This window comes from Eleginops maclovinus, chromosome 7, assembly GCF_036324505.1.
Source record: "Eleginops maclovinus isolate JMC-PN-2008 ecotype Puerto Natales chromosome 7, JC_Emac_rtc_rv5, whole genome shotgun sequence".
In the NCBI taxonomy this organism is placed as follows: Eukaryota; Metazoa; Chordata; class Actinopteri; order Perciformes; family Eleginopidae; genus Eleginops; species Eleginops maclovinus.
In genome coordinates, this window is record NC_086355.1 from 25,660,887 (window position 1) to 25,805,065 (window position 144,179).

Here is a 144,179-nt window from a genome sequence, read left to right on the forward strand (position 1 = left end):
TCCCCAACCCCCACCCTGAACACATGTTCAACATCCTCGGGCAAAGGCCGAGCAAGCACTGAGACACAGCTGAGAATTAGAGAGAGAGAGAGAGAGAGAGAGAGTGGAAGAGGGAGAGAGAGCAGTGAAGTGGAAATATGGGTGAGCATCAGAGGAAGACAGAAATAGAGCGATAAAGCAGTGAATTAGGCAGAGGCGGTGAGTGGAGGAGGAGGAGAGTCTTTCGCTGAGGCGCTGATGCTTCATGCAGGCGAGCTTATTCACTGGTAGCAGAAAGCTCTCATGACGGTGGATGTGAGAGCCTTGTGGATTTGCTCCAGTCTCAGTGGAATTCATTGCACCAGGATCCAAAACAACAGACAGAGGATGCGACCATGGATGGATGCTAGCATCCATGTGGGCCAGTGACGTCTGCACCCCCCTCTGCGGCTACCTTCTTCATCATAAGGATGCTTCTAGCAGCACTGACCCAGATTGTGAAGACCCGGCTCTTCCCTGTGCTCTGATCCTCCGGTGGTCTGTGAATGTGATGTGCGAGAGGAATGCTCTACACCTCGGCGGAGAGAGCTCAGCCTGCTGCCTCTGCTGACATCTGTCTCTGTGGATACACACAGCCACCGGCAGGGTAAGGACGCACTGCCCTGACATGCACGCTTAAATGTCAGGCTGATGGTTTATGTGTGTGCATGTGCCTGTGTGTTAGCCATTGAATGAATCCATTACAAATCACTACGACCACGTAGACGGGGTTTCTAATGCTCACACGCTCCCTCCTCAACACATTCATTGAGAGTGTTTTCTTTCAGAGGCTTCAAAAGGTTCCAAATTGTCTCTGTGCTGATGAAGCGATGCCACATTGTATTCATGCAGAATAGCTCCATGTGTAATGTATGACCTAGGAGATATCATGGTTAGCAACAAATAACTGCGCTTCCCCCAAAGTACTGAAGAAAGTAGGCTAAGATGGCACAGGCTGAGAAGACCAGAATAAAACATTTATAAAGTCCTTTTGGTGTCTGAAAGCTTCTGGCTTTGTTGTGCTTGGAGGGAAAAATGGACATGAGAGAAGATCGGATCCTTTACACTGGGGGAAATAAAGTCATTTTATTCAGCTGAATTCCATCGGCTAATCAAGACCAATTCCACCCAGTCTCTCAGTCTGGTCAGTTCAGGTCAGCTCATTGTAATTTGATCAAGTGTCAGAAGTCAATAAGACACAACACAGAACAGCATGACTTCTACCACAGGACAAAGCAGTGGGTGTCATTTGACCAGGGGTCAGACACTGGGACCAGAGGTCAGACTGAGGTCAATGTTTCGCCATAGAGACAAACTGTCTTGTTTAATTAGGTAATTACACACGTGTCTTATGACGTTGAGCGTGGGATGCTAACTTTTAGTCTTGGGCCGTTGATGTTCTTCCTTGTACCAAGTAAAGTAAGAGGTCAATCAGATGAAAGGTTGTGGAGAAACTCCAACGAGATACATACAGCTCTGGAATAAATTAAGAGACCACTCCAAATGTTTCTTAAATCTTTATCTCTACATGTATGGCAGTCATTCTAGTGTCTGTTGAACTTCAACAAAGAGGAAAAATGGTCAGTATTTTAAAAAATACAATAATAGAAAATAAAAAATCATTTAATTCAAAGACATACCTATACCTGTAAATAGTAAAACCATAGAAACTGATAATGTTGCAGTGGTCTCTTAATTGTTCCCCTCGGCTGTATATACAGACAGACATTCCTTCCCTTTTAATTGTATTGTTCAATTTATTATCAGTATCATGTTCAAACTGTTGGCCGGGTTACACAAATAACTAGTTTGTTCAAAGTTTGTTCAACGTCAGAAGCCTTTCTATTCCTTCCAAACTGCAACAATTTCCAAGGTGAAACGCTGTTGAAGAGAGTGGGAGATGCAACACTGTTTAAATAAAGGGGACATGCCACACATTTTCAGAGGGATATTATTAGCGTTTCACTCTGTTGGTCTTGTGAGAAACACATATAGTTGTGTGAAAGCTGGAAAAAGAGAGCCAGTCAATGTAGCGTTCCTTCCTCACATTGGCACTGCTGGCCAACCTCATATGAAGTGTATGTGGTTTTCAGAAAGTTACAGAAATGCTCGGACACATCCCCATCAGAAAGGTTACTGTAGCTGTTGATGATTCAACAAACATTTATGATATGAGTATTGGCATGAACATTGATAGAGAGCAAACTGTAGCTAGCAGGCTTTTCCGCCAGTGTAACAGTGGATTTTGTAGTGAGTAACAAAGCAACCGTTACCCAGCATGCACTTTTAAGGTAGGATTCAATTATGAGTCCCCTTTCAGTACACTACACAGTGTGAACATAACACACTCTTGATAAATATGTCCTGTAGATCTCAAGACCTCACACTTGATACTAATTGATAACAACCATCAAGTGTGACGAAGATTGGATAACTGGATGTTAAAAAAAACACAGAGACTAATGTTAGATACTTGATATATATAATTTTTGGCAAACCAGTGCCTTTATCAGAGTTAAAGTGTTCAAAGAGGGAAACAATGGGTATGACATTGCCTGAAATGTTCCTCTGGCCCTGGAGTCAAACAGAGGTAGGTGGCAGCGGACACCAGCTCTAGCCACTGAGCTATGTTTGATGTTCTTTGACAAGCATTTAGAATAAGATGTACTTCTCTAAGAAATGAAAGCATGTTTTAACACTTTGCTCCCAAAATCCATTGATGGAATAACCTGGCCATTCAGCATATTCAGGTAGTCAGCTGACCTCATTCTTTGGGCACGTTGCTGAACCTACACCAGACCAACTGCAGCAACCCCAGATCATAGCTCTGCCCCCACAGACTGGTGACCTTTTTTTGGCCGGGCAGTGTATCTGCATGTTCATTTACTGAAAACTGTTGCCAAACGCCACCATCAATACTCTGATCATATCATACCTAATGATAATACTGCTAATCCTCAGTGTGTCTCATCACAGCCCTTTTAATGCCAGCAGCAACTCAAATCCCTGTGTGGTGTTGATGGGTAATGTTGGGGTTTTAAATATCCCCCTTCCTGTCATTTTGTTTCAAACATTGTTCCACCTGAGCATAATGCCACACAGCATCTTAAGAAGTAGTTTCCTAATCATTTCCATGGAGGTGGAAACATTTTAAGACAGCTTATCAGAAGCTTCTGCTACCTTAGCTCCAACAGAAAGTGTTATAGGAGAATTGGCTAAATGTAGAGGTAAGATAACGAGACTGCTGTGAATAACAATGAACAAAGAAAATGCCTCATGGCTAAACATTTGAAAACAGAATCTGACCTGTCACATTATTGTAATTGCTGCACTGCCATTACAATTACTTTGAACAATTAGGGTTTGTTAACTCTCATGATCTTGCCTCGGTTACCACTATAAAAGCTATACCCTCACTCATCTCCTCAACATATGATGATACGGGTCGATTGCCTCATTCAAGAGGACATCTGACAAGTATCTGACCTCGATGTAGAAAAGGCCTTTAAACAGGAGGGGATGTATAGTAGCTTAGGGCAAGGGGATAACCATTGTCTGTTGGTGCAGCTATTCAGTTTGTGGTGCATTGAAGCAGACTATATAATGCTTTCGATTGGGAGGCTGGATGATGGCATTGTGCAGCCGCATAAAAGGGGTCAGCTGTAGCCTAAGGTTAAAGAAAGGCTTGGACAGGGAGGGCTGTGTGTCCATACTGTTCAGGAAAAGATGGGTAACTACAGATAATGTGCTTTTTCAGAATTCATTGTACAGAAGTCAATAGATTTGCAGAAATCAATAGTAATGAAATGAACATCAATGGTATTTGATATAAAACGGGTCACCAGTGGTCTGTAGGAATTGCCAGTGATGCTATAGAGATTGTTCTTGTCTTTTTTTAGCCCATTGCTTTGGTTTTAAAACAACCAACTGATGTGGGCGTTCCACCTGAAAAGCTTACATAGCTGCACGCTGCCTGCCCAACACAGCGTGGCAGACACACTGTGGAAGCAGCCGGTGAATAAAGTTGAGCATCTTTGAAGATAAACACCCAGTTATTTTCAAGTAAAAGTAAAATTGAGGGGGGGGAAAAAGCTACACAACAGGGTTATAGACACAAGCCCTAATGTGCATTTTTATTGATAACATGTTCGCAAGACGCTGCCTGTTTGGAATCCAACAAATGTCCACAATATTTTAATTTATTTGGAGTTAAATATTCTTGAAATTTCTGGGGAAGTAGTGTTCACTGGGAGCTTTGTTGACGGCTGCCTGTTTGCTGTGGACATTCAACCCTGAAGGGTTCAGTATATCTTTGGGCTGTGAAAGAAAACTTTAGTAGCACTGTCCTTTGACTGATAGTATAAATGTTTTCGTTCACGGCACCCTTCAATTTTTTTTTACATACTTGATTCATTCATTTGTAGACATTCATCATTCAGAATGATTGGTCAGTTGATGGTCATAACTCTGGTTTATTTCAGAAAATAATGATAAAACATATTTGGATGATGTTGATATTCTGTGGCATTAAAAAAGACCCTTAAGAGCACAAAACCTTATGTATTGATAAATCTACCCTTAAACTATCAACATTAATATCTTATATTCCTGATGGGAATGTTCAGCAGGTGGAGAAAGAGCTGAATCATTCCCTGAAGGAATGAGAGCTCAAACAAACAAAGTCTGTCAAAGATTGAACCCTACTGTTTTAGCTGCAGAAGCAGATGAGAGGAGCGACAGAATGGTAACAGCATCACTGTGAGTTAAAACCTTTCCAATATCAAGGACGCCTAAAAAAATAGCCTTCTGCTAAAAATACCTCATCCACAGACTATTTATGGAATGAAAGAAAAGAAAGGTGCATAAAATGTGAGGCATATAAACCTCTGAGATGGTATTGTTATTTACACACTAAATTAGTTTATATATTGTTATTTTTTGTTTTAGACATTGGATATTTTAGTCGTCAGCTACCTGGCTGCTACAGGGTTGTAAGGTTTTGGTTTAATTACGTTTTTGCTTAGAGTTATTTCAGCTACAGTATCATTTATTATTTAGCTTCTGTGCACACTCCAAGTTATTAAATTATTTTATGAATACTTAGTCGTTTTGGCTTTTAGATAGTGACCGATGTTATTGCATATATGTTTTTTATGTTATGCTGCACGTACTGCTATTGAACCTGTCCTTTCAGCCATGCAAACAGCACGACTCTAGGGATTGCAATGTTACTATTCCTGTCGGTGCACCACTTTAGTTGGACTGAAATATCCACTACTGGAGGGATCGCCAAGAAATGTCATAGAGACGTTTGTCGTTCCCAGAAGATGGAGCCTACTGTAACACCATTACTTTGAGTTGAACATCTGTGAGATGAAAACCCAAACCATGTGTGCATGCTCAGAAGGGAGCAATGGTTGTGCATATCCTCAGAAATAACTCAACACATCGTTGGGACAGTATGGTGTACAAATTGTCTTCTCAGTGCAGTCTAGAAAGCTTTGCTGAATTCTCTGACTACCTGTCTAAGTTTGTGATTTGCTGACAAAGCTCGGTAGCCCAAGCCTGTTTGTAAAAAATGGAGGATAAAGGCAAGCTGCTCTGCTGAACTGGCACATTGTGTGACTTGTGGCTAATTCGAAGCACCAAACCGTGCTTCATCAATTTCTCACATTAACAGAATCAGAAAAACACTCGCCATTGTCTCGACCTGCGTATTATATCAGCCATACATACCTTCTATGCTGGCACCGCTATCCCTTTTTCTGTCATGATATTACCATAGAAAATATAATAAGCTCCTAGCGTGTCCCCATCTTCATGTTTATCCTGCAAATCTGGAAGTTCTCTGTGGTGTGAGTTCTCTGGGCCTTGTACTGGAATCCTCCACTAACACAGTGAAAAGGCGACGCAGCCCGCGGTTGCACTATTTTATTTATCTTATTTGCACCATGTATGTTGAGTTGTTGGAGGAGCATGGGATATAAGATTTTCATTGCCAACATATACGTTGTATATGCTGTGCATATGACCAATAAAACCTTGAAACCTTGAAAAAAAAAGAAGCATGAACAGCAACTATAAACCTTTGATATAGATTGTCAGAGGTTGTACAGATATTAATTTTTTCATGTCGATGAATCGCATTGACTTTGAAAATCCCTGTTGGATGAATTTTGCCATATTTATCATCAGCATGTCAACACTGTGATGCAAGCATTTCCTAAAGGATCAGCTGTATTTGAACCTCACAGAGCTGCAAGCATCGCTGAAGACCCTGGAATTCATGCTTTTTAAATGAGATACACAAATACAGCCGAAAGTACAAAGTAATTGATCAGACATTATAAATGTAGAAGCCAGCATTGATACAAACCTAGATATTATTGTTTGACCTGAAAATTCTCTAACTGCACTAATGGGAAGTTATGAAGGTGACGGTTACAAACTACTCAACAGTAAAGTAGTGTGTTGGTCCAAGTTGTTTGTTCTGCTGTTCTCGGTGTGTTGTCTGTGTTACCAGCCTGATGTTCAAAGTGTGTACCAGCAGCCCCTGCTAAACTCATTCCCCAGTGTGGGCGATACAGACTGGCTCGCCTGTATATCAGCAGGAAGTGATTTGGGGTAGAAGTATGTATTCATTAAATACCCAGGGGGCAAAATCTCAGCGAGGTCCTGTTCTAATTCATTCCAATGCCAATGTCAGAGATTGAACTGCTGCCTTGATTATACCAATTTACCCCACCCACCCACCCAAAAGGAAGACATGTAATTACACTATTTACACTGGAGAGCTTTCCTCTCTGAAACGGACACACACTCCAGCTTTGTTTTCCTCTGTGCTGGAGTCACTGTGATTGAGAAAAACAAGTCAAACTGTGTGACTGTTACACTAATGTAGAAAATATGAACAGCGCTCGAGTACATTAGGGTTAGTAAGTGCTCTAATATGTGGACTCAATAATGTGCTCTTATGTTAGTCTAGTTGCCAACGCATAGAGTTCTGTTGTGAACCTGTAATTGTTGAGTACCCCCAAGTTTTATGTTAGAAATGTATAGTACATGCCCCAGCACATGGAACCTGCATGATGGCTCAGTCAGTAGGCGCTTGGACTGGGAATCGTAAGGTCACCGGTTCAAGTCCCCAAACAGACTTGAAATATGGAAAGTGGACTGCTACTTGGAGAGGTCCCAGTTCACCTCCTAGGCCCTGCTGTGGTGCCCTTGAGCAAGGCACCGGACACCTCCTATCCCCCCTCCCCATTGCTCCCCGGGCGCTGCACGATAGCTGCCCACTGCTCCTAGCACTAGGATGGGTTAAACGCAGAGGACTAATTTCACTGTGTCTGCTCTGCTGTGTGCATGTATGTGAGTAATAAACAGGGTTTCATCCTCCGATTCTATGTTGGGCAATTAGTATAAGTTGCATTATTTAGCATTATAGCCTTTGAGGACAATAGTCTAAAGAATTACTTGGCCGATTTGAAAAATACTTGTCCACAGTAAAGGTTATATTGTTCGTCTTGTGCTCTCTATATTCCATGATGGCAACAATGCTCATTCGAGTCAAAATCAGCCAACCGAGAGTACAAATATGGCCATTTTCTGCTTTTTAAAATTCTTATTTATTCCCATAAATGGACTCAGCACCCTCAATAACCGCCAAAACCACTCCATTAGTGCTAGTGAACACAACTTATGCTAATTGTGCAAATTGCCCAACATATGCAAGTTAGCATCTGGCAGTTTCTATGTGCTGGAGACCCCTACTATACATTTCTATCATAAAACTTTGGGATACTCAATATTTCTGGGTTCACAACAGGACTCTACTGTATGAGCTGGCAACTAGTTATGTAGCTAAGTGGTCACTTTAATTGTTACAGACCAATCAGATTTCAGTTACAACACATCATATGTTGTAAATATATTTTTTTGTATCCATAGAAAAACATTGGAAATAGCCATTCAGCTGTAAGCTAAATGGCTTTCCATTGACTGTTTGTCTGTCCGTCAGCAGCATTACAGAAAACTACTAGATTGTCATAAGACTCAGTGTCAGTGTGTTGAATGGGACAAAGAAGAACCTAAGACTTGTTTGGAGTGTATCCAAATTCCTGGGTGAACACACACATGCTTTTTCTCTTCACTTATGGCGTTTGGCCTTGGTGAGGTCTGCGTTCTCTCTCTCAGGGCCCTTCTGGTTCAATCTGTATTTGTTTGCAAGTTCTCCCTCTCTTCGTGACTTAATAATTCTGAATGTCTAAATATAGAACAACCTGTCTTCTAAGGTTTTTCTCGGTGCCTGAGAGAGCTCAATGCATAGCTATGATGCAAATACATAAAACAGTAACCTTTTAGCATAAAGACTGGCTTTTTTCTCTGCTGTGTTCATGGCCGCTGGAGTGTTGGAACACACAGTCAGTGAGCAAAGCTTTTACTCTACTCTCTGTACATTACAACTGCAGGCTCAGACTCTGAAGCTGTGCACCAAACAAAGAATTAAAACGCATGGTATTTCTTTAAAAGGCAAACACTGCATGAACATGGATGCATGACACTTTCTTCTCCCCTATCTTGTACAGAACCAGTCTGCTAGCTGTTTGAGTATTTGTCTTAACGATGGAAAATGAGCAGTTATTTCATTGTAAAAGTAGTTTGACACTATACAGATAAAGAATGAATGAGATGTGTGAACCCTGGATCTTGTGGGAATGAGGCATGATGATTTCATACATTTTTGATAAGTATCTATTGAATGTGGTACAATTTGAAAGGCTCGCTGGTAGTAAAGAACCTGCAGAGAATTATTACCTCCATCTGACGCTCCCCTCAGAGCTTCAAGTGCTAGCTCACTGTTTCTCTGTTGGACCCACACTCAGCTGTTTTTTGAGGAAAAGCTTTCTTACATTCTGAATATATGGTGACAATATTTGAGATAGCATTGGCAAGAAATACTGTAATGTTATTTGTTTACAAATGTTCACACATCACAGAGGGACGATGCTGAGATGATAAAATAAAAGATGTCCCAGTTGCCGTCTGGTATTATGCATGCTGGCTTACTCTCACACTGTTATCAAAAACTGGGACGCCTGAATAGAACAAAGCCATTGGTCATGGCATTAGTACCGCCTAAGATTTTCTTACTGTGAAGAAGACATTTTTGAAGTAAATGTGTGTATTTATTTGCAGTGTGTCTCCACTCTGTTTTCAGTCTTCTTCATATCATCATTTGATTTAGTTGTGTCTATTTCCTCACGCTGTCTCAGCTGCAGCGTGTGGAGATTCTCTCTGCAGGAATGTTAAAAGTAGGATTTACTTCATGTTGAGATTGCTACCTCTGAACTTTTCTGAAACAATATTAGGAAAATACATGTTTTACTCACCTTTTTAACATTTTTAAAAAATGTTCTTTTTCTTGTGTTTCTTTCCAGCAATCTCTTACACAACATTCCCTTATGTTATTTTATTTGACAGCTACATTACATTTCATTTAGTTACCATGCATTAATGACTCATTTATGTACAGACTTTATTAATACACATTATTATCTGAATAATAATGTTTCTGTTTGAATCCTTAACGTTATATCTCTTTTACTGAGAAATCTATTGAGGGTAAATTGTTAGTGTTGCTCCCCAGTTCGGATGCAGCCTGCAGGATATTGTGTGCAGTGGAAACAAAAGGGATCTCTTTGCAGTTGATAGGTCCGCTACAGAAGAGCTGAAGAAGAACCTGTTACTTGTTGTTTCTGTTGACACAGCCCCGAGTGTCCTTCAGTGTGGGGGTGTTTAATGCTGTGTGTTTACAGGAGCCTGGTTTAGTTACGTGTTGTACAGTATCAATGTGTGTTCCACATCCACAGGGACATAGAGGCGGAGGATCTGTAAATGCCGGGTATAAAACCAGAGTGATCACATGACAATCATTTCCTAAGAAAATACATTCTTTGTCAGTAAACCGTTTTATTAATATGAAATGTGTGTATTGTTCAGCTTACATTTGTCTGGAAATAGGAAGTGGTGGAGAGAAACTAAAATTAAGTAAGTACTTAACTTAAAGGTCCCCGCAAAATGTACTTTTTAATGTCACTTCTTTCATATGTGACCCTCTCTCTTTTCCTTTCTTACCCACATCTCTAAAAACGGGGGTACAAACGAGCTGATCCAGATTTGCTTTCCTTTTGACGTAATAAGGAAAATGTGGGCTGGCTTTACATAGAGTGGTGCAGGGATGACGCATTTCTCTAGGCCGACCCGGAAGTAAACTGCGCATGGGTTCCCACGACAAAACATTTCTCCATAGGATTTTGGAACGTTGTAAAAAATAAGATTTCTGGAAAACGAACCTGTTTGATAAATGCATGCTTTGTTCAGCAGGATCATCTCCACATGTCTACTCTACTTTCATCATTTTCAAATCATAAATCTAATCTCCAGAAGCAAAATGCTAATGTTATGCTATAAACAAACTACAGACAAGGGGACACTGCTGATGTATTTAATGTCGTAGAAGAAAACGTGATCCGTTTCTTAAATATGTGTCAACCACAGACCTTATTTCAAGCTATTTTCCAAAATCCTTTGGAGCAATCCATGGATGTATAATAAGAACTGGGTACAGCGTTGGAGGCGGGGCCTCGTTCATTCCTATGAGAGCTGCTCATTAGCGCATGAAGACAAAATGGCCTGAGATTCTCCAGAGCAAAACGTCACAAATTACCCATCATGCCTGGCTGTCGAGAGCATAGAGCAGGGATTCCCAAAGTGTGGTGAGCTGCCACCAGGGGGTGCGCGAGATGAAACATGTAATGGTGGTCTGGTGTAAAAATATTAAACAGATCTCCTGCTCTCCGCTCAGAGAGAGAAAATAAACCTGGATTCAGCTTTTAGTGCATTTAACAACTTTAAGGACCTAATGTTTTTAATAATCTCTATAAAAGGGATCATACTGGGTAGTTTATTTGGTTTAAAACCGGCAGGGTGACGTCACAGACTGATACTGAAGTTGTAGTACCCGCTGTTTGGCCACTACGAATATTTTCTCAAAGTCCGGAGCAGTTCCTGGGGCCTTGGAGAAATCCCATTGACTCTGAGACGAGGGAACAGAAGAGGTAAATTGCTAACTCACTTCCGGGTTTTAGGACTCGTTACTTCACCACTCTATTGAATTCCCGACAACGTCCCACCCACGTGACACATCCCAACCTATCGTCTGCAAATACAGTCTGCGAGCTGAATCCCCTCCGCAGCACCTCTGTGTGTCTGTGTATTCAGCAGGATGTCTGCGGGAGGGACTTAGAGTGGTTGTATATATAATACACATAATCAGGGGAGCACATAACTTTTTCAGTGAGTTACTCAGATGAGTACCAGGAGATGCTATTTGGTACTCACCCCATATGTAGCGTGGTCTTTATAAGTGCAGTCTTCCTCACTGTCCTCCTCAGGGTCGCCCCCACTGTCCTCCTCAGTGTCACCGCCATTGTCCTCTGCTTCAGCTACCTGCATGGTAGATGATGAAGATGCTGCAGATGCACCTCCCACTTGGTTGAGCCTCTGATCGGCTGCCTCCATCCACAGGTCAACAGCTTGCTTTGGGTCAAATGCTCTGTGGTCTGCTTTGACAGGTGAATGTGCATCAGGGCTGAGAGACGAGCATGTGACAGACGAGATCTGTACTTGGTTTTTTATTATGTTGAGATGTGAGAATCCCCTCTCACAAGCTGCACTGCTTAAAGGCAGTGTAAGAGACAGCTTAACCACCTTGATGATGTTGGAGTAAGCATCTGGGTTACTTGTGTTTACTATTTGGACCAAGTCATACACAGAAGAGGCTCCCAGGCATTTTCATGCCTGCTTTAAGCGCATCCATTCTATCACAGTGGTGTCTTTGTCAAGTTGTGAGTTGGCCTCATATTTCTGAGAATGCTGCTAACTGTTGTGTTTCCAAAACTGTGGAGGTCTTGCATTTCCTGAGACCATGTTGAAGGATCAAATACTAAGAAAGGATCACATGACTTGAGGGAGTCATATCTTATTTCAAACTCTTGAATTAACCCCCTGAGTAAGTTTGTCTTGTCTCTGTCAGCATCAGCATTAGAAACAGTGTGTGCCCTGTGGCCTTCACCATCAAGCAGAAGTGTGAACTGTCCAATGGCCACCATGAGTTCATCCTTACATTCTGTAATGGTCAGATTTCCTTCTGAAACGCAATGGATGTGGTCTTCAAAATGTTGCCAATGTCATCATGTTTGACAGAAAGCACTGAAAACGCTCTGTGCAGATATGCTGCAAGTCACTGTTATCACTCGTAGCCAGTTGCATTGCAGTATTTCATGCCTCCATGCAGACCATCTGATATTATGAAACTTGCCCAATTTCACAAAGGAGATCCCATTTTCTTCACACAGCTTCTTCAGTGCAGCAGTTTTTTTTGCTCCACCTTTTTGTAAATAAAACTGCCGCAGCCTCACCACAGAGTGATTAAATGTCTCACAGTAACGTTGCGATCAGCTGATTGTGCGCAACTCTCCAGTGTGTGTGTGTGGTGCATAGAATGTGCACAAGGGATTCTCCACATCATTGTACACACCGACGATGACAGCAGCCCTGTCTGTGCACTCAGTGACCAACTTTGTTGTCCAGTCACCCAAGCCTGTGTCCTGGAAAAGTCTCACAAGTCCGTCTGTTATGGCCTGAGCGGTTCGGTCAGCACCCGGTTCAATCAGTCCAATAAAGTCTGAGGTAAACTCTCCGTTGCTGGACACCGACACAATGTAAACGATTTCCTACTCAGTTTCTGTGATGTCCTCAGATCCATCAAAAAGCAGCCCCCAAAATTCAGCAGACTGATGGTGGGAGGGTGTCGGAAGGTCTGCATCGGTGGTGCGTTGGGTCTGCTTGCTTTTGTGACATTAAAAACTCTTTAGCAACTTCGAACTCAGCGTCAATTATAGTCGATTGTGACAGATCGAGAATATGCTTCACAGCTGGTAGGAGGGGCATCAATGACCGCTAGGGGGGGCACGGCCCTCGAATGCCCCCCCTTAGCGCCGGCACTGGACAATTGGCTATATTATATTATACAAAATAAACTGAATATGTTAAAAAAAAAAAAAAAAGTAGCTATATGTTAAAAAGACACACCAACAAAAATGAAAGAAAGACGATGCCCCGATGCGCCTGGGTACACTGTCGGAATAGCGGTACTAAAATTGTGTCGTAATAGGGGCATGTCGGAATACAGGCATGTCGTTATAGGGGGATGTCGGAATAGAGGTTGCACCCCAATGATATGCACCTCCGACATTTACTAGCCGCTTCAGTAAAGGAAAATCCTCAGAATAGGAAGACATGGGACGTGCGTGTTTAGCTTTGTGGAAGGCGAGGAGAAAAATATTAAACAGAGCTTGCCACTGTTCTTCATTCAGCTTGTCTCGCCATCTGGTAAGCGGGCGACTGGACATTTATTCTTGGCTAGCTTGTTTATTAGCAATGGCTTTCGCCATATCGTGTGCTCCTTGCTCTTTTCATGTTTGTCAAATAAAGGATGGTTGAAATTCTTCGAGCCTTTATAAAACGCACCTGTTTTGTCTGCTAGATGTTGATGTGAGCAGCAAATCTTGCACCACATTTCAGTGCTCTCATCGCTAGCTTCAAACCACTGCACATCTTGGAGCCACTTTTGCGAATAAAGTCTTATTTTCTTCGGCTCTGGCTCCAGTTGGCGTTTCTTTGTAGGAGGCGAAACGCCAAAGAAGCTGCTTAATGTCTGATGCTTTTTGGACATCTCTGACAGTAGTTGACAAGAAACATGTGTAAGGTAAGATGAGATCAGTCAAGTACGCAAAGGTGCGTAGCCTACATACGTGGCATTACGCATTCCTGATGTTTGTCGCGCATGCGTACCTGCATACCAGGTATGTGCACCCCTGTATAGAATGGCACTGTTCTTGCACTAAACACTGAAGAAAGAACATGTCAAGCTATGTGCTGTATCAGAAACATTGCGCAATGTGTATCAGCTATTGGTGGGCGGATCGATCTAAAATATTGATGTATCGATACCAGCGTTGGTATCAGTATCGATCAATACTTGCGCGATGAGATCGATACTTAAGTTTCAGTTTCTCGTCTCTAGATTCAGTACACTTCTCCCTTTATATCACAGTGGTTGTGCATGTGCATACACCACTCGTCTCCATCTGCCCCTCCCCTGCTATACTGTGAGTGTTGCCGCCGTGCAGTCAGGTGACCCAGCAGTGCACTGATGGCTGCATGATGGCAGAGAGGAAGAGGAGCGCTGTTTGGTTTTATTTTACAGTTGCAGATCAAAACACTGCAAGCTGCGATGTTTGCAGAAAAAAACAAAGATACTATAATAGATACTACTAACCCTAATACTAATGTGTGTATTTTATATTTCACATTTTATATATTTCATAATTTATATATTTACATATTTTAATATTTCTTATGTTTTATATCTTATCACTTGGTTGCAGTGATTGAACAGCACTTATTTTATTACTTGTTTTGCGAAGCACTTTTATTTATTTATTAATTATTGATTTATGTATTGATTGATTGATTGATTTATTATGTATGATTTTAATACTAATCTTATCCGCATGCTTATTTTAAACAAAGTCAACCTCGAGTCTTTTTAGTCAGATGTTTTTAGCCTACTTACCAGATCTTTTACCAGAGGTTGTGGGACACACCAAAAGGAACCCCCCCTACAATGGGGGGTCTGTTTGGTATTTTGAGCAAAACACTTCACAGACATGTTCTGTATAGACATTGCCCTGCAATATATTGTTCAAATATAGCATGATAGGAGACCATTAACTTGTATTTCTGTTTCTGAGCTACTTTACTTTAGTTTTTAGATTTAATGCTACTTCTTCTCCACTATAATTACAAGACGAAAATATACTTTTTACCATGCTACATTTATCTGACTGCCTTAGTTTATAAGATTCAGATTCATTTGTAATAATACAAAATGTAATTCACAAATATTATAACATGTATAGGTGGTTTAGAAATGTTTCCAATTTCCAGCTGCGCAGTAAACTCAGTATAAAGAAGCTCCTGCTTGGCAGCTGCAACATTAACGTAATGAACACATTAATGCATCAATGACTATTATTCTATTATAACTATATATCATTCTGCAGAATATGTACTTGTATTAATTAATGTAAGTATATTGTGATGATACTACCTATGGCTACTATTCGTATACTTTAATTATACCCTAGTATTTCTACATTCTAATGGGACAACAACCTTTATTTTTAATGACAGATCTCTCTGTACCCTGGAAGCACTTTGGATCATTTCTATTGGACAGAATGATGAGTAAGGTATATGTGAGGAGGATGTCACATGACTCATTTAAAGGAAATATGACTCAGCAGCCTGGAGCTGGAGGCAGAAGCAGCTCCTGTTCCTCCACTGTGAGGAGAACTCACTCACATTTAATAGGAGGAGGCGGGTGATGCCTTCAGATGATGCAGGCGACTGAAATATGAAGGAATAACTCCATCTACTGGACAACCACTGAGAAACCTGCTGGAAAAGTTATTTTCAAGCAGGAAAAAAAGAGGTGTTGAACTCTGGCAGACAGAAATAGAACCATGTTGTCACATTGTTGTACACCCTCAGTTGTTAACCTGACTACTTTATAAAATGTAACCACATCAGCAACTTACTTTTGCATGAGACAACTCTGAGTGTCGATCAGCTAACTATTAACATTAATAAGGGCTCCGTTCTATTAGGTACCCCTTAAAGGTTGACATTATTCACTGCTCGCCTCTGGTTTCCCTTTTTTATGTCAAGTCAGAATACATATGTGCAGTAAAAGCAATATCCTTGTGCGGGGAAACTCTTATAAACTAAGGAAGCTTAACATGACAGAGGTCAATCCAAGCGTTAAATCTTACATTGTAAATTGTCTGTTCAGAAAAATAAATAATAAAAATTGAGGATTTATGATACATTAATAAAAACCTTTTGTAGTTACATTAAACTATACAAAATAAATGTACAAAATGATGGAAAGACTTATTTTCCTAAGAATACAGCCGCGGAAAAAAACTGAGACCACTCCAATTTTTTCTTAAATCTTTATCTCTACATGTATGGCAGCCATTCAATGTCTGTTGAATTCCAACACAGAGAAAAATTGCCAGTAATTTATAGAATACAAAAAAACCCAAAAAAACCATTTAACTCAAAAGACGTACCTATGAAAAATAAAACAAGAGAACCTGATAATGCTGAAGTGGTCTCTGTATATATTGTAATTATTTCTTGTTTTGCGCAATTAAAAAATACACAAACCCTCCACCTCAAATACATTAAAATTCACAATCCATGAGAAACACAATACCAATGTACTGTACAAACATTTTTGAATATACTGTAGATTCAAAAATGATGGCAGACATCAACAAAATAAATAAAAAGTGGAAGGAAATATATTTATGAAAAGTGCAGTTATGTGTGTATATGGAAAAAAAACAGGAGTAAGTATAGTCAATAAGTAGATGGTCTTTCCGGCATTTCTACAGCATTTTATAGAGAGACAGTATTGTGTCCATTTTTTCAACCATTGACTGTCTCTTACATACCTCCAGATGCATGCGATTCTCCAGTGAATAAAACTCCATTTTTACAGAGCTGTTGATACAACAAACTAATGGATGAATCAGCAGCATTCTCTGAGTGTTTGTACCCGAGAATTAACCTTTCGTTATAATTGATATTTTGATAATGTTCAGTTGACAAGTGTTATGATCCAAAACAGGAAATAGCCACCGGTTTAAACGGTGTCAGGTTTTCATGTGGATGACCATCTGATGATTTGTGTTGTCGTGATTTAGTGATGTGCTAACGTCAATAGATGGCAGTGCTGATTCAAAGTTCTCTTGCTCGTCAGATTTCTCCTTCTGTTTTTGTCTCCTATATTTATATGATTCAATGATGCAGTCCATTTATTAACAGTAGGATTTAAAAACACACACACACACACACACACACACACACACGCACACATAACAGTGCAGCATTTATTAAATGTATAATAGCACAAGGTTTTTGTGACTGCAGCGGTGCATGGTGGAGCAGGTGATTCACTGAGACCCACACCTGTGGCTGGAGACTGGTGCCAGAGCTGGCTATAGAAGGAAAATTCTTTGACTTCTATTTGTGAAATAGACCGGAAACCATCATTTTCATTGGCACTTTTGCTGTCCTCTTCATCTCTCTCCACAGAGTGACACCTAATGGAAAATCCCATTAAATCGATGCAATAATCTTGAAGAATTTCATTTAAATAAATCTCTTTTAAGTCACTATCTGTTTGTATCAGCAGATAGAGAACACAATGCTGACTGAGTCTATGGTCCGCAGATGAAAGATCCTGCATTTGCATTGTTATGATCTGGATGTCTATGGCGAATTTCCATAGATAAACCTCAAGTGGTTATCATTGGGAGGTTACAACACTATGCCAAAGGGTATAAAATGTAAATCTTTAGGAAAGTAACTTGAAAGCCGCAGTGCAGGACTTTTTCATACAGTAAAAGGCAGCCAGGGAGTTTCCTTTTCATCTAGAACATCATTCCATAAACTTGGCTTGTGATCTGCTGCTCCCTCCCTCTCACTTTCAGGTCATTTCTCTCACTGACAGAGGGGGGAGACAAAGGCTCTGGTTCTATCTTCAACCACAGGTAGTTCAGAGAGATACTTGCATTACTGTAATAATGCTAAATTATATATTCTCAATTCACATTGACTCTCAGCACAAACCACAGAAACACATTATGGTGTTTGTCAGTATTATTCAGACAGCATGAAGTAATTTGCTTCACCTGAAATGTTGCTACCTTTGACACAATTAGGGCAGGCTTGAATGTGTTTTATATATATGCAGTTTTTTGGTTTAAAATGACAGTTTCCCCCAAGGTCCTGTTCACATGTCATGAGTAGGGAGTTCGTCCAACTTGCAGCTTGTCGGCCGACGGGAAAACACACAGGTGGATGCTGATTCAGAACTACAGTGTGTGAGGTGGAGAGAGGAGGGCCTCACTGCTCCTTTCCAAACTCTTATTTTGTATGAGTGAACAGATGTACTGTATCTCTGCAGTCTTCAGTGGGATTATGATGTGCAAGAGTGACAGCAAGCTGACTGTTTACTCCTCTCCCCTGCAGCTACGCCACCAACACTGATCCATAACAATAACCCCAGCTGGAGAACAAACAGCACCTGGCCGTGGAGAGAAGAGATAGGGAGTCTCAGCAGGGGGGGCGGCAGATGGTGACACTGCAGCAGCACTTCTCCAGGTAGCCCCTTCCCCACCCTGAAACACCGTCACACACTCTGCACAGGTTTGGTGGGTTTGGTTTGCGTTAGAGGCTACCGACTGCAGGCAAAATTAGCAGCTACCTGCACATCCAAAACTGAACTTTGAGCTGTGGCCAAGTTGCAGTGTGTTCAATGTAGGCGTCAGGTTTTTGGCAACGAAGATGGAACGGATTAGAAATAGTAAATTTGCTATGATTTTTTAAATCAATTTATTTGTGACACTGTTGGTCATTAATCCGATTATAATACATTGGCAAACATTTATTTACAGCATAAACATATCATATAGAAAATATTATTCATGTTGGAAGACTCACATCATTGAAAAGTTAGTGCTCCCTGGTTACAGTACTGCAGGTTTCTATGTTTCTGTACCTGTGTCTCAAATTCTTCATACTTATTGTCTGAGATTAGCATGTGGCTATGATAAGCAAACACTGACCAAGAATTCTGTGTTTCTGATATATATTCTACCTAAACACACAGTATGGTCTTCAAAGGTCGAAAGTAAGGGTAAGGTTTACAAATCATTGCCGTTTTCAGTATTTCCAAGCTCAAAGTCGAGAAACATAAAACATATCTTCAACATACAGTGAAAAAAGATGAGGTTTAACGCTTTTATGTAAAAAACAGGAGATGTTTCAGAATTAAACTGATTATTGGCCATTTCTATTCAGTAACATACGCAGGAAAGATGATGGCATGGCTTTAAATTATTGAGCCAATCTAGACCTATAAGAATATCACCCCCTACCAGCTCAACCCTTCTCTCTCCAGCTGTGTGGCACATGAATGTTGTGGTTTCTATAATGTTTAAAACATCAAAAACAAAACAGTTGTCGTAAGACTAAACTGAAATGTTATTTTACAGAGACTTGACTTAACTTCAGTGCCTCATGGGAGTGTAAGTTGAACCACTGGCTCACTTTGCCCCACAGCCAGTCTTTTGTAAAAAAAAAACCCTCTTTAGTTTAGTCCTTCATGCTAATCTTTAGCTAAATGATTCACATGGTTTTACATCGTGCTAAATATATAATGTATAATACAAATGTTTTGACCTGGATACATGTGTTTTGATAGAACAGTATATAAACCTGACATGTTGAAGATGTACAAACAGAACATGGTTTATTGTGAAAGAAACACATTTAACACTTCGCTGGAGGAGCTGTATGGGATTATCGACAGGACAGAGACTTCTCGGCCAGAGGCCGCATTTATTGTGGCCGGGGATTTTAACAGAGCCAACATGAAGAAAGTCCTGCCGAAATACTATCAGCACGTCAGCTGCCCCACGCGCGGTGGAAATACACTGGACCATGTTTACACTCATCTCAGGCATGGATATAAAGCCCTCCCCGCCCCCCCTTCGGCAAGTCAGACCCCATATCTCTTCTTCTGCTCCCCGTTTACCGGCAGAGACTGAAGAGGGACCGACCTGTGACGAGGACAGTGCAGCGTTGGTCCGAGCAGTCTGACTCTGCTCTCCGCCACTGCTTTGGCATCACGGAGTGGTGTGTATTTGAGGAGGACGACATAAACACACACACTGACGCGGTCATTTGCTACATCGGCAAATGCATCGATGACGGCGTGCCGCGGATTGCTGTACGGACATTCCCAAATGAGAAGCCTTGGATAAACGGCGAGGTCCGAGCTAAACTTAAAGCACGGGCCATCGCGCACAGCGGCGGTGATTTGGATGAGTACAGGAATTCCAGGTATGCACTCCAGAGAGCTATTAGCAGTGCGAAAAGACAATACAGGGACAAGGTGGAGTCAACGCCAGAAATATCTGGTCTGGACTAAAAACAATAACAGACTACAAAGGGACAACGAGTGGTGCTGAGGAAGTGTCTGCATCTCTCCCAGATGAACTGAACACATTTTATGCATGCTTTGAGAAGCCCCTGGCTGTGTCAAGGTGTGTGCAGTTCAGCTGGCAGATGTGTTCACAGACAGTTTCAATAGGTCACTGCTCCAGTCTGTAGTCCCCACATGTTTTAAAGAGTCCATCATTGTCCCTGTCCCCAAAAAGACAAAACCCATCTGCCTCAATGACTACCGCCCAGTTGCACTCACCTCCATCATCATGAAGTGCTTTGAGCGGTTAGTCAAAACTTATATCACCTCCTCCCTCCCTGACTCACTGGACCCCCTGCAGTTTGCCTACAGAGCAAACAGGTCCACGGATGATGCCATCTCCCTCACCCTCCACACTGCCCTCTCCCACCTCGACAGCGGCTCTTCTTCCTCCGCAGGCTGCGGAAGTTCAACATGGACTCCAGTATACTCTGCAACTTCTATAGGTGCACCATCGAGAGTATCCTGACTGGCTGCATCACCACCTGGTATGGCAGTTGCACCGCCCTCAACCGTAAGACTCTACAGAGGGTGGTGAAAACTACTCAGCACATCACCAGGACGGAGCTGCCATCCATGGAGGACCTCTACACCCAGTGGTGTAGGAAAAAGGCCGGCAGGATATTAAAGGACCCCCATCACCCCAGCAACAATCTGTTCTGTCTGCTGCCGTCTGGCAGACGGTACCGCAGCATCCGGACCAAGACCACCAGACTCAGAGACAGTTTTATACCACAGGCTATAAGACTGCTGAACTCCTGACCTCTGTGAATGTCTACTCACATCTGTTATAGTACACACATACATATATATATTATACACATCTGCCATACACATCTGTTTATAGTACACATATCTATATATTATACATATCTGCCATATCCATCTGTTATACATAATATATGCATCTGTCCATACCTCCTCATTCAACAGTGTAAAGTGTTTAAATACTCTCAATGTATTCCACATATGTATATATTTCACATCCTCAAATCTTTATTGTTGTTATTGTAAATATTCTTCTCTCTTTTTGCACCATTTTATTTATCTTATTTGCACCATGTATGTTGAGTTGTTGGAGGAGCATGGGATATAAGATTTTCATTGCCAACATATACATTGTATATGCTGTGCATATGACCAATAAAACCTTGAAACCTTGACCATGTGCTTTTCTCCATCACAGCCTATAAATGATGGGTGCTTCCTGAATGTACTGTCACATGACAACAAATGTGCACAGTTCCCTAGATAAAGGGGGGTGGGTCATCTTACCCCACTCTCCCTTTCTGATCCTTAAAGATTTCATCCTTCATAGTGTCTTCCTTCCAGGCACTGGAAGCCCTTGGTAACCACTGGCCACCCTATGTAACACGTTTTATAAGTTAAATAAAAGTTGCATAAGTGCTTTTGACCATTTGGGGTGCAACAGTTGAAAACATAACCCTGACTATAATTTATTAGTTTTTGATAGAAACGTAGAAGAAGACAGCCGCTGTCTTCTTCTACGTTTCTATCAAAATCAATAAATTATAGTTGTTTGATTTAAAATAAAAGGGATTACAAAGGAAATGTTTATTGTTCCTGTTTTTTTATTGTAGCCTATGGAAAAATCCCACTTAAAAAACAACACTGTTTAATATTTTTACACCAGACCACCATTACATTTTTCATCTCGCGCACACCTGGTGGCAGCTCGCGCACCACACTTTGGGAATCCCTGTGCTAGCTAAACAGTGTGTGCAGATTAAACAAGCTGACTTGCTGCCTGGTGTTGAAAATTACACTCACTCTAATTGCATCGTCAGCGCTTAGCAACACTTAAACATAATATCTAAAAGATATGTTTCATAGCTTGATGCGTATTCAATGAACATTCTATCACCAGTTTACCAATACAGATAACCAGTTCAGGTGACCGGAGGTTTTCCTGTGAGGAACAATGTCTCATAAAGTTTCCCCTGTATCCCAGCTGCTCATGTAAGTAAAAGAAAACCCAGGGACCACAGTTCAATGGCAAACTAACTGAGCAACAAAATAATGCCGAGAAAACATCCACCAAAGGCCAAGCACCAAAAGTGCTGAGGCCAGAACTGCTGGGCGTCTGTTTGGACTCCCATCATTTTCATTAAGTTGAGGGCACACATGAGATTGTCTTTGCTTATTTTTGGGAGAAGCAATCATTAAAACTTGATATGACGGGTCAACCTTCTGCAGTGAGACTTCTGCTGTGTCCCCGCTTATTGATCTGCCCTCCCAGCATGCCATAAAGAGAAATAATAACTAGGCATTATGTCCAGCCAAGTGCTGGGCGGCTGACGGCCCCTCATGATCCGACGCCGATCCCATCTGCATATGCTCAGCGAGGTGTGAGATTAGGCCTGATGATTTGTGACTGTACATTAATTCACCCCTGTCATATAGATGGTTTCTGCACTCCTGCCTGATATTTAGGGAAATTAGAAATGAGGTTTGTTTTTCTCCTTGTTAGTTAGTACGAGGGGAAGTGTCAGCTGCAGAGCATCAACAGAATAGAATTTTAAAGTGATGGTTAAAGTTTCTACCAACTTGCATGTTTTGTTTAGTCGCCACATCTTTTACTTTAGATAAAGTTGGAGTTAGTGTTACTTGTAGTGTTTTATTCCAGCATACCCTGGCTCCCAGTGATCTGGTGCGACGTGCAGCAGATGAGCCTTTACACTCCGGCCTCTGAGGACCCCGGAGGGTTCTTTGATTCATATTTTATTTAATGAACAACTTTATCCCTTAACATTTAACATGACTTCCTTTTTTTTGGTGATATTTTCCTCATGAAAACATTTGGGTGGTTTCAATGTGACACTATGTGGACCGTTCCCAGATGTTTAAACTCACAACGAATTATCTCGCAGTCATTTTGTTGGAGTAGTATTAGTGAAGGTGTTTTTACTTTTTTTATCCTTATTTCTGTGTGAGTATGTTAAACAATTCTAACATGAAGGTTACATAATAATAACAACAAAAAAAACCATTTAGTTAAACTAAAAAGTTCAAATAATATCAATTGTTTTCCCACCGTTGGGTAAATGAAATAGCATAAATCTTGGCATCACTGGCATTTGCATAAAGTATTTGGTTTTCGTGTTGCTTTTTTTCATTAAAGCTCTTTTAATATGTCTATCATATAAATAAAAAATGTTAAGATACATTATCCCTCTTTCTGTATTCTGTCAAATAGTTTGTCCTGGAATAATTTACAGTAACAGGGAGATTTGACTCATCCATCATTTAAGTTTATGGCAACTTTTTGTATAAGGTTTCATGTTATAAATGAAGATGCATGACTGAACTGAAGGATTTTCTTTTAATATGTGATACAATTACAGATAGATACATGGACTGTCAAAAAACACACATGCAGAGTTATAAGTTAGGAGGAACCCTTTGAGGAGAACAGTAGCGAAGGGCTTCACAAACAGTGTTTGTTTGTGTGTTTGTTTTATTGGGGAAAGGGGTCACGTTATAGTAGTCAAAGGGAACTAGGTCGCTCATTCAGTTATTGTTGTGCTGAGAGTGCAGCCTGTGGCGAAATGTCACGGAGCTGCAGAAAGCCCTCCGCTCAGAGGGAAGGGGTCATTTCATACTAATATCATATACAGACTGTATCAGTGCACATGTGTGTCTATGTGTTGAGAATACAGTATGTATATGCTGAGCACATCAGGGTTACATCCACACAACATATAATAAAAGCATTTATTATTTAAAGATTACCCAGTGAACACGAAACTAAAACTCAATGTAATACAACAGGAACAGTATTTCACTGTGCAGTTAAGTCTGTTCTCAGCTACAGTTTAATTATATAAGCTCACTAACCTGTTAGTTTGCTGGGTTTAGTCCCTGGCACACACTCAGTGTTGTTTAAGGTCAGTATGTCATTCATTTGGTCAAAAACTTAGATTAGTTAAACAGCATAATCATCAATTTACAAGGATATTCATTTATTACTTTGCAACAATATGAGCTGCAGTTTCTTTCTAGAAAGCATTGTATTGTGTATCGGCAATGTATTTATTCATTAAAAAAACATTTGAGGCAATTTTTTACTTTTCATGTAAGTAAGTAAGTACAATCTTATTTATATAGCACACTTCTCAACACACATGTAAGTGCTTTACAGACAGTACATAATAAAATACACAATTACAACTGTAAAATGTACAATCAAAGTCATAAAACACAACAGTACAGATTAGCACCAGTGTAGGGACAGCTAAAAACTCACCTCCCCCGACACCCCAAAAGCTTGATTATCTAAACTATAACTCAAATGTATTTATTAATGTGGCACCTTCCATAAAAACACATAATATTCACATATAGAGAAAAACAATAAATACAATTGATTATACAATACAAACGTTTTTTTTAATAAAACAATGAAAATACAATTTTAAACAGAAGCAAATACAAGTTAGTAGAATAAAACAAAATAAACGTAAAAGATTTAAATTCAAATATTATTTCGCTCCAAATGAAAGGCTAGCTGCATAGATAGATTTTAAATGTAATTCTAAATTAACAAATCAAAAAAGCCATATGGTTTAACCATAATGTCTTTCATGCCAATCACCAATATCACTTATAAAGATCAGGGAGTCGGTCACAGGGAGTCGAACAGTGAAAACTGTTTTAATACAAGTTTTTAAAATGAGCCCAGCACACTAATGCAGGATTCCGCCAAATAAGAGTAAGACCGACCATTTTTTAGCTTTCATCCAGACGCACTTCTGAAATGAGGTTGAACCCGGAGGGAGCTGAGGGCTGACCTGTCTCCTGCCAGACTGTGGTCATGTGGCTGAGGCGAGGAGAGGAAGAGGCCTGGTTAGGTTGGAGTCACACAGGGCTGTAGCTTGTTTTCCTTCTTTGTGAGAGCACTCAGCTGCAAATTATTTCCCACACGGTCCACAGAGACACCGGGAGTCCCACTTTCCCTTCAGTGCCCCCTCACAAACACAAAGCTGTCTGACTCTGAGCCGTGTGGTGAGCCTCATTTCAAATGAGCAGTGGTGGAGAGACAGTAGGACAGCAGCATGTGGTGAGTGATGATGGAGAGGTGAAAAAGCGGAGGTAATGAATGAATTATGGCTGAGAATACCATGAATTCTGATAGGAGTCAGGTGGATTGTGCGGCTTGATGAGGACTTCGCCCTGATGAGAGCAAACTTCAAGGAGGGTTCTGAGAAAAAATGATCCAAGACGTTCAGCGACCGGTGCACTTCCTGCTGAGGCTCAGGTGTTGTGAAAGATAACTCACAAAAAAGTGTTGAAATAATATGATCATATTTGTTGTACAAGGCATGCAAGAAGATATGTTAACTCATACAATATTGTTTTGTGATGGAGGCATGGTTAACTATGGAAAGAGGTTTCTTCTTTTAACTTAAAATGTATTCAAATCATTTCAGTTAATCAGATCAGTGTGACAAGGGGGGTTAGAAAAACGTGTCAACGAAAATCTTTCCCGCTTATTATTGTCTCCGCTTTAGATGCGATGGTAACTTGGTCAATTGAAAAAACAAACAAACACAAAAAAATATTTGGAAAAGTTCAAGGTTTGGAAATATGTTCCATCCTCTAACTTATGGACTTTTGGATTCACACACAAGCAGCTGTCTCCTGGTTGAAACAACAACTGTCTTTGGACAAATAAATATCAATAAAGTACATCTTATCTTATTATGTGATCCTATCTTAGAAAGTTATTTGTCATAACAAAACATTTTCATCAAATGACCACTTTTTCTTTTTCTGGATTTCCATCTCAAAGACTATTTGAGGCCCTTATCAATCCCAACCCCAACCCAACTGCACTGAGAGGGGAGGCCATATAGATATGTGTGTGCATGTGTAAGAGCCAGAGAGAGGTTGAGCGAGCCACAGTAAGTTTCTGGAAGTTAACGGGAGTTGCAGCAAGTACAACAAAGTCAACGAATAAACGAAAAAATAGTCAAATAAACAACGGCCTCCCAAGAACACTGAAGAATGGGTTTAACTTACCGATCCTCCAGACACCCGGTACACAGGGCAGAAGTCCTGCAGCATGCGCAGCGTGCAGCAGCAGCTCCTCACAGAGGAGAGGAGAGGAGAAATGACATCATACCGCTGTTAGGTTTTCAATCCAGTGTTAGTCATAAGCTGTCAGAGAGAGGCGTGGTTGGTGATCAGAGTGGCTGCGCCCTCTCATTATTACTTCCCTTTCACTCGAGCTGTTGGCTCTAAAGTTCAGATAGCACCCCCCACCCCTCACCTTTGTCTTCACATCACTACTATCTGATGATATTAATAGTATATATAAACAGTAGCCATTGATTGATTACCCTCGTCTCGTTCAATTTAGAGGAATGCGCTGCTGTCAGGTGACAACATCAGCTGTACTGATCATCACTACCAGAGGTGGGAGAAGTACTCAGATCTTGTACTTGAGTAAAAGTAGAAGTACTCAGATCTTGTACTTGAGTAAAAGTAGAAGTACTCAGATCTTGTACTTGAGTAAAAGCAGAAGTACTCAGATCTTGTACTTGAGTAAAAGTAGAAGTACTCAGATCTTGTACTTGAGTAAAAGCAGAAGTACTCAGATCTTGTACTTGAGTAAAAGTAGAAGTACTCAGATCTTGTACTTGAGTAAAAGTAGAAATACTCAGATCTTGTACTTGAGTAAACGTAGAAGTACTCAGATCTTGTACTTGAGTAAAGTAGAAGTACTCAGATCTTGTACTTGAGTAAAGTAGAAGTACCAGAGTGTAGGAATACTCTGTCACAGTAAAAGTCCTGCATTCAAAATGTTCCTCCAGTGAAAGTAGAAAGTACTCTCATCTAAATGTACTTAAAGTAGCGACAGTAAAAGTAGTCATTGTTTGATTGGTCCATTTCAGAATAATATCTCTGATATGTTTTATAATGATTGATCATTAAAGTGTTCTCAGAGCTGGTAAAGGTGCAGCTAGTTTGAATGGCTTTGTATACTGCAGGGTAGCTGCTGGATTTACTGCAGGTGAACTAAAGTCTGATTTAAGGGAGATTATATTTACCATCATTAATCCAGATCTGTAAAGTAACTAAAGGGATTAGATACATGTAGTGGAGTAAAAGTACACCATTTACCTCTGAATAGTTGGGCAGAAGTATAGCACAAAATTGTGCTGGTATCTCAAATTTGACTTGAGTAGTGTACTTAGTTACTTTAAACCACTGATCACTACTTCCACTCGTCTCAACTCCCTCACACGATACTCTCTCACATTCCAGGGGCCAGGTGCTTTGAGTACCTGGGTTCAGAGATTCCTCCCCCTGTACAATAACTAACTACCACATGAGAGCTGACATGAAAAACGTGTCACTCATCCCAATACCCTCCAGGCGCACATTTCCATTATAAAAATGGTTTTGTAACCAGGGCTGAGGTTTTAATTCAGTGAGCTACCTCTTTCCCCTCCCAGGGTCAGGATAAGATCCATGCTCTCATCAAGTTCAATCGCAGGCTCTCGCCTCAAACTGTCATTCCTGCGTGGCGGCAGACAGGAAGGAAAAGTAGATGTCTTCCTTTCAAGATTTATTTTTGGTCATATGTGTATCAGCAATTATCCATCAGGTTAGGCCCCTATGGGTCAGTTTAATGGTGGGCTATTAAAGCTATTGTGGGCTCCTCATCTTTGAAATACCTTCTAAACTTGAATCTGTCTTCTAAACGCTCTTAACTCAGCCCCATTATGTCTTTCCCTTTATCAACTCAGATAAAGACTGTTCAGAGAGTGTTCCACTCCCAGGCACAGCCACCTTCTCATCTTGTCTGACTTTCATTTCCCCAACGGAAAAATGTAATATATATATAATATAATCATATTCTGTCCGATATGATCCGTGGACTGCTACTGAAAACATTACATTTTTTAAAGAAAAACAACAATGTGATTATATTTAAATGTTTTTAATCATAAACAGCTAATAAATAAAAGACTATAATGTTGTTGATCATGCCCATCGTCTCCTAGAGTTTGAAGTCTTGTTTTTTCTCTCACGTTCTCCAATCCAGTGGGGTTCTGTTGACTTTTGCCTGCTCTGTTCTTGAATGCAGCATGGAGGAGACGGTGCGGACGCTACTACAGAACCAGGACCCACTCGAGGGGCCCAAAGTGGACCCACTGGACCTGATGAAAGCTTACAAGGTACAGCAGGGGCCACCATCCTCTCAGTCTGATAACTCTGATGTCATGTTGCTGTGCTTACTCTCACCATTTGGATTTGAGTTAAATGACATCTTGTCTGGAAACTGACAAAATGTATAACTGTCAGAAAGTATATTTAATAAGGTAAAAGTAGTTCCTACGACTCATGCAGGATATCGCCTTATCGTCGCAGAATTCTTCAATTGTTATCATGATAAAACTTTTTAAACTTAAATAAAAGCTTGAATTCTATAATATCATAGTTTTCTTGCTGAGTCCCCTTGTTGTGTTTGTGTGAGAGCTGTTTTTTGTCCAACCGATGATCAGCTCTGATACAGGCTTATATATATACTTTTATTGAACCATCAACCAAATGCAAAGGAGACTCATGATTAAAAATACTAATTAGTTTGGGTCTAATGTTACTCAGCTTAATCTATTTCCTGTCCTTTTACGCCACCATCCATCCTCTTTTTTAATCAAGGCTTTTTAATATTTGGTTTCTGCAGCTCTCCATTAATCACTAACTCTAACTGCTTAATAATGCCACTTTACATTACTGGTCACTAAACTCCTGTCAAAGAACGTCTCATCTCATACAAACAAATGAGGCTAAAGTTATAAGGCAGGAAACAAGCGTAATCCCCACAATATAAAGACATTTATTCTCGTTTTCATTTCACCAAATATTTTTTACAGTGTAATTGAAATGCATATATTTATTTTTGCCAATGTTGTTCTGACATTCAGCACATTGAGATGAAACCTAGCTTTTTTTAAACATACAATTAGAGGTCAAAATCTGAAAAGCCAGAGTCAGAATCAGAAATCTAAAACCTTACATAGACTGGAACTACGAGAGCGCAGGTGTTCATGAATAAAGAGGATGTGTTGTATTTTATTGCTCAGAGAAGTTTGCCATTTGGGGACTCATTTTATCAGATTGTTCCAACATCACCTGAATGCTGCACAAATGCAATGGGAACTAAAATGTCGACATACAGTATGTGGACCCCATGACTAAAACCTGCAGCCAGATGTAATAGGTTCTTCTGTGGCCCAGGCTCCACCCTTTTTATGAAAATCAGGCATGTATTATTTTGATAATCCTGTCTGTTAAAGAAACATAACCACCCCTCAACATAAGATACTTGTTGGAAAGTCCAACTCATGTGAGCCGTCATTCGATTCAGCTTGTTACATCACCAGCCCCCCAGCTGTCCGAGTTTGTAAGCCGGAGAAAATGCTCTCAGCACCAAGACCAAGTACAGACAAGATTCTGCCAATAGTATATTTAAACAGAATGCTGCATATGAATGCTGATGAATAAATAAAACAGCGAATAAAAAGCTAAATTGTTAGGAATTGGCTTACGACCCGTGTGTTTGGCCTCTTTTGCGCCCAACATGTCATTGGTCAATACTAATCATAAAATAAACGAAAACCAGAACAGTTCTGCTGCCAGACTCTGCACTCAGGTAAGAAGATATCTGTTTAAAGACATAAAGGAGGTGCTGGCATACACACAGCGTACATTCTCCAATAAAAGCAGGTATTCCAAGAATGAACATCTCAAATAATGGCCCGTCTCCATGGGCGTCACTTTGTTAGAAAAAGTGGTGGGGGACACTTTTTCCAGTGTCCCTAGTATAAATGAAGCCTATGCCTGTGAAGGGCCACACAAACACATTTATGGAGGGGAGTAACCTGCAGTGTTAGTACAATAGCTGTCTTAGTACATTTGGAATACCCAGCTGTTTGGTACTGAACATTGTTCTTATGTATAATGTAAATCTGCGGGGGTTAAGCAATGAGACCATTGATGTAGCTCAAAGAAAATGTAGTAATATCTTCATCGTCCCATCACAAGCTCACTCAGCCCTCTAACACTTGGAGCTGTGGCACACACATGAAGCTAAATAGCAGGTGTGCTGGTTTTAGCTTCATCCGACAGATCAGGGGATCATAACTCAACATGCTGCAGCCTACATACACTTCACAGTCACATTACATGGGGTCATTTTTTATTCCATATTCCCTCATTAAGTCTGGCTTTATGAGTTTTAAAGTTGTGTATGTTCAGTGTGTGGCGGCATTCAGTGTGCAGTTTATCAAGATTTATTACTGAGCCTAGTATGATGAAGAATTATTTTTCATTTCTTTGTGACTTTAAGGCATGCATCTTTGATCTGCTCTCTGTGTGTTCAGGACAAACTCCTGGAGGAGATGTGGAAGCAGCAGGACAGCCTGGAGGGTCCCACTGCCTCCACCGCAGAGAGGCCTGCTGAGCTGGACGCCGCAGGGTCGGAGGACAGCAACCCCCTGCTGCAGCGCCTCAGAGCCCTGGAGGTAAAGAGCACGGCATGGTCCATTCTACATCTACATGTGTTCCAGGGACGGCGCCAGGATTTCCATTTTGGATGGGCCACAGTAACTTTGGCTAGGCCTTTTAATTACAAAAGTTAACACTGTTTCCAACTGGTAGTCTCACTTTAACAGAAATGATATATATCTGTGGAGGGCGACTAGCACGTCTAGTTGATTATGACACTTTTAAAATCTTTTTTAAAAACATGTTCAGTGCTGTTAGCAGGAGTACTGCCAACACACAGCAGGAGTCCAATAGTGCAACACTAGAAAGGTAGACGAGACGAATTCTTCCTTAAGCCTTTAGGGCATATTTATTATACAGCAAACAAAGGAACTGCTCTTCCAGCCTTCATCATATTGGGAGCGGGCCAAGAGAAAAATCCCGCGCAGAACATTCATATATATAGGGGGTGTGACGTCACCAATCATATTCATCTCATATAATACCAATAGCACCCCCTTATGGTGTGGAGCAGGTAAATAGTACAGAATACATCTCAGTCAGTCTTACACACATATGTCAACAAGTGCCGTGATAGGTTATAGTAACGTGCGTGTGCGAGCGTAACCTGGGGCGACGTATAATGGCCCGTTGTGATTGGTCCAGACCTCCCATGTGATAACAGCCGAATAAATGTTGTCTTTTATTTTATTTTTTTCCAATGGAAACGTTTTTTAGTCTTAACGGTGTAGTTAAATGCTAATTTTAATAATTAAAAATAAAAGTTAAGAAAATATATGTTCTCCTAGTCATTTAGGGTGGGCCAGTTGTACAAGTAGGCGGGCCCAGGTCTGTTAGGCCCACCCACAACGCCGCGCCTGATGTGTTCTATTTAGATGTTTTTAATTTGAGACATGGAGCAACTGTGCAGCTTGGGGACAAAGGACAAGGCAGATTTTCCATGGTCTGATACAAAACAGTGATGTCTATTTGATCATAATATGTGTTTAGCGCTGTCAACGCTAAGTCTTTAGCACTTGCGATTAATCCAGAAACGTTAGTGTGTTAAAAACAGAATTAAACAAATGAATCACAAAGGTTGACCCAAAACTAATCTTGTAATTCCAGTGTGGATGTATATGAATTGCATGGCAGTGAAAAGGCAAATAAAAAACGGAGGACCTGGCACAAGCTGCATGTAGGCCTATTACACAGACATCAGAGAAACAGACATCCGTCAGAACCGTCACCGCCTCAGTGTAACGGCACACCTGACCCATGACACGTGTTCTGCACTCTGCAGTGAAAACAGAGGATAGGCGTTTTGCGGTTGATGTGGCATCTACAATACTACCATGCGCACATGCAGGTTTGGAAGGGGTTACTTTAAAAATGTTATCCGTTACATGTCAAAAAAGGAATAATAAAAATGTAACCTTACAAAAGAAGAAACCAAACAAATGCTTTTGAAGATTGAATTAAAAGCATAGACTGTATTTCTGATTCATAAATCAATTGTCCACCTACTGCATAAAGGCCTACATATAAACCATAAAAAGAATTATTTCATCGCGTCAACTATAAAATATCAATCCTTATTTCAAAATGTATTGTGACTGTCATTTATTTTTTAAATGCAACAGTTTTAAGATTAATTATTTTTTTATTGTAATCAAATACAGTTACCTTTTTTTGTATCCTGATCATGTAGTCTCGTTACTGAATCATAGTGATTTTATGAGCACTTCTTTTTCACTTTTGCACAGTCCAAATCGGTCCCTCCAATGAAATGCTGCTTTAATCACAGTGTTGTGTTGCAGAGCCCTGCTGCAGGGCCCCGTGTTATCGATGTTTTTGTTGTGTCAGACTTGGTTATGTGGTGGAAATTGCTATCTTAGGGTTAGGCTGTTATTTAAATCACTTGTGAAATCTTAGAAGCATAACAATAGTTCAAAAGCAGCCTAGGGTTAAAACATAATGAATGTGCAACAGAATATAGAACTTGTCAAAATTTGCAGCCGGTGTTCCAGTGCAGGCAGTGGCGGACCTAGCAATTTGGGGGCCTAAGGCGAACATAGTCAGGGGCCCTCTTCATCCGTTTTTTAACGCAAAAAAACAGGAGGGGCCACCTCAAAGGCACCTATCAGTATACGACCGTACACTAAATTAAGACAGGGTGAACCGAATGACAGAATAAAGTTTCAGATATATAACACCAGTGTATGTCAAAATGCCAAATATTTATTTTTCAGAAGAAATCACAACAGACACATGGGTCTATCTGTGCGTATGCGAGAGAGAGACTCTGTGTGTGTGTGTGTGTGTGTGTGTGTGTGTGTGTGTGTGTGTGTGTGTGTGTGTGTGTGTGTGTGTGTGTGTGAGTGTGAGTGTGTGTGTGTGTGTGTGTGTGTGTGTGTGTGTGTGTGTGTGTGTGTGTGTGTGTGAGTGTGAGTGTGAGTGTGTGTGTGTGTGTGTGTGTGTGTGTGTGTGTGTGTGTGTGTGTGTGTGTGAGTGTGAGTGTGTGTGTGTGTGTGTGTGTGTGTGTGTGTGTGTGTGTGTGTGTGTGTGTGTGTGTGTGTGTGAAAATGAAAAATAACATCCATGTCCATTTTTGCTCATGTTTTCCATTACATAAATGTCAAAGAATGAAAGTCCTACCGGTTGCTTTGACTTCTCACTGGTTTTCACACATAGCTGAGGTGTAGGTCTCCGGAACGCCACCTTAAATACAAAAACATTTTAGGACTCTTACCGAATGCATTCACTCTAAATGTTTTTATAAACAACATGCAAATGAATATGAAACTAAATATCCTTAAATGGGCATCAATTACCTTGGTTGTCCATCAGGACTTCTCTGGTAGAAGTTCATGATGGACTTCTGTTTTACTGACAGATAAAAGAAAATAACAGCAGGTTATTCAGGTAGTTACAGAGATGATATTGAAATGTACTGTTACATGATTACCTTCTGTAGTTGTCTGACTTAAGCTCTCCTTCTTTCACTCCTCATGTGTCCCTCTTCTTCCTTGTTATGCATCTCTCTCCCTGGAATGTTATGTCCATGTCTATCTCTCCTTTGTCACTTTCTTTCTCTTCATTTCTTTTGTCTGTGTGTTCATCCTGCTCATTTCTGCCTGTATTCTTCCTGCTCTTCTTTATCATTGTTTATTCATCTTCTTCTTAGTCCCTGTTTTCTTTTTCCCTTGAATGTCTTTGTATTTTATATTTGCCTTTTCTTTGTCTTCCTTTATCAATTCTGCTTTAGTCTTCATATTGTGGCACAGTTGATATCAGTCATACTAAAGGTTAACCCTGCGAGCTTTGGCCTCAGCAAACCTTCCTTTCACTGACTCCATATCCAGTGTTCTCCTGACTTCATGTTCAATGGCAATGGAGGCAATGGCAGACAGCCTGTCCTTGGACATAGTGGACCTCAAATAGGGTTTCAGCCTCTTCAGTGCTGAGAAGCTTCTCTCACCTGAAGCTACTGTCACAGGGAGAGCGAGAAGAAGTCTGAGAGCTATGCTCAAAGTGGGATACATGTCCAGGACATTCTCCTTATATATATAACCTAACATCTGACATGTTGTTGAGATATGTAGGGGAAAGGACCTAACATCACCTATTATTTCCATCTTCAGGTCCTGTGCATCGACATCCTCCATTGCCTTCTCTAGTTTGTAGAAGCATTCATCTAACTTCCCTCCCTGTTCTGTACTTTTCAATAAGTCAGTGCAGTAGAGAAATCCATATAAGTCAAAGAACGCCTGCATGTGTGAGAATCTCGCCTTAATCGTGACCTGGGCTGTATCTATCAGGTGGAGGAAAAACTCTCTTTTGAAGAGCTCCTCTGGAGTAGACAGTGTTTCCTCTCTCCCCTCATAATCAAACTCCCTTCTGGTCTTTCTCTATCGCACCTCAGGCCAGCTCATCTTCACCTCCATCTTCTCTGCTATCTCCCTGGCATCTGTTTTTTGCAGAATTGAAACCATGCTCCCGAAATTCCTCAAGCCAGTCTGACACTGCCATGATTTCTCTTCTTACGTTCTCAATAGAAACACTGGGGCTCTGCAAGATTTTACTAACCCTATTAATGTGGTACAACACATTGTACCAAACAATGGTACTCACCATGAAGGGCCATTTCATCAGGTTTTCAATGAGGCTTTCAGCGCAGGAGACACATTCTGGACCTTTCTTCTCCCTTGCGTGCTCTTTCAGAGCTTCCAATGCGTCCAGAATTTCAGGCAGCTGGTAGCACACAGCTTTCACAGCATCCACCTTTTTGTGGACAAGGTTTTGACAGACAAATCTCTGACATGCTTCTGGAGAATTGCCAAGTGGTGAACGGAGCTACTGAACGCATTGTAAAGCCTCTGCAATAATCCAAAGTACTTTAAAGATTCCACAGAAGACTTAGCAGCATCTGCTAAGTTGTTGACAATGGCAAGTAATCTCTGCAAAATTTCCTTCCATCGAATGATTTCAGCATTAATGAGACGCTGTCTCACCTGGTCAATCACTGTGCCAGACTTCAGACGATTATCTAGTGTCCTGCATGTGCAGTGATTATCTATCTGTACTCTTTGAAAAGAAAATAGAAAAGGAAATACCTCTCCTGCTTTAAAGCATTGGGGCACAGGCACTGCAGTAGGTAAAAAAGAATCAAGAAAGAAATCCCCCCTAGTCTCCAGATTCTGAATGACCTGTGCATGTGCTGATCAGAAAACTGTAGAAACAGATTTCATTATCTTAGTGAATGATCCCATGCAGCACGTGTGTGCACCCACTGCAAATGTTGTTGCATCATTATGATGTCACATTAGTGTGTGCTAGCTGAAGTAATTACCAGAAAAAATGCTGGCTGGATTTTTCTCCGTCCACCACATCACCATTTTAGTGATTTAATTTCCCTGTGCTCTAATACTTAAGAAAGCCTGCAAAACCACATCTTTTGTATAAAGTGCATTAAATAACATCAAGTTTCTTGTCTACCTTTATGACTGATGGATCCTTCTTAATGTACAGTATTTTGTGGAGCCGTTGACTCTTCATAGTGGAGGCCTTTATTTTAACCCACATTTGTAATTTAACTTTAACGCTCAGCTGGAGAAACATTACAAGGTTTCCATTTAATTGGAATCTACTTTCCAGTCATTATGGCACACTTGGGTACCTTCCATATAATCTACCATAAAAAATGAAGACCAAATTGCTCCAAGAAGCACAGAAAGAGGGAAAAGATGGATAATAAAAACAAACTGAGCTTGCTCTGCTTTTTCTTGTTGAGCGACTAGAAGTCGCTGACTCCTCTCATCTGCTGAACCGAAGACGAATATCCCGAGTAATTGGCACAGACTAAACCTCTGAATGATGCGACAGCCATGTTCAGTGTGCAGGGGTTAGAGAGTGTGATGGTAAACACGCCGCCTCACATTTGCAACTTTGCAAGTGATTTATTTTATCATTGGGGATATTATTTTGCAAAAGTAATATATATATACATATATGTATATAGGTAAAGTTCTTTCAGTTTCATTTTTTGTAAACTGATATTTTAAGCCAGATTACATTATTTATTGACATGATTTATTTATGTTTTTACTTGCGATCTACTGTGTATTATGTTAATAATCGTGCTCAGTTGGTACTGTTACTGTACACACATAGCAAGTGTGAGCTCACATAACACATATTAAATGCTCAAACATATAAAGTTCAAACTCATAACTTGGACCCCTGACCTTTACACACAGCAGCTGCAGCGCTCAGGCTGACCCGTGGCCTTTAAACACTGCTCAGATCCTTCCTCAGAAAAGACAGAGTAGAAACATGTTGTGTGGTCCACTGTGATTAGTTTCAGGAAGTAAGGAACCATTTCAGCAGCTAGCCAGTGGACCAGAAATACTGGTGTTTGTCTTTGGCCTTTAACCTGGCTTTAGTTGGACAGGCCTGTAATCCTGAAAAAATGTGGTTGCCGTTACACCTAAACCAATTTTATATCATGTTTGGAGGTCATGGAGCTTCTACACAGTCACAGTTTTAAAAACATGCATAACATTGTAAATTGAAATCAAACTAAATGGCAACAAAACTAAAGTAGTTGGGTAAGTTAAGACGGATAATAAGTGCTTAGCTTTAGTAAAACATCATGGTTTAGCCTTAAAAAAGTATGTATTTTAGGTAGCTTAATTTAAATGAACTCAACATTGACTTTTGTCTTTATATTTGACTCAAACTGCTGTGTCATGGGTCAATGTCCCTTGTTTGCTTGACCTGTTCACCCTAACCTTCTATCTAAGAATGTGGTATACATCTTGAAAACATAACCTGGGAACAAATGTGTTTCCATAAAAACATAATTGATGCTGCAGTTTTGTTTTAAGGAAAGTAATTTTTCAGAGTTATTGACACTGCTCAGCTGTGTGGAGTGCACACTCCTGTCAGTGTGAGCATTTCCTGTGGTCTGTGAACCTGTTGTTCAGAGGAGCTGCCCTCAGCACTGAAAACAAGCTCTCTCAGGTAGCCTAGCCTTTAAGATTTACTGGATTAATCATTTCAGTAGAAAGTCACCTCCTGAGTTTTCAGAATGTTTTTTGTTTCCCGTCGTGCAAAACCTCTGGCAGTAATTGAATTATACTTGGGGTGCCGGCAGTGAGCCGAGCAGACTCAGTGAAGGTCTGCAGGAGCTGGGATGCCTGAAATTAAAAGCACCATTCATTTAGAACTATCTTCCTCCAGTGAACCTGAAAAGTGTGCCGCGGGGAGAGATAATCTTGATCTATCTCTGTCTGTTGCTCTGTGTGAGAGAGCAGATACTATCATCAAAAGCTCATGGGTATTATCTTACACCTTTATTTTTGCAGGTATGGCCATATTATGTATCATGGTTATTTGAATCTCAGCAGAGATGAAACCATACCTCTACAGCCTTTTTAACAGAATGTTATTTGGATTTTCACATGCAAAAGTGATCAAAAGAAATGGCTGTAGTTCATGTCTGTGCTTTGTCCACAGGCTGAGAACTCTGCTCTGTCCATGGAGAACGACACTCAGAGGAAGCAGTATGAACGCTGTCTCGATGAGGTGAGTGTTCCTGATCCCACACACAAACATTTTCTGATATACCATAGTTGTCTATATTTATATCTTATCTGCTTTTACAATAACTCACTGCAATGTCCCATAATGAATTTTCATACAGAACGAAAATGTATTTTATATTGTAATGGACATTTCCCATTTCCCCACTGGCTGTATCTGCTGTCAGAATGATACAGACTATGGTCGGAGCTGATTGGAAGCATTGTCACTGTGCACACACACTTATAACCAGGACTGTAGTGTGTAACATCAGTATTCACCTCAGCACATCTAGCTTATTCGTTTAATCCAGTACAATAGCCAAATATACACTGCCTGGCCCAAAAAAAAGTCACACACTCTAATATCCGTTGGACCGCCTTTAGCTTTGATTACGGCACGCATTCTCTGTGGCATCATTTTTCACCAAGATCTTGTATTGATGACGGGAGAATCGGACCACTGCGCAAAGTCTTCCCCAGCACATCCCAAAGATTCTCGGGTTCAGGTCTGGACTCTGTGGGGGCTAATCCATGTGTGAAAATGATGTATCATGCTCCCTGAACCACTCTTTCACAATTTGAGCCCGATGGATCCTGGCATTGTCATCTTGGACCATGCCTGTGCCATCAGGGAAGAAGAAATCCATTAATGGAATAACCTGGTCATTCAGTGTATTCAGGGAGTCAGCTGACCTCATTCTTTGGGCATGTTGCTGAACCTAGACCAGACCAACTGCAGCAACCCCAGATCGTAGCACTGCCCCCACAGGCTTGTGACCTTTCTTTTGACCGGGCAGTCTAATTTCTAGAAGTAGTTAATTTTCATATCTCTCTTTTTTTGTACACCTTAAATAAACAAGATAAAGTGTGTAAATGAATTAGTTTTAGAAGTGTGTGTATCCGGTCCACTATGGACCCAACCAAGCTAACGTAATCGGTTTCACAATTCCAGTCTTTTAGCTAAAGCCAATCTTTTGTGTTTCCTCTGCCAGGTATTATGGTTAACTAGGCTAACCCCACTCTGGATCCTTTCTTACACAGATTAGACAGTGGTATCAAATGTCTTCCATCTCCATAAAAGGAAATACAGTGGCCAATTCCACTAAATGTTCAATCAGAATCAGAAACAGGTTTATTGCCAAGCAGGTTTACACATACAAGGAATACGCCTTTGTGTACATGGTGCATACAAAAACACAGTCAGGAGACCCAAAGTAAGAAAAACAGACAAAACAAAAAATGATTTAAAACTATTTTACGTTAACTTGAGATATGAATTAGATTAGATTTACATCTAATCCGGTACGAAAAAACTACGGACTGCAAAGTCCTCAGAATAATAAAATATGTGCAGCATTGTTATGGAAAGTGGATGAGAGGTAGCTCGTACCTGACTATACTTAAATGAAGTAAATAAAAACAAACTCTACAAACTTGAATTTTTCACTTCAGGTAAGACATGGTAATCTTTTGTCAGGACTCGCACTCTTAGAGATCCACACTCAGACGGGTACAGGTGGTGTTAGTGTGGTCCATAGAGGACAACCAGGAAAAGGAAGATTTCTAACTGAGGACAGACAACGGAGTCTCTGAATGGGCCCACCCCCCTCTCTGGCCACCAAGACTGCTGCACTGTATCTTTGAAGCAGGCTTTATATGTGTTACCATGGAGATGGCTGCCCCTGAGAATTTAACATATTCTGGATGAGGACAGACACTTCGAGTTCCAGCGGTGGGATGAGTCTCTCCTCCTGCTGCTCAGTCTTAGACATATTTATCTTCTTGGGGAAATCATTCAGAGGGCCTCCTGTCCTGCTCTGAGGCAAGTAGTTCTGATCGATGAAGGGAAATCATCTCGCAGCACAATGGTGGAAAAACAGTTGTCCAGTGTGAAGCTGTAATGTGTAATGTATGCTTCCGCTTCAGAAATATAAGAAGCAGGAAGGGAAAAAGACATTTCAGGTTAAGAATATAAACATTTGATCAGTCAAATTAACTTAGTTATATCACACGGTTTGAGGTCAGCCAGTTAAACGCATGATCAGTGTATCAGTGTGTCAGGAGGGTAATGCAACACACACTTGTAGTTATTTACTCACACTTTTCATCACCACAACAAATGGTAGAAGAAGACAACACTGAGCTAGGCTCTAACACCATGACAGCAACAGCAGAAGTACAAGGTCATCTGCTACAAAGAACAAGAGCTATAAACATAAATACCTTAAGAAGTTGAATTTGATTACTTACTATAACCTTTTATTTTCAAATCATGTCAAACTCTGAGAAAATAATTAGCTTTCAGGTTTTTATGACTATATTTTGGTTTATTTATGTGCTGAGAATAAAGTTAGATATACTAACTGCAGGCAGCCGCTGTGTGATTTGACTGAATCTGACTTTGTGATGCAACCCGCTGTCAGGGTGTCCTCACAGCACCTCGCACGCTTCTCAGTTCTCTCTGATGGTGTTTGTAGATGGTCACTTTCATTTACAATCACTCTGCCTCTCAAAGATCCTCTGAAATCCTCTTTAATGACCAGACTCATGATGCATGATAAGATATTTTGAGTGTGTTTTCATGTCTCTTCAAGGTTGCCAACCAGGTGGTCCAGGCGCTGCTCACACAGAAGGTTAGTCTGTCCCCCCACAGTCAGAGGAGTGATGACCTTCACAACTAGTGACTGTATGTTAATTACAATAACAAAGATTAGCAGCACGTCATTTCTCATCTAATGTTCTTCGACAATAATATTACATATGATATTCCCGTTACAAAGCATGTCATGCATGATTACATGTGTAATAGATCTCAAGAAGCTATGTTTGTCAGTGCAAACCAGCCGACGGACAAAATAAAAATAAAAACCTCTGATGAGAGCGTAACACTGACAGCAGAACCTACTGACAATCAACTGTGTGAGGCACATCCAACCAGTCTGCTGGAGAAACACACAACAGTATTTACTGTTTGTGTAAATGTATCATACCACTTTTATCTGTTTAATTCCAAAGTGGCATTACTTTTGATTGAGACTTACACGTTTATAGTCTTGATTCTGATTGCTAAACAATGATTTATCCCACTTCTGCTGTATATGTTGGGGGGAAAAATCAGGAAATACTGTATGTATTGCACCACAATGGAAAAATAAGAGGGAGATGTGGAAGAAATATTCAATATACATTTCAAAAGTATATTGAAAAGTACACACATTTTAATAATAATAATTAAGAATCAAAATCAAGGTCTTGACTATCTGCTTCAAAGTATTTGGACTTTACTGCAGCATAATTTCTACAGCCGTCAGATAAATGTAGTGCAGGGAAAGTATGAAGTCTACATTAATCGAAGTATATGAAACTACTTAATTACAATGATTATATATATGTATTTACTTTTCACCATAGAATTTGATTCATTTGTGTAGAGCTCACTACCTAAATGAATGTTCCAAACCACATATTGTTTCTGAAACAGAAAGCACTGATCTGAAGTGTGAAGGTTCTCCAGCAGAACGCCTGTAATCCACACTTTACCATTCTGTAGACAGGTTTTAGAGAACTGTCACTTCTATGAATACAGCATTGTGTCCTGGTCCTAATACATTAGCATCGGTTACACGTGTAGTTCTCTGAAATACCCCATCATCAGTTATCACTCCATTGTGCTTCTCCTTTAGGACTTGAAAGAGGAGTGTGTGAAGCTGCGAACTCGGGTGTTTGACTTGGAGCAGCAAAACCGCATACTGAGTGTTCTGTTTCAACAACGTGTCAAGATGTCCACGGCTCCTGTCTCCCAGGTAGGAACGCATGGCACAATGGATACAGACAGGCACCGACAGACCAAGGCTGTTTGAATTTTACATGAGCAGTGAGCTACTTCTAAAGGTTACGAGCTGTGAAAAAAGATGAGAAAGAGAGAGAAATCTATTCATGGTGTAATTGAATTTAAATCGTTAGAATGTACAGATTAATGTCAGACTTCGACTTAACTCTTAGCTAGTGTGGTAGTGTCATAGTGGCTGTACAGTAGAGTGCATTGTAGGTCATCACATGAGCATTATCACTGTCTTCTTTTATGCTAATCCTGTCACAATTTAGCCTAATTGTGTGCTAGACCTTTCGTCCATCTGAAGCCGGAGAGTAAGCTGCACTTGTTTCTCTAATTGGAATGCTCTCTCGACCATATCACCCCGGGGATGATTGGTGAACACCTGGGCCTTTGTTAATGTGAGGCAAGCTTCACCACTAACTGCACTGCAGAGCTTCAAAGCTGCGCTAATGAATATTTCTATACAAAAAATGGATTAGTTAACTATGTGTACCGGGGCGGGTGCTGTCGTAGTGACTTACCCACAGCAAATGATCACACAACTCTGCAGCTCTACAGCTCTAAATAGCTTTTAAGCATCTTTTTGCTCCTTGTTCTGTTTTCCTGTTGTGCAACCTTAGCTGTTAATAGCACTTTTTCAACCACAAAAAGGAGCATATTATAACAAATGAATCTCTAAATACCCACTGTATGCTTAATGCCCCGCACCAAAGAGCCAACAGAAAAGGTTAGCACCAAGCTGGTGGACATGTTGAAGCATTGGGAAACTTAAGAACAGGATAAGATGAAGACCAAAACCAAGGCTGAAATGAGACTGAATATTAACTTTCATTGGAGAAGTGCTCGTAAACACTCTAACATGTTGTTTTTATCTGGGTTAGTTCCTCAAAGTATTATTTAAATTGAAATATATATTATTGTGTTTCTCTTGCCAGTTAAAATGTACACTTGGATGGAGACTTTTGGTTAAATCCAAAAAAATACATAATATCTCCATAATGCTTAATGTAAATCATGAACACCACCGTGCAGCTGTGCACCTATTACCCTGGAATGGCTTTATTCTGACGGTTTCACTGGACTCAGGTCCGTCTGGGAGCTTACAGACCCGCTGTATGTTTGTAAATGATGCAGTCATTGGTAGGTGTCTATTCTGAATGCTTTTGGACCAACACATGTTAAAATAATAAATACATATTTATTAATATTATTGAATCTAATCAACGGTCCTTTTCTTGATAAGACATATGTCTTAATTGATAGGTCGTATTAACACTCTTAAATTATGAAATGTTGAATCAGGTGTTGTGTTACTGCAGCCCTGATTCACACACCTGTAGCTGGAGGCCTTCATGTAGGTCCGAGTGTCCATCAAATGCAGCTTTACGTCTCATATCACTGGGTCAGGGTCTGTATGGGCCCGATTCATGGTGTTGGAGACGGCCATCTGACAAAACTTGTTGTCCATGAGTCAACTGTGTATGTGAACTTTAGTAAAGTTAGATTGACAGCTGATGCATACTTTAGTAATGGACTAAATAAAACATTTTGTGTATCTGGCTATAACACGTCAGGTTTTCAATGAGTGAATCTGTGTTCACTCTCTCTTTTTCTTTGCCAAAACCTTTTCATAGATTCACAATTGGCCTTAACCAGAACTCTGGTTTTCTAAACTCCTCAAATTAAAATGAAATGACCCTTCTGTTTGTTGCAGAGAATAATTATGCAGCAGGCAGGCAAGAACTTTCAAGTTGCTTTGTTTCTAAAGGTCTCTTTGGACTGTCAGGGTTCCCAACATGAATCCACTCGACTGACAAAACCCAGCGCTCTGTATTCAGGAGACTGGTTCAATATCCCACGCAGAATTGTTAATTATCAGAAATGTTGGCTAAACCTCATGATCACTGCAGAAATGTCTAGCAACTCCCACAGAAGGTCATTAAGTATGCTGCGAGCCCAGCAGAGCAGGAAGTGCTGTCCTTCATCTTTAACCTTTCTGTAAAGAGGAACTGTATCGTGGCTCAGCTGCTGCTGCAGGGAGCTGACACCAGAGGTGGGACCAAGTCTTTGTTTTGCAAGTCAGAAGTTAGTCTCAAGTCTTTGCTTTCAAGTCCAGAGTCAAGACAAGCAAGTCCCGAGTCAAGTCCCAAGTCAAGACCGACAAGTCTCAAGTCAAGTCCCAAGTCCTACCGTTTGAGTTTCAAGTCCTTTTAACAACGGAGAAATAATATTTACACAAATCATGTATGCTTTTAAGATCTGTATATATTTATCAAACCAACAACATTGTTCAAACACATTTGAAATAAACAAAGGCAAATGTAATTTCCACAGAAAGTGCTGACATTCTATTTCCATTGCTTATTGCACTATAACGAAAACATCCTCATTTTTGCAAAACACTCTTCACCTTAAAACTTCAATCTAGCCTTGAACTAAAAAACATGTCTTCACCCTCAAACAGGTATTTGGAGGATCACAAAAACAGTTGAATGTAACTTTTCCAAATGTGTTACCACTTATTAACTTTTCAGTCTTTCTAACTAATTTCAAAGTGTAACCTTAACCTTTTCAAACATGTCACCACTTTATACAAGATATCCTCACTCCCAAAAAAGTGTGTGTGTGTGTGTGTGTGTGGAAGGGGACTAGATGTAAAGTGTCATGAACATGACAATGAACAGAGTTGTGCTTTTCTATGTCAGGGCCCTATGCTGCATTGCATTTGCAAAAGATCAAATTGGCCAAAAGTCTGTCAGTCATTTGTGCACGATGGGGACGCAGTATGATGCCACCATGGCTGAAAACTCGCTCCACTGGAGCACTAGAGGCAGGCACTGCCAAGACTCTGGTGGCCACTCGGAAGAGTGAAGGAAGAGACTTCATGTTCAGTGCCCAGAACAAAAGGGCGCTCTGTCCTTCGGCTGTGTCTAGGTAGTGACTTACCACTCGGTGATTTGCTCATCCTTGAAAACGAATGTTTAGGGTTGTTTTAAGGACAATGTTATGAATGCCTGTAGCCAACCATTCTGAAGCAGGGGGCGATTCCAAATTAGCCAAAAGCTGGAGACTCGCCCAATCGTCAACATTTCTATTTCATCCAAGACGACCCAGAAAGGGGGCTCAAAGTGCAAAATAGTGAACTTATCCATTGATGAACCCACAGGAGATACCGTTTAGCGTGTTCGTAAGCCAAGGTGACGTTTACAGTCTCATTGATATGTAGCTAGCTAGCAATTAGCCGATAAGCTAGTGTTGGCTTTCATTCAAAACTTACCGTTCTTTGTGCTACTTCAAATGTCGAACGAAGTTGGAAGTTGTCGCGTCTCCGTCTGTTGTCTTCGTCCCGCATGTTTTACAGACTGCAGCTCTTTTTTTGTTGACCACCTCAAAGTTTTTAAATCCAAACGAAACTACCCGTGGTATCATTGCTGCCTACTTGGCGCCTTATAGTTTGTTCCACCTCATTGGTTGTCCAGTACTTTGATTGGTTGGATGCTGTCAGATCAAAAACAACGTGGATCTAATTTGATTGGATGTCGTGCCACACACACGTTATGCACACAGACACACACAGGTGCAAAGAGAGATAGCGCAGTCCATGTCAACATACTTTTTAGGCTTTGGGTTTGGGGAAAGTAGCAAGTCTTTTCGAGTCAAAAGGGGCAAGTCCAAGTCCAAATGCGAGTCACTGATGTTAAAGTCCACGCCAAAGTGCAAGTCTTTTTAGATTTTGTCAAGTCAAGTCTAAAGTCATCAAATTCATGACTCGAGTCTGACTCGAGTCCAAGTCATGTGACTCGAGTCCACAACTCTGGTTGACACTGTTCCTTAAAGTCCAATCACACAGTGGCTTATTGTTTATTTACTGTTGACCACTAATACAATGAGTTGCACATTTTAGTTTTGACATTGTCTTGGTTGGGCTGGGTGTTTCTGGTACTGGTACTGTGCTTTGTTAATCATTTGACTCAGTTCTGATGGATAAAATATTTCTTTATTATCAGATCATTGTTAGGTTAGAAAATAGACTTCAGTATTTGTGACTGTGGACGGTGAATTCCAAATCTTAAATAACAGTTTCAATAGGCAATACTTTTGACACCAGATAGAAAAATGTAAATAACACAACACTGTTTACAGCCCGAGAAAATAAACTTCTACTTTGATTCACTAATGATATGCACTAGTTGTGAAAGATTATCTCACACCTGAAGCTTGAAAATTAACTGCATGTTAGTTTTCTTATCCAGCAAAGTCACAAACAGTGATTGAAGTTTGGAATTCAAGCCTTGCATTTAAATCATTGATTTCAAAGTGATGTTTTAACTCAAGTCTTCTTGCGTAAAGTTAAAGATGTGAGTTGTGAACACACAGACAGACCAGCAGCATAGTGTCTGTGGTGTGACAACAAGATGAATTCACTGAAGGCAGGGAGTATAGAGAGCTTAGTGACTGTAGGATGAAGATGATCTAACGAGATGATCTGTCTCCTTTCTGAGGCTATGTTAGAAACTCCCTTTTCAAGAGCAGCATTTCCAGTATGTAATATTTTATTGGGAGCTCTTCCTGGATCAGTGCTGGGGGTCATGCTTTTGAGTACTCAGATTACCTTTTTGTTGTTACAAGGAACGTTTGCAATTCAATTCCTTTGTATTTAATTACATTTTTGAATAAGTGCTTTGTTTCTTTGTAAGAGCCATCTGATACTGTGCAGGAGGAGAAGCTCCGCCAAGAACTGCACTTTAAATTTGAATGATCACATGTGTACGCAAAGAGGCACAGCAAGGAGGGAAACGATGGCAGAGCTACAACTCTGAAACAACAGCGGCTAGTTCTCTATCCCACTATCACCTGCTGGCTACAAGACAGAGCAAAAGCTCCCGGAGTTAACTGTCAGGTCTCCAACAGGTGGTGTCTGCCTGCTGCTTTACAGATGTGGTAGAGGAGGCTTCCCAATAACTGTACAGTCATTCATTTAGAGGGAGGTGCACAGAAGGCCATACTTCATCTACACCAGAGGAAGGAGAAGTTCTCAGATCTTTTACTTGAGTGAAAGTAGAAATACTCAGATCTTGTACTTGAGTGAAAGTAGAAATACTCAGATCTTGTACTTGAGTGAAAGTAGAAATACTCAGATCTTGTACTTGAGTGAAAGTAGAAATACTCAGATCTTGTACTTGAGTGAAAGTAGAAATACTCAGATCTTGTACTTGAGTGAAAGTAGAAATACTCAGATCTTGTACTTGAGTGAAAGTAGAAGTACCGGAGTGTAGGAATACTCTGTCACAGTAAAAGTCCTGCATTCAAAATGTTCCTCCAGTAAAAGTAGAAAGAACTCTCATCTAAATGTACTTAAAGGAGCGACAGTAAAGGTAGTCATCATCTCAGAATAATATCTCTGATATGTTTTATAATTATTGATCATTAAAGTGTTCTCAGAGCTGGTAAAGGTGCAGCTAGTTTGAATGGCTTTGTATACTGCAGGGTAGCTGCTGGATTTACTGCAGGTGAACTAAAGTCTGATTTAAGGGCTGATTATATTTACCATCATTAATTAACTAAAGGGATTAAATACATGTAGTGGAGTATAAGTACACCATTTACCTCTGAGTGGGGTAGAAGTACACTTGAAATACTCCAGTAAAGTACCTCAAAATGATACTTAAGTACGGTACTTCTGTAAATGTACTAAGATAAGCTCTGAGGATTTGTTATTTTATTCCTATAATAAGTCTCTGACTGTGGATGTCTATATGAAAGGTAGGACAACAATCTGTGCAAAGAGGGGCAGCTGTCAGAGTGCTGGTTCTGTGACAGGCTCCCCTCTAAAATTCAAATTCAAATGTATTCATATAGCCCAATATCACAAATCACATTTGTCTCAGAGGGCTTCACAAATCAGCAAACACGAATGACAATATACAACAATACCGTAAAATGACAAGATAAGAAGGAAAATACCAAAGAATGGTTACATAACACAATGACACAGATACAGTTACAATACAATAATTGAAATTCCATAAAATGAAGGGTCCATGAGGATGTTAAAAAAGGAGTTTAAAACCAGTCCTAACTGTATGCTGCACCAAAGAGGACAGTCTTCAGCCTGCTTTTAAATGTGTGCACACTGTCTGCCTCTCTAATCAACACTGGAAGTTTGTTCCAGAGGACGGAGCTTGGTACCCAAAAGCTCTAGCACCTGATCTTATTTTGTGAACTCTGGGAACCACCAACAGACCTGCACTCTTGGATCTTAATGCCCTAGAGGGACAATAGGGGTTTAAAAGATCCTGTAGGTAGGATGGTGCCTGATCATTGAGCACTTTGTATGTAAGTAAAAGTATTTTAAATCAATCCTGGACTTTACTGGGAGCCAGTGCAAAGCTGCTAATACTGGAGTGATGTGGTCCATTTTCTTTGTTCCTGATAAAACCCGTGCTGCAGCATTTTGTTTTAACTGTAGGGCCTTTAATGATGAGTTTGGACAGCCTGATGAAATGGAATTGCAATAATCCAGCCCGGAGGAGATAAAAGCATGGATGAGTGTTTCTGCATTGTTATGATTTAGAATGTGCCTGATTTTTTAAATATTCAATAGATGGAAGTAGGCAGTCCTTGAAATTTGCTTTATATGTGATCTGAAAGACAAATCCTCGTCAAACATAACACCAGGAGTCTTTACAGTGGTGCTGGAGGTCATGGTAATACCATCCAAAGAAATGATATTGTTGGACAGTTTTTTCCGAAGGTGCTCGGGGCCAAGTATAATGACTTCTGTTTGGTCTGAGTTTAATAATAAAAAGTTGCAGGTCATCCATGTTTTTATGTCTGTGAGGCATTCTTGCAGTTTAATTAATGGAAATTGTGCATCTGGTTTAATTGATAGATACAATTGTGTTTCGTCAGCATAACAATGAAAGTTGATCGAGTTATTCCTTATGATATTGCCCAATGGTAGCATATATAAGATGAACAGAATAGGTCCAAGTACAGACCCTTGCAGTATACCATGACTGACAGTAGTTTGTGTAGAGGATTCATTGTTGACAGATACAGACTGAGACCATTTTGATAGAAATGACATGAACCAGCTTAGTGCCATTCCCCTTATACCTATGAAAGGTTCTAATCTATGTAGTAGTATTGTATGGTCAATAGTGTTGAAGGCAGCCCTCAGATCCAAAAGAACCAGGATAGAGGCAAGTCTATTATCAGATGCAGAAAGAAGGTAATTTGTTACTTTAACCAGTGCTGTCTCTGTGCTATGATGTTTTCTAAAACCTGACTGGAATTCTTAAAATAAACAATTCTCATTTAAGAATTCATACAATTGTGAAGCAGCTGCTTTCTCGAGGATAATATGAGGTTTAATTACAGCTACTTTAAATGACTGTGGAACATAGCCTGACAGTAAAGATATATTTATCATATTTAATATAGGTGTATTAATTAGGGGTGAAATATTCTTGAACAGCTTAGATGGAATAGAGTCTAAGATACAGGTACATGCTTTAGAGCAGGTGTATTCAACTAAAATTCATCGAGGTCCAGTTAGAGAAAATGTCCTCAAGCAAAGGTCCGGAACATCAAAATGACTAACTGGCGTTAGAATGAGTGCTATACATTAGCTGTGACCAGTGTTGCCACAGTTACCTTGAAAAAGTAATCCGAAGACTGATTACTGATTACTCCTTTAAAAAGTAACTTAGTTACTTTACTGATTACTTGATTTTAAAAGTAACTAAGTTAGATTACAAATTACTTTATTAGTTACTTTCAGCAGCTGCCGACAACACCTCAACATAAAAATGAGTCCAACGAACTGCCCGACCATCTTCTTCAACTCTCCCCCACTTAACTGGTTTTGCACCGAGGTCCAGCTTTGGTTGTTTGGGTGGTGGGGGACCTCCTGCTTTAGTCGCAGCTCTCTGCTTCGCTCCACCTGGTGGGACTTGCTCTGTCACTTTGACTGTGCCGTGCTGCGACTCCAAATGTTTCTTCACATTTGACGTAGTGTTTTTGAAGCTAGACAGCACTTTGTCTCCAGCACAGAGAGTACAACGAAACTTAATACTGTCATCTTTAGCTGACACAAACTCAAAATAGTGACTGTATTTCCAGCTAGAAAACACGCATCTCTCTCCTCCCTCCATTGTTGTTTACGTTTGTGTTGGTGCGTGGTATTACACGTGAGTTGTCCTCGTGCTGAAAACGTGGCTTAATTGTCGCACATACGTCACTCCCCGAGACACAAGAAGAAAGCAAAAATATATCTTTACTAAGGAGAATGACAACAATAGTAACGCACAGTGACTTGGATAAGTAACTTTAATCTCATTACTGGTCTGGAAATAGTAACGCGTTAGATTACTCGTTACTGAAAAAAGAGGTCAGATTAGAGTAACGCGTTACCGACATCTCTGGCTGTGACCTAGTAGCTGTATCAACGTCTGCATGTAATCAACAACTGACTGTCTCATCAAACAAACAAAGTACAATTCAAAAATAATATTTATTGTCCCTTGAACTATACAGATATACAGTATAATACTGTAGATATTTTAATGTTCCACTCGGGCTGCATTTAAAATAAAATAGAGAAAATAAATAAAATAGCTTTTGAAAATGTGTGCATCTTAAAAGAGCTTAATTTTAGAAAAGATTAAAGAGCAGCAGCTTGAGTTTCCCTTTCTCTTGTTAACGTTTCACATCTTAACAGTTTCAGCCAATTATACAACATATCAATCCGAACACATCATAACAATGGAACAGTTTTAAGGTTTGTCTTTCTGTCCCTCTTATATTCCACTCCCTCACTGTCTGTCTTTAGTTCAGTGAGAGAACTGAGCTCTAGCCTGTCCATTCTCATACACATGTGAAGCTGCTCATTGGTGCTCCACTCACCGCCTTCTCTCTCTGTCTCCCGCTAACTCGTCTCTTCACTCACTCTTCTCTCTGTCTTCTATGGCAAGCCGTTTGAGTATTTATTCCATATCCTTGATATCAGACGGCAGTTGCCTACACTAGTTAGCTCTTTGGCAGCACTTGTTAGATATTTGGTCACACTAGTTTGGAACTTTGTTTTACTAGTTGAAAGAAACATTTTACTAGTCATTATTTTTCAGCAACTAGTGGCACTTTTGTCCGACTAGTGCCTACATAAGCCTTACAAGTGACGCCAGGAGCGGCACTAGTAGCACTCAAGTCCCAACGTGTAAGCTTTTTGATGAACTAGTGGCCTTCTGACCGTACTAGTGACGCTAAAAGTCTTACTAGTTAACTAGTGTGCTGCAAAAACTCTGACATGTTAACTAGTTACAAAAAAGAAGTGGAAAATTAGCGAACTAGTTAACTAGTGGCAGGCATTTTTCTGCACTAGTTAACTAGTAACACCCAAAATCACTCAGTAGTTAACTAGTAAAGGCAAAAAGTTCACTAGTTAACTAGTTGATGGCTCTTTTGACCTTGCTAGTTAACTAGTGATGGCTCAAAATGTCTACTAGTTATCTAGTGAACCTTGTGCCCTGACTAGTTAACTAGTGAGATATACATTTAAATTCAACCAGTTAACTAGTGAGGCTTAAAATGTTTACTAGGAGTACTAGTGGATCCCAAATGCACCCTAGTTAACTACTTGCACTGAATACTAATAAGGAGGAGGGGACAGAATGTGCTGAGGTCTCCTATTGGCCCTAAGCTAGACCGCCAGCCAGCCCACATTTTAAAATAGGTTTTTAAGAATCAGAGCTTAAATACACTGTGTTTTAGAAATATTATCATATTTCATATCATATAAAACTAGTATTTTTGTAATTATGATCATATGACTGTATAGCCTATCAATTATGTAAGAACGTTGAAGATCTTGTTAACATTAGAAAGTTGCCTTTGGACTGCAGACAGCTATATAGATCCTCTTCAAAACATGTTATCAAGGTACAATTTGAAAGATGCTTGGACTAGCGTAGCACTAGTAGTAGTACTTAGGGATCGGCATTCGATTAAATTGTCTTAATCGATCGTCGGGAGAATTAACGATCGATTTTCGATTAATCATTAATATTTTTATATTAAAATTCACTATTTATAGGCTATATTAAAAATGCAATGAACATACAAAAAACAGCGTGTTTTCCTCATTGAGAGATTTATTACAAGATGAACAACTCTTGTCGCAGTTCAACCGGATCCGTTCAATGGTTGAACTTGAAAATATGCGCTGCTGTGCTCTTAAGCAGCGGAGCTTGCATCTAGAAGCCGGTGCTGATGAACACAACTGACCCTCGTTTTCCCCCAAAATAATAATAATAATAATATAAAAAACAATCATGTTAAACAATAAGTTAACCAAAAATATATAATACTTTTAGTCTGACAGGTTTTGCCAAATGTAACTCAAAACTATCCAAAAAGGCACCGGAGTCGAGAAAGAGGGTGAGAGAGAGATTAGCCAACCTAACAATGAATTAGGCTAATTAACAAAGCTTCATAAAAATAACCAGTAACTCACATACAACTTCAGCACCAGTCTACTGATTTTTGTTGAGAAAGATAAGCACGTTAACATGCTCTGGGGTCAAACGCGAGCGCAGCCTGGTAACCGTCAGTCCAGCCACTGAAAACACCCGTTCTGAGGGGACTGACGTCACCGTGATGCACAGGTACCTCCGTGCTAACTTGGCAAGCCTGGGGAACCTTATTCCATTCACTTTCCACCAGTCTGTAGGATTGCAATCCAGGGGTGGGGGAGCCTCCCTGAGAAAGTTATGAAGTTCTGCTCTTTCGATGCCAGACTGGCATTGAGTGGTATAGTGCTTCCCAAGGAGTTGTGTCATAGCAGAGACCTGGGACTGGGAGGCCGTGACTCCAGTGTTTGCGCTCCCCTCGTCCGTGTCAGACAACGCAGGCTCCTCGTCTCCCCCAGCCATTGGGATAGCCGCCCTACCGATCTCCACTGCCTCTCCCAGTTCAACCAGTTTCACATTAGCAGCCATTTTCTGTGTTGGTGTGAGAAAGCCCAGGTGCTTGTGACGAGAGTCCAGCATTGATGAGATCATGGTGGCGGGTGACACAAACTCATCAGACTGAACCTGTAAATGATGGGGGAAATCAATAAGAAAAAAATGCTGTATCTAAATAGGCAACACAACGCAGATAAGACGCAAGTATGCATGTAATTAGGCCTACTCCAATTGGCTATTTATTATGGAAATCATTTAAAGTAAGATAAAAAGTTTAGCTTACATTTATTCGCTTGATGAGGGAGGACCGCACTTTTGTCTTGAATTCGATGAATTTTGGGCTCATTCTTCACTGGGCATGAGGTGGATAATGATGAGGCCGAAGGTGACGGGATAAGTGTTCGAGATGGAGACGTCTTTCTCTGCAGACATAACCGTGGTGGCACATTTAAGTGCTGACAGCACAGACTGTGTGTCCTCCATCATCTGCCAGTACTCATCCTTCAACTCCAGGATCCTGGCATCTTGAAGCTTGGTCACGGTTCGGTCCGACAGCACAGCAGCAACAGCCCACCGCTGCTCCACCAGCCGATCAAACATCTCGCACACGGAGTTCCACCGTGTTTTACACGACTGGATAAGCCGGTGAGTTGCGAGGCCCATTTGCTCCTGTTTCTTTTGCAGTGCATTGGTTGCTGCAGTGTTGTGATTGAAGTTTACTAGCCGCTGATATTACCCGATATGGATACAGTGCAAATCCGTCATTTATGGCCAACTGGAGTGTGTGTGCAAAGCAGGCAACGGAAATCCAGTTCACTGTGGTGGGCTGTTGGCAGCAACAATATTGGCGGCGTTGTCATGAACGCATGCAATAACTCGGTCTTCAAGTCCCCATTGCTCTACAGCTTCATTAATTTTCTCAGCGAGGTGGTCAACTGTATGCCGACCTGGCAGGCTTTCTGTGAGCAGGACCGCTGAGTTCATTTGCCAGTCATCACTGATGTAGTGGCAGGTGATCGTGATGTAGCTCTCAGCTGTTAAAGCGGTCCTGCAGTCTGTGGTTAGAGCAACTCTTTCAGCTGTGCTCAGTTCTTCTAACAGCTCCTGCTTCCGTTCTTCGTAGTGAGTTTCTATCAGTCTGGTGATGGTACGTCGTGACGAAATGTGATATGCTGGTTCCAATAAGTTTATCAGTTTTCGAAAACCTTCGCCCTCAACAATACTTAAGGGCAGCATATCCATCTCAATGAACTTGCAGATCCTTTGGGTAATTTTCTCTGCTCGTTGTGCATCGCAGCTCCTCCGTGCTAACATCGAGTTGATGCTATGTTGAGACCGAGAGCAGGATGCACCGCCACTAACCAGGGTCGGATGTGCGTTTTTCAAGGGGTGCATCATCTGAGTCGTGGACGAGTTGTACTTATACACAGCTTCGCAGTGTTGGCAGTGAACTGAGTCATTTTTTAAATCAAAATGGTCCCACGCCACACTTCGCCGTGACCTCTTCATGATTACTTTTGAAATACACGGAAACTCCCAGATATCTGTGTGTCGTTTTTTCAAACATTGCCCCCGTGTGGTAAATGATTGATTGCTGCCACATAGCAAGATTCATTGCATTCCTTCAAGACTAACACTACGCAACAGAACCTGCATTAGTTTTATCGATAAAAAATTAATGTCATCGATGAAATTCTTAATTAATCACGCCCATCCCTAGTAGTACTACTAGTACACATTTTAAGCCTCACTAGTTAACTGGTTGAATTTAAATGTATATCCCACTAGTTAACTAGTCAGGGCACAAGGTTCACTAGATAACTAGTACACATTTTGAGCCATCACTAGTTAACTAGTAAGGTCAAAAGAGCCGTTAACTAGTGAACCTTTTGCCTTTACTAGTTAACTAGTGAGTGATTTTGGGTGTTAATAGTTAACTAGTCCACTCCACTTCTTTTTTGTAACTAGTTAACATGTCAGAGTTTTTGCAGCACACTAGTTAACTAGTAAGACTTTTAGCGTCACTAGTACGGTCAGAAGGCCACTAGTTCATCAAAAAGCTTACACGTTGGGACTTTAGTGCTACTAGTGCCGCTCCTGGCGTCACTTGTAAGGCTTATGTAGGCAATAGTCGGACAAAAGTGCCACTAGTTGCTGAAAAATAATGACTAGTAAAATGTTTCTTTCAACTAGTAAAACAAAGTTCCAAACTAGTGTGAAATATCTAACGTAAGTGCTGCCAAAGAGCTAACTAGTGTAGGCAACTGCCGTCTGATATCAAGGATATGGAATAAATACTCAAACGGCTTGCCATAGTCTTCACTCTCTGTCTCCCGCCAACTTGTCTCTCCCCTCACTCTTCTCTCCGTCTTCTCTCTCCATGTCTCCCGCTAACTCGTCTCTCCACTCACTCTTCTCTCCATCTTCTCTCTCCATGTCTCCGGCTAACTCGTCTCTCCCCTCACTCTTCTCTCCGTCTTCTCTCTCTGTCTCCCGCTAACTCGTCCCTCCCCTCACTCTTCTCTCCGCCTTCTCTCTCTGTCTCCCGCTAACTCGTCTCTCCCCTTACTCTTCTCTCCGTCTTCTCTCTCCCGCTAACTCGTCTCTCCGCTCACTCTTCTCTCCGTCTTCTCTCTCCATGTCTCCGGCTAACTCGTCTCTCCCCTCACTCTTCTCTCCGTCTTCTCTCTCTGTCTCCCGCTAACTCGTCCCTCCCCTCACTCTTCTCTCCGCCTTCTCTCTCTGTCTCCCGCTAACTCGTCTTTCCCCTTACTCTTCTCTCCGGCTTTTCTCTCCCGCTAACTCGTCTCTCCCCTCACTCTTCTGTATCCCGCTAACTCGTCTCCTCTTCTTGTGTTTATCTCCCTGTATCGCTCAGTTGTCTCTTTCGCCCCCTGTTGGCGTTGGTTAAAATGGAATTGCCCCATCAAAATGAAAATCCCTTATTAATGTACTGATTATAGGTCCGGGTCCGTATAGGTCGGCGTCAGGGTCCGGACCCGGACCGCGGTCCGCCTGTTAGTGAACTATCCTTTAGAGGATGAAATAATAGAATTTAGGTGGTTTATGTCCATAGGAGAGAAGCAGTCTAGGTGTCAGGTGTTACGTGTGACACAGTGCTGGTTAAGGGTGTCTTGTGGTTTATTTTGTCTCTGAGAGTTATATTTTTATCATTAAAGAAGTTCATAAAGTCATTACTACTGATTGATGTAGGAATAGACGGCTCCATAGAGCTGTGGCTCTCGGTCAGCCTGGCGACGGTATTGTTTTTATTTTCTTCTATTAGTGAGGAATAATATGCTGCTCTTACATTGCGTAGCGCCTTCTTATATTTTTTGAGGCTTTCAACCCAGAGAAACCGAAATCTCACATTGTTATTGTGCGGCGCTGCAACCGTCAAGAAACCCCAAACTGCTAGGTGTGTGACAGCTGTCTCAAATAGACTTCCTGGGAGGGCAGCAGTGAAAGATAAAGGCAAATCTATAACATTTCACTTTTATTTGACCCTTCTGCCGGGCTGTAAACAGCATTTGATTGTGTTGCTGTGTAATAAAGTCACATTTATTTACCCTTTTTGAAGTGTGCATTCGCCTTTGCCTGGCAACACGGGCCCCCTCCCTCACTGCTCTCTTTTCTTGACACCACAGTGAACCTCAGTGCATCTAGTTATAGAGCCCAGCAGGCCAAACACTGACCAGCAACAACGCAAAATGGCAAATGAAGGTGAAGTAGGAAAGGAAGGAAGCCAGGTGTGCATGAGCAGGAAGTATTAATGAGCAGGACACTGAAAACATGGAGGTGTGTGTGGTAGGGGATGAGATGAGAGCAGAGCCAAAGAGTTTAAGACTGGGGACTGAAGAGCAGAAGAGCTAGTGTGACCTTGCTTTCAACGGGGGGACACATTTTGATAAGAGTTTGAAATTTTAAGCGAACTCAAAAGTCCATGGAAGCTGGAGTGCGCTGTCCTTGAGTCTGGACAGTCTGTTGATCACTTCAGCGGCAGTGAATCTGAAAATGTCTTGAAATTGCCACTCTTAAAGACTTTTTCTCCCCAGGTTTTCAGTGCATATTAACCAAGAAAAGGAAAAGGAAAAGATGTCAATGTTTGTAGAAATCACTTGACCAAGGCGATCCACTAGTTGGGGCAGCTACTAGACGAGATGTAAGATGTTTGGTTGTCTTGCAGTGATCAGGCTTGGGGAGTAACGGAATACATGTAACGGCGTTACGTAATTAGGATACAAAAAAAAGGTAACTGTATTCCCTTACAGTTACAGAAAAAAAAGACATTTTGAAAAATAGGGATTAGTAGCAGGATTACAATGGTAAAATATATTAAAAAATAAAGAATGATATATGACGATGCACATGCGCGCACATTCACGAGTCTCACAACACCACTCTGGTCATAGTGGCAAGTCATAAGAATGCATTTACTGGTTGGAAATTTCACGATAACTTTGTTTTCAAATGAGAAAGGGGAACTATATTACAGTGCAGTGCAAGCTGTGCCTTCCAGCTGTAAATGTACTGTCGTTGTCCAAGGAGTCAACATCAAATTTGAAGAAACATTTACAGGTAAGACCAACCGTTAAGGTTAGCTACACAGAAATCCAGTTAGGTAAAGTTAACGTTAGTTAGCTAACGTTAGCTAACTTGTACTACTTACGTTACTAGCTACTGAAAACTATTTTGGGACAGTAAGTGGTGATGCTTGTGACCGGAATGGTGTGTGGTAACAACACTAGCCCCAGACCGGAATACGTTTATGGCAGTTTAAATGAAGTTTGAGTGTCAAGTGTGAATAATACTGAACAAAGTACATTTACTTTATATGCGTATCATTCCTGCTATTAATCTGACAAAAGATAATTGTATCAAAGGAAGGAATAGCTGAACAAACAATTAACAACGAACATAGAACATCATATTAGGCTAATTCAATTAATTTATTCGCATATTTGGTATTGAGGTAATCCAAAAGTAATGGAAAGTAATCAGGTTACGTTACTTTGATATTGTGATACTTAGATTAGGTTATTGACTAGAATACATTTTTAAAGTAACCCTCCCAACCCTGGTAGTGATGAACATGTCTGGGCTTTCATTGAGAAAGATAAGCGTTTGCCTTCTTGGTCCAGACTGTGGAATCTATGTGTTATTATTGTATTAATAATTATTGAGCCAGCTCAAGCGCTATCCCTTTTACCATGTGTGATATAAATACAGCTTTATATTTTGGGTTCTTTTTTATTGCAACCTTGTGGCAGACAGTAAATGCAAAGCAAGGCTTCCAGAGAACGCAGATGATGTCATTACTCTATAGCCTTACATTTTCCAGTCAATATATACTTCAAACAAACAAGCTTGTTGTTTTCGCTACTAACATGATTGCTTTACATGGAGAAAGGCCATACTTTGATTTATAAGACAGAATTGTTTGTTTGATTACAAAATTAACAGTTAATTGAGGAGGTTAAATTTTGAGAGTTTAACGTAAAATGACCATGCTAATGATTCTTCAGTTTGCTTTGGTACTACTCTAAACTCTAGTGCACCACCTGCAACTTAACCCCCACACTCCAGAAGTGTGTGCAGGAGTGCTGGGTAATCTGTGAGTGCAAACCGCCAGGACTGTTTATCTGCAGAGCACCGGAGCTGCCAGGGATCGCTGTTCGAGTTCCATTACCCATGGCGCTCTGAGGTTCCTGGGATAAAAGCCTCAGCATATTGTCAGCTGGAGCCTGACCGGCTGACCTGCTGCTGTGTTATTCTGACGGAGAAGCTGAATAGATGTAGGGAGAGTATGATTTATTAACGCACAGCCTGTCTCTATGCCATGGTGTGTGAAATACACACAGTGAGGATCGCTGGATAGAAAGAAGTCATGTTGCACTTCCTACAGAGTATTACAGCATCCCCTGTTTCCACTGCAGACATGACACCTTTAACATCAGGAACATGAGGATTTTTGTACATTTCAGATAAACATTACAGAGACACGTATTTATGACTTTATTCGATCAGAAACAAACACATACACACACACACACACACACACACACACACACACACACACACACACACACACACACACACACACACACACACACACACACACACACACACACACACAGTAACAGTTATGTTTGCAACCCCTGCCATTAAATTCTCGGCTTGTCCAGTAAAGAAGAAGCAGTCCACAGTATCAGGACGATGTCTTCCTTACCTACATGAATATCTAGTTGACAATTCTTTGGCGTTTTTACCAGGTGTAGCCACAGCCTCAGACACAAATATTATCGAGAAAGGAGCGATAGTGGAAAATGATACCTGTTTACTCTTTCTGTACATACTGTACATCTAGAGATAACTAGCGACAGTGGCGGTGGTACAGCAGGGGTTCAGTTATTGCTTCAATAGTTCCAATTCAACACATGTATGACAGACCCTCAATTTGGTTGGTTGTTTTGATAAAAAAAAAAAAAAGAGTAGTCTCCTTTAAAAGTAAAATTACAATACTGCTCATAAAACATAACAATGAATGATGATTATATGAACAAGAACAGGGAGAAGAAGAAACACTTCTTACAAGATACAAATGGATCAGTATGTAGTGCTCTACTATTGGATCTTCCAGCAGTTACACAAACAGTCATTTAAACACTTTTAAGGTCTCCTATTATGCTATATTTGAACAATATATTATAAGGCCATATCTACATAACTTGTCTGTGAAGTGTTTTGCTCAAAATACCAAACAGATCCCCCATTGTAGCATGCCTCATCCCCCTCTATTTCAGCCCTGTTCCTGAAGTGCTGATTCTGTGACTGTAGCTTTAAATGAACTTGCTGCTGCTGGCCACGCCCCTTTGGAGCTGCTGCTTGCCACGCCCCTTTGGAGCGTCATGATCTCTCCTCTGAAGAGAGTTTTCTACCGGGAGAAACTCAGCTAAACGCTGCTGAGATTAAACGCCATATTATGTTCCAAACCACATCCAGCATTATCTCTGAAACAGTATGGAGCTCAAACGTTTCTCTCTGTCGGGTTTACCACACAGACACACAGCTGGGGGGGATTCAGCTCGCGACGGTATATGGGGGACGATAGGTTGGGACGTGTCACATGGACGTTTCCAGGAGTTAAATGTAAAGCGAGCCCACATTTTCCTTATTACGTCATGACTGACGCAAATCTGGATCAGTTTGTTTGTACCCCCGTTTTTAGAGATGTGGGTAAAGGCCGATATATGGTTCAACGTCGACGTAACGCAAGGTACCTTACGGAGTCGTTGCATCGTTGCGGGTCCTCCTTGCGTCGTTGCATGCACCTCCCAAAAATTGTAACCTTGCATCGAGGCGACGCAGCCATAAGGGCTGTGATTGGTCCGCTAAAACAACAAACGTCATTTCCGTCATTTTGCTTTTCCCCGGTTTTCAATTACTATAATCCACAAAGACCGCCATTAAAAAAAAAGCTAGAATGGACCAAGCAGAAGAACGTCTGGTAAACAAATACAACGAGCGATGATGATAGACGTCAAAAGAATCTTGGTCAGTCTTTACAAAAACCAGTGCGCCCCCTACCGTTGTGGCGATGAATTGCATTGCGTCACGTAAACCCAACGCAGAACTATAAATGTTCACGGCTGCGTTGCGTTACGTCGGCGTTGAACCATTAATCGGCCTTAAGAAGAAATAGAGAGAGGGTTGTATTTTCTGACACTTTGTGATTCTCCTCACACAGCAGGGACACATATTTATGTATAAAAGACATCAAAAAGTGCATTTTGCATAATAGCAGACCTTTAATCTAGAGATGTATCATAATGTACGTTTATTTAGTTACCCTTTCATTTTTCCTTTGAGTCATGATATACTGTAGATGCACTACAGATGCAGAAAAATATCTTTTAAATGTGTTGTTAGGAACTGTGATCTCTGTATGTCAACTGAATGACTCGATGGTTATAGCAAAAGAACTTTGAAGACATGTGGTGTGGACATTGTCTTTAAAAATAGAACACCACTGCATGTTTGATTTGATGCTGAATACTTGCAGTTTGCCTGATTACAAACTGTGAGGAAAGTCAAGTGTCGGATGCAGATGTGTGTTAAGTTACATCTCATTTATCTGCAGAGAACTGATGATTCCTGCCAGCCCCTCTGACTTTTAGTACATTTGTTACAGGACACATTTTAAATGGCTTTGCTGCTCTTATCAACCTGACATCGTCTTCCCTTACGTATAAAACAGTGATTTCAAAACATTAGGTAACACAAATGTAATGTTAAGAAAAGTAATCCCACAAAGTCTAAACATTGAAGTATAAGAAGAAAACAGGCGTCACATGCCCTTGACTTTAAGCACAGCCCCACTCTGCCGGAGGGTTTTGTTAAACTGGATCTCTCAGATCTCAGATACCCTCAACATGCTGACTGTAATTAGTTCCAAGATAAATCTGCACGTGCATTGTAAGAAGTGGCCCGCTCCCACAGTGCTTTCAAATAAAGGCTGGCACGGATAATCGAGTAATAGGTGAATATCAATGAATAGACCAAATCACTTCAGTCCCCGGCTCCCTTATGCAATTATTTCCTATTCTCATTAATTATTGCTAACAGATGACACTAACGACTTTGAGAGGAAGCTGGCCGTGGCAGTCTTGCAAACAATCAATGTGTTTTTGAAGGGGGTCACCACCCTTCTGACACCTTTGGGTCCCTCTGATTGGAAATGGCACCACAACTAACATAATCTGCTGTCATTGCATAGTGCCAGCAGTTTACTGGTCTTCCTGCACAGGACCCCAATCTCTCACAGGAAACCAGCAGCTATAAACCATGAACCGGTCCTAAACACTGCTCTTTTTAATAAAGAATTTCACTCTGTGACTATTCAGTGCCTGCTGATGCCTTGCACTTTATTATCAGCAATATTGACATTAAAATTATAACCAATTGCAACCCAGCTGTCTGGGACCATCCTTTATCCTGTCATTAGAGATGATTATTTCTGTATAATAATTTATGAAGAATGGAAACAAGTTAGCTTGCACTCGTCTGATGGGCTCAACAACTTAGTTGACTTGTTGAAAAAAGTCAAATGTAAGGTTTCAATAGTTTTATTTATGATCTACTCTGCATTTTGCCTACATTGGTTGTATGGCCTACAAATCTTTTCTGTGACCAATACTCAAACACTAAAGGAAAATTGATTACACATACACTCATTTAGTACAACAATAAAAGACAATAAAAAAATGAGATGCCTGTGATGGTGGGGCTAAACTCTGCAATAAAAGAGTTCCTGAAATGAATAATGGGAAGACTGAAATGAAAGGCTTAACATTTTGGTAAGAGTGTGTTTTTTGTAAACAAACAAATTATAAAAGTGTAACAATAAAGTATATAATTCTAACAACAAAGAAATGGTAACGCACAACCTTCTCCCCTTAAAAGTACACCAACATCAGATCTTCTGAATGAAAGTGCAGAGGACGATGATGGTCTTAAGCTAGTTTCTAACTTTCTCCACTGTTTATTTGTATCTTCGCAATTTTGGGCCAGGCCACTGTACACTCAGCTCATCGGGCCGACAAAAGCTGAGACATTGTGGCCTTGTAATGCCGTCCAACGTTATGAATAACCAAATCAAAGAGCTGAAGTGGCTATAGGCTGTTTGGAGTTGTACAGCTCTGGCTGGTTTATTCATAAAATGTATAAAATATTTAAGGCTTTCAACGTTTCTTTCAAATCATCCTCTGTCATAATGTCTCTTGAGAGACAGTAACTCACATAAGCTGAAGACCTTTTTGGAGACAATATTCGGTGATATCTAAGCTAACAATGTGCTATTCTCTCCTCCGTCAAATGCTTTGGAAGATATAGCCAAAAGACTCTAGCCAGTGAAAGATTATATAAAGAATCAGTAACAATATGTAAACAAGCACTTTGGATCATTTTGTAGACCACTGTAAAGCATTATGCTCATACAGTTTTCAGTCATTGTGCAGTTATGTTTGAAATATGAATCAACAGCAGACACACCAAGAAGTCCCTCGATAAGTGAGTTATGTAAGGAGAGAACCAGCAGTTTAAAATGTCTCATGGACTGGCTCCTGATAAGTTATCATGGCACACCTGAAAAACTAGATCGTGAAAACACATTGTATTTTACAACAGACACTATCTGACAAGTGAAGTGAAAAACGGAGATCCATTCCTAGCCTTAAGTTGTAAAGAGACATGTATCCAGCATGGGGGTTCTTTGAGATCTCTGACAGAGACAGATGGAGAGCCATGGGGCATTGTCTTTGGTTCAAGGTTCATTCATTGTCATTGTGAATTGAAATCGACAGAGTGTTGCACGTTGAAATGCAGGAAGAAGTGTAATGCGAATATCATTCAGACTGCAAAGACAATCTATAAAATATATTGTCAGGAACTGGGTGGATGAACATACATGAGTGAACATGAAACCTGAGTTCACTGGTGTGAGCCATAATCATAATCTTTGTCAGTACTAATCAATCAATCAAGTTGTATATTCTATAAATCAGTCTTTTATCGCAAATGATGTCCCAAGGTTAGCCTGCAACAAAGGCATTAATTTCCTAGGGTTTTTTGCTATTTCTCTATAGTTTTCCTTAATTTTTTGTTGATTCATTAATTATTTATGTTCCAGGACGTCCAGAGGAATGGAAAAGCGGGTGTTCCTGCAGGAAGGTGGCCCAGCCTGCTGAGTCTCACCTGCCCACGCAGCAGCGGCAGCAGTGGCAGTGAACTGTCTCTGTCCAGTGCTTGTAGTGAATACTCCAGTGGCTCCCACACCTGGGCGGAGGGGCGTGGATACTCCAAACAGGCATGTGTTAATCATCTTCAATTCCTCTTCCTTTGATTTCAAATATAAGCTGTTTGTCAAAGTCAAACCGTTGTTATGTCTTTATGGCAATTTTGAACAAAAACAACTGAAACATCTGTGATTGCCATATTAATTATTTTAAATATGTCTTGTATTGCACAGTGTGCCACAAGTCGGGACAAAAGGATGAGTACGGGTTCAGTTTCAAGTAATCACTCTGCACCCATCGAGCAGACAGAACTAGGATGGAAAGAAGGCCACATTCTGAAAGGCCTGAAGCGTCTCCAAATGTGCAACTCCAAAGAGGCATCCTCAGCTGCTGCTGTACAACACTGCAAAGACTGTATGACCTCCAACGAGGGCATATACTCATTTGGTTTCAAGTGTGGCCAACAGAGTACTACCAAGCAGGTAGCGTCTACAAATAAACCGTTGAAGGCTGGAGCAGGGACTGCTGCCCTCGACTCTGATGATGCAGATGATGAATCAACTAAATTACAAAGTAGTGGATCCAATGACCAACCAACAAAAGAGCTAGTTTGCTTGAAGAAGCTGGATGTCACAAGAGATAATGACAACAATTTCCAAGAAGACCCTTTAAAACTTGAAGGGGATTCTGGTCCTTTTCCTTCCCCTGTCATAGACAACTTCTTATTTTTGGACGACCCCACAGTAAAACCTGGCGAAAGCCCAACCGCTAGCATCACGCATTTGGAAGAAAACAACAAAGACTCACTAGAAAAACAAAAGCCTTCAGGCATGAAGTTAAGTGACAAAAATAATAACCAGGAAAGGTCTACTGACCGTAAATCCAGACTCGATCATGTCAAAAAAGAACAGGGTAGACTTGCACTTACACAAGTTGAAGCTGGGAACATAGAAATGAGCTCTTCTGTTCAGCATTCTGCAACTAAAGCTCTGAGCTGTGTGAACGTGGCCAGACAGCGTAGCTCCTCTATGGAGGTTCCTCACTACAGAGACCACGTGAGTCAAGCTGAAAACCAGAACCACACCATCTCAGAATCTTCTCCAAGGAAACCTAAACCTCAGCTTTGTGACTCTGCAAGAAAGGCTTTTATTCTGCGGAGCAAGAGTGCGGATGGAGGGAAAGAACAACCTAAGCATACACATTCACCTCTCCATCAGAAGCTTATTAAGGGCCACAGGTCCAAAGGACAATCAAACCCTCCTGGACAAAGTGTTCCTAGCAAAAGGACAGATCTCAGCCAAACAAATTCTTCAAGCAAGGGATCAGTATGTCAAGATGAGAAAGAGGAGGAAGTTGCACTATCAACAAATTCCAAGTCTCTAAAGAGTGTGCGCTCTCCGCTTGCGTCCCCCATGAAACATTCAAAGGCATTTAAGCCTCCAGGGAACAATGAATGTTCAAAGAGCCCAACTAAATCACCTTTGCAACTCAATAGACTTCAATCAAACAATGAGCCTGTGGAAGAGAGCATCTATGACAACTTACCCTGCTCTCCACGAAAACAGCGACGCAAAGACCAGCAATGTGAAAGCACCCGTTCAGAAATGAGGTCCCCATCCCCTCCACCACCCCCAGGTCGAACAACTTCTCTAGTCCTTAGGCCAAGTAGTGACAGCTTACTTAAAGCAACATCTGCAGGTCAGCCTCAAAGCTCTACTACTGGGAAGACAACATCGAACATCACAAAGCAACAATCAAATAGTTCTTCAATTTCACAGCTGCAACAATCCAACACCACAAAGGACAATCACCATGCAGCCCCACTATTTGGTGCTGATGGTAAGCCAACAAAGGATATTCCTGCCAAAGTTTACCATACCAACTCATCCAAAATGACCTCTGTCCAGGCTCGAGAGTCTTCAGAGTTAGTCCAGCTCTCTATGGACAGAACTGCCACATGCCATAATGAACATGGTGCTCCCAATATATTTCCAACTCAAAGCGTCTTACAGAGATCCCAACAGAGCATTAGTGAGCCAAAACTTTCAGAATTCTTGCCTCAGGCATATTCTAATGTTTACTACCATGGGGTTGCCAATAATCATCAAGGTTCCACCTCCAGAGCTGTCAAAATGGCTCTTCCTTTTAATGCTAGATCTCATGAGACTATTGCTGGACAGGAAACGGGTACCTTCCTAGTTTTTGGAAGAAACAACAAAGATGACATTAACTCTACTGCAAAAAGTATCAATACCTTTCAGACTTTTACATGTGATCCCCAGATGAAACACGAATGTGGAGCTCATGATAAAGTCCGGCGGAAGATTGAGACCCGATGTAACTCGCTGGATTCTGAACCCCCAGTTCAACCTGTGGCATCGGACAGCGGTGTGATGTTGGATTGGGGATTTGATGAGGAAGGTTGGCTGTTTAAACGGTCTGTGTCTGTGTCAACCAGACCTCCCCTTAAGCCAGTAATGGGCATGAATGGGGCTAAGGCTCGTAGCCAGAGCTTTGGTGCACGTTACATGGATAGGCCAAGTTTCAACAGATCTGGAAAGGTCCGTACCCAGATCAAAACACAGTCAGGGAGCTCCTTGAACTCTCTGAGTGATGTCCTTCCAGGAAGCATGAGCTGCTCCAGCAGCTACCATTGTCCAATGAACAGATCTCTTTTAAACAATTTCTTGATTGAAGAGGGCCTGACAGCCCCTACACATTTGGGCTCCTCTACTGAAAGACTTCAGAGTCTTAAACACCAACGAGAGCAAGCTAGACGCCTTCAGATTGAGCAACAGTTTTCAAGCGCCTTTGGCGAGCCTGTTTCCGAAGAGCCCGAGGGGCAGAGTACTATAACCACAATCGAAGAGAAAGTGATGCTGGGCATAGAAGAGAACTTGCACAAGACTCATGAGCAGGAGAGAACCACCGAAGTGAAGCAAAAATCCGGTTCAACCTTGGCAAATTGGTTTGGTTTTCGTAAGAGTAAGCTTCCTGCTCCAAGCAGTAAAAAGAGTGATCCACCAAAAGTAAAAGAGGAAAAAAGGGAGCAAAAGATTACATCGCTTCTGGGAGGAAAGCACTCAAAGTCGGACAAAAAGAAAGACAGAAGAAAAAGTGATGGAAAAGAGTGGTAAGAATTCATTAAATCTGTAATGATGCTATCTTTTGACCATGTTGTACTCTACACAACACCTGCACAATACATTTAGGAGACCTTTATTGTCATTTACATTTAACAACAACATAACATTAGACCTTCATTTTTTGTTTCAGGAGAATTAATCTATTGTCTCAGATGCCTTCAGTCATTTTTATCAAGTGCTCTTTGACTCCGTCAGTCTCCTTAGCCCAGGGACCAGTTGAGATACATTAAATACAGAGGTTTATAAAGATGTAAGGTCATTTCTCAGCTGAATCACTCTGGGCATGTTGACTCAATATCAGACCACAGTATGTAATGGTCTGTTGACAAAGTGTTTTCTTTCAGCTCTGTGGGGATAAGAGAGTCTCATGATGCAGTTCGGTCATGCATCTCAATGCCCTGCCCAGGAATGTCCCTGAGTGAGATACAAGGACACACTGAAATCATCGGGGACCCGAAGGTAAATCATATCACTACCTTATACAAAAGGGGCATTTATTTTATTAATATGCGGTCAGTTTTACTTTTAATCACAAAACTATTCATATAAAGATGTATACAAACCCTTAAGTTTGTTTCAGTAATATGACATTACTGCAATTGCGTCAGAAAGATGCATCCAAAACAAAAAACATACCCAGAGACGGAAATGTAGGAAATAGAGTGGAATCAAATGAAAACAGACAAATGCTACACGATTGTCTTAACAAGTGCGATTCACTTCAGGCTAATTCCACCATCTGTCCCTCAAATTGTATTACACACAGTTTCATCATTTTGGGATTTAGTTGCTAAACTTTATTTCAAAAGCTTCAGATTTTATAACTGTGTTGATTGTGTAACCATAAGTGCCCAATTTTTTCATCCAAAGAATATATCAATGATAAGTCAACCATCACCTTTCAGGTACCAGGCAGACACAATGTGCTGTAGTCTGTGATGACTTTTAGGAGTTCAAAACCAGTAAGACTGTGTCATGAATGCATCCAAAGAGGACCGCAAACAATTAAGTAATAAATATAGAGCATGTCATATATATACAGTGGCAATCAGATGAGGGAAACTAACAAACAAGTGATGTGTCTCGATCTGGATGGCATTCACACTGAGAAACAAACAATGATACTATACATGTAGTAGTATGAATGAACATGTCTGAAACTTCTTATCTTTCCCTCTGAAAAATCAAAGATGCAGGTGATGAACATCAGGGCCGATAATGAAAATGGATCCACAGTGAAGAGCCCCAACCAGGATGCTGTACTAGGTCAGATTTCTCTATTCTATTCTCTGCATTTGACTTCAAAGAATTCCTTAGATTCAATGAAACGTTTTGGATCCCCAGAAAAACAAAACTTACTAAGCTAACTATAGCAATGTTAGCTGTGTCAATTTTAGCATGTTAGCCTTAAGGTTTTATCTGTGCTTACCATTTTACAGTTTGCAGGAAGAAGTGAAGACCAAATATGAAAGATATGTGTAAGTCATAAACATTATGAATATGCTTTAAGCAGTCGAACAAACATGCAAAACTTTGTGCTTTTTCCTCCATATTTGTGTTGATTTTATTTGCATTTGTTTATTATTTTGGGTGGCAGCTTGAAATAGGGCAGATCCAACCATTTCACCACAGTTGTATTTCACACAATGCCCTCAATGGAGATATTGTATCTTTGATCATCATCTTCACAGATTCATGCACTGAAAATTTGCATGCACAGGCTCATCAGATTGGAATGACCCTTTTTATCCATCTAGGGGCTCAGGCTACTTCCATGCGTTGTTGTGTGGACCACACTGATGGGTGAAGATTGACTGGATTGTTCCAGCATTGAGTTTTCTATAGAGTTGTGTAGTCATAGGATGGTGGATTGAGGATGGGATTATCCCCTGTACAGTGCTGCTCTCAATGACATTTAGATCAATAATTAGTTAGGCTTTGCATGCAGACTAAAAGTGCTGCTGTTACAGATTATGAAAGCAGTGTGGAGAGGTTAAGATATTCAGCCAAATGCGATCAATCAGAAAGTGCTTAGTGAATGAGAGCTTCTAGTGAACTACAACAGTATATTTTATGTGGTGCAACATAACCGCAGGTGTACGGTAATATAAAACAAACCCCACTGGCCATCAACAGTTTACCTTTGTTTGGCTCATGGAGGTCTGGATCTACTGAGTTCTGCTTGGGCTATGTTTCCCAGCTATCTGTTTTGGATTGGGTCCACATCTTTATATCCGAAAGTATCCTGAATATTTCAATTTGGCTTGGCTGTAATTGCTGATCAATTAAGTTTTTGATGTGTTCACTCTCGCTCTCTCAACCACCACACACAAGCTTTTACACTTTGTTGAAACTAGAGGTGGCAATTTAGTCCCAACAATAGAGACATAGGCTGTGGTACAATATTCTTTGAGGCCTATACGTTCTTTAATGTTAAATAATCTGGAAGTATCTTACTGGCAGCCATGATAAGAGCTGGTCATAATGTGTTGATGCTTAGAAAGGTGCTTAAATGCTAACTTTCTTATCTCCATTAGTGTAAGGTACCGTGGAATGTCCTTTACCTGAGGAAACGAGAAAATAGAAGCAAGAGACCATTTGTCCGTTCTGGAAAACAAACAATCAACATGATCAAAAAAGGGACACAGATTTAGTCTGTTAATACAACCATACACATTGGGTTTGTGTGGATAAAGATGAGTGGACATGAGGGTGCGCCGGAGCAACCATTCTCAATGAAACAACCATCTTGAAAATTGAACTTTTACCGTGGCAAACCACTTCAACACACCCACCATCACATAATTAGCACTGCTGTAGTCTTAATTTTGAGACTGAGGAAAATGGGTAAGGAAAAAATAAAGGAATATTAGAGCATATAGTGAAACTAGACACGAAGTAAAACTTTAGTTGCTCCTGATTTCATTGCGGTCACTTGCTAAATTAAAACAGCAGCAGATAAACTCTCCACATTGCTCAGGTTAAGGGCTTTTGACAGACACTGAAATGTTATTGGCCAGAGTCACACCATCAGCAAGGCGCTGCAAATATCAAGCGTGTTTGATACCGGCAGAGGACTGCCCTCAGGGGTTAATCACCTCATTAATGTTTCAGCTCTGCAGCGGCGGCTAAGCACGCTCATCCAAGCCACCGCTGAGTGAATGAACTGTCCCTGGAGCTGATTAAACCATCAGACTGCGCATAAACTTGATGGGCTTCATGCAGAGTTGAACAAGTAGTTTTAAACTCGATGCTTTAAAATAGGCTGAGCCAAACGGAAACCAACATAAAATAATAATAATAATAATATAATAGCCGTGGTAATTATTTATTGTCAAATTACAATAACTTATATTTCTTCTCTTCTTTTTTAAAGTTCAACTAACTTGAATTTGGAAAGAGGAGAAATGTATAGTTTATATGTTCTGGTGCAATGATAGCACCCAACAGAACATTGTACTCTGCCCTAAAAGAGCAAATAATTATTTTGATGTAACACATCAAAAGAGTAGTTTCCAATAGATGAATTAGCATCGTCACAGTTTTAATACAGGCTGACGGGTGCACTGACTGATGGCCTGGCACAGCATTGACACAACCGTCGCATTAGCTACCTAGTTGGGGTTTTCTTCTCATCGATAGACATGGGCACATCTTCTGTTGGACCATATGCTCTATTAATGAGCGTGCAACACAAAATGCTATTATATGTTTGCAGACTTGACAGTTACTTAGCTAGAAGTGCTTTGAACAGCATAAAATAGTACCTGTAAATGCTTAGATGCTAAAGGATGCATCTTTATTCACATCACGCTGTCGAGCTGTGTTCTGTCGGCTGCTACAGACGCAGGTTAGTTTAAATTATTTCTCTGTGGTCCTACCAGTTCAGCTTTCAAACAACTCCTCCACCAGCCATATAATACTCCAGAAAATAATTACTGAAGTGTTGCCTTGGGACATGGAGCACAGTTATTGATTGAGCTTGGAACACCAGAGAAAGGATATGAAGCTCACACGTGTTCAAGGTTTGTCTAAACCAATCAAAGCTCAGCCTGTGTGATGCTTAGGGAACACTGCGACCCTTGTTAACTTCCAACCAACCAAACTAATCAATAACGCCTGTTCTATGTCTTCTCAATTCAATTAATTGAACTTGTTTACAATAGTAAAAAAACAGACACCTATCTAAAGTGCTGCTTGACCCACAATCCCTTCTATACATGGAATCTGTAAAGATGATATTAAATGGTGTTCTTATACTGTGATGTGGATTCATTTATTTAAGTAAAAGACTAGGAATACATTTCCATGGCAAAAAATAAATTTAGTTTTATTCATAACTAGTTACCCATACACTATCCTAATGTTCTGGTAATGTCACACATCTGGAAAACTCAATTATTTTGAGCAATCCATCTTAAAACTGCAAGTGAAGAAAAAAGGATTTTGTCGAAAGAAGGGCGTGAAGTCTCATGTGAGCACGCCTTAATTAATAAAGAGGGAGCAGCTGTTGCCTGTGCTCCTGCCTGAGATTGCCTGCAGATTCCTGCCACAGGGTTGGTATTAAACATGAGCCTGCATGAGAACAGCTAGAGGATATCTTTTCTTATTTAGATTAAGATAGATGCTGTGATCCATCTTCTTTTTTTTTTTTTTTGTATTTCGGCTGGGTGATTTGATTTAAAAAATCTGAAAATTCTCAGTTTCTGAAGTCGCTGAACAGCAATGTGAATGAAACTTCACATATTTGAAATGCAGAGCTTTATGTTTATCAGTGTAGCTATAATTGTAGTTCTGCAGGCAGACTTTTTGATTGATGTTGACAACCGTGTGTGTTTGACAGTTGTGTTTGATATGTTGCTAACACAAATACACACATTTGAAGTGTATTTAAGTTTCATTTCCTATGGCATTTCTCACATTTCATCTTCACAGTGTGATCAATGCATGCTACTACTCACCCATCTGTAAATCAAAGCAGTGGTTTAAGTGGGCTTGATTTGAAATTGGCTGAGTCATCCTGTGTGACAGAGCTATGTGTATTTGGTAATGAACTGAGTCATTACCCAGTCACACACTTGTGTGTGATCGTACTATACCACCATATTTCAATTTGGCTTGAAAAAGGAAACCTTTGACAAGCTTGAGTGGAACATAAGAAAGATAACAGACTAACCATCTGTTGGATGTCTGCTTCAAATATGACTGAAACACAACACTAGAGTCAGCTGTTAACAGAGTGTAATGTGGCAAGAATAAAAAGGAAGCATGAGGGGAAACAATCATATAGTCCCGCAGAGAAGAGCCCTCATTATTGACTGGTAACGCTGCCCTTATTTGATAATCAACGCTCTTTCACTGATTCAAATCTTTAGTTTTCATTTCAAGGACTCTATTCATGAGAGTGAGTAACAAGGCAAGCACCTTTCAAGGCAATCAAAGTGCTTTACAAAAATTAAGGCATTAAGAGCATTAAGTAATAGTGCAGCGGAAACAAATTATAAAATGGCAATTAAAGGTCTCCTATTATACTATATTTGAACAATATATTATTGACCATATTTATACATAACTTGTCTGTGAAGTGTTTTGCTCAAAATACAAACAGATCCCCCATTGTAGCATGCCTCATCCCCCTCTATCTCAGCCCTGTTCCTGAAGTGCTGATTCTGTGACTGTAGCTTTAAATGAACTAGCTGCTGTTGGCCACGCCCCTTTAGAGCTGCTGCTGGCCACGCCCCCTTAGAGCTGCTGCTGGCCACGCCCCTTTGGAGCGTCATGATCTCTCCTCTGAAGAGAGTTTGCTACCGGCAGAAACTCAGCTAAACGCTGCTGAGATTAAACGCCGTATTATGTTCCAAACCACATCCAGCATTATCTCTGAAGCAGTATGGAGCTCAAACGTTTCTCTCTCGGTTTACCACAAGGACAGGACCTTTATATTACACACAGTCTCTCCAGTAAAGCGTTAGCTCTGAGTGTTAGCGATGCTTGCTAATGTAAACACAGACCATATCACTTGCAAAACACTTGGCGCATTGTTTCTGATACAGCACATATCTTGTTCAGAGTTCACCACTAGAACAGTGACATTATATGCATTATATATACAGCTTTACTCTTAAGTCCCTGCTGCAGACATCCTGCTGAACACACAGAGGTGCTGCGGAGGGGATTCACCTCGCAGACTGTATATGGGGGACGATAGGTTCGGACGTGTCACGTGGGCGGGATGTTGCCAAGAGTTCAATGTAAAGCCAGCCCACATTTCCCTTATTACATCATAAGGATAGCAAATCTGGATCAGCTCGTTTGTACCCCCGTTTTTAGAGATGTGGGTAAGGAGGAAAAGAGAGAGGGTTGTATTTTCTGACACTTTGTGAGTCTCCTTACACACCGGGGACACATATTTATGTATAAAAGACAGCAAGAAGTGCATTTTGCATAATAGGGGACCTTTAAAAACAGTAATTAAAAAGCAAAGATAATAAAATAAACATAAAACATGAATTACACAAGAACATGAGTACAAGTTACAGTGCAGTGCAGTGTCAGATATGAATAGATCAATTAAAAGCAGCGTCAAAAAGAAAAGTATTCAGCCTGGATTTAAGAGGAGAAAGAGAAACAGATGATTCTCCACGTGGACAAATCTTTACACACACACTGAAGAACTGAAATGTTGACTTTAATTAAATGTATTATGTCAACAAATTTCACATAACTGTATTAGGTTAGTTGATGGCATAATAATAATTTGAATCTATTTAAACTTAATATTATTGCTTTCAATTAACCTAATAAAGCGAGTGAAACATAATATATTTAATTAAAGTCAACGTTTCAGTTCTTCAGTGCATCTTTCCTGAAGACAGCTGAGCAGATTTACAGCACAGGATATAGATTAATAACGAACTATTATTATATTATGTTTGTATATTTTAAAGGCTTGTTTAGCACCACTTCAACCATGGTTACCCTGCAGTGTCATTCCTATTGTTGTCCCTCTCTCTCCTACGACCCTGCTCCGCTTCAACTGTCCTCCCTGTGCCGCAGGCTCCGGCTGCAAGATGCGAACATTGGACAGTGGGATCGGGACCATCCCCCTTCCTGAATCCTGCTCCTTCTTCTCCTCCATTCTGCAACTCCTCCCTAAGTCCTCCTCAACCCCAGACCAGTCCCTCAGTCCTCCCAGTGTCCTTGGTTCCTCCAACGAGGATGTGTTTCCTTCCCCTTTACCCCGCTGGAGAATACCCTCCGGCTTTAAGGACAGCAGCCATGCAGGGGGGCCAAACTCCTTCTCCGGCTCCTCCATGACCCATATCCAATCAGTGCCTTTCCCCACTGTGGCCTTCCTCCAGCCCATCCAACCCCAGTCCCAACCCATTGTGACCTGTGCAAGTGTGTGTGATACCCGGAGCAGGCTGCCCAGACCCCCCCCAGGTACAGTAACACCCACAGTGTGAACAGCAGGGGTACAGAGGAGGCTTCAAGGGGTTTCTCCTACTAGTTTTATTGATAAGGGTTATTGTTATAAATAAAATGAGGCAGTGGAAAATATTTTCCTACCACAACTAAAATATGTTAACATAAATTGAAATGAAACGGACCGATAATAACTCATAATCATTATTGATTAGCTACTGATAGTGTGTGGGGGGGTCTGTATCTGTAGACACCCTGCTGCCCCTGTGTTGCTGCTTGTGATGTTTCTGGACACCATCCTCTATAAAAACTACTCATCAAATCTGATGGAAAAAGTACTCATAAAACACAAACATCTCCACGTGAAACTTAAATTACTTTGATGTCCATAAATTGATGCACTGGTTTTGAAATGGGGTTTTGCTCATTGTATATATGCTATGCTGCTTCTGAAAACATTGAGCAGTTTCCTATAAGGACATATTCAGTGAACGTTCTGCTTGGGTATTCATTATTCATGTATCCATCAAGGAGATGTTTAGGAGGCATACTCACTTGACGAAAAACATTTCATGAAGATCCATTCCTCTCACGATTCCTGCTTTAGTTTTAAAAGTGTGCCACTTAAAAGGAGCACATTTGTTTATTTACAGCTGCGGGAGAAATTAAGAGACTACTTCAGCATTATCATGTTCTCTTGATTTAATATTTATAGACATGTCTTTGAGTTCAATTAATTTTATTTATTTTTATTGTATTCTATAAACTACTGACAACATTTCTCTGTGTTGGAATTCAACAGACACTGGAATGGCTGCCATTCATGTAGAGATAAAGATTTAAGAAACATGTGGAGTGGTCTCCAGAGCTGTGTATGTATCCACACGTAATAGATACCACAAGCAGCAATGATCATTCCAATAACCCAAGCCTTCACCTCACACTGACAGGCCTGCTCATCGTGCTCATCACATTGCATGTGCAAAGTATGTATTTTATGTTTTGGTGGCTCATAATAAGTAAACTTTTCAGAGTGCATGGTTCTCCCCCACACATAACGTATACGCAGAGAAAACAAATTGAAAATGCTATACGCTGGTCAAGCTTTCCAGTCAAACACGGTGCATAAGCAGTATTGAAAAAATGATATCTTGCAGGATGTGGGTTTATCTAATAAGAGCCGGACAGAGCCGGTAACCTTAGCCTAACTCAGATACCAGGGCACCCAGGACTAGCTCCCATGCAGTGGGGAAATACTACACAATGGATGTGCTTTCAACAGGCTTTTTGTTTTAACCCAACAGATCGTCAAGTTGTACCTGATGTAATACCTCTTGTCCTCTTAAGTAATGAAAGGTTAGGCTACTGCTTTAGGTAGTGAGCTAAATATTTAGATGTGCTCATTTTTGCAACTTTGATTTCAATCCTTGCATCTCCTGTTGTTGGTTTTTAGTAAAGGCTACATATGAAAACATGACACTGTAAACTCTTTAGATGTACCACTGCAATGTTTTTCCAAAGCAGGTTAAATTGCAAACCCTACATCTCCTGAGGGATACTTCGTCTTACACACCATGAATACATTTGTCTGTTTAATGTTATTAACCTACACATTAACTCAATATCCAGTAAACCAAACTCCGGTTTCTCTCAGTGTTTCAGCTCAGTGAGGCTGTTGTCTCTTTAAGGTCAGAAGTACAAATGAGTGCTCTTTCGAGATGTGAGCGAATGCTCCTTGGGGTTCAGATCTCCTGCCACTTTGAATTCAGGAGTTTTGTTCGACTTTGAAGATGTCAGATGTCGACATGTCAGTGTCAATCTGTTCTCCTAACTCCACATTTGAGTCCTCTACTTGACATGTCAGAGAATAGAGTCTGATTGCTGAGAAAACCTCTGAAATGAATTTCCTTCTGTGCTTTTCCAGGTGGGTTGGAACCAAAGAAGTTGACCTATATCAAATCCAAAACTCGAGCCACTTCGAGCCAACAGAAAGAGCAGACAAGACCTCAGCTCGCCAACTGTAAGGCATAATCAAAGGGGCCAATTACAAGCAATATCCCCACCCACAAAACCATCCTTACTATCAATGAATCAACTTGTTTAATGTTAATTTATTGAAGAAAACTTGCATGCCTTCACAATGAGAGAAGAATCAAACAGCGGAAAAAAAATCCTCCACAAAACGAAGTAAATGGCCAGGTTGAAAAACATCAACCTGTGTATTCTGTGTCCACTTACCCTCTGTGCAGATACAGATATACACTCTTGCACACTTTAACTATTCATACAGTATCGATATAATATGAAAACAGGCCTGGTTAGCTTTCTTCAAATATCATCCCAAGTTGTATTTTTTCTATTTGCATTTAAACCACAGTTGATTGTGCACTATGATTGGATGATAAATGTTAAATATATCTTCAACAACCTTTAATACTATTGAAATCACTGTAATTTAAGGTGGTCTGTAGTCAGCTGAAAGAGTTGCTGACTACCTTTGAATACATTGATTGTGTGTGTGCAGGTTCTTGAGATATACTGAGGAGTTGTATTGCAACATGCGATTTAGCCATTTCTGTAGAAATAAACAAAAAAATTTTTGCACGTAAATCCTTTTTGTACTTCCCCATGCATGACAGACGTTTATTTTAGACGTTGTTGGCATGGCACACTGCTGGAGGATCTCACTCTGCTTTACATTTTCCATTTCAGAGTTTACAGAGCTGACTGAGTCTACCTGAAGCAACGAATCAATCTCACTCTAACACATATGAAGAATCCCTAAATCCCAAAGTTTGGACACTGTGTCTCTGTATCAGGATGAAACACTCAGAGCTGGACAACCAGTGAGCTTGGCATCGTGGGCTTCCAGCTGAGCTCATTGTGGGGTTGAGATACTGAGTAGCATTTCAGGTGTAGTAATGAACCTTCTGGCAGCCATTTTGGCGGTCTGCAGCTCCATGGCATCAGCTGTGAGTTGCTCACTGAATTCCTAAACGTACAGCTCTGCTGTCTCACAAGACTGGACTCAAACAGACATGGTTATTTTACCTGACATTTTATTCTCTATTTTTAACTCTAAGAAGTAGAAACATCAAAATGCCAGGCTTCTTTTGTTTTGTTAATATCAGTTTAGCTATTGTAGCCCTTTCATGGCTCACTTTAATCATCATGTATGCCCAGTTTAAACTAATGTTTGACACCATTAGCATGTTTACAATGCAAACAACATAAGTTGTTAGCTAGCATAGCTAACTCTGCTAACTGTTGGTGGTTTATGCCACTAATCTGAAGGAACAGACAAACTGAACCACTAAACTAAGACAACACGCACATTACGGACAACTGTTATATCTGCTTCTTTGGGGTGGAGGTTAAAACTGTACCGATAATAACAATTGTACAATATTTACCATATGTGTGCAGTCATTTGACCGACTTACAAGCATTCAATACTGTGGACTGTACCCATATAACTGCCAAAAGTAACATGATCATTTTACCATTTTCTGAAGTTGATTAGTCTTCCAGTCCTGGTGGGGGTCTAACGAGCCATTTGGCAGTGCCATGTATAGCAAATACTAAGCCTGAACATTGCTGTATAAAGCTATACAGCTAACATTTTAGCAAATAATTACCCACTTACATATCCAGCAGACAAAAAGAAAAATCCTATTTCTACTAGTTTTAGCCAATGTACACATCTAATATTGAAAGCTATTGAGTCTTTATCTCTGTCTTGAACATAGTAGCTCTTCAGTTGGATGGCTTCATCTCACTGTGCATCTGTACAACCAAACCAATGAGCTCAGAGATAATAGAAATTACAGGCTCCAAATTGAAAACATTTTCACAAGTGCAACCAATTCACCACCAGACCCGCATGTTGGCACCGGCTCTCGTTACTTTGGAGAATAATAATGAAAATGACCCCCCCCCAAAAAAAAAACCCCCTGCTAAACAAAGATTAGTTATCACATTCATGTTCATTCTCCAGCAACGTAGGATCATTTTAGTCAATGATACTAACAACTAACACATATTTCACTCATCTTTTTCTGATGGAACCTGATCAACTCAAGACAACTAACTATGGTTTCCATCCTGAAGACTCTATCTGTACAGCACTAACTACTGATGGCCAATTCATGAGCTTCTGACTTAGCAATGTGAATCTTTAAAGTGTGCACAATATCTTGTTGGAAACTTATTTTATTGTAACAATGTTAATCTCAACTTGCATGCAACCAGTGTCTGGGCTTATTCTAACCACAGATATCCATCTTATAGAGAGTTTCATCACAACAGGTTTAACTTGATATGCACTGCTTTTTTTACCCACTCTGAAATCTCTCGTAACAAAAGCAAAGGTCTTCTACACTGAGTGTGATACGACCGCCCTGAGAGGAAAGAGAGAATAAATTAATTCTGGTAATCCATTTTATAAGTCTTATCTAATTGGTTTCCCTTCTGTGCTTATAACTGAAGTAAAATTCACAATACAAGGGTTTATGCCTTGATTTTATTCTCCATCTGTATAAAGAGAAACATGTTTTGTCTTTATTTTTTTCTAAATGACCTCTATTTCCTCTTTGAAAACATTTGGGAATACACTTTTGGTATGTAAGTAAGTTATTGCTTCTTGTTAAAATATTCATCAGTTATGGTTATTAATGTATCCCAATAAAAATAAAAGATTTCCAACTGGCAAAATCTTTCAGATAAACACAGGAGGAAAAACAAAAGGCATCAGTCTTAGAATTATGATCACCAGGATTGGTTTTCCTCACTTGACAGGGCTTCGTAGTCTGACTATCAACTCTCAAGTGGTTATATATATAGGTGTCACATTCTGAAAACAGTGCACATCCCATCTTGCAATGAAACTCTTCAAACGTAAACTGCATTCTGTATTTTTTACATGTGCCACAGTTATGACATCAGGACAGTGAGTTTTGCATGTTACCTTAGTTAGAAAGCACCGGGTAGGCACATGGTGGACATTGTTGTGCTAGCTCAGGGAAAGTACTCTTTATTGTCTCTGATAGATGCTGTGGATTCATTAAGTAAACCTCAACTTTAATATGTTCAGTCATTTTACAGCAGCCAGTGAAGACACCACATTTCACTGTAATGCTTTAAAGATGTCAATATTTTCCTCTTGTCTGTTTTTGTCTGTACATTTAACCGTGTAATATCTCACCAGTTTCTCTTTATTATGTATGCCGTGTCTTTTACTGTGTGTTATTGGTGTTTTGAATGCATCCCGACATACTCGACAGTTTTAGCTGCTTTGCGATGTTTCCCCTCACACCTTCTTCAGCTCCCTGCCTTTTCATGCGTAGATGTTTGCCAAAATGCATATTGCCAAAATCTGCTAATCACATATACAGAATCATGAATGCAACTGAATCTACATATCGAGCTCGTCATGGTGACAATAGCCATAATCTTTTGAAACACTAGAGACAGTTTACATTGATTTAGAACTATGGAGCACGGCAAGGTTGCACAATATCATTAGTCATGTCATCTTACTGTATTTACCTCTTAAACCTTTACTCACTTGCTACATGTCAATGTTGAAGGTCATGTTTGTTGACTTAAGTGGTTCGATAAATGAAATATGTAGCGTACACAGGTGAGACGAGGCGTCTATGGATCAGGGACTGGCTGTAGTGATACGGGTAGCTGGAGCATGGTGTCTGTGTTTCTGAAATGGCTCACATAATAAAGAGCCTCACCCTCACAGGAGTATTGTATTTTTCTAACATTTACTCTAAAGATCTGTATTTGTATTCAGCACTAATGAGTGTAATTTACCATTTATTGCACATATTGTTACTCACTATGACAGGTGTTCTCCCTCTAAATGTTTTTTCTTTCAGAACCCAATAATAACAGTTTTGTTTTTGTGTGACAGTCACCTTAGCAGTAGCCTACCAATTGAGAATTGTATATTACTGATATTCTTTGTTTTATGTAATAGATGAAATAAAAAAATAAACTATTTCAATACTTACATTAAACATGCTGACTTGTGGTTTGTTGTGTTTGACTGAATTGCAATTCCTACAGAAAGCTCACGGTTTTGTGTTCCCAGGAGACAGTGCCACTCCAGCACAGTGCTCGCCAGTATGAAGAGGGAGGAGCTCCAGATCACTGGCTCTACTTGCATTTCAATCTTTGTGATAATAAGTGTTTCTTTTCCCCAATAAAAAATGTAAGTAAACCGTTCGCAGAATACCAAACCACATGACAGGGCCAGTGAACCGCATTCTCTCAAACTGAACTCCTGCTGGGCTTCCAGCAGTGTTGTCAGATACAAACTGAACTTCTGAAAATTGACATCAATGTATTTCATCAACTGGTGTGAGGTTGATAGAATGAAGGACACACATTATGGAGTGTGGAGTGTGTATATGAACACACAAACTGGAAGCCTGGATCACAGGGGGACTGCCCTCTTGTCCGGAGGTCCTAATAGCTAAAAAAGAATTACCTATTTGCCTGAAAGCTGGTAGTCTGGGTGTTGGTTTACCCATCACCCAGACATTTTGACATTGTTAAATAGGTGCATATAGACAGAATTAACACGAGACATCTTAAAAAAGCTGGAAGCCATGTCAGGCCAATGTAACCGATGTATTCATTTAACATATTTATATTTCACCAATAATCCATTTCTATTCATATTTTCTTTGTAAATACTTGTTACTGTATATTTACTTTGGGGGCTTTTAATTTTGATAAGTATGCTTTTATTTTGTGACTCTAGACATTGTTAGTTCCGGGAGATTTGCGCTACTTTCCTCAGTCAGCATCAGGCTCCGCTGAGGAGAGGTGTGCATGTTGAACCCTGTCGAGTGAAGTTTTGATGTTATTGTATTTCACACAGTCTGAAGAAAATAAATCTTGGTTGGCAAGGCAGAAGATGTCCTCATCTCATTCCACATCATCCACAACACAACGCAGAGTTAGTAACAAATTGATGTGTCAGACCAGACCGGCCACAGTGGTGCCGTGACCCGGATTCACAGTGCTTCAGACTGTTTCATTGTCGTTCCTGAGGCTGTGGATCAACACCAGTTTGGTCACCAGAGGTTGCTGCACGTCACACATTTACGTTCATGAACTGAAGAAAAGTGTTATGACAAAGAAAAAAAGTAATAATAAATTGGAAACTTTTTCTGTGTAGTCGTTTTACATTTCTTGTTCTGAAGATAAATTTGACATTTCTGTATATTTTATTGTGTACTGATTTTTAAAGTTTTGTATACAAGGTTGAAAATGACATATGTTACTGGTAAAACGGATGAGGACCAGGTCCTAGCGGACAGTTTTAGTTTTGGGTTTGGAAGAGGGAAACCCATCAGTGGCTTACCTTTTTCTACAGTCAGAGGGGCAGCTAATGTAGATTCGACCATTTTCTGTTCTACTCGCATGCCAGATCATGCAGCATCCTGTCCTAGTCAGAGAGACTCACTTTCAGGCCTTCCAGCCACAGATGATCCAGTTCTAAATAACCTGATAACACATATTGCTCAGCAGGTAGGACAGACAGACTATAAGAGACCAGTTAAGGGGTGAATGTGAAGAAAGGGGTGTTACAGCCACACAAGCTCAGAGCACTGTTGGCCAGTTAGCCAGTGACTTAACTTACCTCAACTTGACTGGTGCAAAGTTAGTCCTGCAGTCTGATGTGAGAGAGCCTCCAGTCTTTTAGGGGAGATGGATCTGACAAGAACACAGTCTGTGAGTGGGAGGACTTAATGGAAGTGTACTTCAGGAAATGAGCCACACCTCTGAAAGAACAGCACACTGAGATAACGTCTAAGTTAATGGGCAAGGCTAAGACATAGTGAGGATAACTCTGAGAAGCAGCCCATCCATGAAGCCTCAAGATAATCCAAAAATAATCTATGACATCCTCAGCCAACACCTCAGTGAGGTAACTTATTTGTGTATTCCCCTGGCTGATTTCTACAGCACAGTTCCAGTGACAGGAGAGACCCCTGTGGAGTACTGGCTTCGGCTAACAAGGCAGTTGATGCAGCACAAGAGGGCTTGAAGAGGCTAGGACGGAATATGAAGGATCCTTGTGAGGACATAGTCATGATGTTTGTCAAATACTGCCCAGATAACAGTCTTGCTGCTGTTTTCAAGTTTAAAGCATCAAATAAATGGACAGCCAGTGAAATTCAAGAGCATATTGATTGCTACCAAACTGAAATGAAAGAACAGGTGCTCTCCAAATCAAAGCGACTTAAACCAATGACAGTTCAAGTCCAGGATCATGCACCTGACACCTCAGAGACAGCATGCCACCCAGGAGAGTCATCTATGCAAGGTGAGAACAGCGCAGCCTCCAAGCCCCCTTGTGATGATAAATGCTTGAAAATGTTAGTCAGGCTTTTTGATCGAGCACTGTCACAGAACAACCAGGCTGCACACAAGCCAATCTCCCCTGCTCAGTTTCAGCCTAGAGCCTGCTGGGTCTGCCAGTCCCTGAACCACTCCACTCTTGCACATTGCAGGCAGAAGCGCCTGTGCCTAGCATGCTTTGAGCCAAACTACATCAAGAAGAACTGTCCTAATCTACAGGTTGGCCAAGGTCAGCATGCCTTCCAGCCACAGAACACCACACCATTAAACTAGCTGGCCCACATTTAGTGAAGGAATGTGTGGGTATCAAAAAAGAAACCCTCAACAGTGGTGATATGGAACATCATTATATAAAAGCATGTGCACAAGCACCAGCCGGTGCTAAAGTAATAGTGCAAAACACACAGAGTGGGCCCCTTTGATGAACTGTTTTACACTCCTGTTAGCATTAACAACGCATTTCAGGTGCAGAGGATGCTTGACTCTGGTTCTATGGCCTGTACACTCAGTGAGCAGGCAGAGCAGAAGATGTTGAGTGAGAATGTACTCTCAGAACCCATTCTTATGGCTCAAGAGGTTGTGCTAGTAGGCTGTGGAGGGACACTGAGCAAACCCAAGTGCATGTACGAAGTGGAAATGAAACTGTATGGGGAGAGCTGTATTGTGGTACCCGGCCAACGTGACGAATTGATCATAGGCACAAATGTCATCAGATTTCTCATGCATCAGCTGAAAATACCCAGTGATTATTGGCGTCTTGTATCCAGTGGCAATCTTCTTCCAGAGTGTGAACAGTTCCTTTATCTCATGGCAAACTCATCCAGGTGGAGAGGCGAGGAGCTTTCAGACAAGATTGGGACTGTTAAACTCCAGCAAGCAGTCACCTTATTGGCCAAGCAAGAACATTTAGTCTGGGGTAAACTACCAAATAACGTTCCTATGTCACCAGGCAGCACAGTTATTGTTGAGCCCACCTCGTCCAAGTGCATGCCTCGAAACATCATGGTCGATCGTGTTATCACACCATAGTGGGGTGACAGATGGATCCCAATGAAAGTCACTAACATGTCAGACAAGCCCATCATCCTGAAAAGGAACAGCAAACTGGCTGACGTGTCCCCCTGTCTAGCTATAGAAGATTTTGAGGTTTTCCAGGGTATCAGTCAATCTGTTAAAGCCGAGGAGGAGAAAAAGCATGATAATGCTAAGCCTATAAACCTCAAACAGCGGCTACAACAGGTTGGACTCACTGACATTGAAATTGATCAGTGCCATTCTAGCCAAGTTGGGAAAGAGAGGTTGGTCGGGCTGCTTGAAAAGTACAATGACATTTTTTCCAAACATGCACTGGACTGCGGCGAGGCAAAAGGCTTTATGCATCATATCAGGCTCACTGAAGAGAGACGATTCCGCTTCCCGTACCGGCGGGTGCCACCAGCTGACTACCAGATATTGCGACAAGTTCTGTCAGAAATGGAAGAACAGGAGATAATCAAAAAGTCAATGAGTGAGTACGCCTCTCCCCTCGTGCTTGTGTGGAAAAAAGATGGCAGTTTGAGACTTTGCACAGATTTCAGGTGGCTGAATGCGAGGACGCTCAAGGATGCGCACCCACTGCCACATCAGTCAGACTGCTTGGCTGCCCTGGGTGGGAACACTTACTTCAGCACAATGGATCTGACCTCTGGCTTCTATAACATCCCAATGGCAGAAGAGGACAAGAAATACACCGGATTCACGGCTCCAATGGGATTGTATGAGTACAACCGAATGCCACAAGGTTTGTGCAACAGTCCAGCTTCATTCATGTGAATAATGCTCAGCATATTTGGAGATTTGAACTTCAGCAGTCTGTTGTGCTACCTTGATGATCTGCTTGTGTTTGCCGTGACTGAAGAAGAGGCTTTGGAGAGGCTGGAGGTCGTTTTCCAACGGCTCAGACTCCACAACCTTAAAAAGAGACCCAAAAAATGCCATTTGATGAAATCCTTAGTCAAGTTTCTAGGTCACATTATAGATGGCAATAGAGTGACTATGGACCCAGCGAAAATTGAGGTCATAACAAAAATGTCGAAGTTGGACCTGATGGACGATGATGGCTGCACGCCATCGGTGAAGAGGGTAAAATATTTTCTGGGAATGGTGTTTTACTACCAACACTTCATCCCTAACTGCTCTGCCATGGCCAAGTCACTGTTTGCCCTTACTGCAGGACAAAAGAAACGAGGGAAAGTCAGGAAAAACTCCAACGTTGGCTCTTTCAGGAGACTAAAGCCCTCTGATTGGACAGAGGAATGTGATGCGGCTCTGTGTAACCTGAAAGAGAGCCTTTTGAGCTGTGTCATCCTCTCACACCCAGACTTTTCCCGTCCCATGATTCTATCTATTGATGCCTCACTGGACGGGCTAGGGGCTGTGCTGTCACAGATACCAGCTGATGAAGAGAAAGCGCGCCCCATTGCATTTGCCAGTAAGACTCTTAGCAGTTCTCAGAAGAAATACCCCGCCCATAGACTTGAGTTTTTAGCCTTGAAATGGAGTGTGTGTGACAAATTTAGCCATTGGTTGAGAGGCCATTATTTTACAGTATGGACTGATAATAACCCTGTTACCTATATCTTGACGAAACTTGAGCTTGACGCGTGTGAGCAGCGCTGGGTGTCCAAGCCTGCCCCTTACACATTCAACCTGAAACACATACCTGGCCCCAAGAACATAGTGGCTGATGCTCTCAGCAGAGACCCCTTTGCAAGAACAGTTAGCCACAGGCTCATCACTGAGCAGTACAGCAACCTTCTTGCGGAAGCTGAGGGTGTTAGTCACGACAGCATAAAAGACACCTTTCAACATAAAGTCCAGTGTCAGAGGATGAAGAAGTCAACTGGTGGTGGTGTGAAGCCTCAATCTGACCCCCTCATGTGTCATTGCGATTCTGTGGCTGTCAAGGCTCTTTTGGATGTACATGCCCAGTGGGAGGTTGCTGCTGAGACAAGGGATGTGGAGCTGGTTCAGTCCGTCCAGGATTTGTTGTCGCCAGGGCAAGACTCTCTTCCTGTGTTCACGCTAGAGGAACTCCAGCGCAGCCTGGAACTTGACCCTATTATTTCGACAATCATCCCATTTGTCGTCCGCCAACGGCGGCCTTCCAGACGTGAATGAGCAGGGCTTGACTCCAAAGCAATGGTTTTCATCAAACAGTGGGAGAGATTCAAGCTTCAGAATGGTGTCCTCTATCGGGTTACTAAGGACCATTTCAGTAAACAAAAGAGACATCAGTATGTCCTACCTGACAGCCTAAAGAAAAAAAAGCATTGCATGGCATCCATGATGTTGCTGGACATCAAAGACAGGCAAGGACCTTGCATTAAGCGAGACAGCGGTTCTTTTGGCCGAAAATGGAGTCTGATGTAAAAGAGCATATCAAGTGCTGTCAAAGGTGCATTCTGGCCAAGACACCAGACCCCTCTGCTCGAGCCCCACTTGAGAGCATCATGACTTCGGTCCCCATGGAGTTAGTGTGTATAGACTTCTGGAGTGCGGAGGATAGTAAGCAGCACTCGGTGGATGTTCTTGTCTTGACAGACCACTTTACTAAGCTAGCCCACGCTTTTCCATGCACAAATCAGACAACAAAACAGGTATCCAGAACGAGTCCACTCTGATCAGGGAGCTAATTTTGAGAATGAGCTCATAGCAGAACTGCTTGAACTCTCTGGAGTCTCCAAATCACACACTACAGCGTATCATCCCATGGGAAATGGAGGAACTGAAAGATTCAATCGAAAATTCGAAGCATGCCACGATCTCTTCCTCTCAAAGAGAAACACAAGTGGCCTCAACAGATACAGACTCTGACATTTGCATATAATGCAACAGTGCATGAGACCACAGGATATGCAACATTTCAGCTTATGTTTGGCCGAACCCCAAGGCTCCCTGTGGATGTGATGTTCAAGCAAGTACTGCATGACCCAGTGGTTGTTGATTACAAAAGCTATGCAAAAACACTCATGGCACAACTACATGAAGCAGCAAGGATTGCTCAAAAACATGCTATCAAACAACAAGGCAAACAAGCAGAAGGCTACAACAGAAAAGTGAAAGGCACTCACCTGAACATAGGAGACAGAGTGCTTGTTGCAAACAAAGGTGAAAGAGGAAAGAAGAAACTGGCTGACAGATGGAATGCAACAGTGTATACAGTCAAAGACAGAAACCTGCAGACACACACGTACAAGCTGGTGGACAGTAAGGGCGACACAAAGATAGAGCATCGCAACCTGGTCCTGGACATCAGCTTTTTGCCTATGGTGACGACTGTAGAGGACTTGTGTGACACTGAATCGTAGGAAGGGTTGTGTGCCACTGATTCTTTGGACTGTTTGGAGGAGGAGGATTCAAGAGGAAGAACCAATGCATGGATAATGAGTGGATCAGATGGAACCCAGAGTCAAGCGATTCTGAGTGAGGGATTATCTGAGTTGGATCAGTCGAGTCAGGGTGTTCCAGAGTTGGACTGCGAGGGGCAGTCTGTGGATGAACCAATCCAGTGCTTTCCATGTGACAAGAGACAGTCAAGGAGAGACAGTGACTTGGACAGTTTAATTGCAGTAGCTGAATCAGACTCATGTCACATGTACGTTCAGGGCACCCAAACAGGCAATCACATCCTGCAGCCACAGGTAATGACACAGAGACAAAGTCACGACTGACAGACACAGTTCATGAGACGGGTACTGTCAGGACTTGGGAAAGGAACCAGGTGCAGAAGCAATACAGGAGGCAGGGGTTCAAACGTAACAAAGGGCAAGCTTTTATTTATAAAAAAAAGCTGTTAACAAAAATGCAGACAAAAAGGTAAAACGAAGGAAAAGTATCAAATTAAAACACGGATAAACCAGTGGAAGAGGTAGGGCTGAAAAGGGGAGATCCAAAAGGGTTCAGGGAACAGGAAACGATAAACAATGATGATGACGCAACAAAGAACACAAAGGAAAGCCCAGACTAAATACAGAGGAGGGTAATCACAAGACAAGAAACAGCTGGGAAGGGGGAGAAGAAACACAGGGGCAACAGGTGAGCACGATCAGACAATCAGACAGGAGGGAAACTAATGACATGAGGTGAACTAGACAAGACAGGAAGTGAACAAGATAAGACCAGAAGTGACAAAACAAGACACATTTCAAAGTAAAACAGTAAACTAAAAATACAGAAACTGAGATCCTGACAGGTACCCAGGTGCGTTCAAGGGACATAGAGCATGACACCGACCCACAGGTGCACTTGTCAACAGACGCTGAGCCTGTAGTCAGGACACGAGCAGGCAGGATCAGTAAAAGGGTCAATCGACTCATTGAATCAATGGTCCAAAAGCCTCTTGATTTAAGGGGTTTAGCAAGTTCAGTTAGCAGGAGGTCTCAGTCTCTTCTTACACTGTTTTAAGGGGGACAACCCTGTTTGTTTTCTTCGTACCTTTGATTTTTTTTATATACCTCTAAGGGACAATGTGACTATTGGTAACTAATGGTTTTACATGTAGCATATTTTGTATTTGAGAGTGGCAGGGAGTTTGTATGGTGTACAAGGCTTCATATTAATCTAGGAGGGACTAAGGCTTGATCACCCTTATGTTTTTTCTGAACTTATATAGTAGGTGGCTTATACAGCCGATGGTAAAGCTTGGTAAAGTTTTTCAGTGAACCCTGGCCAGGTTTTGTGTCCGTTGTCCTGGAGGTCAGAATGGCTTATTCAGAGGTACAGTATGGTCTGGATTTTGGTGAAATCTAGGAGGGGTGAATGTAACTGATGTATTCATTTAACATATTTATATTTCACCAATAATCCATTTCTATTCATATTTTCTTTGTTAATACTTGTTACTGTATATTTATTTTGGGAAGTTTTTATTTTGATAAGTATGCCTTTATTTTGTGACTCTAGACATTGTTAGTTCCGGGAGATTTGCGCTATTTTCCTCAGTCGGCTTCAGGCTCCGCTGAGGAGAGGTGTTCATGTTGAACCCTTTCGAGTGAAGTTGCTGTTTTGATGTTATTGTGTTTCACACAGTCTGAAGAAAATAAATCTTGGTTGGCAAGGCAGAAGATGTCCTCATCTCATTCCACATCATCCACAACACAATGAAGAGTTAGTAACAAATTGATGTGTCAGACCAGACCGGCCACACCTAGCAGCCACAGTGCAGTGACATACTCACCTGGACGGGGACTGACCTTTTGACCCTTGGTTCTGAAGGCCCTTTATTCTGAAATCCTTGTTTTACAGGCTAAGTTTCCATTGGAAACTGCAGATAAAGGAGGATAAACGTGTTGCCAGAGGTCTTATTTTCTGCAATAATCCAAAATGTATTAAAAAAAAACCCATTGCTCTTTGTTGAGGGGGGTCCCTGCTAAGTTCCAGGACAACCTAAAAAAACAACATGTTACCACTTTGAAAATCCCCTGTAGGAAATCATGCCCTTGCCCTTGGTGACAACAAATACATTTTGAAGTATTGTTCTGAACTACAAATGAGGCGAGCTATAAACCGTTCTGAGGGCGTCAAGGTTCCTGTCACCTTGTGCAGTTTGAGCTGTCAGAGAAAGTGTTTTAAGTCTCAGATTTTCATTGACTTCATTTGATTTAAAGACACTAATTTAATAACAAGGAATGCATTATGATCCTTTCCCAAAGGCAGAACAAGTGTATTCCACTTATTTATTGAGTACATTATGTTCAAAAAGCTTTACTTCCACTTTTAAGATGCGGCACACATTGTGTGATGGTCATCCTGTAAAAAGCTCTGTGCATAATACCTCTCAGTGTGCCATCACTCATGTTATGACACTGAAGCTGACGAAAAGAGAAACTGCACATTTATAAAAACGTTCGTGAATGCAGTGTTGCTCTCTGACCAAGAGTGCATTTCATTCTAATGAATAAACACAATAGAAATTAAAACTGGCCCAGTAGAACTTTGTAACCAGTCTGTTGGATCCTTTTTCTCCCACAATACTGGACCATATTTGAATGACAGCTTCAGTAGCTGCCCGTTATGTCTTTTACTCTCATACCAGCGGGGTTTCACTTTAATTGTCTGCCTGGACATCTTAGCAGAATCTGTCCTGTTTGATGGTGTGAATCTTCTCATTGCGTAAATTTTGATGTAAATGGCATTCGGCAAATTTAAAGTTTGACGAAAGTATGGATTTTAAAGATTTAAGTATGTCTTAAAGTGTACCTATCCAAGTTAGAATACAGCTGATTAGCATGGTAAATCACAAACAACCCTCCACAGCCACATTGTATCCAGTAATTAAAATCTCTTTATTAAATGATTGGAATGTTCACTATAGTTTATTAGAGGACTGATACAGACTAAAATCTCCTCCTCTTGAGACAGGTAAACCAGGACAAAGCATAACGTGACTTTCATACAGCAGTGTGGGGGGGGTGGTGAGGTGTATACACTATAAATGACTTTATGTTCATATGGCGTCAGGCTCAGCATTGACGAGCACGGTCATAAGCATATTTCAGCCAGGTTTCCGTCCTATATGTGATATTATTCCGCACTGAACAGCACTGAAGGGACTAATCCATCTTTGGAATTTGTGAAAGAATTCAAGCGTTTTTTACCGGCAAGTGCTGCAGACAGTGTTATTAGTTCTGAGAAGTGCCTCACTTCAGAGAGCCTTATCGCCATGCGCCATTTAGTGGCACATTTTTGGGCCTTTCTGTTTACCTCAGACTTATGATGCATTTCACTGCCGCAGTATTATCCTCAGGCTTGGTGTATTATTTGTTCATGAAAAGGCAGCCTTTGGTTAAATCATCCTGTAAGATCCCATTAAGACCAAAGGACTATAACACCTAAAGTTAACCCTTTACAATCAGAAAAGTCATGCTTTGTTTGAAAGCTCCATGCAGTCTGGATGTGTTTACGTTGGACACAGAGTAATTCTGTCTCCCTGTCCCTGCTCTCCAGCCATGTTCTTGATTCCCCAATTCATTGCTATTTTCCGTCCAGCCAACAGAAGTCGTAGCCCCCAATTTACATCACTTTACCCCACCCATAATCTATCTAGACACCTGTTTCCACTCCTCATAAACTCTGCAGATATTTATGCTGCGTTCAAGTCAAAATCCAAGGTCGGAATTACCCAATCTCTAAACATCCAAGGCAAAGAAATATGCCTGACTCTGCAAACGGATGTCCCAGTGGCAGTGAACACAGTGGACTGAGGCATGAGACATTAACGTTTTCACAATAAAAATCTTTCCGCAGAGAGGATGATGTCCTGGGGTCTTTTCAGTTTACCTGCTCCAGACAAGAGGAACTCCGACTTTGAGTGGCGTTCATTGTACTTCTTTGGATATCTAGCAGGTTGTCGGAATGTTCCAGTTCCTGAGTTATCAATTATTATTACACAGCTTAGTTGAATACTTGGTTCTGATTGGTCAATTTGGACTTTTCAGAGGGTGTTAGTACTGGATAACACTGTTAAGCAAAATCCTGACCGTTGCTAAGGAGGATCCAGGGAGAGAAAGAAAGAGTTTAAAGCGCAGGAGATATCACCAGAAGAAGACAGACAGGAAGTAAAAACTTTCTGTCTGTCTTCTGGCAGTGTTTAAGACTTGTTGAAAAAGAAACTTGAACAGTTACAGAGAACCTGTTCAGGGCTGCCGTTAATGTCATCTTACACATCAAACAGACTAGTTTTTTTTGTTAGCGGAGGCAATATAATCAATATCCAATAATAATGAGATTCAAGTTGTTAGTTTGTTTTGTATCTGGCCTTGTAATAGGCGGGACAATGTGCAGTGATGCGTCATTACTGAAAGAGACCACCCTTCAGGCTGATCAGCATCCCTCCTCTTCATGTCGGGCTCCGTGATCACATCTGTACGGTGACCTTTTTTTCAATAATGACCGCCTCGTTGCACATTATCCCTTACCTGATCAGCTGTTTGTCATTGCTCCATCTCATGTTGGCATAGTTGCTATGTGCTATGCAGTGTTGGGGTAGTTACTCAAAAAAAGGAATTAGTTACTTATTACTTCTGTAAATTGTAATGAGATTACTTTACTAGTTACTGCATTTGAAAGGTAACTTCACTACTTATTACTTTACTTTATCTAGTATTTTTTTAGACCTGGGCGATTCAATAGTCTACAGGGGAAACATGTCTTCTACAATGAACCCTGCAACCAGCCTGTTAATGTCTTTTTGTGTTACCTGCTTCTGCGCTCCAACACTTGAAAAAGGTTTTGCTTGTTTAAGCGGGGTCGGCTGCTGATCGACTCCTTCAGATGACGGGAGAGCAGGATCTTTCGCCACAAGTTTTGTATTGTCATGCAGGGATGACAAATGCTTGGACAGGTTGCTCATTGAGTTGGCAGCAGTTGAAACACACCTGTCGCCTGGGCATAGAGTGCATTTCACTTGAATATTTTTGTCCTTTCGAGCTACAAATTGAAAGTAATGAGAATATCGCCACTGGCCGAAACCCCCTATCTCCATAGACATCTTATATCATAGACGGAGCATCAAACGCTACTGCCTACTGGCGCTGACGAGACGCCTGGCCGCCATCTTGGAATGGTGATCCGCTCCACTGAGTGTAATTCGTTTGGCAGGAACAATGAACTGTCAAGCGCATTTAATTAGACATACATCACTGAATACCACCGGATGTGGGAAACTGGTTTGAAGCGGCTCTCGTGGGTCTCCCTTCAGCTCACACCCAAGTTGGTTGCACATGCTGACATTGGAGGCATGCGTATCCATTGTTAGACATACCACCCGAATGCCCCGTGCATGCAGCTCCTCCAAAGCCTAATTGAGAAGGACCCTATGTGGTTCTTGAGAGAGAGACCTGGTCAGGAAGTATGCTATGGGAGCCATCCAATAACCTTGTAGGCCAACCACCATGAACACAAGAGCCTCAGAAGCAACATCAGTCTCACTGTTTCCATCTCCCATGTCTACAAAACCAGACATTGACTCGGTATTTGGATTACATTGCACATGTTTTTTTATGGACATGGCATCCAACATGAGTGAAACACATCCATATTTAGCCGGGTCACCCTGGCATCTTCTCTCCAGCATATCCAGCATCATCTTGTTCAGGCCAGGCTTGGCATCCACCGAACGCAGCCACCTGTAAAAATATCGCGTTCCTATAGTCTAGTAAAGTAGTGCAGTTATCGATATTTTTAGTATAATGCCTTACTTTACTTCGTTACACAAAAAAGTAATGTCGTTACTGTAATCCGTTAATTTACCCCCAACACTGATGCTATATGTACCTTTGCTTCTCCCCAGTATTCTTCCTGAGGAAGTTGACAGCATGGTTAAGGTAGGCAGCACCTTAACAAAATGTCCTTCTGTTAGAGTTAAACTCCGATTGCAGGTCAGAGAAGTGACATCACTGCCAGTCTCTTGTATTCAAGTCGAACTTTTCCGCCCTACTATAAAAAAGCCAATTACTTCTTACATCAACATGTGAATAAGTTAGTGGCAGAATTGTTTTTGCATGGAAGTAATTTCATACAGGGCTTGATGGAATGGATGATGCTGGAGATATTCTATATTTTTCATATTTATAAGACCAAAACAAAGAATTGTTTTCTGAAAAAACAATATAGCACCACACCAGCCTTAACATTTCAAGTTTTGTTGGTGGAAAACAGACGCTTGTGTCATTGTGCTTTATCTAGTAAGAGTTATACTGACTAATAGATTCATTGATGTTTACATTGTATTATCATATATTTTTAATATAGCTTACAACATCATTTATATTAACTTCATGTCACATTAGCATTATTATTATAATTACTAATGTCAGTTGTGTTTTTGGTGTACCATGTGCCAAGAAAGGACCTGTTATGGTTGAAAGTGTCATCCTGTACTTTAACAAGACCATAAAAGCATCTTTACCTTGGCTGGCTCATACCTCTTGATTCTTACACTAAATGTAAAACTTTCACTCTAAGAAGAAAAAGTAAAGTGGGTTTATGTTATGAGGATTCAAGCTTGATTATGGTTATGATGCAGCCCTGACAACCCTAACACTCTGATAGGGGACTTTGGAGGTGAAAACTATGAATCTCAATGTATAGTCTAAAATTTTTGGAAAACTATAAATACGGCAAATCAAGCTTCTGGGGTGATGTGACGATAACACAGATTTAGGACGGAAATGGAATGAGGTTCCTGATATGATATAAAGTGTGTATAGCAACAATAAAAGCACATCAGAGAGGCAGACCTCCGCCAACTCTACAACCTTCCACCAAGTTTCATCAAATCTGAACAATCCTGCTTACAATCAACAACCCACACCCAGGCTGCTTGGTGGGGGTTATACTGATTTGGAAAAAACATATTGGAGGTCCCTCAGTACCAGCATCGCTGTCAAAACAGTCACTTTTATATCACGTGGTACACATTATCGTCGTGTACGCGCGTCGGGGGCGTAGAGAGGTGCAACCTGGCAGGAGGTGGAGGAGGATGATGCCCGGATCAGGCTGCCCGCCGCTCCGTCTCTGCGCCTCAGACCCGGCGCACACTCGCCTCTCATGGTCCTGCTCCCGGGGACACTAAGCGCACCATGCGGCTGTTCATCGTATCCACTCTGCTGCTGCTCTCCTTCAGCTCAGGTATGGAACAATGGCTTCACTTTCTCAACACGTCACAGGATTAAACGCATAGAATATTTTTAGGGAATCGTTTGAAATCAAAACTTCATAACCTGATTTAGGAGCGATACGCGCTCATTAAACGTTTTCTTTCTGTCAAGTTGAGCATGTTGGCTCATCTATATTGTAGTGGGAAGCTTGTATATTGAAGTATTGATTTTTACACATTTACTTTTGACAACAATAAGAGATATCCTCTGTAATCTCGCTGTGGTGCGCGCCGCTGTGCATCTTAAAGGATGCAGGATGAAGTTTTGTTTTTTTTAACTGCCGAACAACAACTTGGATACCAACTGAACTCCACTCCACAGATATCATTGTGTCAGAGAGAGAGGAGCTGTATTCTGTGTCCACAGTAAAGTAACAATTCAACCATTTTAAAACGCTCAATTAGAAATAGATTTTTAACAGTATTATATTATGTAATGTGGAGAGGATGTGTACAAAAATATTAAAATCTTCTTTCTATGATAATTTTTTATTGGGGTGGGGGGTAGAGATAATGGAATATCAAGCATGAAAGCAAGACGTGATAAAAAAAAAAAAGTAATGCTCCGCCAGCAACTCAGACGCAGCTGAATAATTGAGCTGCAAGTCTGTCACATCAATTTGGTATGGTCAGAGTGCAAGCAACCATAAGTGTGAATATTCACCAAATGAAACTGCATTTCACTGAGAGATGAAACTCTTTATTCATGATGCAAGGGAAAACCGATGGAGTATAGAAATGAATGTGTGATGGGGAGGCTAATTTACCTGCTGAAAAGGACATCATGAAAATAGATATTATTGAGTGTGTGTGTGTGTGTGTGTGTGTGTGTGTGTGTGTGTGTGTGTGTGTGTGTGTGTGTGTGTGTGTGTGTGTGTGTCGCAGGGCTGGCTCTGCAGATCCAGTGCTACCAGTGTGAGGAGATGACCCATGACTGCTCCACGCCCGAGTTCATCGTCAACTGCACCGTCAACGTGCAGGACATGTGCCAGAAGGAGGTTCTGGTGATGGGCGATGGTAAAGCTTGTTCCTCCTATCTGCCTTCATGTGTGTTTTCATCTCGGCCTGTTTTCCTGTCAGGATATCTCAGCACAGAACAGACTCCAGTAAATCTGGACGGATTGGCCTCAATTAAAGAAAAGGGGATTAGGTTATGGTAGTGATCTGACATTTCAACCTTGCAGAAACTTGATTCAGAATCTGAATCTTTGTTTATGTTTGTCATGAAATCACTTAAACATAAGGCTTTGTTGAACTTTACAAAATGCCATGCAGTTGTTGGTGATCAGGTTGGTTTGCTTGTGTTGTGCAGACACAGCCTCAGGGTGTGCACGTCACGCTAAGACTCTTACACTTTCTGAATCAATAGAATCATGTTCGGAAAAAAACAGTTTTGAAAAGACGGTGAGCAAACAGTTTGCATTGCCAGAGTGTTTGAAGTACCCTGTCACACAGAGAGGAAAGCTCTCCAGCATATTGAACCAGAAGCCAGGCGCTGTGAGCAGAGATCACACTGATCTGAGGTCAGCAGGGACAGACCATCAGTATCATTATAGGATGAAAGTCTCAGCTGCAGGTCAGTTTATGATATAGCAGTCATGGATAAAAATTGTTCTATTCCCATCTGAGGAGAAAAGCCATCAGTTCATGCTGTGCATGCAAGGGCAGGTGTGTGTTCTTTGTGTGTGTGCAGAGTGTCCAGAAAACTCAAATCCTGCTGATCTGACAGAGCCCCACTGATACCAGCCAATAGACCAGCATCAATGCACTCTCCAATAATCAATATAATATTATACAATAATCATCAGGAACAGTGTCACTATTACCAGACAGCCACCACAGCGGGGCGTCAGCTTAGGTCTTAGGCTGTTTTTTAATTGAATTCTGGCATTTTAGTAACATGAGTGAATAATAAAGTTCTATTTTATCTATCTTAATCCATGGGCTTTCTTTAACAGGTTGGCTCCTGCATGTTTAGCCAAAAATATACAGGAATCTGCACTTGATGTTCATCTCATCACAATGTTTAATGTGAAATTATTCCATCCATTTCAGCTATTTCAACTCATTTTCATCTTCTCCCTGAATCCATGTGGACCAGTCAAAGCAACCCTGACTTTATCATTTTTAAGTATGCAGGTGATAGTTTGTTTATTTGATAAAGACGGCAGAAGGCAGAAAAAGGCCAGGGAGTCACTTGCGCCTCTCGATAAATACATGGTATACAGATACAGTTTTATTACATATTTATAAGAGAATATGACCTTCTGATCACCAAAGTCAGTGGGATTCATCCTCTTGGCACCATGAAAGAATAACAGTTTGATATTCGATAATGAGTTCACTCGTCATAAACACATGTTCTATTGTTGCTGTATTAATGCTGTATTTTTAGTATTGATGATACTTTCAATCTGAAGGTCTACTTAATTTGTTCCACCCAGCGTGAATCAGAGGTAATGTTTCCCTTCTCTCTACTGCTGATGAACAAAAGCAGTAAGATCCTGTCTTTGGTAATGTGCTTCCCAATCCGAAGGGAAGGGACATGGCTAAAGAGTGGACAGTTCTTTAATAAGAAAAATGTGCGCATGAATGCTCACGTACGTCCCAGCCTTTATCTCACGGTGTTATCATTACTGCTGCTCTGCATGAAAAGAATGGCTTAGAAATTCAACTGAACCCACCTTATCGCTATTTGAATGCTATAGATATATTTATAACTGCACAGTCACCTCTTTGCAGTGTGCTTAAGTGATAAGAACAAAAGCGTGTAAGGCTGTTTGTATACTTGCCCTGTGATTGCCTCTATGAGTCTGGCTGGCAGAGATCGAAGGGATGGCTTTGGAGTGTAAATCCGTCTTACCCCCATGAGGACACATACACATTCATTCAGATAAGGGCTGTTTTTCAGCTGGGCAGCAAGAGACAAGCCGATCTTCCGGTACTACCATCATCATTCTCCTCTCCATCATTACGTCTTAAAATGATAGAGCATGCTTTCCCCTTGCTCGGGATTGTTCCTTTCCAACTGTCTTTAAAGGACGCATGATTGGGCGCCATTTTTTCTAGAACCTTTCAAAGGTTTGGTGATTACACTTTTGTAATCACACAAACATGGTTAGAGTTACCTTTTAATGGATGTTGTAATGAGAGAGAGCTCGTAGATTTGACACACTGTACAGTTCCTTTCAGCTTCAAGAACCGCGCTGTTCAGGTCATTGTTCAGTCCTTTTTACTATTGTACTGTTTGCTTCAGTCCTGAACCACTTCAGGCAGCTGTTTTCATAAAAATAATGCAGAGGCCCCACTAACATGTTAATAATAACAAACAGCGACGTAATGTTACCGGTATCAAACATTATTTAGCCCACTTAAACGGAGCATGAGTTTAATTTTCGGCTATCTTCTTAATTTTCAGCATGTACTGCCAGAGAGATAGACATCTGCCAAAGAGTTGGATAAAGCTGTCGTGGCTTTAGTGATTCTGACGGTGATTGATACATATTGGATTGGCCATGAGCCTTCACTGCTATTATAAGTTGTTAGGAGCCTTAAAGGCCGACACAATGGTTATGCTATGCCACACTCCCCTTCACTGGAGGTATGTAAGAAATACAATGAAAACCAGACACACAGTTACTTTATTTAACAAATTCCTTGATCCTAGGCTACACTACTTCTTTCAGGATCAATGATGGCTGATATTTACATGACCTTAATAAGGAATAACCCCCGTCTCCTAAATAATGCTTTCATCTAAATATTTAATGTCATACAGATACATTCACATCACTGCAATGGGCCTTAATCTCCCTGGTTTTACACAGTAAATCAGAAAGATCCACACAATGTCCACAGACAGCACACTACGTAAAGCAGAGAAGTCAGGAGAGTCGGCGTAATAATTCCACATGGATAACTATGACAGCGCGTCTGAACTATCTGAACATTAGTGGTTGTCGTGTCACACTGTGGAAAGTTGTTCAGGTAATGCTGATGAAGCAATTGTTATAAAACAATGTCTTTACATCTGGTTTGTTTTGAAGACAGGAATAAGTGAACGGCTCCGTCTTTAAGTAAGTTGTTTGGGCACTGTGCTGTGTTTCTGTGTTTAGATGCCCCTGGTTTAATCTCTCAAAAGGATCAAAAAGGGAAAGTGAAATGATTGGATTGCTTGCACGATGAAGTCTACCAGAAAAAGTATCCAGTACAGGGTTTCCCACACATAGACTTTACTTGGGCGGGACGCCCAGGTATATTAACGGCCGCCAAAGAATATTTCGTGACCCATTACGGTTTTTTTGGGGGGGGGGGTTTTATCCGTCCGCGAGCACGACGCCATCCGCGATCGATTAACTAGTGGACAATGATCTCCTCGCTCTACGCCTCCTGTAGGCCTACCTGTTCGCTCTGCTATCGTGTGTAGCGTCTGCTAACAAGCGACAAAACATGCGCTGACATCAAGGAGGAAATGTATGAGGGCGGGACGGAAAGGGAGTGTTTCAACCTTCTAACTCGTGAGGTTTGAGGTCCATGTTTCTGAAACCTCCTCTGGGTTTGTCCATGGATGAGTGGCTTCACGGCCTCAGGCTGCTGTCCCAAGCTTTCAGACGTTTAAATATGCCAGCAGCTGACTGGTGCACAGTCACTTGACATTATGTAACAGGTCTTTATTAGGGTGACCAGATTTGAGGTGGCGAAAAAGAGGACACTTGCGATTTTTGGGGGGGAAGTCTAAGTACAGTAGACTTCTGTGCAAAGCGCCATTCAATTTAAGTACACGCTTAATGGTCCCATGAAAAACTGTGAAAACCGGACGTTTTCATGAATTTATAAAACCCCCCGGACGCTCCGGACAGGACATAAAAAGAGGACATGTCCGGGCAAAAGAGGACGTCTGGTCACCCTATCTTTATCCCAGCTGGTTTGAGACAGTTTGTGCGGGTCACGCTGCCTTCATGTTAAACAGAGAGCAGAGAGCGGGATGGAGACGTGTCCTCCTGAACCATGGCTTATCTAAATTAGCTTCTGCAATTCACAAAAGTTAATTTACTGTATCAGGAAAAGGGACATGAGAATGTGGTTGGTCACAGTAGTTTACAGTGATTTGCTTTAAGGAAGGGACTGCTGAAGTGTGTTTGTGATTGGGCTGGGTTTATGTAAAGGAGGGGGTCCGTACTCAGGGTTCACTAGATTGTTTTGGGTTTCCATTATCATAGCGTTCTTTACTAAATTATGTCATCAGTTCAGTGTACTGACCACACCCAGCTTAACATACTTTTGGTTTGACATGATGTTCAGTTAATGTTGTACCCAAAAATTCAAAGCGTCAACATTTTTTACTTCGACATTACATTTTTGGTGTGTGTCCCTTCAGTCTGTGTAAACCTGGTCTGAACAGTTGTGGATCAAATAAGGCTACACTAATATCATGAGTATTATCCATTAGTCAAATCCGATTTTAGTTCAGGATTGTTCTGATCACTTTATTAAACAGGTTTGGCTGGTGGATGACAAACCAATGTTCCAAGTTATTCATTTGAATTAAGTTATTAATAACTTATAGAACATTGGCTTCTCCTTCTGTCACACATTCATCTGTATTGAGTTAGTTAAATTAACTTGAGAAAGTAGATTTTTAATAAAATAGACTGTTCCATTTAACCTGATTATTGACTTTATTTTAAAAATGAGGACTAACCTTAAGATTTTCTTTTGTTGTGATAATATCCTAAAATATGGTAACGGTCTAAAATGTTTTTTTTTGGCAAGGAACCTGAATTAACCAAGTTGTTAGAGAGGATTTCACAGCAATATAACATGGATTTTAGAAAGGAATACTTTTTTGTTTTATTTCCTAACATAAACGGTATGCAAACCAAATGAAAGGACACACAATATATAGCTTTGGTGGGGGTATCACAATTGTGCTGAGGATTTAGAATTTCACTGGCATTTATATGAACTGCACAATGGGTGGTACTGTTTAAACCCAGTATGAGTACATTGCTTTAAAATAACTTTGTGAACATACTTTTTGTTATTTAAGGTAACCTCAAATAAGGGCCCGTGAAACCAGAATTCAGTCCAGTATTTTTAAGATGTGTTTAAATGTCTTCAATGCCTTACATGATTCGAAACCTTTTAAGAATTCCTCCGCTTCCTCTTATTAGCCCTTTTGGGTTTGTGTAACATAATTGTGCTGCTGTCCAGACTGTCTTGTAACAGAGCTATCATCCTGGTTACACCAAGGTAACACAGGAAAATCCAATTGAAAAGTCTCAGTGCCAAGAACCTTCATTTCTTGACAGACTCCAGGCTTTTATCACTAAACCTACCAGCTATTAATTTTACTGTACTCAACTGACCATTTATCAGGGGGGCATCTTTGTGTCGGCTCATATAACATCTGCCTTCTAATTTTACTGTTAAGTCACGTTTGATTTAGATGGATGATAAAGCCCACAGAGCAGATCATACATGTCTCACATGTTTGTGTCAAGAGCAGCTTGTTTCACACAGATGCTTTATCAAAGCAAGAAACACATGGACTTTTCCTTTTCAATCATAATATTGCTAACTATACGAAACTTTTAGGAGCCAAATGTTTGCCTGCGTCTTTTCTCTAAAACAAAAGAGCACAGCAGGATCAGAAATTATTCAATTTTTTTGAAAAATTCTCATTAAGCTGAGCAATCAAAGGTCCTCCTGACTCTCGGACTTATTGGATTGCTCTCTTCCCTGATCAGCCGACCGTGCTGATTCTCATTAGACTAAAGTTCCCTCAGTGCTCAAAAGCTGATAAGAAATCTCACCCTTTCCATAAACTAACTCAACAGCATTATTTAGATTGAAGTGCTGAATCTTAGAATTCCCACTCCCAAATGTAATGATTTTAAAAAATATATAACTAATAGATTATAGACGTTATAGATTAGATGCAGACTTTGACTTTTTGTTTTCAATGTTTTTATTAATTACGATGTCACAAAAACCTGAATAAACCCCCCAAAAATAATATCATAATTCTCACACTTTTAGCCTTTTATGTTTGAGCAATAATACATCTTTTGGTATTAACGTATCTTTTTGACATTTTGTTTAAATTACAAGATTTAAGACATAAAACTGAATCCATGCCAATGAAGACACATTTTTATAAAAAATCAAACTTCTTATTATAGTTTATGTTATGTTGTAAGTCAGTTTATTGGAATGGAATAAAAGCTGTGATGTTATTTACACTTTTCTCAACAGTAACAAGTAATAACTCATAATTCACTTTTTGGTTTAAAATATCATTGAAAGTTCAAAACCTATAAACAAGTAAGAGAGTTATGGCATAAGACGTAAAAAGCTTAAAAAGCACCAGAAATGCACAATCTGCATTGGTCAGTCCCGATCAGCTCGGATGGTTTAGTGCAGGAGTAACCAACCTTTTCAAGCCGAAGATCATTTTTTATTCCAAATGGTAAACCGAGATCCACCAATCCGATATCTTCAAAAAAAAAAACACTTAGGAGTAAGACTGTTCATCCTATATTTATTTTTGCAATCAATTTCTGTTACAACAGGCTGAATGTACGTGCATACATACACACAAAGAAAAACACAGTTATGCACAGTTATCTGTTATCAGGAAACGCTGGAGCACCTTGCCCCGACTGAGCCACCTTACATCTGCGTGAAGGATCAAATCTCCATATGCAGAGTCGAGTTCGTCCAATAAAGACTTAAATAGACGGTGCTGAAACGCTTTGGTGCGAATTGAATTGACTATTTTAACAACGACATTCATTATATGTGACATGTCAATTGCTTTAGCTGCCAATGCCTGTTGATGTATCACACAGTGATAGTTTACAAATGGTGGAAAGTCTGGGTCTTTTCTGCACAACGCGACGAATCCTGAACGAACACCGATCATCGCCGGTGCCCCATCGGTTGTGAAGCACACTATTTGATGAATGGGAATCTTGTACTCAAGAACAAAGTCCTTGAATGCCTTGTACACGTCCTCACCCCTGGTTCTTTCTTTCAATGGGATAAGGGCCAGAAAGTCCTCCTTGACAGTAAAATCCGTGAAAACCATTCGGACAACCACACTTAGCTGGGCTGTGTCTGTGGCGTCGGTAGACTCGTCAAATTGAATTGAAAAGTATTCAGAGAAAGATAAGTCTTTTAATACTTGCTGGGATACATTTTCGGACAATGACTCGACTCCTCTGGCTACAGTAGGTGCGCCATACCGATGTTAACTGTAAGTTAAGGTTGGCAGAACTTGGCACAGTTTAAAGTTACTACTTTCTCAAGATGTCCGTTAGGATATGATTTTTTGCATGCAGCCTCAGCATAGACCTCAGCATATCAAATAACCAATTGAAGTTTGTAAAATTACCTATGTGTGATTCAAATCAAGAAGCCAGAGCTAGGTCTAAAAAGCTTGTTAAAACAACCAACCAACCATGCTAGGGATCGACAGTGAAGGCTTTGAAAATCGACCAGTCGATCGCGATTGACCTGTTGGTTACCCCTGGTTTAGTGCATTGGTTCTCAGCTCAAGCGTCAGGAACTACTTTTTTCCTCCGTCAATAAATCGCGACCCAAAGTTTTGATCCACTAACATTTATGTGTATATATATATATATATATATATATGCTTCTCAGCATACACTAAGTAAAGGGAAGTACAGTGCATATATCATACAGTACATTATACCATATTTCAGTATATGGAGTCCATGGGAACAAACCCACATCCTCAACATTGTTAGTGCTATGCAAAGTTGATTATATCCCTTCACAGAACTGCAGTATGCTTTTTAAAGGACTTTGTGTTCCTGTACTGACAGCTGAAGCTGCTGCTCCTCACAGAGAGAGGAGGAGAAAGAAGAGAGGCTGTGTGAAGAACTTTAAATAAGGATAAGGGAAGATAGCCCCCATTGTTCTGTGTGTCAAAATGACAGACAGCATACACACCTGTCAATCATCAAACTGGGGGTCTTATTTCATTACGTGTTCCTTTCTATTTGAAGTTGGACCCTTGGATGTATAAAGAGTAGTTCTACGTCAAAGTTAGACCGTGGGGACTTCCAGCAACAACTCCATGCCGTTAACTTGATTATGATTGGCCAGAAGACTCGAGAAGCATCACCTAAGATGTTTTATAGAGAAAATGATCACTACGTGAGAGCAGTTTTCAAAAGCGTTTCTGGTCCCCGGTATTTCCAGTCAAACGGCAATCTGCACGCGCATCATTAGAAATTCTGGCCTTCAAAATAAAATTTCTGCGTCAAAACATTTTTTTTCTCAAACGTTTTTTTCACTCACACATCTACGACCGCCTCAAAATGGGTCCCAACAGTTGAAAACCACTAGTCTAGTGTATCCTATGCTGAAGGAAGCATTGAAGCTTCTTTGCTAACATCTACAGAATTCAAACATCTCGTACTTCAGGGTCATTTCACTCAGTTAGGAACCTTCCTAAGCAAAAAACACTATTGGGCAAACTTAAGTGTCTGCTTCATTTCTTCCCTTCTGTTTCAGACGTCCCAGCTCCTGACAGACATAACAGAACAAACAACTTCTGGAGCAGCAGTCAGACTACAGACTGCTTAAGTGTCTGAACTTGAGCTGTCAGTAGGTTCAGCTGAAGAGAAAGAGTGTGTGAGGCCACCCAATCAATCAGCCACTTAGAACACTCCTCACAATACACACTAATTAAAGAATCTGAGAAGTATAAAATAAACTTAAAGTCTAGTTCCTGATAAAACATATTTGGAAACAGCAGAGGTCTAAGAATCACATGATAAGTGATGGTTTGAAGTGAGAAAAACTCATAAAATCTGTATTCTCTGTCAGTGACTTTTACCGCCGCTCATTTTCCACTGACTGCCCGGGATATCACTATTTTCCAATTGCTACTCAAGATAAAAACCCACGGATTATCTATTTTCAACCACAGCATTTTCCTACTTGGTCCCACACATTTCTCTTTTTGAGTTCATAATGTGATGGGCCATATCAAGGTTTGAGCAGAAAAATGACAGAGATCCTCAGAATCGTCTTCCAGCCCTTCAGAGTGTGACAGATAAAATGTGAGATATATGAACACAGTGAGAGTCAGGTTTTGTGGGGAGACGGGACATTTGCTTCCAGAGCTTTGCAACATTTCACACTAAACACCTTCTGGGATCTCCAATGATATTTGCAGTATATAAGACATGGGAGGACACACATTTCAAATGAAAATACTTCTGAAGATAGCAGTATCTGTTGCACTCGGGGTGGGGAGGCATGACACATTAAAAGGGCTGCTGGAAGTTCATGTGCTGTTATCCAAATTTCATTGAAATAAAATGTCAACCAAATGTTACCGTCTCCCTCCACTGATCTTTCCAACAACTTGTTTCAACAAGCTTTTCAAGTACATCAGTGGTTTCTACTTCAAAATGGGGATTAAATATATATATGGTCACAGCTGAGGGTACTTTTCATTCCCGTGCTCCGTAACTAAACTTCACTGTGATGTGGATCATAGCTGTTGGAGTCAGTCTTCCTGGGAAGAATGCTTTTCAGGAGATCTTGAAAATAGTTTTTTTTATTTTTGTCTACCAAAAGACACAAAACCTTACATTCATCATTGATCAAATCAACTGTAGATAAGACAGAGCTAGGTTGTAGTAAAATATTTATTTAAAATATAAGTGTCAAGGTGTTTGAAGCTCTTTCTGGGCACGGATCCAAGCATGTGTAGGGACCAATCAGAAACTAATTGATTATTCTGGTAGGTGGTGGGTGGGCAATGTATTTATTTTAGTAAAAGTGTTGTTATTTTTGGAAACTAATAAATGAAATGCTCTAACGAAAAGAAAAAAAAAAGTTTGGATACATGGATAACTTTTCCAATGTTACCTTAGATCATGTACTGTTATTAGCTCCAACCAACATTATCAGATGTCCCAGAATAACGGCCAACACCCATGGACTGTAGTGGAAGTAGCATCAGACATAACAACTTGTGTTAGCGCAGGCCAGCTAGCTAGCTTGGTTAGAAAGATGCATCTGAAGTTTGTAATTGAGACGCTAAATTTGAATAGTGGAAAACATGCTCGCTTTTAATGATCAGAAATATTGAGCAGCCAACCAAATAGGCTTTAGCAATATTTATAGTGGGAAGTAACAATTATTTGTCCTGTTACTCTATTTTTTTCATATAAAGACACAAGTCTTATATTGGGATTGTTTCATAACCATTTAAAAATTTGATGTAGTCTGGTGTTGATGGATCAACGGGTAAGAAACCATGGACCCTGCTGCCTGTGCAGCTGACCACTGGTTGATTTACCAGTCTGCAATTTCTTTGTTTATTCTAAAAAAAAATATTGGTAACCTTTCAAAGTAACCTCCAAAATTCAGAAGTTTGAGGTTCATGATCTAGGCTTAAAGTTACTGTACAAAAATCATTGGTCAGCTAGTTAGCGTTTCTGGCTCTAGTGTTTGTATCAAAAGCTCCACTGAACTCGCACCCACTGAGAGCACCAATTAATAAGCATAAAAGGGGCTATTTTTCCAAATCATGAACTAATTAAACTAGACAATAGGACAATTTTATGCAAATCTTTAAGAGACACAGGAGAAAGCTAAGTATTATGGCCCCAAAAGGAGCATTATTCCAATTAAGCAGGGATGTTTCCTTTAAGTTGGGTTCACCTTGTTGAAAGGATACATCCTGTTTATCTTCAATTACATGCCTTCCTCTCACTGTTTCTCTCTTTGTTCCCTCTCATTACCAGCCTAATGCCCTAGTTTCTGTCCTTATTTTCAGGGATACACTACCGCAAGTTGTGCGCCTCATCAGGAGCCTGTCTCATCGCTTCGTCTGGCTACCAGCAGTTCTGTACCGGCAAGCTTAACTCAGTGTGCATCACCTGCTGCAACACGCCGCTGTGTAACGGACTGCGGCAAAAGAAACGACCCCAACCGTCAGCTGCCGTTACCCTGAACACATCGCACCTCAATGTGTTTTCTCTTTACATCCTCCTACTGCCCTCCACCCTGTGCTGACAGAGCTCCACAGTGTGTAAGATGAGCATTGGCAGTGGAGACAACATGAACTGTATTTAATGAGACAGTTAAGAGCGCATACTGTGAAATGTATTTTCTTTTAGGTTGGGGAAGCTTTGCAAAGTATTTGTTCTCTTGACTCACTTTCCGTTGCAGCTGGCATCCAAAGGCTCAAATTGCGAAATGTTATAATCACGTGTTCATGTAACAAACAAGGTCATCATCAAGGACAGCTGGGCGGGGTGAGGTGGAGGACAGTGCCGAGGAACAGCTTCTGGCTTTTTTGTTGGGCAGCAGGTGGCTCATTCTTTGTTTACTTGCATAACAAGAACAAATACAACATATTGAAGGTAATAAAGCGAGGTCGGATTCGTCATACTCAGGCTTAGAATAACTTTAGAATAAATAAGTCTGATTTCTTCTAAATGAGATCCGTTATCATGAGCATCACTAATTTTGCTGTAATGCTGAACTGAAAATGTATCGTATGTATGACAATGATACGATTGAATGATTTTGAAAAATAAGTCAGGAAAAGTCTTTGTGTAAAGGAAAACATAATCTAGTTCTTAGAATAAAGCCACCTACAGCCCTCATAACTCTCACAGATACAACATCTTCTCATGGGTAGACGCATAAAAAAGTGCTTTACCTTCCTCCAATGGTTTGTAACAAGCATTACCGTCTGCTCACAAAAGTCTTCATATAGCTAAAAGAGCATGTTGTACACAACTCTTTTTTTTTTAACTAGTTCCAAGATATTCATAGCATCTCTGGTGGCAACAATGGAACTGTTTGAAGTGAAGAGGAGCAGCAGTACTTCAGTCCTTTAGTGGAGGGACTTTTCAAATTGTTGTTTAAGATGTTTCCTATGATCAGTGAATATGACGTGTGGCAAACAACAGTATGCTATGCATACCTCTATTCAGAGCCGCATTTATTATGAACAGAGGTAATGTGATGTGCAAACCATTCAAGAAGTTGGTTTTTCCCATTGGGTTTTTCAGGGGTCAGGTGTTAGGTTTGGAGGTGACCTGACCTTAAAGGAACCCTCTGGAGTTGTGTGTGTGTGTCCTTGGAGTCGAACAAACACGTTGAGTATATTTCTAAAGACAATTTTTTGAGACCTGCGCTGCTTTTTGTTTCCGCCAGCTAATGGAACATAAGCACGGGGAACGATGCTTGTCTGCACTGGAAGCTTGAATCTTGCAGTTGCTGAATCCGTCTTCATTTGACAAGTTAGTTAAAAACGTTTTCCAGGAGTTTCGCACTTGACGCCCCTAATTTAAATAAAGTAGCCCAGGGACAAATTATATTGAGGAGCAGCAAGCGCGTATCAGTATATACTTTACCCTTTCAAGAAAAATAACATCATATCTTGTTTAGGAATAAAGTGACAGCACCCTCTAGCAGCTGTCGGAATTATACAAAATTAGACTTTAAACAAGTGGCGATGAATGTCCTCCCAGTACAAAACTTCTGCTTTATTTTATGTGTCATTGAGTCATCTGATTGTTTACTGCTGACTTGGTGCATGCACTGTAAAATGTATTGGTTTGCTCAGGCTGGTGTACTTTTTTCCCCATTGAACATAATGAATTCCTGCTTTCTCCTCAAGACATTTTTTCTAATTTACTTCATTTACTTCCTGACTTTTTAAAATTTGACTGATGTTGAACGGACTGCACAATAACTGTTTAGCCCTGTGCAGTCAACAAAAGAGTGAAACGAGTCACCGCTTCTTAATCACTGTATATACCATTTGTGTACTATTGTGACACCCACGAGAAGCAGGCCAAATCGCTGCTCTATAGCACCCCCAGTGGTCAAATGCTGGGTACCTTTAACTTCAACTCAACGTGTTGGGTCTTCATGCTAAACTGATCATTTGAGCTTTTGTATAATCTTTACTGACTTGATAACAAGTTCACACTTGAGGAGAGCCATGAAGCTTGCTATTGTGCCAAATTGTCAGCTGAGCCTGATCTTTTAAAGATATACCTGACTTAACGTTTGGTACTGTTTTAACTGTGAATATTTCAGTTGTTTTCTGATGGCAGCACAAGAATCATCGAGTTGTTTTGACTGTTCACTGTGTTGCATTAAATTGTACATTATACTTCAGTCTCTGATGGTACGTCTGTCTTTGTTTGGAGATCGGACTCTGCAGTCAGGCTGAGCGACGTTTGAGTATTTGAAGCCACTCCTGAGTCACTTTGACTTTGGAAGCTTGTAAAGGTGGGGGGAGTTTTCTCGGTAGCGAGAGTGGGGTGGTTTGCCCTGCTGCGAAGCAACGACTTTTTTAGCAAAGGCCGGAGGGAGCGTGCAGAGGCAGCTTGGGAGCTACGCACGTTGCGCTTGTTGATGTGTTCGATGGTGAGGCGGCACCGCAGCACCTGGACAAACACCTCCCTGAACTGTCTAGAGGAGAGGTTGTAAAGGAACGGGTTGATGACGGAGCTCAGATAGAAAAAACTGTCGGCCACTGGGTGGAGAGCAATGTAGCTCCGGAAGTAGGAAGTAGTCCAGCGGGATTTGGGCACGGCAGCCATCATAAGACGACGTACTTGGTTGGGAAGCCAGCACACCATCAAGGACCCAACGATGAGACCTGGGGAAAAGCCAGAGAGAATTTCAAAAAACAAAAGAAGAAACATGGTTTGTTACTGACAAGACTGATTACACTCACATTTGTACAGTAAATATAAAACTGAAGCAAAGGATGTTTAGCTTAGCTTAAAAACTAGAAGCAGGGGGTTACAGCAACTGTAGCATGGGTCTGTTCAAACGAAACCTACCAGCTCCTTTAAGGCTCACTACTTAGCAAAATATAATGCATGTTTTTAATCCGTAATAAAGCCACTATGACTTATTTTCATTTATACATATTAAAGGTATTTTATTATGCTATATTTTAACAATATATTGTAGGGCCAGCCTTTCCAAGAACCAGCACCTTATCGTGGTGGAGAGGTTTGTGTGCCCCGATGAACCTGGGGGCTGTGTTGTCTGGACCTTGTGTTCCTGGTAGGGTCTCCCATGGCAAATTGGTCTCAGGTAAGGGGCCAGAAAACGATTGGTTCAAAAGACCTCATGGAAAACATACGAAGATACCAGATGCAAAGCAGCAGGTGTGGGAGAAGTTCGGAGAAGCCATGGAGAACGACTTTCGGTCGGCACCAAAGTTGTTCTGGAAAACCGTCCGACACCGGGAACCATCCAAGCAGGGAACCATCCAAGCTGTGTACAGTAAGGATGGGACGCTGTTGACCTCAACTGATAGGGTGTTAGGGCGGTGGAAGGAACACTTTAAGGAACTCCTGAACCCGACAGCTCCGCCTCTGGAGCTGGAGTATGAAGGGGGATCAACTCAAATCTCACGAGGGGAAGTCACCTAGGTAGTCAAACAGCCTCCACAGTGGCAAAGCCCCGGGGGTGGATGAGATCCGGCCAGAAATGCTGAAGGCTCTGGATGTTGAGGGACTGTCATGGTTGACACGTCTCATCAACATTGCGTGGAAGTCGGAAACAGTACCGAAGGAGTGGCAGACCGGGGTGGTGGTTCCTCTTAAAAAGGGGGATCAGAGGGTGTGTGCCAATTACAGAGGCATCACATTACTCAGCCTCCCCGGGAAGGTTTACTCTAAGGTACTGGAAAGGAGGGTCCGGCCGATTGTCGAATCTCAGATTGAAGAGGAACAATGCGGATTTCAACCTGGTCGTGGAACAACGGACCAGCTTTTTACTCTCGCAAGGATCCTGGAGGGGGCCTGGGAGTACGCTCATCCGGTCTACATGTGCTTTGTGGATTTGGAGAAGGCGTATGACCGGGTTCCCAGGGAGTTACCGTGGGAGGTGCTGCGGGAGTATGGGGTGAGGGGGTCTCTACTCAGGGCCATCCAATCTCTGTACTCCCAAAGCGAGAGCTGTGTCCGGGTCCTCGGTAGCACGTCGGACCAATTTCCGGTGAGGGTTGGCCTCCGCCAGGGCTGCGCTTGGTCACCAATCCTGTTTGTGATATTCATGGACAGGATTTCGAGGCGTAGTCGTGGAGGAGAGGGTCTGCAGTTCGGTAGGCTAAGGATTGCACCACTGCTTTTTGCAGATGATGTGGTCCTAATGGCTTCATCGGTCTGTGACCTTCAGCACTCACAGGATCGGTTCGCGGCCAACTGTGAAGCGGGTACGATGAGGATCAGCACCTCCAAATCTGAGGCCATGGTTCTCAGCAGGAAACTGATGGACTGCCCACTCCAGGTAGGGAATGAGGCCTTACCCCAAGTGAAGGAGTTCAAGTATCTCGGGGTCTTGTTCTCGAGTGAGGGAACAATGGAGCGTGAGATGGGCCGGAGAATCGGAGCAGCGGGTGCGGTACTGCAGTCGCTTTACCGCACCGTTGTGACGAAAAGAGAGCTGAGCCAGAAGGCAAAGCTCTCTGTCTACCGGGCCATTTTCGTTCCTACCCTCACCTATGGTCATGAAGGATGGGTCATGACCGAAAGAACGAGATTGCGGATACAAGCGGCCGAAATGGGATTTCTCTGCAGAGTGGCTGGCATCTCCCTTAGGGATAAGGTGAGAACTTCAGCCATCCGGGAGGGACTCGGAGTAGAACCGCTGCTCCTTTGTGTTAAAAGGAACCAGTTGAGGTGGTTCGGGCACCGAGTGAGGATGCCACCTGGGCGCCTCCCTAGGGAGGTGTTCCAGGCACGTCCAGCTGGGAAGAGACCGAGGGGTAGACCTAGGACCAGGTGGAGCGTTTATATCTCTTCGCTGGCCTGGGAGCGCCATGGAATCCCCCAGTCAGAGCTGGCTGATGTGGCCAGGGAAAGAGAAGTTTGGGGCTCTCTGCCGGAGCTGTTTCCTCCGCGACCCTGACGGATAAGCGGGAGAAGATGGATGGAGATGGATGGATGGATTGTAGGGCCATATCTATACAAAACATGTCTGTAAAGTGTTTTGCTCAAAATAGCAAACAGATCCCCCATTGTAGCATGCCTCATCCCCCTCTATTTCAGCCCTGTTCCTGAAGTGCTGATTCTGTGACTGTAGCTTTAAATGAACTTGCTGCTGCTGGCCACGCCCCTTTGGAGCTGCTGCTGGCCACGCCCCTTTGGAGCGACATGATTTCTCCTCTGAAGAGAGTTTTCTACCTGGAGAAACTCAGCTAAACGCTGCCGTGATAAAACGCCATATTATGTTCCAAACCACATCCAGCATTATTTCTGAAACAGTGTCGAGCTCAAACGTTTCTCTCTCGGTTTACCACAAGGACAGGACCTTTATATTACACACAGTCTCTCCAGGACAGCGTTAGCTCTGAGGGTTAGCGATGCTTGCTAATGTAAACAGACCATATTACTTCCATAAGTAGGGGATTCAGCTAGCCGACTGTATGTGGGCGACAATAGTTTGGGATGTTTCACGTGGGGGAGATGTTGCCAGGAGTTCAATGTACAGCTCGTTTTTACCCCCGTTTTTAGAGATCTGGGTAAGGAGGACAAGAGAAGTTGTATTTTCTGACACAGTCTACTCACACACCGGGGAAACATATTTATGTATAAAAGACAGCAAAAAGTGCCATTTGCATAATAGGGGACCTTTAAATAAAATAATACATAACAGTATTATTATATAATAATATAAGGGAGCTGTTGCATTCTTCATGCTAAACTAAGCTAACATCTTCTGACTATATATATTTTTTTAAAGGAATCCTGAAAAAAAATAGCTACAAGAAAATGTAAATACAAGAATAGATAGAAAATAAGATTTTATTTGAAGGGAAACAGTTATCCTGTAATTGTCCAAAAATACACAGCAAGCAGCATGTTCATGAACTGTCTTCAGTTGCAGCTCGCTTACTGTTTTGTGGAAAAACTTGTGTCAGTTGAGTTCATAATATCACTGAACATCATTAACTTCTGCGACTTACCTTGCTCATCAATTTACAAAGTAGTTAATAGTTCATCTTTTATGGAGAACTGTTTGAAGCCCCAATACATTCTGAACCTTCTGCACAATGACAGCTGCACTGAAAAAATGTAAATGTTGAAAGATTTCACTTAACTGTAGTAGGTTAGTTTAAAGCAACAATTTTAGGTTTGAATAAAAAAATATTAGGTCCACTTAATATTATTGACTTCAACTAACCTAATACAGTTATGTGAAATTTGTTGACATAATACATTTCATTAAAGTCAACGTTCTTCAGTTTTTTCATTGTATTTGTTCTTCCAGTCTTTGACACCAAGCTGTCAGAGCCCTGTTACATACTGTACAAAGCAACACCCTTTTCCTGTAGAGGGAAGAAAGAAGAATTCCTATTCTGAACTGCACGAGCGCCAAGAAATGACTAACAGTTTCCCTTACTGAGTGCTCATGCACCTTTAAGAAAGCTGATTCACTGAAGTGAAACCCAGAGCGTTGAACTCCAGGACACAGGATGACGTCTCTGAATGCTAACTGGCTGCTGACTTATCTCATTTGTCACGTCTGAGTCATCTGCTTACTTTTTGGCTTGACTAACACATCCTCATTCTCTGATCTGGTGTTTATCCGATTCCCTTGCAGTTTTTTAACAGGAACTACAAAGTTACAGTCTTTTAACATTCACAAAATGATCTGGCTAGAGACTTGACTTCCTGCTGCAGAACACAGACATCTACACATGTATTTATAATACGGCAAGTCTGAGGGAATTATAAATTATCCCAGTGTCATCTTGGAAATGTGAAACAAACCTGAAAAGTTTTCTATATTAAGAGAGAAATTAAGTTTGTGGAACTCCCTCTTAACATTTGTTTACGTGTGAGCAAGGTTTAGCTGTTTGTCTTTTTTATTAGTGATAGGCACCTGCTTAGAAATGTTGGTTCAGGTTTCAGTTGGAAGCAGTGGTTCTTGTTTTTTTCATCAGGCTTGATTACTGCAGCATATTCTTTACAAAAATGCAAATGGAGTTATTCAGGGCTGATTGCACCAAGGACATGTCCTCAGTCATTTGCAGAATTGTAGTACCCTGAAGTGCATTTAAGTGTTGGTATTAGACTGTACTCGCCCTATTTCAAAATCATAACAAATAACAGAGAGGAGTGACCACTGCTTCCCTTGTAGCAACCAAGTGTAGTCACTGAGTAGTCAACAGCGAAAAGAATTGTGCTTTTTGGTTAAAAAAACCTAAAACCTAAAAACAACAAGCTGCGGGTATGAATGAACTCTTGTCAATGTCAATGTTTTCCCCCCTGCTAGCATGGCTCTTTGCAAGGCAGTGTCAGTCAGTGGTTTGGTTTGCCTGAACATCTCAACAAGTTTTACAGACCCTCACGAACCCCAGTGACTGTTTCCTAATGAACTGACTCCTATTTTTCTTAATTTTCTTCAGTATTGCAGTAATACCCCAGTGATAGTTGTCTGTACGTCCACGGGTACATTGCAATTTGGAACCATTAAAAGTAAGCTAAATGAGCTATTAGCAGTTATTAGCTTACAGTTATATGCCGTGCCATACAAAGAGCCGAAAGATTTCCCATGATGCTCTTGGCCGAGCAGCGGCCTGCGAGGCGTAATGCTGGAGGTTTGGCGTCACCTTTGACCTTTTTAACTGTGAATGTGTGTTGGCCCACCTTCTTTTAAATCCAACCAATAGTTGTCAGGAAATTTAAATGAAAACATTGCAGTAGTTTCAGCATACTGCTAACTCAATGACTCAAGCAGTCAATGTAGTTTTGAAAACCGCTTGTAGTTTTAATTTAAATTTCCTGACAACTATTGGTTGGATTTAAAAGAAGGTGGGCCAACACACATTCATGTTCCCCTCATGATGAATTCATGTAGCATCACCATCCACATGTTGTTAGCATGTAGCTTAAAGCACTGCTGTGTGTAAGAAGAAGAAGGAACCCTTACTGTTCCCACAGAGGGGAAATTTACATTTTGCAATTGATCCATTCTAGTGTTAGGAGCACTGGGTTGCCCGGGGAGCAGTGTAGGGAACGGTGCCTTTCTCAGGGACACTTCGGTAGCACTTGTTCTTTCGGGGACTTGACCGGTGACCCTCCGATTCCCAAGCCAAGTCCCTACAGACTTCGCCACAACCACCCCCAAAAATGTAGCAGTGAGAAGTCTAACAGATGCAATCATCACGTCTTGTTTTCTTCGCACAGGTTCCACCCCACACTCTTTTTTCACAAAGCAATGTAGCCACATGACAGCTCACACAGCTTCAGTGGAGCCTGAGGCCAGTCCATTCTCGCTGTTAGGAAAAAGCAGACGTTTCCAGAGCAATGCTTGCTGTTGCTTAGCAGGGTCACTGCCTCAGCATCACAATGTCTCCTCAACAAGGAAAACAAGAGGTACAGATAAACTGAAGAAAACACAGCCTTCTTTATATTATTCTGCTGCTCTTCTCCAACATGCACTCTTGGCATTATGTCATTGACAATGTCTCCTGTTGAAATTCAAAAAAACTTTGGCCTATAGAAAATGTTTGTATTGATTATTTTCAGCAGAACATACAGTATGGCAAATATATTGTGTGTGAATGTGGGCAGAATTTAGTTTAAATATGAACTTAAATTTCTTTCCCTGTTTTTTATAAATACTGTATATCATTTTTGGCTCCACTAACTGTCAAGAAACAGTTACTAACAGGCAAATACAAACTAAGGATGGTATATGTTTATATCTTAATTGGTGTTTTGTAACTATAGCTGTCAATTCAGTTAACATACTTAAGATCTCAGTTACCATAGGGTGCTTGTCATAGACTCTATTAAAGGTCATAATAGTGGACGTGGACCCACTGGTTTTTGGACTACTGTTTTAATCGTCGAGGTTGCCGTATTGGTGGTTGCCATCTTGGTTTTTAGTCATCCACATCTATCTTTTTGACCAACAGATACACAACAGAGTGTACGTTTGGAACAACTTTAGGGAACCAAATTGTGACAATAAACTTTCATGAACTGAAAACACACTGTGAAGAGGTAAAAGTTTCTGGGTGTTTCAGAGACTGGTATCGGCCAGTCAATCACAATATATAGACTGCTTTATCGTCTAATTTACAATATTATTAATGGGATCATAAATTACCAAATGAGGATCATGCTATATTAAATAATACTTGAAAGTGGCATTTGGACCACACTAAATCTCATGTTTAAAAGGTTTACTGAGGTAATACTTCAAGTGAGAAGTAGGGTGTTAATCAGTGTCTTCGCTTTTCAGACCCCAAGGTTAAAGGTTCTTTTAGGATCATGGGGAACATCATACATGCTCATGCGGAAAAGACTTAAGGCTAGTGCCATGCCACCTTAAAATGGATTAAACAAATTGTCATTGATGACATTAATCACTGTTATTGACCGAGGCAAAGCTTGCATCTGTTCAACGTTTGTGAGGACAGTATAGAAGGAGATGACATATACAGAGACTGAGAAAGACTTGGGGAAATTGCGTTCAGGGTCTTCAGCATGTTGTTTTCAGTGATTGTGATGATGAGTTAAATCTCTGTTTCCTTGTATCTTGACTTAAATATTTGTCCTTGTATATGTTGGGAATGGAGCTGTTGTGATGTAAGAAACATTTCAGACTTGATCTGACCATAATGTATTATCGTAAGGTATAGTATCGAATTGTACTGAATCTTATAAGAGGAGAACAAAATAGGGAAACGAAGGAGCCGGCCCTGCTGGGGATACTAAGGACCTACATGAGAGCGAAAGAAAGACAAAAGTGAAATAAAAGAGGATGCTGGCCATGTTTAAGGCTGTTTGGTGTGGAAATTCTTTATATCAAAACGTCCTTCCCTTTTCATGGTTCTCCACAAGTTGTTTTTGAGCTGAACAGATTAAATGATGTACAGAAAAATATCTGAAATCATGTTGGATCCAGTTAACCATGCTTGTTGGAGACAAAATGATCCGTTGCAGGCTTTATATCTTCGTCAGTGTCACATTCTCTGTAGAGGGAACTTTGAATGGAGCTTTGTATATCTTGCTTCCATCCAGTCAAACGTCAGACGGGGAAAAAACCTGGAACATAACACATCATCACACCACGTACCACTTAAAAAATGACACTTATTGGAAAAAAGCAACTCTATTAAAGGCAGTTTTCTACAGATTCTGACAGAGTGACGGAGGAGGATGTGTTGTTCTCTGTCATTTTAAAAAACATACAAAGGCTGATGTGAGAGCAGGCACCAACATCAAAGCTCAGTGTTAACTAACCTTAACAAACTGGTCACTCGTACCGCTAACGCCAGTTTAGTTCGACTCTGCAGCTCTACACAGCTGTTTAGCTAATTGTTTTAGTTATTTCTAAGAACCAGCACCTTATCGTGGTGGAGAGGTTTGTGTGCCCCGATGAACCTGGGGGCTGTGTTGTCTGGAACCTTGTGTTCCTGGTAGGGTCTCCCATGGCAAATTGGTCTCAGGTAAGGGGCCAGATTAAGATTGGTTCAAAAGACCTCATGACAAACAAACATGAAAGCGAGGATACCCGGCCCGGAGGAAGCCCGGGGTCCCCTTCTGGAGCCAGGCCCAGAAGGAAGACTCGTCAGCGTGCGTCTGGTGGCCAGGCTTGCCATGGAGCCCGGCTGGGCACAGCCCGAAAAAGCAACGTGGGCAACACCTCCGCTTCCCTGTCCCGCGGGCCCACCACCTACGGGAAACAGCGATGGGGTCGGGTGCGCTGCCAGAAGGGTGGCAGTGAAAGCAGAGGGTCTCGACGGACCAGACTCAGGCGACAGAAGCTGGCTTTGGGGACGTGGAATGTCACCTCTCTGGGGGGGAAGGAGCCGGAGCTTGTGCGGGAGGTGGAGCGTTACCAGTTGGATCTGTTGGGGCTCACCTCTACGCACAGCGTCGGCTCTGGAACCTTACTTCTGGATAGGGGTTGGACTCTATTCTTCTCCGGAGTTGCCCAAGGTGTGAGGCGCCGAGCGGGTGTGGGGATACTCACAAGCCCCCGGTTGAGTGCCGCTTTGTTGGAGTTTACCTCAGTGGACGAGAGGGTCCTACGCCTGCGGGTCATGGGGGGGAAAACTCTGACTGTTGTGTGTGCTTATGCACCAAACAGCAGTTCAGAGTATTCGGCCTTCTTGGAGACCCTGAAAGAAGTCCTGTATGGGGCTCCTGAAGGGGACTCCTTAGTCTTGCTGGGAGACTTCAACGCACACGTGGGCAATGATGGAGACACTTGGAGGGGCGTGATTGGGAGGAACGGCCCCCTTGATCTGAACCGGAGTGGTGGTTTGCTACTGGACTTCTGTGCTAGTCCAGAGCACCCTAGGCAGAAGGTCCATGATCGATTTTGTTATCGTATCATCGGACCTGAGGCCGCATGTTTTGGACACTCGGGTGAAGAGAGGGGCGGAGTTGTCAACTGATCACCATCTGGTGCTGAGTTGGGTCGAGTGGCAGGGGAAGCCTCTGGACAGACCTGGTAAGCCCAAACGTGTAGTGCGGGTGAACTGGGAACGTCTGGAGGAGTCCCAAGTCCAGGAGGCCTTCAACTCACACCTCCGGCGGAGCTTTTCAGGCATCCCTGTGGAGGTTGGGGACATTGAACCAGAGTGGGCGGTGTTCAAAGCCTACATTGCCGAAGCTGCAGCGGGGAGCAGTGGCCTCAAGGTTTTAGGTGCCTCAAGGGGTGGCGATAACCCTCGAACCTCCTGGTGGACACCGGTGGTCAGGGAAGCCGTCCGACTGAAGAAGGAGGCCTTCCGGGATATGTTATCCCTGGGTACTCCTGACGCAGTTGCAAGGTATCGACGGGCCCGAAGGGCAGCAGCCTCAGCCGTGGCCGAGGCAAAGCAGCGGGTGTGGGAGAACTTAGGAGAAGCCATGGAGAACGACTTTCGGTCGGCACCAAAGTTGTTCTGGAAAACCGTCCGACACCTCAGGAGGGGGAAGCAGGGAACCATCCAAGCTGTGTACAGTAAGGATGGGACGCTGTTGACCTCAACTGATAGTGTGTTAGGGCGGTGGAAGGAGCACTTTGAGGAACTCCTGAATCCAACAACTCCGCCCTCTATGTTAGAGGCAGAGCTGGAGTATGAAGGGGGATCAATTCCGATCTCACGGGGGGAAGTCACTGAGGTAGTTAAACAGCTCCACAGTGGCAAAGCCCCGGGGTTAGATGAGATCCGGCCAGAAATGCTGAAGGCTCTGGGTGTTGAGGGACTGTCATGGTTGACACGTCTCATCAACATTGCGTGGAAGTCGGAAACAGTACCGAAGGAGTGGCAGACCAGAGTGGTGGTTCCTCTTTTTAAAAAGGGGGATCAGAGGGTGTGTGCCAATTACAGAGGCATCACATTACTCAGCCTCCCCGGGAAAGTTTACTCTAAGGTGCTGGAAAGGAGGGTCCGGCTGATTGTCGAACCTCAGATTGAAGAGGAACAATGCAGTTTTTGTACTGGTCGTGGAACGACGGACCGGCTTTTCACTCTCGCAAGGATCCTGGAGGAAGCCTGGGAGTACACTGATCCGGTCTACATGTGCTTTGTGGATTTGGAGAAGGCATATGACCGGGTTCCCAGGGAAATACTGTGGGAGGTGCTGCGGGAGTATGGGATGAGGGGGTCTCTACTCAGGGCCATCCAATCTCTGTACTCTCAAAGCGAGAGCTGTGTCCGGGTCCTCGGCAGCACGTCGGACCGATTTCCGGTGAGGGTTGGCCTCCGCCAGGGCTGTGCTTTGTCACCAATCCTGTTTGTGATATTCATGGACAGGACTTTGAGGCGTAGTCGTGGGGGAGGGGGTCTGCAGTTCGGTAGGCTAAGGATTGCACCACTGCTTTTTGCAGATGATGTGGTCCTAATGGCTTCATCGGTCTGTGACCTTCAGCACTCACTGGATCGGTTCGCGGCCGAGTGGTAAGCGGCTGGGATGAGGATCAGCACCTCCAAATCTGAGGCCATGGTTCTCAGCAGGAAACCGATGGACTGTCCACTACAGGTAGGGAATGAAGCCTTACCCCAAGTGAAGGAGTTCAAGTATCTCGGGGTCTTGTTCTCGAGTGAGGGAACAATGGAGCGTGAGATGGGCCGGAGAATCGGAGCAGCAGGAGAGGTACTGCAGTCGCTTTACCGCACCGTTGTGACGAAAAGAGAGCTGAGCCAGAAGGCAAAGCTCTCTGTCTACCGGGCCATCTTCGTTCATACCCTCACCTATGGTCATGAAGGATGGGTCATGACCGAAAGAACGAGATCGCGGATACAAGCGGCCGAAATGGGATTTCTCCGCAGGGTGGCTGGCATCTCCCTTAGGGATAAGGTAAGAAGCTCAGTCATCCGGGAGGGACTTTGAGTAGAACCGCCGCTCCTTCGTGTTGAAAGGAGCCAGTTGAGGTGGTTCGGGCACCGAGTGAGGATGCTACCTGGGCGCCTCCCTAGGGAGGTGTTCCAGGCACGTCCAGTTGGGAAGAGACCGAGGGGTAGACCTAGGACCAGGTGGAGGGATTATATCTCTTCGCTGGCCTGGGAGCGTCTTGGAATCCCCCAGTCAGAGCTGGTTGATGTGGCCAGGGAAAGAGAAGCTTGCTCTCTGCTGGAGCTGTTACCTCCGCGACCCTGACGGAAAAGCGGGAGAAGATGGATGGATGGATGGATGGATGGTTTTAGTTATGCTGCGTCCTGGATAAAATATATATGTTGCTTTTGAAAGTCATTTTTAAAATACAACATTGTGTAACCTGCCAGATACAATGTATTAACAATGTCTCCGTAATAATGGAAAAAAGACAGAAGAAAGTCAGAACCTGAATGCACACAAAATCATCCTCCAAGGGATTTTATCGTCTCAATTTGAATCAATGGAACAATACATTAATATAGATTAGTTCATTTCATTTTGGCATCAGGGTAACCGTCTCACCTGTATTTCTCTCGGAGACATACTGCCCTCGAGCAAGGCTTCATTACTGACTGGGAGAGCAGGAGGATGTCCCAGGAATATAAACCTTCAGGGGCCCTGCAGGTTCCTGTGTTCACTATGTGGCAAATGTTTTGGGTGATTCTAAAAAATAAGGTTGTAAATATGCACCACAAGGATCCAGGGCTCAGTAAAGTTTTCTTCACTGAAAGCAATGCTGAATACTTGTTTGTCTTTCCGTACGAAAAACGTTTTCTGTCCAAATAAACATATGATCAGTATCACACTCCACTGATCCAGCGTCAGTCTAGAAGTACGACACATTTTTTGCTTGAACTTATCATTGAGGAGTAAATGCTGGCAAATAGGCCACTAATGTCACTTAGAGGGATGATGCAGCTTGTTCCTGATGAGCCCAGGCTGTTTTGATTATCTGTGGTTTGATTCGGACCAAGGGGACAGATCCTTTATGAAATGGCAGAATCATTCTTCAGGATAGTGGAGCCCTGCTTTGGTTCTACCTGTCACATCGGCTCATTGATCACAGTCCAGGCATTCATCTGGAAAATTGCCACTGAGTCAGCAAAAATCAGTGCTCAGGGCTATATGCAGCTCTTACTGTATGTTGTTGATAAATCTTTACTATTATAATTATCATAATTTCACTCATGTCATGCTGAACCCTTTCACATAACTACAGTTATTACAGACACTAATATACTTACTGTTTCAAAAGCATGGGCAATAACACTCCACTAATCAGAAAGCAATTATACCAGATTATTGGAACAATGAATTGTCGGTCTTGCTGTAATTGGAGTGTGTGATTGAGTGTCATGGTGCAGTACAGTGAGGGAGAACACTAGAGCCATCATTTATACTGTTCAGAGTTCTGAATAGAAAAACAAAGTATGAAGTCTTTATACAAAATGTTTATGTTATAAATTAGTTAAAACATAAACATGAACATTTCAAGAATGTGAAGGACAAAAATGTGAAGATTTAAAACATGCTGGATATTAATTATTATACAATACTTTGCCAAGAAATTCATATTTCTTTATTGTCAAAAGGAACCCCTACCAAATGTAGAGATTTTAGAGATAGCCCTAACAACCCCCCATACCATCACAGATGCTGGCTGACAACAATCTGGATAGTCCTTTTCCTCTCTAGTCCGGAGGACATGACGTCCATGATTTCCAAAAACTATTTGAAGTGTGGACTCATCAGACCACAGCCCACTTTCCAAACTGCAACAGTCCATCTCAGGTGATCTCGGGTTTAGAGAAGCTGGCAGCGCTTCTGGGTGTTGATATATGGCTTTGGCTTTGCATGGAAGACTTTTAGCTTGCACTTAAAGATGAAGCGAGGAACTGCGATAACTGACAACGGTTTTCTGAAGTGATCCTGAGCCCGCGCGGTAATATCCTTTGCAGAATGATGTTGGTTTTCAATTCTGTGCCACCCAAGGCATCCAAGGTCAATGGCATTCAATGTTGGTTCCCGACCTTGCCGCTTACACGCAGAGATTTCTCCGGATTCTCTGAATCTTTTGATGATATTATAGACTGTAGATGATAAAATCCCTAAATTCCTTGCAATTGTATGTTCATAATGCATTGTTCTTAAACTGTTGGACTTTGCTCACACAGTTGTTCACAAAGTGGTGAACCTCGCCCCATCCTTGCTTGTGAGCCACGGAGCCTTTCAGGATGCTTCTTTTATACCCTATCATGTCACTTACCTGTTTCACATTAACCTGTCACCTGTGGAATGTTCCAAACAGGTGTTTATGAGCATTCCTCAACTTTCCCAGTGTTTTGATGCCCCTGTCCCAGCTTTATTGGAACGTGTTGCATGCTTCAAATTCAAAATGAGTGAACATTTGCAAAAAAAATAACGTTTCTCAGTTGGAAGATTACATATCTTGTCTTTGTAGTGTATTCAATTGAATATAGGTCGAAAACGATTTTTAAATCATTGTGTTCTGTTTTTATTTATGTTATACACAACATCCCAACTCCATTGATATTGGGGTTTGTAGAAACAAAACCATTCCTGTACCAAACAGCTGGTAGGGGGTGCAAGAGATCACATGATCGAGTTGGTCAGCCATGTGTAACTGGTCTTGTACAGCTAAACACAGTATCTTGATAGAATTAATTCTCTTGTTTTAGTCCTAGATTAGTTCAATCATTTTACGCACACCACCATCTGTCCTGCGTATGCCTGAGGCAACATATTTAGGAAGGGCTACAGCCTTCAAGCTTGATAGACAGATGAGACGAACCACAATTGATAACATGAATAATTATTTACAATGTAATTATTACTTTTTTTTAGAAGTCATATTTTCATGGTCCTTTGTGATGGATGCATACATTTCATTTTGATTGACAGAAGACATTCTGAAGTAAAAGTTGTTCTAATTTTTCCTTGCCTAGAGGAGAACATAAGTAAAAATTGGATCATTTTGCCCCACTCTCCCCTAATGTGTGACAAGCCTCTGTAGTCATTGCAGCGCAGGTGCTTCTGTTTGCTGCAGGGAGAGGGTTTACTGTGGCACTATGGGCTTTCATCATCATCATTGATGCCCTTCAATTCCATCATTGGAAATGCCTCTGCAGATTCAAATTGAATAATCATGAGAAGTGAAGTATTTCCTCCAGAATGAATAGGTACCACCTGACTGAACACAAGAACCTCCTGAATGCATATTGTTTGAAAGCATACATCTATAGCATTACAACAATGAAATTTTAATGACGGAGAAGATAAGTATGAAATCATAACCAATCTGTATGCTGAAGGGAAAGTAAAGAAATGAACCTCTTTACATGTTTGCTACATTATTATGCAACTGCCATATATATGTTGCCAGCTGTCAAAGCTGTTGACACAAGCTGTTAAAAAAAACCCAGAAAAATCATTTGACCCTGTATGATTCCTGCTTTTCATTTTCACAACAGTGTTATTTTATTAAAATTATAAGTATGGTAAATGTTGTTCCTAAAGATTGTTTTTCATTTAACCAATGCATGTATATTATTTGTTTCATTTATATATCAGTGAATCCTACTTGGGTCCATACACTATAGAGTCAAAACGAAATATGTTACTAAAAGGTTATCAGAAGGTTATTAAATATAACTTAATAAATCTAGTAATATTAAAAGGGATCTATACTTTGCAGTATACTTTGGGTAAAAAGGGGTATATCAATCTATCACTGGGGCAATTAGGAAGAGTGAGTAGCTCACACAGAGTATCATCCTTTTCAGCTCTATAACTACTGTAGCTCCTTTCACCACGCAGACACAGGTCGGTTCTTTGAAACGGGCGTTTATGCTTAATGCTTTAGCCTCCCTCTTCCGTTACGCCGTGAGAACTATAGTAACAAACAAAATACATACACACATAGCCCAAACGTTAGCATAGCGTGCTACAAATACAAATATAAACAAGAAAATAAGACATGGCGCACACATAAACAATACCTTGTTGGCCGCTAGTCATGAAAGGAGATTCTTAAAATGTCTTCTTCTGCTAATATCACAATGCTACAGCAGCTTCAATAAGGACGTCTGCCACGTTGTGCTTCACAGTACGTCACATAAAGGGCAGTACCAACACACAACGAACAAACATTGGTTCCGAGGCACAAAAACCACAGAAACACAGTCACGATGCACTGGCAAACAGGGCACAAACTGCCTTCTAAACCATGCTACACTTCAACTACATTGATATAACATAAGTACTTATTTATTTAACTTATTATGAAATTAATTATATCTTAAATGAGGCAACTTTGTTATGTCACTTACACCTAGCCTGAGCTAACCTTCATTAAACTATAAAAACTATATCAGCCAGTAATTAAATGTTAATTATCCCTACTTCCCTGCAAACACGTTTTGTCACCAGATAATGAGATATAAAAGGGTTGAACTTTTGCATTTTAAACAACATTTTATTTATTAAACAAACATATTTATTGATGCTTTCAGTTATCTTTTCGAATATCCATTTTACTCTGAACTGTACAGGAAATTAAAATTGCAACACTGGGATGAGTCAATGATCTAGCAACCGTAATATTGATCTACATTCTTTCTCGTCAGACATTGGATGAAGTTGAGCTGAAAGTCTGTCCTGTGGATGATAAGCAACCTGTAACGAAGGCAAACATTATCAAAGCCTGTGACAGTGAGTACAAATATCCCTTGAAGCCACACACACATCAGAAGAGAGTAAACAGAAGAACCGTGGATGATTTACACCCAGTGACGGTGTAAAGGAGCTTTTGTTGATTGAAGTTTTGGCATATCAATTGCATAATAATGAGTTGTTGAGTTGCCAGATGGGTCTGTTTAACTCTTAGCCAACTCTCAGGCCAACTAGTGCCAGGCAGACCAATAAAAACAAAACAATTTTTAAGTTTGAATTAAAAATGTTGGGCCTAACTTGAGCCATGAAGATTAAGTGACTTCAACCAGAGATGAAATAAAGATTGTTCCTACTTTTAACAATTGCATTGGATTCATTATATCTTATCCACAAAATCCTCTCAGACAAATATTTTACGTTATTTACGAGTCTTTGAGGCACAAATGGAGTGATTTCCCCTCCCACTGCAAACAGAGAAGGAAGTGACTGGTAATGTTTGGTAAAAATCCAGGAAGATTGTGAACAAATTCATTTGCAGGCTCACAGATAATGCTTAAAGCATTGAAAACTATTCTGTTAGGGATGTTTTAATTGTCCAGGTCCTTAAAGGATTGTAAAACATCTGGTGCTGGTGGCATAATGAATCTTTTTAAGTATGGAGATGAAATGGTCAGATTTTCTGCCTGCAGAGCATGGTCTACAACATTGGTGTCAAACTCAACTCATCGCGGGCCACATAAGCATTATGGTTTTTTGGGCCCCCCCTCCAGACCGGCCCGTGTGCAATTGCTCCCATTGCTACCCCTCCAGAACCGGCCCTGGTGTAACCCACATGAAATATAGGGCTACTAGACCCCTTTATGTCATAGATGCAGAGATGGAGTACTCGAGTCCTGGACTTGGACTCGAGTGCCGATTTTCGGGACTCGTGACTCGACTCGGTCTCGCGCACTGATGGACTCGGACTCGAACTCGTGAATTCTCGCATATGAGGACTCGGACTTGTACTCGCACATTGACGATCGTACTTGGACTTGGACTCGAACAAGTTTTGTCTCAAGTCCGGATAGGCCTATACTCAGCCCCAGGCTTGTACAGCAGAGACACAAGTTCCCATACCGTGCGCCCCCCGCATTGTGCTGCGTGCTTTCAAAGAAAGAGCAGAAAAAAATACTCTTTCTGTGAAAGGACGATGATCTAAAGTTCTGTTACATTCTTTACTATCGGTATCCAGGCTCCTTAACCTTAGTTTGGATGCTCAGCGGCAAGTTCTCACCAAGGGGCAACCTCAGGTGCTGAGCAGTGAAACACATACTGAAGTGCCCAAAACTGCAGTTCATCAAATGGCCGCGTGGCCTGGCTCCAAAACAGAGCAATTTACATAGACACCCCCATGTTAAAATGCCAATTTCTACAGCAGAAATAAACATGTTTACAGCGTGGTACAAACATTGCTTTTGGCCTCTATAGCTAATTTCCCTATTCATGGCAACTGTGAGGAGGGTGAATTTCTATATATTAAGGCTTAAGGTTATGCATAATTAAGGGCGTGGTCACTTTGATTGACAGGTTAGTGCCATCAGTGGGCGCTAGCCGCTAGTTGTCTGCGCTGCTAGCTCCGCTAATAGTAACTGCACTTGACCTGTCGGACATGTTGGTGCCTTTTGAATGCAAATATCAGACACAATATGGCTTGCTGTGCGATTGATTGTACTAACAGACCGTCCAAGAAGTCTGGTCTCCAGTTTTTTCGGTAAGTGAAATTTTATAATTATTTTATTTATATTTTAGCACCGTTAGCACTAATTATCAGTGTGCCTGCTCCATAGAATGTATAAAGTATCGTCTGCTCACTTGTTAGATTAGCTCGTTAGCTAGCTAATTAGCCGTGGGTTAGCTTTCGAGCAAGACGCCCACGATGCTAAACGGGAGCGTATGATAGCCACCTTGCCGCTGGAGAAAATACTACCGTATGAGAGTAGCATATAGCCTAGCTTGGAAGCCTTCGCTAGCTTGGTAGCTTCGAGCTAGATGGGCGTGTTTCAGTAGCCACGCTCGCTTCAGCTCCAACCCTATGTCCATATTTGGATTAGCCTGGAGTGGGCGGGAGGTAGACTGAGAAGATGTCGACGGTGGGAGTCACCCACTTTCAGCTTCATTATGGCTCTTCACAAACCTATGAGTGACGTCACGGATACTACGTCCATTATTTCTACAGTCTATGGTTCTGACATGGCCGTTGTCAGCCGGTAACCAGCTGTCCGGAATATTATTTATCACAGAGAAAAGATGAACGGGGCGTTCAAGTGCCGTTGGAACCATCCGTTATTGCTGGTTCTCCACAGTTAAAGGGGCCATACTATGCTACTAATTCAGGTCCATATCTGTATTTTGTTGCTCCACTATGACATGTCTACATGCTTCAATGTTAAAAAAGTGCTTTATTTTCCTCTTACTGCCTGTGCATAAATTATAACTTTTCACTCTGTCTGAACATGCTCTGGCTCTGCTGTGATTGGTCAACCACTTAGAGATGTGAGCAAGGAGCACACGATGTGGCGAAAGCCATTGCTAATAAACAAGCTAGCCAAGAACAAATGTCCAGTCGCCCGCTTACCAGATGGCGAGACAAGCTGAATGAAGAACAGTGGCAAGCTCTGTTTAATATTTTTCTCCTCGCCTTCCACAAAGCTAAACACACACGTCCCATGTCTTCCTATTCTGAGGATGTTCCTTTACTGAAGCGGCTAGGAGTAAATGTCGGAGGTGCATATCATTCACGTGAAGGGGGCACACGGATCATGCAGAGCATCGCTCACACCATCAGAGGGGAGTTACGAGCCAAGTTACAGTCTGCTGAATTTTAGGGGCTGCTTTTTGATGGATCTGAGGACATCACAAAAACTGAGCAGGAAATCGTTTACATTGTGTCGGTGTCCAGCAACGGAGAGTTTACCTCGGACTTTATTGGACTGATTGAACTGGGTGCTGACCGAACCGCTCAGGCCATAACAGACGGACTTGTGAGACTTTTCCAGGACACAGGCTTGGAAGACTGGACAACAAAGTTGGTCGCTGTGTGCACGGACAGGGCTGCTGTCATCGTCGGTGTTTACAACGGCGTTGTGCCAAAACACTGGCAACTTGCTGCGGTTGGAGACTCCTTTGTGCACATTCTATGCACCACACACACACACACACACTGGAGAGTTGCGCACAATCAGCTGATCGCAACGTTACTGTGAGACATTTCATCACTCTGTGGTGAGGCTGCCGCAGTTTTATTTACAAAAAGGTGGAGCAAAAAAAACTGCTGCACTGAAGAAGCTGTGTGAAGAAAATGGGATCTCCTTTGTGAAATTGGGCAAGTTTCATAATATCAGATGGTCTGCATGGAGGCATGAAATACTGCAATGCAACTGGCTACGAGTGATAACAGCGACTTGCAGCATATCTGCACAGAGCGTTTTCAGTGCTTTCTGTCAAACATGATGACATTGGCAACATTTTGAAGACCACATCCACATCCAGAAGGAAAAGCTGACCATTGGAGAATGTAAGGATGAACTCATGGTGGCCATTGGACAGTTCATGGTTGATTGGTGAAGGCCACAGGGCACACACTGTTTCTAATGCTGATGCTGACAGAGACAAGACAAACTTACTCAGGGGGTTAATTCAAGAGTTTGAAATCAGATATGACTCCCACAAGTCATGTGATCCTTTCTTAGTATTTGATCCTTCAACATGGCCTCAGGTAATGCAAGACCGCCACAGTTTTGGAAACACAACAGTTAGCAGTATTCTCAGAAATATGAGGCCAACTCACAACTTGACAAAGACACCACTGTGATAGAATGGATGCGCTTAAAGCAGGCATGAAAATGCCTGGGAGCCTCTTCTGTGTATGACTTGGTCCAAATAGTAAACACAAGTAACCCAGATGCTTACTCCAACATCATCAAGGTGGTTAAGCTGTCTCTTACACTGCCTTTAAGCAGTGCAGCTTGTGAGAGGGGATTCTCACATCTCAACATAATAAAAACCAAGTACAGATCTCGTCTGTCACATGCTCGTCTCTCAGCCCTGATGCACATTCACCTGTCAAAACCGACCACAGAGCATTTGACCCAAAGCAAGCTGTTGACTTGTGGATGGAGGCAGCCGATCAGAGGCTCAACCAAGTACAGGGAGGTGCATCTGCAGCATCTTCATCATCTACCATGCAGGACAGTGGGGGCGACACTGAGGAGGACAGTGGGGGCGACCCTGAGGAGGACAGTGAGGAAGACTGCAGTTATAAAGACCATGCTACATATGGGGTGAGTACCAAATAGCATCTCCTGGTACTCATCTGAGTAACTCACTGAAAAAGTTATGTGCTCCCCTGCACATAGGCACTGATACCAAACTTCATGGTTGGTGCTGGATTGGATCAACCAGAGGGACTGCGCTGCTGTGATTGGTTATTTAACTGTCAGTCCCCTGCTCCTAACCCTAACCAATCACAGAACGTTGTTCCGGACCATGTAGCATAATTTATCAAACTCCACCCGGCCCTTCACATGTTGCGCGTGCATATCAGACTAAAGCAGTGGTTCTCAAACTGGGGGGCACGGCCTTGTAGTGGGGTGCGGAGGTACTACAGGGGTGGCGCGTGAAGCTTGGGAGGAAGTTGTAATAAAACATTGGTTGTGCTTTGTTATGATAAAAAAATGAATTTCATATTTATTATTGCTACATTTCAGTTATCTTGCACATTTTTTTACCAAATAGGTTTCTAACTTGCAATGTCATTATTTCCGCTCTCCTCACAAGAGAGACCTCTCTCTCTCTCGTGTGTGTGGGAGGCGGGGCTGTATGAGGGGCCCCTAGGGACATAATTCAGAAATACCATTCACACACACATGTGAAACACTCTCACACACACAACTGAAACCAAAAGCTCTCATAAACACATGTGAACATCTTTCACACACACATATGAAATGGTCTCACACACACAACTGAAACACTCTGACACACACACATATGAGAAGCTCTCACACACACACACACACACACACACACACACATATAAAACGCACTCACACAGACATATGAAATGGTCTCACACACCAGTGAAAAAAAAAATATATATATATACAGTGGGGCAAAAAAGTATTTAGTCAGCCACCAATTGTGCAAGTTCTCCCATTTAAAAAGATGAGAGAGGCCTGTAATTTTTATCATAGGTACACTTCAACTATGAGAGACAGAATGAGAAAAACAAATCCAGGAAATCACATTGTAGGATTTTTAATGAATTAATTGGTAAATTCCTCGGTAAAATAAGTATTTGGTCACCTACAAACAAGCAAGATTTCTGGCTCTCACAGACCTGTAACTTCTTCTTTAAGAGGCTCCTCTGTCCTCCACCCGTTACCTGTATTAATGGCACCTTTTTGAACTCGTTATCAGTATAAAAGACACCTGTCCACAACCTCAAACAGTCATACTCCTAACTCCACTATGGCCAAGACCAAAGAGCTGTCAAAGGAGACCAGAGACTAAATTGTAGACCTGCACCAGGCTGGGAAAACTGAATCTGCAATAGGTAAGCAGCTTGGTGTGAAGAAATCAACTGTGGGAGAAAAAGAAAATGGAAGACATACAAGACCACTGCTAATCTCCCTCGATCTGGGGCTCCACGCAAGATCTCACCCCGTGGGGTCAAAATGATCACAAGAACAGTGAGCAAAAATCCCAGAACCACACGGGGGGACCTAGTGAATGACCTGCAGAGAGCTGGGACCAAAGTAACAGAGGCTACCATCAGTAACACACTACGCCGCCAGGGACTTAAATCCTGCAGTTCCAGACGTGTCCCCCTGCTTAAGCCAGTACATGTCCAGGCCCGTCTGAAGTTTGCTAGAGGGCATTTGGATGATCCAGAAGAGGATTGGGAGAATGTCATATGGTCAGATGAAACCAAATAGAACTTTTTGGTAAAAACTCAACTCGTCGTGTTTGGAGGAGAAAGAATGCAGAGTTGCATCCAAAGAACACCATACCTACTGTGAAGCATGGGGGTGGAAACATCATGCTTTGGGGCGGTTTTTCTGCAAAGGGACCAGGACGACTGATCCGTGTAAAGGAAAGAATGAATGGGGCCATGTATCGTGAGATTTTGAGTGAAAACCTCCTTCCATCAGCAAGGGCACTGAAGATGAAGCGTGGCTGGGTCTTTCAGCATGACAATGATCCCAAACACACCGCCAGGGCAACGAAGGAGTGGCTTCGTAAGAAGCATTTCAAGGTCCTGGAGTGGCCTAGCCAGTCTCCAGATCTCAACCCCATAGAAAATCTTTGGAGGGAGTTGAAAGTCTGTGTTGCCCAGCGACAGCCCCAAAACATCACTGCTTTAGAGGAGATCTGCATGGAGGAATTGGCCAAAATACCAGCAACAGTGTGTGAAAACCTTGTGAAGACTTACAGAAAACGTTTGACCTCTGTCATTGCCAACAAAGGGTATATAACAAAGTATTGAGATGAACTTTTGTTATTGACCAAATACTTATTTTCCACAATAATTAGAAATAAATTCTTTAAAAATCCTACAATGTGATTTCCTGGATTTCTTTTCCCCCATTCTGTCTCTCATAGTTGAGGTATACCTATGATAAAAATTACAGGCCTCTCTCATCTTTTTAAATGGGAGAACTTGCACAATTGGTGGCTGACTAAATACTTTTTTGCCCCACTGTATGTATTAATTTCAGTATGTTGTGTGAGAGGAATTTCAGTTGAAACGGAATGCGTTCCAGTTTAACAGGAAACGGTGGAGAAGAAACGTGCATTCCAAAATACAGGCGAAATACTATTCGTTGTAAGTTCACTACACCGATGTCTTCTCAACAGCCTGCACGTAGCCTAACTGAGGCAGCGGCGTTGCTCAACAATATATTGGCCTCAGCGGAGACCATTAGAACGCTGTCAAGTGCAACCACAGTCGTGCAGCAACCGACCGTTCCAACTCCAGGTGAGGACACCGTTGACGGTCACCTATCATCGCTTTTCCCATCCCGCAGCGGTCAGCGGCCAGCTACAGCTGCTCTTAGGAGAGATTGTGCACCACGTTATCAAGCACAACATTGCTTTGGCACATGGACATCTGGCACGAGGAAAACAAGGTAATTATAAATATCCGGAGTTTGAAATGATCTTTATATATAGCATGAACACCGTTTCCACTGCTAACAGACTGTCATCCAATGTAATTATTCAATAGTCCGTTACATTATATTATAGAGTCTTTATAATCCGTTTTCACTTCAAAAACGAAAAAAACAAACATTTTGAGTGTTTTGGTTTGATGTCATTTTAATTGTTCAACTTTTGCTTGCGTATTGGAGACAAAACTTAATAGTTAATAAAAGTGATATGTTAGATAACTTTACTGCCAGGAGAACCATGCTTAGCTCCAGAGTAAGTGGAAGTTAGCTAGTTAGTGTGCTAAATAAAGTTATATTATTTTAGTTCAGTGGCATTAATTAATAATTAGGAAACCTGTGCTGGTGACTCAGATGCACTTAATTTTTGGTTTAAAACGGGAAAAAAAACATTTGCTCGTTTTATCGTTTTTAATTAAGGGGAAAACTGATTATACTTTAGTACCCTGACTTACTGTTTTCTCATTATTGTTTTATTATAGCAGTGTGACTTAACTGTCTGCCTTCATGTAGTCGAATAGTAGACTTATAATGCATAATACATTCTTATTTCAGAGCTAGGGCACAGCAGCAAGGCCATTTCAATAAGGACGTGATACTACTCCCCAATCCATCATTGAATGTAGTGTAGTTTTCAAATTGCAATCATCATTTATAAAAACACATAAAGTTGAATTTGGCTCAAAATGTACAGGATTCAGTCACACACCTTACAGGAGCGAGAACCTGACAGACAGACAGACACTAACACAAGCATACTGTTACATCATATTGTTAAGCCCTTAGCCGTAAAGTATTTCTTGTTGTTGTAATATCCTACATCTTCTTTGTAGCCTCCAGCTTGTAATGTCTTGTGGCAATAAGTTGGTGTCCCCTAAGATCCAGGAGGGTCAGGAGCTGAATGGGGTGCTAATCCACAAGGTTTTTAAAACCAAAGCCCTGTATGTAAGACCATCAAGGACCCTTTTAGTAAGTTTACTTTTTAGTTTGTTTTACCACTTAATTAAATTAAGTATAATTACCTTTTGAAAATAAAATGTTTACTGTTACCTGCTTATAGCAATTTAAAGTTTATACTAAATTCAAATAGAGCAATTTAATTGAGAAGAGTGTGAACAAATGCTCTCTATTTTAATCGGTTAAGTAATTACTTGTTTTTTATTTAAGGTTATTTAATTTCAAAGTCTTACTTTTTCTGCTTTTGATATATCATTTTGGGTTTTCTTTCTTTCTCTTTCAAAGACTGACTCTCAGAGGAGGAAGGTGAACATTCTACCACTGACAGATCAACTGCTAAGGACAGTGAGGAGGATTTTTGGGAAATCCTGCAAATCCCTGCAGCCATGAGCAGCCGTGTCACCACCAGGGCAGCCGCAAGATCAATGAGAAATAATGATCCCTGTACTGGCAGTATTGATGGTGAAGGCAGTCCTGGCACTGGCACTGGTATTGACAATGATGATTATAATGATGACGCCACCAACCACCCAGCTACCACTGCTGTTAAAAGGAGTAGATTAGTAGTGGAAGGAGTGGATGGCGGCCCTGGCACAAGCAGTCAAGATGGAGGCTGCCTTCCAAGGAGTGATGGCAACCATGGGTCTAGCGGCCATGATGACTACTCATCATATTTAGCACTTGTGTCAACTCTTCCTGACGACTCCTCAGATGACGAGGAATTAAACAAGGCCATTATTGCCAGTATGGAGTGTCCAATGTGAGTAGCCCACACAGACTGCGAGCGTGAGAGATCAGGATAACTAATAAGGATGTCATCTGATAATTGACCTTTAAATTATTGTGACGTACACATTGAGGATTATTTGGATGCTTGCAATGACGAAAAAAGGGTTATTCTAAAATGTGTAACTTTACTGTGTTTTTGATCATTTTTGTCTTTATAGTGCAGAAAAGGTCCCGAGTCAGGAGATACTGCTGGAACTCTCAAGCAAAATTATTAAAAACTATGACCCCAACTTGATGATTTCTGTAAAGTTCTCGGATGACATGGGGAGAAATGAGGAAGGGATTGATTTAGGAGGGCCAAGGAGGAAATTCTTGAGGCTGCTGATGGAGACCATTGCCAGATCTCCCATGTTTGAGGGAAAAGAAAACAGCAAGAACTTTGCTCTTGACAGTACTGGTAATGTCTTGTTGTTTTTTTATTAATAATGGGAGCTATTTTAGTGTATGGTGATATTTACATGCAAACTGATCTACAATGTATTTAATAACACATAAAATCCATGATAATATGTAGCAATGAGTCTTTACTCATTTTTTCAATATTACATTTCCTTTTATGTGATTGTTTTGCAGCTCTAAGAGAGGACCGGTACTACAATGCTGGCAGAGCCATTGCAGTGAGTTTGGTGCATGGTGGTCCACCACCAAACTTCCTGTCACCAACATTGTTTTCGCTTCTTGTTGAAGGTTCAGCAAATCCATCTGTAGAAGACATAGCTGACCCAGAACTCCTTGAGAAAGTCAAAAAGGTCAGTTGGTAGTTAGTTTACGTCTTATATTCCATTAGAATTAGGTAACATTACAATGTTCTCTTGCTGTTTTACATTTTGAGAGGCAGTATCGGTCCTGCCCAGTCCATTACTGAATGCCCACTTTCCATGTGTTGTAGTTTGAGTTCCACCACAATCCAACAGACAAGCCAATTATAATTTCTATGTTTTCTGTCACATTGTAGCTATGTGGGAAAAAACCCTGAACCTCAATGAACTGTGAAGGGACCTTTTGGTATCATGTAATTATGCAGTCCTCTAGTGTCTGGGACTTTTACTAATAAGTTAGAAGCATAACAAGTAGCCCCCATAACAAGCCAACCTGCTGCTCCTTGTGATGCTAAGTATCTGAAAGTACCACGGTGGAGGAGCTTGAGGAGTCAAAGGCACCTCTACTTGAGTACCTGGCTAATGCAGGATGTCTAAGGCCTGTGCAGTCAATCAGGGGACAGGGAGCTGCTGGTACAGGACATAGTGATGTTTCAGGTTGTCCACAGGGTCCAAGGTCCAGTTCAAAGGTATTCAGTGTTGGTTATTTTGTCAGGTTAATCAGAATAGGAATCAGAATTTGAATTATAAACCAACATGTTGTAGGATTAACTTCACTAAAACTAAAAACTATTATTTGTATATACAAGTAAGTCACAAATTGAAAATTCATAAGTGAATTAGGAACCCTAATTAAATTATGCAAAATTAGTAAAATGTTTCCATGTACTTTACACAGATTCTGTGAAGGTCTGAAGACTCTTGGGGTTCTTGAAAAAATTAGGAGACATCCTGACAGCTTTAAGCCCCTGTTTTGCTATGAGGCAAGTCTTCTCACTGCTGACCAGATGGACAATCTCTTCAGCATTCCACTCTCTCCAGAAGGGAGCAACAAGAAAACTGCAGAAGAAATGGTTGTAATCTTCTGGAGAGACTATCTCCAGGATGCAGAAGGTAATTGATAGTTTATACTACTCGTAAAATGATGCATCTATTTATATTTTTACTTTAAAAATAGTTTTTCATACAAAAATACATGCCATCATCAGCTAATGATAATAACTCAAGAGATGTTCAATAAACATGTTAATTAGACCAACTACCACTTAAATTGTTTTTCTGTTTTTTTTGTATAGAAGAAGGAGGGCCATCCAAACTACAAAAAGTATTGGCCTTCGCAACAGGAGCCTCTGTGGTGCCACCCATCGGCTTTTCCCCAACACCTTCTGTGGAGTTCATTCACAAGGGAGAGGACGACTATGCCTCGACACCATTGTTCCCTATGGCCAACACATGTGTCAACTGCATCAGGTTGCCGCTACATGTGTCATATGAACTCTTTAAAGACAAGTTTGACTTTGCTTTAGGGAACACTCATGGGTTTGGCAGGTCATGAATATACAGTGGTGGAAATAAGTTTTCAACGTGTCAACATTTCTTTCGTTAAATACTTTAATATTTTTCTGATGCAGCTATTCATTTGAGATTTATACCACATATTGGAATTGACTCAATAAAAGTCAATAAGTAAAGCTACACAGGTAAAGACATGTACATGTGTTTAATACTTTTTCCTGTGTTATTTCACTTTGTTAAACACTTTTTATGGAATGGAATGTTACGTTTCCTTTACCTGTGTAGTTTTATTAAGTAATACCAATATCTGGTTCATATTTATTTCACATTTATTTCATTTAATTTATTTCATTTCATATTTAGTTCATAATATTGCTGTTGCAATAAAGTTTGCAATCTTTAAAGTCTCAGTCTCTGCTTGTCTCGCAGTATGTCTTTTTGAGAAAAACACTTTGAACAAATGCTTCTTATAGTTTTGAAAAAATGTTTATTAGGTTATTAGGTTTATTGTTGGGAAACAGCTTATTTACAAAGTAACTCCTATGTGGACTGAATATACTGCAAGAGTGAAGAAAATAAATGTATTCCATGGTTTCCATCATTTTCAAGTGGATTCACTTGTTGAAATATTGTTCTGTCTGGAATGATAACATTATTATTGGTTTGAAGTTCAGGTAATGGTCCTTCTTCATCAATACCATAATGGGTGTCAACATCAATAATGTCATTTATAACCGGATGGATTCCTGCGCTGTTTATGACACCTGTATGCCACAGCTGTAGTGGTGTCTGCCCCCCTTGTGTGGAGAGGCCATGGTTGTTCCACTGGTTGATGAATTCTGTTACTGCCCTTTCAATTCTTGGTAAATAGACATAATGCAGACAAAAAAGATGAAGTTCATTCAATGAATCCAGTATACCCTGTTCCTCCATAAAGTTAAAATATTTGCAAAGTGTCTTGATACAACTCTATTGAGTTCTGCCCATAGTCTCTCAATCCTTTGGTTGTGTACTGAAACACCTGTAATAACGCTACGACTGTTCAACCCCCTTCTTTCCAACATAAAACGGGCAACATGTATATTTTCCATACCGTCACATCACATCTGACCCTTAAAGGCAAACCAAAGTTTTCTACTGCTTCTATAAATAATGACAAGACACTTGAAGCTCTGTTGTTAGATAAGCACCGTAAGTATATAATAGTCCGGCTAAAGCCATCGACACAGCCATGAAAGACCATCCGCCACCTAACCAGCTTGTGGTTGCCGTCAAAATGCCTGTTGGGAGATATACACTACCTTAAAGAAAGTATGTACTTAAAATGTGCACATCTGAACAGTTTACAAGTCAACTTACCATAATTGGTTGGGGACCTGAACACTGTAGACCCTTCGTCGTATAGCATGACGACGTCTAAATGACCGCCCAATGGGATCAACTTGATGCAGGCTCTGTCTGACCCGCCAACGCTGAACTCTTAGGCCACGTGATCGCAGGCTTCCAATTACATATGCTTCACCTGCATTTTGAGCGCTCTGTAGTATATTTGTCACAATGCTGTCCAGATCTTGATTTGACAATACTGCATATCTTAATGGCTCAACTCCCAGAGTTTGCCTATGTCTGTATAGGGTTCTTCGACTGATTCCAAAGCATGATGCAATTCCCTGCCATGTCATACCAATGGACACACAATGAGAAATCTGTTCAGCGGTTATGCTGCCGGGGACAGGGAGCACGGAGTGTTCAGAACGTACACTCTACAAGGCTCGATGTGGACAATGCTCGTTTGACAGAAGTATTTTCGCATAAACAGCAGAAATCTGTCCAAGCAGCTGACCAAAAGGCATCCTATTCAGAGGGAGAAAGGCACAGCTTTCTGCCATAAATCAAAGCTCTGTTGCCCCAATTATGTGTAAAGTGGGAGAAGTACTAAAGGGTTGATTATATTTCACATCCTTAATCCAAATCTGTAAAGTAACTAAAGGTATTAAGTAATTGTAGTGGAGTAAAAATACAAAGTAATAAAACCTGAAATAGTCAAGCAAGTACAAAATTATCTCAAAATATTACTTAACTACAGTACTTTAGTAAATGTACTTAGTGACTGCAGGTATGATATGTGTGCTAGCAGCCCAGAATCCACCATATACATAAGCAATTTTAATTCTGTTTACAATTTGTTTAGTTTTCCCCTGAACACATAACAAAAATAACAAGAAAATACCATTAATTTGACAGCTTTTATGTTCTATCCATAATGACACACAATGATAGTTGGATCTTTGTGTGTTGTTATTATTAGCAGAGAAAATGTAATGTTTGTATAACTGCATACAATTAATCCTACCAATGTAGGTCGGAACCGGGTTCGGGGGGGGCTCCAAAATATTTCCATTACCCAAGGGAGGCCTGACTGTAAAAGTTTGAGAACCACTGGATTAACCGCCAATGTAGAGCAAGGCTGGCTGAAACTTTACACAATGGACAAATTTGTGATAAAAAAAACAAACCTATAAACATCAAGCGATGCTACAATTTCCACCGGTGCTACTTCCAGTTCCACCAGTGCCCAGTCAACTAACGTTAGTAACAACAGTAACGAGGGTAACGACAACCGCAGCAGCAAAGCTATACGGAAAAAGGGACGGTCTTATCAGGCTAGTTGGAAAATAAAATTCTTGTGGCTAGCTAATGATGCCACCAAAAACAAGGTATTGTGTGAGGTTTGCACTACAGCTAAAAACATAGATGCCGACATGGTGGAATGTTTTGGGCGCCATCATGCACAACGACATTCATAACATGTGCAATGCAATAGATGAACTGCTCGGGGTAAGAACAGCCAACAAAGCTTATATTTAGACCAAGTGACATTCCACATTAAGTCAATTTGAAAAATACGTCTTACGGTCAAATTTGTTTTAATACTTTCAGGGGTACTAACAGTAGTTTTTCCCAATTTCAAACGATTATTAGAAAGTAATGATGTTCAATGTCATCTTGTGACTTCATATCCTTTTATATAACGCTCTGGAGGCACAAAAGAAAATTGGAGTAACTTCTGTCCTCAGAACAATACTGTTTGTTCTTAAAATCTTGAAATCAACAAACCGTGGTCTCAAGATCAACACCCACAGGAAGAACTTCAGCTTCAGCAATCTGATGACTTTTTAAATAATAAATTCAATTTAAAAAGTGCAGCACCCCGTGCCCCCCCCCCCCACACACACACACACACACAGACACACACTCTCTCTCACAAGCCTGATTCCCTCTCAGTCATGATGAAGAGGGTGCTGCTCTTACTCTGATTAAATAGGTGTCTTAACACTTGATCACATCAGGCTGAGCACAACGTCCCCCTCTTTTCATCGGCCCACAGCCTGTTACACCAGCTGGCTCGATATCAGACTCTGATCCTCCCTGTTCTCCACCAGCTCTGACCTGCGCTCCTTTTAAGTGCATTTGTTGCAACTGCATAAAAACAAACAATGTGAGATGTCTTTGAGGTATTTCATTTATAGGAATGCATTATAAAGATATAAATTATGACTATAATGGTATTATTACGTAGATTTTTTTAATACAAGGCTCTAAATGTCAGGATATCTGGGCCTCTGTTGCTTTGATTTGGACAATTTGTTTTATTAAACCTGTCTCTCACTATGCCCCATAGCTTAATGAGAGTGCATTACTTCATATTTTTTACATTTATAGTTTCCAGTGGGACTCTTTAGTCCTTCCCTGACCTCAGAGCTGAACCCGGCTGAACAGAGCTCTCTGTTCGTCCTTTCTGAAGGACTGATTGAAGGTCTGGTGAGGTTGGAACTCTTTTGTTTGTTTTCATTTCTATGACACTTGTAAATCTGTGCTTTCATTCAGCTGACATGACAGATTATTTATGCATTGCATTTAATGAAAATATTTTTTAACAGAATTATAATTCCAGTATAATACCAGATGCTGAACGTTTTAGGACACATTTACTCCTACAATGTCATGTGTTTTGTATCCAGATACCTTGCACATTGGATTTAAGGCACTATATACATACTGTATACTATATATATTAAAACTAAAATAATGTGTCCAACCTGGGGTTCGGATTAGTTTCTAAATGTAGTGGCTTCCTCCTTTGGCCCATGCGTCATCGTTTTGCAAAGTTTTATAAAAATCAGGAGAGCAGTGTTTTAATAATCTTACAAAACACAAAAACAAAAACTCATGGCAGACGTAACAATAAGAGCTTAACATCAACTTTGTATTTTTGAACCAGCGGGTCTGGATGAGCTCTGACTCATGCCTCTCACTCACCCACACAGATCACCCTGGTTGAACCGTCAGAAATGCAGTACGTGCACAGGTTTCATAATGTGACTCCCTACGGGGGGAGGAGGAGGAGGGAGACCATATGAAAGAAGTGTGTGTGTTCATGTTTTTTGTATGAACTACCATAGTTTATTTTATATGAACAGTTTCATCTGTAAAGACAGTGTTCAATAAAACCTATTATTATATATCACATATTATCCTTAATTTAAGTCAATGCGCAGTTTGTACTGTTCATTGATTTTGCCATATCTAAGTTAGTGTGTTGAAGTGGGGGGCAGTGTATGAGTCATTTCAAACCCTTATTAACACTACAGAAAGAAATGAGAATTTTCTGCATAATGCACATCCCCAACAACACACAAATGCACTGTCTATTGAGTCAAGGCCGTTTAAATTTAAATACTTATGCATAGAGCAGAAAACTACGTGAAATATATACGAAATCAATGTGTTTTAACTTCAGCGGATAAGTGACATAGAAGGAAATATTTCTTAAAGGTCTCCTATTATGCTCTTTTATGGCATATATTATAGGTCTCAAATATATATAAAAAAACATGTCTCTGAGTTGTTTTGCTCAAAATACCAAACAGATCATTGAATTTAGCAGGTCCGCTGTCCATCTGTTTCAGCCCCATTTTCGAAAGTGCTGATTCTGTGACTGTAGCTTTACATTTGAGCTGAGTTGAAGCTGGCCACACTCCTTTGGAGCGTCATGCTCCAACTGAAGAGAGAAGTTTCTAACGGAGAAACTCAGCTAAACGCTGCCGTGAGTAAACGCTATATTATGTTCAAACCACATCCAGCATTATTTCTCAAACACTTCTCAGTGTTTACCACTAGAACAGAGACATTATATGTATTATATATACAACAACTCTAAGTCCCTCCTGCAGACATCCTGCTGAACACACACACACACACACACAGAGGTGCTGCGGAGGGGATTCAGCTCGTGACTGTATATGGGGGACTATAGGTTGAGACGATTCACGTGGGCGGGATGTTGCCAGGAGTTCAATGTAAAGCCAGCCCACATTTCCGATATGATGTCATTTCGGCAGCTAATCTGGATCAGCTCGTTTGTACCCCCGTTTTTAGAGATGTGGGTCAGGAGGAAAAGAGAGAGGGTTGTATTTTCTGACACTTTGTGAGTCTCCTTAGACACCAGGGACACATACAGTATGTATGTATAAAAGAGATCAAAAAGTGCATTTTGTATAATAGGGGACCTTTAAGCATCAGTTTGCGTTAGGGCTGCGTACCTAAACGTAACATCAGGTACAGGTACAGGTACCGGTACAGAGGTTTATTTACAGGTCCGGACCTGTACCTGTACCTGATGTTACGTTTAGGTACGCAGCCCTACCCTGAAATCTTTGTTACGTGATCCCAGACCTTACTGGTCTTCCCATGTGGCATGACAAACCAATTCAATCCGCCAATGCCAGCAAAGGAAAATTGGCTGAACTGCTTTTGAGTCTTTTTGACCAATCCAAACGCTGGATCATCCAAGCTCTCGCAATGTCTCGTGAGACTGTGGCGAGAGGATCTCAAATCAAAGATGGCTCTGATTTCAAGTTTCAGCGCGGCATTTTACGTCTTTTCCAGTGCTAAATTTTCGTCTTTGTGGTAGGATTTACGCATCTTCAGTCACAAAATAAGCATATACTTGGTGTAAATTTATATCGGTACAGTACCGGTACTTCATGATCCGGTATTTTGGACCTGTACCGAATCGATTTTCACGGTACAGTACCGGTACACAGTACCGGTACGCAGCCCTAGTTTGCGTGGACTACTTTAAAGCAGATGTGTATCTCTTTTTTTGGTCTTAAACTGTGGAATTCTTTACCAAATGATTAAAAGGGTTGTAAGAACATCTTAAAGTTGAAAAAAAGGTATAAAGAAAGAATAATAAGACAATATGAAGATGTCAGGTAAGCTGTTTATCTGATGGTAGATTGTTGTTGACTGTTGGTTATGCTTTTGGTTTCATATTTCAGGTTACTGTTTTCCATCATGGACTTCATAAAATGCGTAAAGTGTACATGTTTTGTTTTATAATAATTGCCATGAGTGGAATAAAGTAATAATACGAATAAGAATTGAGCGTCCGTCAGACCTTTCTAACAGTATAAAGACAAATACAGGAGCGACTTCCACCTGGTACACTTTATGATAGCTAGCGACAGAGCTTTACACCAGGGTTCCTGCCAAAGTGGCATCTGTTTTCTCTGTGCTGTTATAATGTCATAATTCCTCTCCACCTCGCAGTGAAGGACTCATTTTTCTTTTAAAGTTGATTGTGCTATCCAACAAAGGATTAATCGGAGCGTGCAGCTGTGAGCTGTTCATTTCATCCTGCCATATCCTCCCCCCGGCTTCAGTTTTATGACTGTTTGGTTGGAAAGCCATTTAGGAATAAAAATGTTCAGTCGCTCAGAGCGAGGTGATGCTATTGGACCTTATTAACAAACCAAATCAAATGGGGAAGGCTTGTATTAATAAGGCAGGGATATTCAACATGTTTCAGCCATGTGTCACACACAAGGGAATGGACAGCACTCCCTTCCTCAAACTGAAATAACCACAGAAGCACATTCTGCTGTGACTTTCTGTTAATATTTTAAAAAGAAATCACAAAAGTGTAAAAGTCTGATCCAAATAATCAAGACCAGCAGTCAGAATAAGATTCAATTAATGATCAAGGTTGTGTTAACATCTCTGAAAAGGCTAAATGAAACAAAATGAATAAATAAAAGTCCTATTAAAAATGTGCAAACGGGGCAAAAATAAAAAGCACATATAAGCTTGTTTTCATCCAATACCGTTCTGCAAATAAGAGTTGGTTAGCGAAGTAAACAGTAGCTTTGTCATGTTAGAAGTCAGAAAACATTGGGGAAGATTTTTTGCAGTGATGTCCTGAGAAGTATGTGCTCTGTAGCCGCATAACAACTACGTTTAGGAGGAATTTGATCCGTCAGCTACCTGTGTCATCTTGAAACCCTTTATAAACGTGGCCAATCTCAAAAGATGATGTACGCCAGTTTTATAAGCAATCTTTATGATTTCTAAAAAAACTGCACAGCTGATTGACAGCTGGAACACAAAACACCAAATAAATAGAAATCTTTTTTGTAATCAAAGTCCCAACTGTTTGTACATACATGTGCAAACCCAGTTTGATTTCACTTGGTTTAATATCATTTCTAAAAAGGGAGGAACATTAGGCTATACCCCACTGATAGAGTGAGGCTATGTGTACTTTGTCATTCACTTTTTTTTCTGACCACTTTTTATTTACCTCCATGCTGTTACTCTTTGTAATGTTCAAACTGCGTCCACCAAACGATATGAATAACTTGTCTGCTCTTCCCCAACAAGAACCAAAATGATAGGGTGTGAAATGTTTTTTTTTAGCTGTTCTGTCGTCATTTAAATGAATATTAATACGGGGCGCTTCTTTGACTATTTAAAGGCAAACATGGGCGTTACTTGAAGCCCGCAAAAGCTAGGTCGCATTTCGAGTTGATTTTGATTTATAAAGGGAAACCAAAGTAGGACGTGTGTGCGCACTGTTTTATAAATCTGAATATTTTAGTGCGTAGGCACTTGTTTTGTTCCTATGTACGCCATCTTTTCACGTGAAACCTACGCAAAGCTTTATAAATGAGGCCCCTGATAGGAGCAGAGTAGTTATTGTAGTTCAAAACTGGATATCAGATTATTGAAGACAAGTTGATAAACTCATTAAGAAAATGTTTATCAAGGCAATAAATCAAGTCTGGAGTTGGGTCATTTTCTCATAGACTTTTATGCAATTGGCAGTATTTTTGCAACAAGTGGAGTCGCCCCCTGCTGGCCATTAGAAAATAAATGTCTTCCCCCAGGAGAGACACACTGCAGTACACAGGCCATCTCCAATGTCTTGTTATCTTGTGTTTGTTTATGTTATCTCATGTTATCTTACAGGGGAATGAGTCATGAATGAATATGCTAACATTCCTTTCAGGTGAATCATTCATGAAAAATGAATCGCTGAAAGTCTGGTTCTACTGTAACTATGCATCTTTTTGCAACACCCAAATGCATCATGTAGACATTTGTGCATCACAAGAACCCTCATCACAAATGGTTAAAATAGTCCTTTAGCAACAATGACATGGAGCTGTGTTCATCAGTCATCCACAGGCACATCCTCCCTCTCATCTCTAGCTTTTGAATTGCTTTTAGGGGATGGGGGTGATAAAAACATGCCAGGTTTTTTCATTGAGGCAAAGCTCCTTGAAGCACAGCGTCCCCCAGGAACTTAAAAAGCTCCTCCAACCCCACCTGTTCCCCCCTGTGCCTGCAGCCTCACCTTCAGCAACATCCAACATGATAAAAGCCCCTCATTATGGAAGAAACAATTTTAAAACTTCAGACGCTGATGGATTCCTAAAGAGAGGGAGCTCAGCAGCGTTCAAGTCTGGAACTGAAGGCTTGAAAGTTGATAATTCATCACTCTGATCTTTTCACTGCCGGTAGTCC

General features: G+C 41.3%; 3 protein-coding genes across 3 annotated transcripts in view; 2 read left to right on the top strand and 1 right to left on the bottom strand.

The window, feature by feature from the left end:
- The first annotated feature begins 219 nt into the window (after positions 1–219).
- LOC134867756 (nck-associated protein 5-like) lies at positions 220–80,067 on the top strand. The gene is made up of 14 exons (XM_063888557.1): positions 220–625; positions 18,250–18,381; positions 28,383–28,473; positions 30,682–30,822; positions 37,805–37,873; positions 40,467–40,505; positions 41,556–41,675; positions 63,362–63,538; positions 63,701–66,600; positions 66,958–67,072; positions 67,804–67,879; positions 73,670–74,056; positions 75,963–76,058; positions 76,751–80,067. Coding segments are annotated over exons 2-14 (4,242 nt in total). The 5' UTR covers positions 220–625; positions 18,250–18,352; the 3' UTR covers positions 76,753–80,067.
- A 13,850-nt stretch (positions 80,068–93,917) lies between these two features.
- Positions 93,918–108,311, top strand: LOC134867325 (ly6/PLAUR domain-containing protein 1-like). Its single transcript, XM_063887807.1, has 3 exons — positions 93,918–94,093; positions 95,007–95,138; positions 105,949–108,311. Exons 1-3 carry the CDS (start codon positions 94,045–94,047, stop codon positions 106,185–106,187), a joined length of 420 nt encoding a protein of 139 aa, XP_063743877.1. The 5' UTR covers positions 93,918–94,044; the 3' UTR covers positions 106,188–108,311.
- gpr39 (G protein-coupled receptor 39) overlaps positions 101,645–144,179 on the bottom strand; it is a 57,674-nt gene continuing 15,139 nt past the window's right edge. Inside the window, exon 2 of the mRNA XM_063887806.1 lies at positions 101,645–108,798. Coding sequence (XP_063743876.1) covers positions 108,302–108,798 — 497 coding nt within the window. The 3' untranslated portion in view covers positions 101,645–108,301. The remainder of the gene's footprint in view (positions 108,799–144,179) is intronic.

Coding starts and splice junctions, on each gene's coding strand:
- LOC134867756 (XM_063888557.1), top strand. CDS start 18,353: ATGGTGACACTGCAGCAGCACTTCTCCAG. Junction 28,474..30,681: donor ACCTGATGAAAGCTTACAAG/GTACAGCAGGGG, acceptor CTGTGTGTTCAG/GACAAACTCCTGGAGGAGAT. Junction 67,073..67,803: donor AAATCATCGGGGACCCGAAG/GTAAATCATATC, acceptor GAAAAATCAAAG/ATGCAGGTGATGAACATCAG.
- LOC134867325 (XM_063887807.1), top strand. CDS start 94,045: ATGCGGCTGTTCATCGTATCCACTCTGCTGCTGCTCTCCTTCAGCTCA. Junction 94,094..95,006: donor GCTGCTCTCCTTCAGCTCAG/GTATGGAACAAT, acceptor TGTGTGTCGCAG/GGCTGGCTCTGCAGATCCAG. Junction 95,139..105,948: donor GGTTCTGGTGATGGGCGATG/GTAAAGCTTGTT, acceptor CCTTATTTTCAG/GGATACACTACCGCAAGTTG.